Genomic DNA, 137,314 nt, shown 5'->3' with positions numbered 1-137,314 from the left:
GCACAGTAAGCCAAATCTTTACCAGTAATTCTCATTTTTTAAGCCCCAAGTGAAACCGTACTGCCTTGTCACATTTTTATTTTCCTTAAGCGAACTTGAGTTAGAATTGTGTCACTTTTGGCCACAGGAATTCCAAATAAGATAAATATGAGCAAAATCTGTTTAATAAAGAATATTCTGGTCTAATGTGCAGAATGAAAGGAAGGAAGACAGTAGAGATAGGGAGATCTGATGGAAAGATAACACAATAATTCAGACACAGAGTAATATAGGTCTCCTGAGACAAGTGACAGCCAGAAGGAAAAGGAGCTATATGTTGTGGGAGAAATGTGGAAATGATTTCATGTTTGGATATCGTATGTATCATAGATGACTTAGAGCTTTGCCTCTGTGCAATTGGGAGAAGAGTCAGTAAGGAGGATGATTCAGTTGCTAAGAAGCTTGAGGTAGCCAGATGAGTTATGTGACAAGCACTGAGATCCACAGGGCAGAGATGGGGGTTATCAGAGCGACAGAATTCCGTATGTGCCCCGGTGGGAGAAGAAAATTATTCTGAACCACTTCAGAAATTAGTTATGGTAAGAGATACAGAATTATCTTTTCAGGCTGCCAGCGGATTGTTAAAGGAAAAAAAGGATAGAGAGAAGGGAAGAAGAGGGAATGAACTTCAGCAGGTTTTAACAATCTTAAGATCACTGGCATCTACACACATTGCTCTGTGATACAGAAACACAAAAGCCCCGTTAACTCCTTATGCTTAAAAAATATCTAAAATCAGGATTACCCCCTCAGGCTTCTATTTCAATCTATGAACAGTTAATCTCCCCAAAGATTCCTTGGATCAGATCACTACACTATGCACTTAAAGTGAGTTCCCAGCAGCTTTTAAAATCTAGTCCCCTCATCTGTTTGGCTCTGAAGCACCTCGTGGCATGGCCTTATTTTGCCTTTAAAGCCTCCTCTGCCATGTCACCATCTGTCCCAGTCTGTTCCATCTCTCTGCGGCCCCCAACATGACAAAGTTTCTCACTATCCTTTCGTTTTTCTCAGATTCTTCCTGGAGAGGCTTCATTGAGTGGCGTGACCACAGCTGGGTGCCAGACTGCCAGGTTTGACCCAGACTCTGCCTCTTCCTAAAGGTTTTAAAGTTCTCTATGCTTTGATTTCCTTGTCTTCAAAATGCGCCAAACAGTAGTAACTACCCTCATGGGGGATGACAATGACATGACAATATACATATATTTATATATAAACCTAGCACACTGCCTGCACATAGCAAACATGACAATAATCATACGCTGCACATATTTGATCTCTTCTCTCTTCCTTGCTTCATTCAACCCATTTTCTCACCTCTCCCATTTGCTCAATTGTGTTCCCTTATTTCTCTAAAGTCGTTAGAATGGCGCCTTTCAGGAAGGGAACTGTACATTATTTTACGTGGACTCAACTTTCTTTCCGTTCATTCCACTTCATTTGCGAAATTCCCGTGGATAGGAACTCCTCTCGGTATTTCAGTGTTTCTGAATTGCTTCTGTGCCCTCTCATTTTACATTGGTATAAAACACTGCAGAGGGAGGATTCTTTCCTAGGAAGGATGCTACCGATCGGTAGGACGGGCCAGGGACTGGAGTTATGTTTCAAAATGGGGTGAATCTGGGAGCAGGCACTGCCACAACTCCTGCCTCTGTGGGCATGTCAAAAGCAGCGCCAAAGCCTGAGGCTTGCCTCTCAGGGAGGTGGACGATTGGGAAGGGGTTAGGGAATGAAACAACAACATCAGTGGGCAGGAATGACATCAGCCTCTTCTGGAGCAACTCTGCCTGAAAGTGCAGCAGGTGGTCCAGACTCGGGTGTGGAGGAAGGAAGAGAGGCCACGAAGAACCGGGTTGGTGGATAAGGCGGTCCTCAGACTTGTGGATCATGTGCCTCACAAATGCCGGGGATGCTTCATTCTAATGGGAAGCATCAGCTTTTTGTACAAGTCCACATCGCTAGGAAAAGTTGCTGTTTGTTACCTAACTCTGGAGGCGGGACATGGAAAAGAAGTTGTCCAGAATGCATTTATGATTCCCGTCTCCTATATCTATTATATTGTAGCACAAATTGTAATGTTAAAATAGCAAAGCATTTGACTCTGTTGGTCAAGACTTGTATACTTGCTAATACTTGGTAAGTATCAAATGAAGGCTTAATTTATAGAAATTAGTCATGAGTTGGTATCAAATTGGAAATTCCCCTGTCCATTAAGCAATCTTTAAAAAGTATCATCTTTCCATTTTGGAAAGATTTGCAGAGTATAAATCTCCTATTTTGTAATTCCAATATTTTTAGGTTGCTTAATGGAAGTCAATTGTAGTATACTGAAATTCGTATTAGTTACATTTTAGAGGTTGAGAGTTTGGATTCTGATTCTACAGAACACCGGTTGGGGGTCCTTATTAAAGTCAATCCATCTCTCCTAGCCTTAATTTCTCATCTGTAAAATGGAGTCAACATAACTTAATTCATGTGGCTGTAACAGTTGAACAAGATAGTAAACATGTAAGATCTGTATATACTGCAAAGCACCACCATTCAAACGTGTAGCACTATTATTATTGTTACAGGACAACAATTAGAAATAAAATATTCACTTTCCTTGGTGAAACCTAGTGGTTTCCAACTTTTCATATAAGCATAATTGCTTTTAAAATAACTTTTAAGAAGTAGGAAATTATTTTTATGAGAGAATATAGTGGATAAAAATTATGGACCAGACAGTGTTTAAGAGCATGAAGTCAGATAAACTAGGTTTTTTTGTCTTTTTTTTTTTTTTTTAATGGATTCTTGCTCCGTCACCAAGGCTGGGGTGCAGTGGTGTGATCTCGGCTCACTGCAACTTCTGCCTCCTGGGTTCAAGTGATTCTTCTGCCTCAGCCTCCCGAGTAGCTGGGACTAAGGTGCGTGCCATCATGCCTGCCTAATTTTTGTATTTTTAGTAGAGATGGGGTTTCACCATGTTGGCCAGGCTGGCCTTGAACTCCTGACCTTGTGATTCATCTGCCTCAGCCTCCCAAAGTGCTGGGATTATAGGCATGAGTCACCGCATCTAGCCAGATAAACTAGGTTTTAAATCTCAGCTTCACCAATTACTACCTGGGTGGCTTTGGGCAAATTATTTATCTAATACTCATTGATAAAATAGTAATACTGCTACTCTGGATTGTGACTGTAAACGAGGTGATCTATGGAAAATGGTTAGAGCAGTATCTGACACAAGTTGCATCCCTGCTGAGGGGTACCCTCTACTGTTAACAGGCAAAATATCAAGGATGCTCTAGAAACCTAGATGCTCATTGAAGCTCACATAGAACATGAGGCTAACTGGAGACCAAGACATCTGAGTTAATTTTAGGCTTTTAGGAATGTGTCATGAAACCCCATCTATCTTGATAAGAGGTCACCCTCTGAGCATCCACAGAATATCAATAAATTAGAAGGGATGTTTTACCCCATTGCTTCCAAAGGCAGATGAGTCCTGGGGTTTGGTAGCAGGGAAGGGGAGCAGATGGTCTGGAGTATGAACAGGCTTAGAAGGAGTGCCACATGGAAAGGGAAAATGAGTCTATAATCAATTGCAACATGGTCATTTTATCTTCTGCTACCTGTGCTGTGGGTAATATACACTATGAAAGGGACTTATTTTGAATGAGTTGAAATAGTATCAAAATAAATAATGTACAGGTGGACAAGTACACTCTGTTTTGTGGACAACTGAGTATATAAAAACCCACTATTGAAGCCGATAAAGTTGGGAACCAGTGTTTGCCTTATTAAAAGTCTCCCACGTTATACAAAATGGGTTAACCTCAGGGTGCTTTTACTTATGGATTTCCCAACGCTACTTTATAATAAAATTCAATGGCCAAAAATAAAATGCATGGACCGCCTTCCAGATAACCTTCACTATTGAAAATAAGTTACAATAGATGATTAGTTTCTTGTTAGACTGAGAGTCGTAGAAAAGCTTCTCTATGTTAGAACAGTTGTGCTGAATTGTCTCTCTTGTACAATCCATGGTTTGCTCTCCCTCCAACAGTAGAAAGAACACTGTGCTTGGTGATAAAATAGTTGGAAGACTAGAGGAAAGTGCTTTGAATTTTGTAAGCCTAACCATTTTAACCTGAAAGCTATTTACTAGAACATATTGTGCTTGCTTTACTCTTTTATGTTGAGATAAATAGTATAATGCTTATGAAAAACTTCACAGAATCTTGTGTGTGTTGGTGAATTTTTCCATTATACTCAGAGGAAAGACAAGAGTAGAAAAGCCATTTTTGACTTGGGGCAGATCACTTGATCTTGATGTGTGCTTTTTTTCTTCATTAACTATCAGTAAATTAGTTTTATGCATACAACCTGAGAGAGTTTTTGTGAAGTTTATCAAGGTAATATTTATAAACTTCCCGAAATCCCAAGATGAAAGGCAAAATGTCATGTAATATTACTTGTCTAAAGACGAGAACTTTGTAAGCCTTAATTATAATGTTTAATTCCCTTAAAGAATGTGAATCAATCAAATATGATGAGCAGTGACTATTTGCACATTATAAGCTTTTTAGGGCTAAAAACTGAATCACTCACTCCTTTTTATTTCTTCCACTGTATATGGCTATCAAAATTGTTGTTGATGATGATAGGATTATTGTAGCTACAACTACAATAATCCTAGCATCATCATCATCTTGTAAGCAGTAGTTGTAATAGTAGTGGTGGTAGTAATAATAATAATAATAATAATATAATCATTCATGTCTTGGCATATACCTCTCCCTTTTCTGGAAATTATTGAGCAAGGGAATGTCATTCATGGTTTACTGACAGGGCTCAAAGCACAGCTCAGCATCAAGAAAGGGCAGCATTAGACTTGGCTACATTCAGAGAAGCCAGAGTCTCAAGCAGGAATGCGGGTAATGAGACTAGGGCTTGAAAAGCCACAGAGTATGTGGGCACAGGTTACTGGCCCTCACAGACCAGGGCCAGTGATTTTATTTATCTGTGTGCTTGTTTGTTAATTATTTTTAACAACTTAAAGTTCCAGTAGGCCTATCTTGGTGGTCTTGCCCTTTAGGTAAAATCTCCAAGAGGCTTAAATTTTCTGCCCTTGTTAATACAACTATATTGTTCTTATTGAATAGAATTACCTCATTTGTTTGGGATCCAGTGGCAGCCGGTGGAAAATAGAAGAATATATTCTAGGGTGACTGGGGTGATTTGGGGGAGGATTCTGAAGTCATCAGGAATATAAACCATGTACTGTAGATTCAGATCTGAGTATCCAGCATGTAGTATAGGGTAGAATTTATATGCAGCTATAAACACATGTAGACATGAGATGCCACTCTTTGTCGTCCTGCTATCTTCATTGGTGGCATCGAGTTCTGCAGGGAGGGATGGTTTGCCTCCAATTTCTTCTCAGATTAATGTCTCCAGGTTTTCTAACTTTTTGCATGGTAAATAATTTAAGCTGCTGAGTTGATTTCTCATATTTAGATTATGTTGTAGGGGTGAGTATGTAATTTACTGTCCAAACTAAGACACTTTTAAGAATGCGAAGAAGTGTGAGTGTCACTTGTGCCAAGGCAGTAGGCATTTGTCCTTTGGCCAACAGTTATGTGTGGTCACCTTAATGATGTGCCCTTAGATGGCAGCGGAGGCCATGCCTTTGGCTATTCTCTCCCAACACTAAATGCAGGTGGATCTTACTTATGTTCCCGAATAATTCTTTCTATATGGATTTTATAATAATTGAATCACACTTTAACTGCACTAAAGGATCTTGCTATTAAAAGAAACTGTATGGTCATTCCTATTGCAATTTGGATAATGGTAACTCCTAATTTCTCTTTTGTAAGCATTGTTATAGGTTGAAATTACTTAGCTCCTAGTACATCTATATAAAAGTGCCTAATAGTTCTGCAAAGAATATCTATTAATTAACTTTCTGACAAAACGTTTGGAGTTATCCTTTACTCTTTCCATTCCCTCAAATCTTACATCCTATCCATCAGCAAATCTAGTTGAGTATTCCTTTAAAATACATCCTGAATCTCACTACTCAGCACCCAAGACCAACAGGACCATTCCCTCTCACCTCGTTGACCCTGATGGGCTATAGTTCTGTCTCACCTGTAGAGACTGTTCTTTAGAGATCGTTTTCATCACAGATCAGAGCAGCATTCCTACTGGAAACCATATAACATCTTCCATCACATTCAGAGTAAAATAAAATGTGGTTCCTACTGCCTACAAGGTCTTCAGTGACCTAACCCTGGCTGCATTCCTCGCCAGTCCCACTTCTTTTCTTTTCTCTATAGCATACCAAGCGTGAGTCAGCCTTAACACCTTTGCACTTGGTGACCGCCCATATACTTGTATTGCTCACGCCTCTGACGTCATTTAGCTCCCTGGTCAAATATCACCTCTCCGGGGACATCATCCCAGATCATTTTATATAAAAGTCAAATCTCTCATTCCTTTCTCTGCTTTATTTTTCTTCATAGCACTTACATACTTCTGATGTTACATGTATGTATTTATTTTCTCTTTTTCTAAATAAGCCATAACCTCTACAATGGCCAGGCTTTTGTTTATTTGTTTTCTACTATATCTGAAACATTGATCTATGTGCTGGCATAGAGCAGGCTTTGATTCGTATTTGCAGGGTGAATATATAAATAAATGAATATGTATAAGGGTGTTCATATTAGGTCAAATCTGAAGTTGAAAACTTCAAAAAGAGTTATCAAGCATTAAAATATTTTTCTCATTCAATCTTTTAGCCTCTACAAGGGAGGAGAGCAGTGAGAAAATGGCCAAACAAAGGAACTAGAGGAGTAAGCCAGTAAGTACTCAAGATTTGAAGGGAAGAAAGGAGAAAATGTACTGTTTGGATTATTTGAATATGAGGCTTTAATGAATGTGAGAGCATTCTCATTGAATGCATTGTTCTTTTTAAAGAGCAGAAATTTCTGCTTTTCAACTCTGCTTAAAAGATGGGCTTCCTGCCATGCTCGAAATATTCCCAGATTAGTTCTTTGTTGGCTAATGGAAGGCAAGGCGTTTCCTAAGTGAGGGCCTTCCTTGGAAGAGTCCCTGCCTCTGGTTCCCTGTAGACGGAAGCTGGGAGCTAGGAGCAGCAGACCTCCAGCTGATCTCAATTGCTCTGAAGTTGCCCAGGGAGGAAGACTGATCTCTCAGTGGTGAAGGCCCAACCATTTAGTGCTTTATAGACCATAGACTATTGCACTCAGAAGCAAATAGGCAGGTGGTATTGAATGCACAGTACTGATGGAATGTACTCCCTGCAGCTCCATCCACAGTAGCCAAACAACCCCACATTCTGCCCCGGCTGTAGCTTCTGGATGTCTTCCAAGGGAGAGCAAGTCGCTTAACCCAAACAACAGAATGAAGTTGTACTAAAGCCCAGTGTCACTTTCTAAGTTAGAAGCATACTTAGGTCCGGACCAATAATTGGATGGGAATCATGGAGCCTTATACCATTTAGAAATTATTTTTAATTAGGATGTCTCCCTGCCAAACAGTACAGTTCTTAATAATGCTGTAAACCTGCCAAATACATTTGGACTAGTTTGTTTTTTGAAAAATCAGAAATGCTCTTGGTAACGTCTTAAGGAAGCTTTCAAAAGAACTTTACAAACACCGTTTTAAGAGCCCAGGTGAAGTTATATTTTAAAATTTCCACAAGTATGTCATAATTTGCTAATTAATACACAACTTCTATATTTTTCCTATACTATTATTTTTACTACCCTATATGTCAATGAGGATTCATACACATGGTGATGTGGTGATATTTAAGTTCGAATGTAACAGTGAATTGAAATGGAATCACTTTTCCTTTAATATGGGAAAAGTTAAAAAAAGTATCCTTCAAAAATGGGCAGAAGGCTCTGTTACCATCCATGACCCAATGATCTCTTCATCATGTTTGGCTATATTAGTATCTAAATGCAGAAACAGGGCCGGGTACAGTGGCTCATGCCTGTAATCGCAGCAAATTGGGAGACAGAGGCAGGAGGATCCTTTGAGGCCAGTAGTTCAAAACCAGCCTGGGCAACACTGCAAAACCTCATCTCTATATAAAAATAATAACAACTATACACAGTAATAATATTATCCCCTTATCTTATGCTTTCAATTTATGTTACTTCTGCATGTTAATAATCACAAGAGCCTTGGGAATTCTTATCCTCCATTTGCAAAGGAGGAGACCAAGGCTCAGAGAGTTTAAATACTTAGGCCATAGATATTAAAACAGTGGTAGGGATGGGGCTGAGTTGCAAATCATCTGACTAATCTCCTCACTGTTCTGAGTCACCTTCTTCCCAGTGTTCACTGTAGCTCTTTGTCTGTTTCTCCTGGCATTTTTGTTAATTTATTTTTACTTTTATTTATTTATTTGTGAGATGGAGTTTCACTCTTGTTGCCCAGGCTGGAGTGCAATGACACGATCTCAACTCACTGCAACCTCCACCTCCTGGGTTCAAGCCATTCTCCTGCCTTAGCCTCCCGAGTAGCTGGGATTGCAGGCATGCGCCACCACGACCAGCTAATTTTCTATTTTCTTGGCCAGGCTGGCTCGAACTCCTGGCCTCAAGTGATCTGCTCACCTTGGGCTCCGAAAGTGCTAGGATTACAGGCATGAGCCACCATGCCCAGCCCCACATATGATTTCTGAGCACTCGAAATTTGGCTAGTCTGAATTGAGATGTTCTGTGAACATAAAATACATACCAGCTTTTGGCCAGGTGCAGTGGCTTACGCCTATAATCCCAGCACTTTCAGAGGCTGAGGTGGGTGGATCACGAGGTCAGGAGATCGAGACCATCCTGGCTAACATGGTGAAACCCCGTCTCTACTAAAAGTACAAAGAATTAGCCGGGTGTGGTGGCGGGCACCCGTAGTCCCAGCTACTTGGGAGGCTGAGGCGGGAGGGTGGCATGAACCGGGGAGGTGGAGCTGAGGAGCTTGCAGTGAGCCGAGATCACGCCACTGCACTCCAGCCTGGGTGACAGAGTGAGACTCTATCTCAAAAAAAAATAATAAAAATAAAAAATAAATAAAAAAAATACATACCAGCTTTTGAAGACATCATACAAAAGAATGTAAACTATCTCATTAACAATTTTTATGTTGATTACATTTTAAAATAATATTTTAGAGGTATTAAGTATATTAAAATTAATTTCACTTGTTTTTTCTTTACTTGTTAAAATGTGGCTACTAGGAAATTTAAAATTACACATGCAATTTATAGTATATTTCTATAGGGCAATAGTGCCCTAGAGAATATCAGAGCGAAGACATGGTTTTGTCTTCAATAGAGGACAGAGAAGGTTTATGTATGTGAAACCGTGACTGGGGGCAGGTTGTATCTGCTTAAGTGACAAGTGATTGGTAAAAGAAAACAGCACTTCTGAATAAGCTCTAACAAGGGGGAGACCATTGTGGTTTGCAGCACTTGGAGAAAGTCAGATGTTGAGGGTTGCAAGTGAGCTTTGAATGGGATCAGTAAAGGGAGGGGATGGGACCCCTGGCAGTGCCCAGCCAAGGAAAGGAAAAGAAGAACAAATGGTAATATGACGATTAGAACCCTGGCTCCCCAATGAACACAGGAAGGGTAATTACTACCAAGGAATGAGCGTTTTTTTCTTCTGGTTTTCTCTCTAAATCCCTATTAATCAAATGGTGGCAAGTAAAATATGCAACATTTTAGGAGGCCCCTTGGCACATGCCTTTTATTCCTCAAAAGAAATCATATTTGTTAGCCACAAGTGGAGTTCTCTCTGCCTGGTTCTCTCTTTCAAATTCAATCTATCCAATTCCCCGCCACCGCCCGCCGCCCCCCTCCAAAATCACCCTATCTGAAACAGCTTTGCAAATGGTTATGGGCTCTCAATGTGATATGGCTCATTGCTCCAAGCATTTGTCAAAATTTCTACAAGTAAAGAGATAACCTAAGGATACAAAAATTGGCACGTGCTAATTAATCACTGATTCTAGTTTTGGTTACGAAATCAATAAGAAAAATAGCTCAATTTTTAAACTTAAATTAAAAAAGACATACCCAGAAGAGGTGTAACTGATAATCTGGCTTGTTTCAATATGAACATGTGCTGAAACCATATGTCAAAGAGAACACCAGAAACATCACCCATAAGAAATGTTTTGTTTTTTAATTTGGAATAAAAATGGTAGAGTGAAAGCTATATTTCATTCTACTCTGAGAGCATCATCTAATTTATAGGAAACACCAAAACAACGAAGTTGTTTTTGGGTTATTGGCCTCTTAATTTTGTGTATTAATTCAGGTAATGCACCAGTACCACTATCTTCTATTTAATTATTTTTATTTATGTACCATTAAGCTCCATTTTCACTACTTCGGGAGTGTAAAAGAAGGACAAACCCAGGATGTTTGGGCAGTGCCATCACCTCATTTACAATCCTCAGAAGACCCTTTTCTTGGTGGAGAATACAAATGACAGACGTTGACATTCTTTAAAAGTCGTTTTTACTTCCTTAATTAGGAGTTTCCGGCAGGCCCTTCTGCTTGAACCCTTAACATTTTCAGACACTTCTGCCTCACTTCTCAGCTGACTCTTCCTAAGTTTGTGCTGAATACGTTCTTGATTTGCAAGAAAGCTGCTTTCGGGGCCCTTTCATATTCTGCTGTAATCCCTTGCTAATTACAAAGTCTTTCTCCGTAACAATAGGCAAATCCAGGAGGAATTTGGTAGCTATGCTTTGTACGTAAAGTTGTATTTGGACATCTCTGCTGCATTTGCCTCCCGCTGGCCCCAAACTTAGAAAACAGTCCTGCTAGAAACGCCAAAAGAGAGGCGCTCAAAGGCTTTTATGACAATAACTTTATGTCCGTGGAAAACACTGTTTAATCAAGTAGGGCAAACCAACTTTAAATGAAATAGCTCATTTACTGGTGGATAAATGCTAACTATAAAAGGCTCGGTATTAGGATAGCAGATTCCAAACTACTCAACCTTCCACAGATAACAATTTCTCCGCCTGACAGGTTTCAAGCCACAGGGAGTTCGTATTTCTCTCCCCACCTTTACTCTCCTGTAATCATTTGCACACTTTTCCTCTTTTCTCTTCCTGTTTTTCTTTCAGTCACTGACATAAAACCCATATTACAAATTCTGTACTGCTACAATCTCAAGAAGATCAAAATAATATTTGTCTACCTACTCTGTGTTTGGCTATTGCAATTTATCTTGTTACTAAGCATCACTAATTGGTCATAATTACTGATTTAGGTTGGAGTTTTATAACACATGCTTTTCTTCTCTTTTCTTTTGTTACAAATCAAATGAAATATATGGTTCCCAGTACCTCATTGCTTTGCTACTTTAGAACATTTTTAAGCCCTCACCCAAATAGTGCAAAATGCCTCTGCATCATTTTGTTCTAATGGCAAATACATGGCACATTTCCTACAGATATCATGAGAATCAATGCTTGAGATCTAATATGTAGGTATTGAGGAATGTGTGGCTTTTGCTTCCCTACATTAAGGTAAATTTAAACCATTTCAATGATATAATAAAGGACTGGCTCAAATCAAGAGAGTAGAAAACTAAAAGATGCCATTTCCTGCTTTTGGGCATATGCATCTTTTTAATCTCCCTAATTAGACTGTGAATTTTTGAGGAACTGATTAATGCACTTTTCTGTCCTAACTTGCACAATATCTATGCACTGAGCATCATACGTGAAACTATCTACTTCATGCTTTCTCATTACACCAAGGATTTCGTGTCAATATTATTTCTAAGCCAATTAGAAATACATACAGAAAAATAATACACTCATTCTTTTTAAAGGATTGCAGATAGGTAGTCAGGAATAAAGCATTTTGTTTCTCCATCATGGTAGGATGAAGTAAATGCCAAGATTTTCAGACAGATGATGTATGAACACTTACATCAACTTCACCTTGTAGTCCTAAGAGTGTCTCTTTGACAGGCAAGGGGCATGCCAATAACCCTAATAAGAATATTGAACTATACGCACACATACAGGTTTGGGGAACTGGGCCTCATTTGGTCCTTTGGATCCTCAAAATTTCCAGGGCGCCATGGCAGATTTTTCAAGGAATCACAAAACAAACTGCAGGATGGGTACCAAAGTCCCAGGCTGATGATGCTCGGGGACATATCCAGACTCTAGATGGTAAGATTAAAGAAGATCTAAATTCTATATAAAGGAGGGTGAGTCAAGGCCATGTGGCATGTTCTTAGTCAGTTGTGTCCCCATTCACCAATTAAGAGGATATGAAGAAAACAGTATAGAACTAAATCCAAAGCAAGCACAGAACCAGAGAAAGGGTTAAATGTAATGCTTAAACTTTGAGGAATATGATTGGAGTAGCAAAGAAAAACATTTACTATAAGCATTTATATACTCAACCCAATGGGCTTTTCAATAAACTATTGAAGAGGGGAAAAATGTACAAAAATATGTTTTCATTGACAAATGCTTGTTAAATCTCCTAAAGCAAGTTTTTGCTTTACCCCCTGCTTCCAGAGTGCTCAGTTCAATCCTATAAATTGGTTGAGGTGGGAAAAAAATCAGTTCCTAAGGTCCTTATAAACTTTTCACTTTTATTTTTAGAAAAAAAAAAGATTATTTTTCAAAAACTGCAGGTGCGAGGAAACTAATATTAAAAGTCTCCTGTGAACTGTTTTATACGTTTCCCCATCGGAGTGCCCTTGGTCTAAAACAAATTGATGAGAAAACACAAATCTTGTAGCTTCAGATATTCAAAAGCGTATTACAGCTGGAAATGAGTAAAATATTACAGCCAACAGGCCTATTAGAATAGAGAACAGATCTACCTTGTGCTCAAATGTAAAACCCCATCATAACCTCCAGAAATAAGCAAATGTGTGCCCTAGCCTTCTGCATGGTCTCTCATTTAACCCACACTTTAATATAGTCTCAGGTTTTAATTTCAATTACTAGTTAGGGAGCAATCAAAGTCTTTATTTGTGAGAAAAATTCCTGAATACAGAAGAGATGTTTATCTTATTCCATATTTCCATGTGTAAGGACTGCAATCTCTCCCAAAATCGTGTTGCAGGTCAGTGAAATAATAATTCAACATTATTATATTTACATTTCCAAAATAGAGAGATACACCTTCAGTTTTCTAGAAGTACAATACTCATATCTAGTGCAAGATTTTACTCACATGCAACCAGTATTTGTTTCCGATAATCTAAAGGGTAAAACAGTAATTGAAATCTATGTGTGTATATAGATTCAGGTATTTGGGAGAGGTGAGGCACCCAGCCAAAATACCCATTAGGATCCTTTTTTCTAACTCACATAGAGAAGGAATATTTGACTCCACAAGGATAGTTTCTAGGTTTCAGAAAGAAATGTATCCCATTGACAGATTTCTCACACACACATGTGCAGACCCACACCTTGCCTGTCAAATAAGCATATGAATAATAATAAAAAGAAGATCATATCATTTGCTACATGGGTTCGCCCAGACTTGCAGTAGATACTTGGAGGAGAAGAAAAGTCACAATGACCCACACTCACAATTAGAGCTTCGAAAGCTAGTGGATTCCAAACAGCACTCATGCTTCTTCAGGTTTCGGAGATTCTTGCTTTCATCTTCTCTGTTGAATTTTTATGGAGTTGGAGGTGGTTATTGTCTACTCTGAATATATTTTAATAACAAAGTAACACCAAGTTCTTTAGTCTCCTGTATAAAGTTTATTTTCCAATAATTCGGTTTTTCATTGCATTTGTTTTCTGGGCTCTTTCAAGGGTTTCCAATCAGTTTTGAGCATGAACATACACAAATGCAGCCCTGAGACTAATATGAAGACTAGTGGGAAGACTTCCTAATTGTGGCATGCTATATTCTGCATGTGTTTTGTTTGAGACAGGATCTCATTCTGTAACCCAGTTATATGGTTTAGCTCTGTGTCCCCACCCAAATCTCATCCTGCAGCTCCCATAATTCCCACACGTTATTGTAGGGACCCGGGGAAGATAATTGAATCATGTGGGCAGTTCTCCCCATACTGTTCCTGCGGTGGTAAATACATCTCATAAGATGTGATGGTATTATAAGGAGAAATCCCTTTCACTTGGCTCTCTCTTTGCTTGCTACCATCCCTGTAAGACAAGAATTGCTCCTCCTTGCCTTCTGACATGATTGTAAGGCCTCCCCAGCCAGGTGAAACTGTAAGTCCATTAAACCTATTTTTCTTCCCAGTCTCAAGTATACCTTTATCAGCAGCAGGAAAACATACAGAAAATTGGTCCCAGTAGAGTGGGGTGCTGCTGAAATTGTACCCGAATACATGGAAGTGACTTTGGAACTGGGTAAGAGGCAGAGGTTGGGAATAGTCTGGAGGGCTCAGAAGAAGTTAGGAAAATGTGGGAAAGCTTGGAACTTCCTAGAGACTTGTTGAATGGCTTTGCCCAAAATGCTGATAGTGATATGGACAATAAAGTCCAGGCTGAGGTGGTCTCAGATGGAGATAAGGAACTTGTTGGGAACAGGAACAAAGGTGATTCTTGTTAAGTTTCAGCAAAGAGACTGGTGGCATTTTGCCCCTGCAATGGAGATTTGTGGGACTTTGAACTTGAGAGAGATGACTTAGGGTATCTGGTAGAAGAAATTTCTAAGCAGCAAAGCATTTAAGAGGTGACTTGGATGCTGTCAAATGCATTCAGTTTTATAAATGAAGTGGAGCATAAAAGTTCAGAAAATTTGCAGCCTGACAATGCAATGGAAAAGAAAATCCCATTTTCTGAGGGGAAATTCAAGCTGGCTGCAGAAAATTGTATAAGTAATGAAGAGCTGAATGTTCATCCCCAGGACAATGGGGTAAATGTCTTCAGGGCATATCAGAGGTCTTCATGGCAGGGCTTCCCATCACAGGCCTGGAGGCCTAGGAGGAAAAAACGGTCTTGTGGACTGAGCCCAGGGTCCTTCCTCTGTGTGCAGTCTAGGAACTTGGTGCTGTCTGTCCCAGCCGCTCCAGCCGTGACTAAAAGGGGCCAAGGTACAGCTTGGGCCATGGCTTCAGAGGATACAAGCCCCAAGCCTTGGCATCTTCCATATGGTCTAGTGTTTCTAGTAGCCTGCAGGTGCACAGATGTCAAGAACTGAGGTTTGGAAACCTCTGCCTAGATTTCAGAGGATGTATGGTAATGCCTGGAAGTCCAGACAGAAGTTTGCTGCAGGGGCAGGGCTCTCATGGAGAACCACTGCTAGAGCAGTGAGGAAAGGAAATGTGGGGTCAGAGCCACCACACAGAGTCCCTACTGGGGCATCGCTTAGTGGAGCTGTGAGAAGAGGGCCACCGTCCTCCAGCCCCAGAATGGTAGATCCACCAACAGCTTGCACTGTGTGCCTGGAAAAGCCACACTCAACACCAGCCTGTGAAAGCAGCCCGGAGGGAGGCTGTACCCTGCAGAGCCACAGAGTCATGGAGCTCTGTGGGAATCCACCTCTTGCTTCAGTTTGACCCACATGCAACACATGGAATAAAAGAACATCATTTTGGATCTTTAAGATTTGACTGCCCTGCTGGATTTCGGACTTGCATGGGGCCTGTATCTCCTTTGTTTTGGCCAATTTCTCCCATTTAGAATTGCTGTATTTGTCCAATGCCTGTACTGCCAATGTATCTAGGAACTAACTAACTTGCTTTTGATTTTACAAGCGCATAGGCAGAAGAGACTTGTCTTGTCTCAGATGAGACATTGGACTATGGACTTTTGAGTTGATGCTGAAATGAATTAAACATGTTGGGAAGGCATGATTGGTTTTGAAATGTGAGGACATGAGATTTGTTGGGGGGGGCAGGGGTGGAATGACATGGTTTAGTTCTGTGTCTCCATCCAAAACTCATCTTGTCGCTCCCATAATTCCCAGGTGTTGTGGGAGGGACCTGGTGGGAGATAATTGAATCATGGAGGTGGTTCTCCCCATACTGTTTTCATGGTAGTAAATAAGTCTCCAGAGATCAGATGGTTTTTTAAGGGGTTTCCACTTTCACTTCTTCCTCATTCTTTTCTCTTGTCTGCTGCCATGGTGAGATGTGCCTTTCACTTTCTGCCATGATTGTGAGGCCTCCCCAGTGACATGGAACTGTGAGTCCAATAAACCTCTTTCTTTTGTAAATTGCCTAGTCTCCAGTATGTCTTTATCAGCAGCATGAAAACGGACCAGTACACCCAGGATGGAGTGCAGTTGCATAATCGCAGCTTACTCCACCCTTGACCTTCTAGGCTCAAGTGATCCTGCCACCTCAGCCTTCTGAATAGGTGAGACCACAAGCATGTGCTACTATGCTTGGCTAACTTTTTTGTATCGTTTTTGTAGAGATTGGGTTTCTCTGTGTTACACAGGCTGGTCTCGAATGACTGGGCTCAAGTGATCTGCCTGCCTCAACTTCCCAAAATGCTGGGATTACAGGCATGAGCCACAACCCAGCCTGTCTTGGATGTTATTAAAGATCAAAGAATGTTAGAATTGGAAGTAAATTCTAAATATTTCACGTTGAGATGAGAAAACTGAGGCTTAAAGGAACTAAATGATATTCTCAGAGTTAATAACAGAACTGAAAATACCATAAAGACTTTTTGAATCATTACTTAATTTTTCTTCTATTATAGCCTACCTTCACTTATGATAACAGTTCAAATAAATGCAATGCATATATGCATATGATAAATATTTATCATTGGGTAATTTATTGATATCAAATTTCCACCAAATAAATATTGATTCCTTGTGCCAGTGTTGATGTGATGTGCTTTCTGATAAATAAAGCCATTTTCCTGTGAAAGACAAAGCCATGTCTCTCATATATCTGAAAGTGATAAAAAAGAAAATAGATATTCTCTATTAACATTTACTGAAAACTACAAAGAATACAGTATTATAATCACTATGCATAATTCCCTACAAGTTTTAGTAAATATACTTGATTTACAAACTTGCTTACCACCAAGTCCCATCTATGTCATTGGCAAAATCATTAAAAGTAGGAAACCAGAGACGACCCTGGAGCTGTCCCTTGCATGTTGTAGCCTCCTATGTTGATCCCTGTGGCTATTTTCCCTACCACTTAGTAAAATAAGTCATTTGTATACTATTTTGCATTGGCCTATGTATTTAATGAGGATTCATTTAGCATTTGTTGTGCCGGGTTTACTTCCAGGAAATGGAGAATTAGGGCAGTGATTGGCAGAGCCAGGAGAGCTGTCCCTACTAATAGGGATGTCAAGGGAGTGGCTTGGGTTGGGAAGGGTGAGATGGTGTCAAAGTCAGAGCCAAAGGCTTGTGTCCCATATTTCATTAGAATAATATTCTGGAATTCAGAGAGCGAGTCAGGAGCCAAGAGGCTGAAAAATTAATGAAAGAGTAGCTTGCACATGGAAGCAAATCCTTGATAGAAATGAACCTGCAGTGAATCTTTTCCATGTTTCCTAAGCAGGTTGGTGGAGCACCTGATCCCACAAGGGAAACAAGGATGAATAAGACACAGGTTTCAGTTTAGTGTTTGAGGAAGAAACATGTGGGAAGACAATCCACAAACAAGTAGCGGGGACACACTGAGGAAGGCACTCCTTGATGTGTGAAAAATGACACGGATGAAGAGGAAAGGAGTGGAAAATTGTGCCAAGACATCTGTGCCAGCTTCCTATTGCTACTGTAACAAACTTAGAAGCTGAAAAGAACACACGTTTATCACAGTTCTGGGTGAGGGGTCAGGAATGGGTCTTTCTGGGCTAAAACCAACATGTTGGCAGAGCTGTGTTCCTGCCGGAGACTCTAGGTGAGGATCAGTTTCCATGAATTTTCCAGCTTCCAGAGGGTGCCTGCCTCCTTTTTCACTCATGAGGACCCTTGTGAGTACTTGGGTCCAAGAAGCTAATCCCAGAAAACCTTCCCATCTCAAGATCTTTATTCACACCTGCAAAGTCTCTTCCTTTTGCAGTGCAAGGTGGCATATTCATAGGTTCCGAGAATTAGGATGGGTACATCTTGGGGAAGGGGACATTATTCTTTCTACCACAGAGTCAGAGGAACTTAAGGCGGCCCAAGAAGACTTCACATGAGATGATGTTGGTGGTATCTTGTATGATAAATAGATTTCCACACAGATTGCATATGTGTTGGGGGAAGGAAGAAAGGATGGATTCCAGCTAGAGTGAGGCTTACACAAAACAGAGTCAAAGTCTTTCATCCATTGCTTCCTTGTTAAATATACAACCTGCCGAATAAACAAACTGGTCTGACATTCCTAGTCATAGAGCTCTTTCTCACATCTGCTACTCTCCTGGAGGTTTTCACAGATTAATATCACATTTCCATACCTAGCCACATACTAAGGTTAAACCAGCTGATCTATTCAAAAGTTTCATTGTTTTCTCTCTCTTGAATACAGTATTTTTTCTTGTTTAGAGTTCAAACAATCTTTTCATTATTCACAAGGGCTGAATAATGTAATAACTAGAAATAGTGCTGAAATACCATCTGCCTCTCTCTTAAGTCAACAAAGGTTTCCATCCTCTAAACCTATTGATGTGCATAGGCTATTGTCAAAATAATCATCTCCTTCAGTGGCCTACTTTGAGTTCAAAACCTCCCATCAGGCCACCATCAAGGTAGGGGTTGACTGAATGCAATCCATTTTTGTTTGCTTTTCATATGAAGGACAACATTCTCTAGTCTGGGTGAGGAGTATGTGAAAGTGAATCAAAAGCAGAATAAATAGGGAGAATGAGGAGCAAGACTTAAGCCCACGATTATCCATTCAGACTGTCAATAAACTGCTGCCTCTAGCCTGCTTCATCAGACTCTCTTTACAGGGTCCAGGTTTGGGGACATTCATAGCCAACTCCATATACCAACAGCATGGATTTATGCCAAGGACTATACTGAGATGGGAATGTCAGGGGGCTGGAGAGTGTAATCAAATCTGCCTCCATTGCATAACTGAAAACTAGTCATCCTGCTCCAGGCCAAAGCTGATTCAAGCTATCTGATGGTTCCAAGTTAGGTTGGATCCATTTTTCCAGGTGTATGCAGCAGGATGTCTAAATCTGAGATTTAGAAAGAGGTTTCTTACCATTTAGGGGTCTCAGATCAAGCTAGATAATTGCAATGTTCCCCGGAGAGAGCTGATATTTGGTAGTAGACTTAAACCTGTCTATTCTTAACTATCCCTCAGGTACGCGCAAGCCACAAATTTAACTAAACCTCAAAGGTAATGTGACTAACGTCAGGGGAGGTACAGTAACACAATGTGGTTGGGGCTGGTTTCCAAATCCTTCCTCTTAAATGTTATTTTACACATATTCCTGTGTTTTTTCATTGTGGGAAAAAGTCTACTTGATAAACATTATTTAGGAATATTTTTATGTTGCCTTTCTATAATAACATATTTCTGTTTCTTTTGTGTTTTGTCCCTCTGAATATGTCCCTACACTCTTGTGCTATTTCTTTGGATCCTTTCCTCAGTGACCTAGCCTAATTTCCAAGGATAGTTGCATTCCCACTTGCTTTTCAGATTTCTTATTGCCCTGATTTTTGCAAAGTTTGTATTTTTCTATTGTCTTCGTCTTTTCTATGCATTGGGAATTCGGGCTATCATAAAAGTTTCCCTCAAAAAGTAACAATGCTGAGAGAATTTATTTAACAAATCATCCAGAAAGATTGTAAAATATATCCTATGACTATTTACATCTCAACATTCATGGCAGTGTCCAAGGATGTCTGAGGAACCCTCAGCATTTAAGCAAAAAACAATATTTAAATAGTGCCTGTCACCTGCCAAGCCCTGTGATGACAGCCAGGGATGTAAGCGTGAGATCTGAGTATAAGATGAGAGACTTAAAGATGAGTAAGATATGGTCCCTGCCACAAAGAAGAAAGTCCAGAAAGGACACAGATATGCAAATAGTTATAATGCAATGTGATAAGTGCTTTTACAAATGTATGAACTAACTCCTTTGGGAACAGAGATAGAGGAGCAATTAATTCAGCCTGAAGTAGTTCAGGGAAGCTTCAGATAAGAGGTCACATTTCAACTGGGCCTTGAAAGAAGAGTGGGACTTCACCAGGGACTTAAGGACATTGAAAGGATGGAAGGGAAAGAGGGAAGCTATATCACAAGTAGAAGGATCAGCATGAACAAGGGTTCAAGAAAGTTCGAGGCTCAGTCCCTGGCACATGATTAACTCTAATAAGTGTCTTTGAATGAGTGAATGGATACGCATTTGAAGACTTGTCTGCAATCTCACTCTCACATCTCAAAGTATGGGTGTTTAGGTGTCAGAAGAGGGAAATCTTGTGGCTGATTGCATGCTGCTTCCAGGGATTTTTAGCTTGAGTCCCTCTGCCATGGTGACCACCATGGGCATGGAGGTAGAGGCTCTCTAAAAAAAAAAAAAGCTCGCTTTCTTTCCTTTTTGAGGAGTAACGAGGAGGGTACTTTGCATTCCTTAACTTAGCACCTGTAGCCTCTTTCTGTGCTAATGGGAAGTTGAATGGCAATGATGTGAATGCTTGATTTGTAGCCGGATGGTTAGTAACTAGCTAAAGTGGAAGGAATGGGTGGGGCATGCCAGGTAGTCAAAACAGCTGAATAAAAAGCCTTCTCGGAGCAAGGGACCCTGCAAAACGGTCCTGGTGGCTGAACTGCAGAGAATAAGGGAAATACAGTTGTAGATGCTCTAGAAAAAAGAGGCGGCGGCCAGGCCTTGCAATACTGTGGAGAATAAGTCAAAACAGAGGTCTAAGGGAGATGACACAATTTGAAGTGGGTTAAGTAGGAGTTTACTATGAAAGGGTTCGCATTTCAAAATACAGATTACTCTGCCCCGCGAAAGGCTGTGGATTGGAGGTTGGTACTTCAGTGGATGCTAGGACAGGAGTCTAGGGCACTTGTTCAATCAACAGAAGAGGGTAGCTTGAAGTGGGGGATGGCAGTGAAGTTGAAGAGAGATGGACAAATTTGAAAGAGACTTAGAAGGTAAAATAGAAAGTGTAAACGCCTACTACATATTTAAATATTGACTAATATTTGTCAAAACACGTAAATAATTTTAATTAGTATGTTCAGTGATTCCTTGACCCTTTCAACAAATATTTACTGAGTACCAACTATTAGTCAAGTAAATGTGGCCAAGGTGCTGAGGACACAGCTGAAGCCAGATCTGATGGAATTTATATTCTGGTGGACAGGCAATAAGCAAATAGGACAGGATGATTTCAGAGAGTGCCGAGAAGTGGAGCAGCAAGACACCACTTCTGATCAGGTATTTAGGAAAGGCATGTCCCAGGAACACCTGAGTCACCCGAGTGGCAGGAAGTCAGCCATCTGGGGCTGCACAGAGATTCTCTCATCTTCAAGTTAGATTTCCCACCAGTCTCCTTATCGTCTTGCTGATCTCTCTCTTTTTTTTTCAGGCCTCAAAAAAGTGGGTTTTTTTGTTTTTTTTTTTCCCCCACACTTGTCTATTTTCTCAGGAGTCTCTCTACATTTAACTCTTCTGTGCCATAGCCGTGAAACCACTAGGGATCACAGGACATTTTGCTTCCTTCTGCCTCAGGGGCAGAAGGGACTCAGCCTTGAAAAAAATAAAAAAGAAAAACACAAACTCATCTCAATCTCCACCATACAAATTCTTTCAAAAGCTGTTTGTTTAAACACATTTGTGTTAAAACTGACAAAAATTTCCCAATCTATTTTCTTTAAAAAAAATCAATTAATAGTTTGGCATGCATTGAATTGCTGATTAATAATTTGAACACCTTAGTAGTATTAGAGTTGTTATTTTATGGGAATACCAAATGTCTGGAGAAGTCATTTTCAAAAGGGTTATAGTTTTAAACTTATAGTTCTGTCCATTTTTAGAAATTTGTTTTTACTCATTTATCTCTTTTTAAAAGTTATTCTAAGTTGAAATATTAAAGATGTTGCATATTAGGGGTTAATGATGTTTGGAATTCTTAAGTTTGAAATCTGCAAAAGATAAATGTTTAAATCAGTCTTTGTACACTCCTATATCTATATAGATATATCTTTACACATAGATAATATATTTTTATTTAGCAAGTGCCATACGGTATCTTAGAATACAGTGAAATTGCTTGGACTACTTCTATTACAGTGTCTGTAATGTTCATTCTAATTTTCCATGTTCTTGTAGAGAAGGAATCTGAAACCTTGAGGGAAAAGAAAACATACAAATGCTATTAGAGTACACATTTTTGAGCAGCAGGAAGTCAGTGGTAAGTGTCAGAGATTGATCAGGATTGTGTTCTATATATAAACAATTGCCATCAGGTGTACCCTGGTACTAGGTCATCCATGCACCCAAGCAGTAATTTGAGCAATTTAGAATTTCAGGCAGCCTAGAGAGAGAATAAATTATTGAAAAGTTTAACTTCAAGTGTAAAATGTATCTTTCTGGCAGATTTCTCATAGAAACAGATTCTGTCCTTTCATATTAATTTAGATTTGCTTATTGAATCAGATTTTTAAATAATTTATTTAAAACACACGCAAAAATGTGTTGGTGTATCATTTGTTAAGCAAAATTATGAGGTGGCCCATAAATGGAGAATAGATGTACATATGTATTTGGTGTTTTCTACCTACAACAGGCCATAAAATGAGAAGAGCTTTATTACTGAAGAAATATTGGGTTTTAACCAAACTTTGCTATATTTTTTTATATGGTTGAAATTGAATCAAAATCAATAAAGATATAAGTACTGACTAAAACCATGGTTACAAGGTTCTTATTTCCAGATGGTTACTCTAAATCCCACTGACTTTATTATTGGAAAATAGTTAAGAATTCATTCTAGAATCTCAGCTAGATTACATCTTTATTAGCTTGGTATCTACTTGAATCAAATGGAACATTCTTCACATCAGAGAATTCACTATCTGGCAAAGCTTGCTGGATCTCTTCAGACACATTCTTTTCTTTTTTCCTTTATATCAGAGCTCTAAAGTTTTAAACTATATGATTACCTTTCCAAATCTCCCTTGAAAATGTGACCGTATGACAAAGTTATGTCTAGGGCTATCCAAGTGGAAATGATGTGTGCTACTCGCAGGAGGCACTCCTAAAACGAACAGGCTGTCCTGCACTGGCTCATTCCCACTGGCTGGGATGCAGATGTCTTGTCTGGAGCTGCTGCTGCCATCTTGAACCTAGAGAGGAAAGCCTCTTTTTCCTTGTAGCATATGGCTGTTACGTGAGAGACTGAGAGACTGATAAATTTCTGTTTTTTAAACTCACTCAATTTGGGGATCCATTTAGTCTGTATTCTAATATATCCCTCTGTATCTGCATCCAGTTCTCTCAGATGCTCCTGACTTCAAAAATCTCAGTCTTTATTTTATAATTTATGAAATTACCACTTTGATTAGGAATGAATTTTGATGGCTGGGCATGGTGGCTCATGCCGGTAATCTCAGAACTTAGGGAGGCTGAGACAGGAGGATCACCTGAGGTCAGGGGTTCAAGACCAGCCTGGCCAACTTATAGTGAAACCCTGTCTCTACTAAAAAATAGAAAAATTAACTGGGCATGGTGGAGCATGCCTGTAGTCCCAGCTACTTGGGAATCTGAGGCAGGAGAATCGCTTGAACCTGGGAGGTGGAGGTGGCAATGAGCCCAGATCACACCACTGCACTCCAGCCTGGGCAACAGAGCAAGACTCTGTCTCTCAAAAAAAAAAAAAGAAAAAAGAAAAAAAAAGAAATGAGTTTCAAAGCATTTACATGAATTGTTAAATTTGTTATATTTTTTAGAGTCTCATGCCCTTCAGACGCAAATGAATGCTCTATTGTTTTAAAACTGAAATGCACTCTTGCTAAAGTTTTGGGGAAATACGGAGATGCCAGAAGTACACATACAGATTCATTGTGCAACTGAAATTTAGCTTTTCAGGAGGGCGTTTTTGACATTCAGTCTGCCAGTGTGTCACAGGACAGACATGAAACCACGAATCATCTCAAAGGGATCTTCTGGTTACTACAGGGCTGTGACTGAACGTTGGAACTAATCAGAGAATGAGCAAGATAGAGCAAGAAAAGATGTGCTCATGATTCAAAAATAGATACAAACATTTCTTCTTTGAAAAATGCCACCATATCATTTACGGCTTTCAGAAATCAAATTGTGATCTAAATAATATTAATAGACACTCACACCCTTTGTTTTTGTTTGCTTTTAAAATGGAAAACTCTAGGAGGGCAGGGCCCATGTTTATTCCATCTATATTCCAAGCGTGTAACAGGAAGTCCAGGTCACAGGGACTTAGAAATGTTTGCTGAATGGCTGGGTTAATATCATGCTTTTTAATGACACATTTCTCATTGGAAGCATCTTGTCTTTCTTCTGCAGAATGGCATCATAAGAGACTATGAGAGTGCAGAGCATACCCAGAACTTCTGAGGCTTACAATGTGATAATAAACTGAATTGGAAAGAATGGGTAGGAAAGGAGATGGAAAAATAACCATAAAAATTACGCATGCATGGGATGTGGACCAGCAAGGATGATACTAGTTGATCCAAGGATGACCTAGAACCTGAATAATTAAGTAAACAGATAATCTAATGACTCCACAATTCTGCTCTTGTGTATATACCCTCAAACACTGAAAAGAGATAAATAAACCCATGCACATGTGTTTTCAGAGCTGCCTCAGTCACAAGAACCAAAAGGTGGAAATCACCTAAACGCCCATCCATGGAACAATGGAGAAACAAACCCCGTGGTAGTTCCATGTGGTATATTCCATACATACACAAGGGAATAATATTCAGCCATGAAAAGGAATAAAGTGCGGATAAATGTTACAATGTGAATGAACCTTAAAAATATTACGCTGAGTGAAATAAGCCCAACATCGAAGGTCACCTATTGTATTATTTCATTTATGTGACAGACTCAGAATAGGTAAATTCATAGGAAAATAATGCCGATTGGTGGTATCTAGGGTCTGGGGGAAATGGGGAGAAACTGTTCAATAGGTAATGGGTTTCACTTTGGTGTGATGGGCATGTTTTAGAACTAAATAGAAATTGGTCTTGCACATTGTGAATACGCAAAATGGCCCTCAGTTGTTCACTTCAAAGTGGTTAATGTTATATCGTGTGGATTTCATCTCAATAAATTATTTTTTTAAAGATAACCTATGCCTTGGATTATCTTAGAGTTTCAATCAATAGCTTTTGAAGAAAAAACTTTTTTCATCCACGTCAGAGCAATTCTACCATTATTCCTTTATGTTATTCTGTTTCTTGACTGTACTTATATCACAGTTACAATTATCAGTTCATTCCAAAGTGGGGGTCTAGATTTTCTTAATGAAAATATTAAATTTTTTAAAGTATGAGACTGAAAACAAAATCATTTCGGGTATGATTAATGAGAGGTAGCTGAACACAGGAGAGCTCATACGCAGTTCAGTGGCTCTTTTGGAGATTATATGATGCAGACAGTGTAACCAGTACCCAGAACTGGGCCTGGACGGGGCTGCTGCAGATCAGGCACTGCCCCTCCTGTGAGCAGAGCACCACTTCTCTCCTGCCTTACGCAGGTGACTGTGCCCTCCACCCCAGACTCCAGGGAAGGTTTCTTCCCACTGTTACTCTCATAAAGGAGTTGGAAGATCCTGCTCACTTTCAAGGCAAGAGGCAGCTCATGAATGTTCATCACCTGCACAGATGCTGATACGGTCAAGGGGAGTTTCCACACCTTCTACTCCCTGAGAGGCAAAGTCAGAAAAGGGGGCACTTGTAAGTTTTACATTTTCAGTAAAGCTGTCAAAATGAATTGAGCATAGTAGGGGAAGGGAAGCAATGTTTTTGAGTTGAAGCGTAAAAAATAAACAATTATCTGTATCATTAATGTAAGTACACAACTACAAATATTTTTACCAAATAATAATGTGCATGGGAAAAAGGAAGTTGGTTTCTAAAGAAATTGTTCATCCAATTTATCTCTGAATGCCTTGAAATGGAGAATGATTTCTGTTGGGGTGCTCCGAAGACCAGAGCTGCTGTGTATACGGATCAAATTATCCAGATAATGGCTTTATGGGAGTATTGGCTAGAGAGTCTATAGTGCAAATATAATGAGAATGATAATAAAAACAACAGTATTAGATTACATTGCTTGAATGTTCACTATGTCAAGTGCTTTAACTTCATTATGTAATTAAATAAGCATTCCTTTCTTGTATAATCTAGTAGTTAAGTGCACAGAACCTGGAACCAGGCAGTGTTTGCTTTCCAACTTTAACCTTAATCATCATAGCTCACTGCAGCCTCCAACTCCTGGGCTCTAGAGATCCTCCCACCTCAGCCTCCTGAGTAACTGGGACTACCGGCATGCACCACCACAATTGCCTATTTTTTTTTTAATTTTTTGTAGAAACAGGGTCTTGCTATGTTCCCCAAGCTGATCTCGAACTCCTGTCCTCAAGTCATCCACCCGCTTCAGCCTCCAAATGTGTTGGGATTACAGGCATGAGCCATCATCCAGCCTCTTCCTTAATCTTTATGCCTCAACCTCTTCATCTGTAAAATGGGAATAACAACTATACAGACCTCATGGGGCTGTTGTGAGAATTTAATGAGTTAATACACATAAAGAGCTTAGAAGGCTGCCTGGCACACAGCAAGCATCACATAAAGTATAGCTATTGCTATTTTTCCTTAAAAGCAGCCCTGTCATTGGATTTGCTAAACCTTGCTTGACATATACATGTAAATCAAATTAGACATTAGACATAGGAATTCTTGAGAAACCATGAGTTTTCGTATCCATCCTTTACACTGTACTGTAGTTGTGTCTCTGAACTTGCTGCTTTTGTTGATGCCCCTTGAATGACCCAACCCTTTTCCTGCCTCTTGCTAAAGTTCACAGGGAAGCTCACAAGAAGAGTGATAAAGCAGTCACTTTCTATTAAAAGAGCACGGACCAAAACAACTCCCAGAAACACAGAATCTCCCATGATTTCTCTGAGACATTTTTTTTTTTCTGCAATTGCAGATGTCATTTCCACAAATTTTCATTTTGGCATTTGGCACATGCATGTTATTTGAAAGCAATATTGCACATGTGCTGGCTGTTACCGTGACATTCTTTGGGGACTGCTTCACACAAATTAGGTGAGAACTTATCTTTGTAAAAGAATGTCTGTCACTGACAATTATGGTGATGCCCAGCCAATGCCCACAGTGCGAATACAGAACGTCAACATGAATTTCTCAGGTTTTATGATTCAAGGAGGAAACATCAGGCTTGAATGGAAAAAAAACAGCTCCATCTTCCAACTGCCACAATTGTGCCCCCATTAGAAATGGTGGGGCCTGAATTCCATTAGTTAGCATAAGTCACCTTCGAATAAAGAGGTGAGCAAGCCACAATCCACTGCCATAAAATGGGCCACTGCTTTAATGAAAGAGGGGCTTGTTCTTAATTTATTTGGATCCCAAATCAAATTATGTAGTATTAGAGCCTTTTTTCTTTTTTTGGACTTAGCAGTCTTTTTTGTTGCCTTGGAAAGTCTTGCTTTTGTGCTGAGCTGTTCAACTGAAGGTCTTTGTTAAGAAGATAACCAGGACTTTTAGGCTCACACACAGGCTTTTTGCAAACTTTTATATGGAATATTTTAACATACATAAGCAACCTTGAAATGTGTGCTTACAGTTTGAGTTGAAGATGAAAGCCGAAACTCAAAGTGATATTTAGTTTATTGATATTCACAGTGACAATTTTAATGTGTTTCTGGAGAACTTAGTGTGAACCTTGGCCTTTCAAATTTAAGGTTAATATTTTTAAGTCAAAGCCCTGGAAGCAAACATTTAAAATAAGACTGGTTCTCCCATCATATTTGACATTTTCCTTGCAATTTCTTATACAATTTTTGAAAGCTATAATGTTACATACATAATGTACCAAATAAATGTTTACTTAATGTAGAAAGTGATGCATGCAAAAATATTTTGGAAGGCGTTAGAAAGTTTTGAAATATTAACTTTAATATTTTAATGTTCATTCATGCAACCCTTTGAAACTTTGGCCAAACCAGTGGATTAGAAAAGGCTTCGGGAGAAAATCATTTTCATTAAGACTCGAATATAGTATAGAATTTAAGTACTACTTTGTCTTGTTTTGTCTTTCTGGTTGTGGGCACTACGATAATTGCTCTGTTGGGCTAAGAGAAAAAAAAGGAGTTTGTCTTCTCTTTTCTCTACCAGCTCCCGTTTCTCTGCCAGTATTATGATCACACCAGTAGCTTGCTTCAGAGCAGGTACAAAATAAAGCAATTTCCTCAGCTACCATCAAAGGCTGTCTGTAGGGTGTGGAATAACAGCAGAAGCCTCATCCTAGGATAATTTTGTCAATTCCACTCCCACTCATGCAGTAAAAACTCAGCTAGTAGCAGCTAATAGTAGCTAATAGTTATTGAGTACTTACTATATGCTAAGTGCTTTGCTTGGATTATTTCATCCAACTCTTGCACAATTAGCAATTGTGCTCCATTGCCACAGTGAAACTAGGCTAGATTACGGCTATCAGCAGCTGATATATATTGAGCATTTATTATGTGCTAAATGCATTCCTTGCATTATCTCATTTAATCTTCACTCCAACCCTCTGGTCTTGTAATCACAGATTATTTTAGTTCTTTGTGATTTATTTGGAGACCACGGCCACTTGTATTCACTTCTCCACCTCATGGAGATCTGGTTCATACTGAACTGCAATTTGCAAACAAAACGGCTAAGAAGAAGATGGAGAAATAAAATAAGAGGGAAGGAGGGAAGAAAGAAGAAAGATAAACTGCTTTATCAACTGCCTTCTAGGAGGGAAGACCCAGGCTTCATTTCTCCTAATTCTCATTGTAACCAATAAGGGTGTTGTGTTTATTTTTCCCATGTTAAAAATAGGAAAATAGAAGCATGCTAAGGTTCCATCAATTCTCTATGATCTGCAAGTGAGTTGTCAAACAATAGAATCCTATGGGCAAATCCCTGAGTTCACAGGCCTGGCAGACCCCTATTGCCATTGCGTGGCACTCTTGGGAACAGGCTGAGCCAAGGACCTTCCTCAAAGACAGGAAGCATAGCTGATGTCATAAGACCCTATGCTGGGGAGGAGCACCAGGAAGAGGATGGATGTTTAAATGTTGAAAGCACTTTTGCCTACTGGGGTATGGCATGGCCAGGGGAGGACAGCCATAGACATGGCATATGGCAACTCACTCCACAGGAGCCAGTCCACTGGTTTTCCAAAGCTTTGGCACTCAGCTCCTTCATCCTACCCAGGCATTAGAGAGGGCCAATACCATGTGGACTCTGTGGCACGCGTGATCTCCCCTTCCTTTGCCTCTATTTGCTGTGTTTTTCTCATACGGTCATTGTAGTACCCATCTTAGCATTGACAATGCCTCTATTTTCCTTAAAGAAAAAACTGCGTTGCCTCTGGACTTTGAGCTTCTTGGGAGAAGGGACTTCCTTTATTTATTAATGAATCCCCAGGACTGTTCACAGAACCTGTTGACCCCGTATAAATATTTGTTGGATTAACACCATTCAGGTTGAACACAAATGCTATATATGAAAAGACAGAGGATATCTGTTAGACTAAGAGATGAGATGGGCTAGAAAAATATATATATATATACACTGTTTCTGCATATATTTCAGTTAATGCCTTGGGCTGAACTTTTTTTTTTTTTTTTTTTTTTTGTTATGAAGTCTTGCTTGTTGCCCAGGCTAGAGTGAAGCGGTACAGTCTTGGCTCATTGCAACCTCCTCCTCCTGAGTTCAAGGGATTCTCCCACCTCAGCTTCCCAAGTAGCTAGGATTACAGGCATGTGCCACTACGCCCAGCTGATTTTTGTATTTTTAGTAAAGACAGAGTTTCACCATGTTGGCCATGCTGGTCTCGAACTCCTGACCTCAAGAGATCTGCCCACCTCAACCTCCCAAAGTGCTGGGATTACAGGCGTGAACCACTGCACCTGGCCAGCTGAGATTTTCACAACCTTTCTTCAACCTTCCACATGCTGCTTCCTATTCTTCAAACTCCAACTGTAAGAGGGTGACCTTTGAGTAAGATCTGTCTTTGAAGCCGTGGCATTGTGTATTTCAGGGGCTAGCTGGGCTCATTGCGTATTTATTCCATGATTTCCGAGGCCAAGTTGTTAGTCACTTACAATAGGGCATCCATTTTTATTTTACACTCAAATCATAAAAGATTGCTTAACGTTGAGAAGGCTTGTAGTGCTGTCTCCATAATCATCTCAGAAGATTTAAAGCACCAGAGGAAGCTGATAAATTCTGTTTAAAGCTAAGCGTAAGCATGGTCTAATGTAGACTGAATCAATTCAGTTAAAACATCCACCAGGAAAACACTTAAAAAAGTGATGGCTTTCTGCCCCTAAGCCCTAAGTAGCAGTCCTGAGTAGTAAGTTAAAATTAGAATTTGTTAAAAGTATGCAGTGTGTTTATGAAGCGTAAGGGATATTTGAAAGCAATATTTAAATATTTTTAAAACATGTCTAATGCAGAAGAGAAGATTTCACTTTCTCTTTAGAGTTACTGAGGCGCAAGATAAGAGTAGGAAAGTTCACCCGGCCATGTATATTTTACTGCAAACATGTCATTTCAGACATCTTTCAAAAATGTATCTGGAATATGGAAAACAGTCCTGCTGAGCTATTGTTTGGCATAGCTCATTGACATATTTATGTTTGCAAAATCAATCACATCAGGGCAACTAGGAGTTTTTGGGTTTTTTTTTTTTTTTTTTCCTGTTTGAGAGAACGGAGTCTGGGAAATTTCAGTAAAAGTAAAAACAAATGTGCAATGCATTTTGCCTATTATTTTGCCCTTAAAATTAAAAAAAAAAAAGACAGAGAACGGGAGAAATTCGGAGAATAATTTAGGGATCCAAAGATACTGTAATAAATGGCCAAGGTGTCACAGTATAAGGATACTGAAACATATCCCAGAAGCTGGTTCCAGGACCAGATTTTCATCCTACATTCTGTGAATTTTCAGAAAGTCAACAGCTATTAGACCCTCACATGTCTCTTCTAAAATGATGGCAAGAAACACAGTTCTCTGCTTCCCAGAACGGTCATGAGGATCCTATAACATGCATAACATATATAAAGGCATTGGAAAACACCGCAACCACCACCACGAGAGTTCCATAGATAAATGGTATTAAGGTTAACAACGGAAAACAATTATTATTATTTAATTAGAACAAGCTATTGTCTCAGAAGTTCCATGTAACTTGAACTTTTTTTTTCAATTTATTATATTCTTATTTTCTACACTGAGGAGAAGAAAAACACTTATTTGAAATGACATTTTTAGAAAATCATACTTGAATTTAATGTATCTTATATTCTCGCTCCACCTGGGGTAGAAGGAGGGTGGAGGGGTGAACGGTAAGCTTAACAAAAGCAGGCTTTCTTTTAAAATTAGAATCTCAAAGGAATAGATTTTTACAATAGTTACAATTCTTAGCCAAGATATAAATTTAATAATACAAGGGACAAAGGAAGGGAAGAATATTGGAATCGTTATGCAGCAGGACTAGCAGAAGATTTTCTTGTAAAACAATGATAAAATGGAGAATTGTCTCCAGGCAGCAAGGAGTCATATCAAACCCTACCTTGGGAAAGTTTCCCAAAGTTGTATTTCTTTACTTTCTTAAACATCTTCTGGTATATCAATTCCAGCAATATTTTGGCAGCCTAAAATTACACCATCCTGACCTTGACATTAGTATTCAACAGCACTGATGAAAGAATGACAGCTTCTCCATCCTAGTGGGTGATCTTGCAAGCTTTTCCCTTCATGACTATGGAGTTTCTGTCAAATGTGCTTCCAGCTGAATGATCACATTCTTTTGAGTTATGAAGTGGCTGCAAACTGTGCTAATTGGGTCCACACTGATGTCACTGATAAGGATTAAACAGCCTTGATCGTCGTAAGGTCACAAATATATGTAATTTTGCTATACATGTATATTCCTCTTAGCATAATCCATAACTATAGCCATGCAGAATTCTTTCGTTTAATTAAAATGGTCATTAAAGACATTAAGATGAATCAGAGGCAAATCATAAAGAGACGAATGGAATAGCTAAGAGCAACTGTAATGAAAGGTTAAATATCGTGATTATTTTTTATTATTTATGAAGTGTGAATAGTATGCTTGGGAGTGCAGAAAATATTTAAGAGGGTTCCATCTTTGCCCAGAAGAATTGAGCTATAAATGCAGAAGAACAAAGAGCAAATATCAAGCCACAGAAATGTTGAGAAATAATGTCTTGAATGAATGTAGCTTTCTTTTTCTGTATTACGAAGCCTTTTCTACGTTTAAAGACGCTTTCAGTGGTAAGCTTCTAAAAGGCAGGGACAGGACTAGAAGAATTTTATACTCTAGCCAGAATACTGTAATTTACACATGGGCATTTATTAATTAATTACTGTTAGATATAAATGTAACAGTCCGTATGAGATTCTAGAAGACAGTAATGAACTTTTGCAACATAGTTCAGTGCTCTCTAGCCACAAAATTATACGGATATTTTAAACTGGTGAAATTTGAATAGTCGAAATTAGTAAATTATTAAAATAAGTTGCCAAGCTACTGAATATCAAAGTATAATAAATTACAATACTCTATTAAGAAACAAAATTGCCTACTCAGTTGCTTCATGAATTTAATATGGGTATGTTGAGTACTCTCAGTAAATAATGTTGTCCTTGCATATTTTATACAAAAAGAGGTACAGAAACCAATATTTTCAAAACCTGAGATACTTTGCAATATGCAGGTTTAAAAAATACTAACTTGTCATATCAGCTTTTGTAGAAAAAAATATGAATAAGATTATGGTTGCCTTTAGGTTCTCTGACCTCGTAAACCCTCTGCTCAACCCCAGGGGTATCTGCTTTCCTGAATTTGTCCTTCTTGTCGGGTTTTGATATTTGTATATATGTTTATCCTCTCTATAAGCAATAGAGAGTATTTTACGTGTTTTATAATTTATAGAAATGATTTCTTAGTTACGTATCCTTCAACTTGCTTTTCTCACTCAACGTTAATTTGAGGATTATCAATATATCAATATTGATATATGTAACTCTGGTTCATTCATTTTAGATTCTTTATCGTATTTCCATCATCTCATCATTTGTTTCTTCAGTTAATTAAATATTTATTGAGCACCTACTACATTCCAGGCATTCTTCTAGGTGATGAAGACATAACAGCCAACAAAACAGAAAAAGTGGCTGCTGTTGGAAAGCTTACTTCTTAGGGAGTGGATTCAATGGATGCATCTGTTCTTCTGTGGATGCTTTAGTTTTTATCATTACAAACAGTGCTACCGTAAACAACCTTAAACACAATCACTTGTGTGTTATTTAAGAGGGGAAATAAAAGAAGTGGGATACAGGGTTTGTCCCTGAGGCCAACTTGTTATGTAAAGTGAGTAAGCTAAATTTACACACTCACCAGGGATATAAGGGAACTCCCATCTATTTATATTCCCCCCACAGGGATCTTGTTAAACTTCTGAACTTTCACCTCCAGATGGGTGTGTAATGGTACTTCAGTGGCATTTGCATTTTGTTGATTCTAGGTGAGGTTGAGCATTCACTGTGTAACGATAGTCTCTTTTCATTTCTCTCTCAGGGCTTACCTGTTTGTATTTATTGTCTGTATATTAAGTTAGCTGTCGTCTTCATATTGATTTTCAGATGTTTTATGTGCTCTGGAAATTAATTTATTGTTGCCCATATGGGTTGCTTTTGTCTCTGTGTGTGGTTTATATTTTTTCCTTTTATAAAACATACTGTTGTCTTGCAAAAGGTATTTTGTTTCAATGCATTGATAGTCACTAATATTGTTTGTTATGAGTCTGTATTCTTCATTTTTAAGGAAATTATCACTTACCTCAATGTCATAAGACATTCTTCTATATTTTCTACATGTATTAAAATTTGATTTTTAATATTTATATCTTTAATTCATCAAAAATATAACTTTAATATTTGAAAAAAGGGGCTAGGTTTATTTCATTTTGCCATATGTGTAACCATGTTAGTTACTATGATGGAAGTTACTACGAATGTTCATCGCTCCTCTCGTTCCCTTCTCTCTGGGCCCACGAGAGGAGAGGAGTGCTCTTTGGAACTGGATGTGTCCACGTGGCTTGCTTTGACCAATGGACTATGAGAAGAAGGATGTGTGCATACATTTAATGTGATGAGACTGGATCCAGAAAATAAGTAGAGAATTGGCTTTCTGCCAAGGTTCCCTCTGAGCAAATTTGTAAAGTGGGTGAAGCTTTTTTGGATGTACCCATATCGTTCTTCTGTCTCTGTCATCTACTGCCTATCCACTTGTTATCAGGTACTCTCTCAAGGTAGGGTATTATTAAAGCACCGTCTATATTGACAAGACTTCATCCTCTGCACTGATCTCTTCACCCTCCACCCAAAAGCAAAGTATAGTAAAACAAACCTATCCTAAAATCCACTCTCCAAAGAACACTGCAGTCTCCCAGTTATAACTATTGGATAGGAAAATTACTAAGAAATTCACTGCTTTCTTTTTTCCAGCAGTGAAGTCATAGTGATAGGATATTTGTATTCTTACAGGGAATAATAAGTCTTCAAAAATCCACAGAAATGAATTTCAAAAGATTTGAATTTAAGCAGACTTTGTTTTAAAAAACAGTCCTACCACTTACTAGCTGGTGATTTTGGACAAGCTTCTCAACCACTCTATACCTCAGCATTCTCATCTTTGCAACAGAGATAATAATACCTAGATTACAGTGTTGATACGAGAATTAAAATCAGTTGTGTCCATACTGAATGCTTAGTAGAGTGCCTGGCACATAGAAAGTACTCATAAATGAGGCTATATGTATTATTATGTTATTGTTGCTCTTACAATTGTAATAGTGATCGTGCTAGGCTTCGAGATTAGGAGAACAGAAGTTTTAGGGCAGAGTACTTTCCTGATATCACAAGTCATCCCCAATATCAAAAGAGGCAGGCAGCTTTCTGCTTTGCCCACTGAGAAAAATTGCTTATTTGAGAATTATCTTTTTTGAGGTTTCAGAGGTAATACAAGGAGTTGAAGAATTGGCTATATATGTGTATATATATATACATATATATATATGGATATATTTTTGAGACAGGGTCTCACTCTGTTGCCCAGGCTGGAGTGCAGTGGCACAATCCTAGTTCCCTGTAGCCTCAAACTTCTGGGCTCAAGCAATCCTCCTGCCTCAGCCTCCTGAGTAGCTAGGACTACAGGTGCAGACCATCAGGCCTGACATATTCCTCAAACATTTCATTGTTTGTGGAGATAGGGTCTTGCTATGTTGCCCAGGCTAATCTCAAACTCGCAAAGTGCTGGGATTACAAAAGTGAGCCACTGTGCCCCGTCCTGGTTATTTATTAAAAGTAATTATTGCTAATTAACCTGGCAAAAGTGTATTATTTTTAAAGAAATAGAGATATTTGCAAACAAGTAACATTTTCACCATCTTTTCATTCTTCTTCTACATTGATAACTAAGTCAAAAATAATCTGCTAACTTTCTGGAAAACTTTGTACCATTCTACCTTGGAAAAAAAGGTTTCCTTTCATAGGTCCATTTCATATCTTCCAAAAAAGATGAACCTAGCTAGCATTTTACGCAATAAGAGGTGAAACGTGAAAGCTTTCCTGAAAGTAATGAAATATTTTAGATTCTGATTTTATGTCACCTAAAAGGTTTTTTTTTAATCTCTCTCAAGTTTTTAGAAATAACTCTCCCTACTTCAAAATAAACCAAATAAACTTCCTTGTGTATGTGATTTCTTATGGAAAGACACTATATCTAATCCTCTCCCTTTTAATTTCATAGACTCATAGAAGTCAGATTATTTTTAAAGTTTATATTATAAATTGTTAAAGACTAAGCAAGATGCATTTCTAAAAATTGAAACGGGGACAGTTGAAATACAAGTCAATAAAAGATGAAAGTATTTTTAGTGATTAAATTAAATGACTAAGGGATTAAACTCATCCTAAGAACCAGTGAATGGTGCTGATTGTTCAGGTCTCATTATGCCATAAATTATTAATTTATTTTCAAATAAGGAACATGTGAGACTTAATTTTTACAAAATGTTTGATGACGTTATTATTAGAGGAAGTGTGGATCAATATTATTATCACTTTAATTATTCAGTGTGATTACACCTTTCCTTAAATCTGCTTAGTTTGGACTGAAGTTTTTTTTGTTTGTTTTTGTTTTTTTTCTCAAATGGAGTTTCACTTTTGTTGCCCAGGCTGGGGTGCAATGGCACAATCTTGGCTCACTGCAACGTCCACCTCCTGGGTTCAAGTGATTCTCCTGCATTAGCCTCCTGAGTAGCTGGAATTACAGGAGCGCACCATCATGCCCAGCTAATTTTGTATTTTTAGTAGGGACAGGGTTTCACCATGTTGGCCAAGCTGCTCTCAAACTCCTGACCTCAAGTGATCTGCCCACCTCAGCCTCCCAAAGTGCTGGGATTACAGGTGTGAGCCACTGTGCCAGGCATCATAACTTTTATAAGTTTTTATAATTTGGTCTGTATTGATAAGAAATAAACGAGTCCTGAAATCATCACTATCTTCATATGAATGCTATGCAAAAATTAATTTCAAGACCAAATATGTCAGCCTGAACCTGACTCACAAAGTACTTTTGCGTTAATGCTTTACCTGTAAAACTTTCTCAGCTGACTAACGTAATAAACCTAGGAATAATATTGTATACTGATATACTACTTTTCGGTTTAGAAAGTGCGTTTTTGGGCATTAGTGCATTTAATCTTGGCAAAGTCTTTTGAGGTAAGGAGGAAGACAGGGCACCCCATTTCAGAGATGAGAAAACTGAGGCTCAGTGAATTCTCCTACAAACCAGGCTTATGAGCATTTCTAGGATGATAACTCATTTTTTTCTGACGCCCTGGAGCCCAGATCCCAGTGCATATTACTATGACAACTTAACACAGGAGTATGTAAATGTGTGTATGTATATGTGTGTGTGTGTGTGCATGTACATATTTCTTTCACCTATGACCAAAAAGGAGAACCGTAGTAAATAGTTACAGCATGCTTTTGCATGGTTTAAGGCATTTCATAGTCATTCATTAAGACTTTAATTTGGAGACATCAGCAGAGACAATAAAAGTCACAAGATTAATTGCTAAATTAGAAGGAAGATGGACTTCAAGTTAAATTTTACTTCTAATTCTTGCTTGAATATGCTCTTTTGTCATTTTAAGATACAAATTGGGAAAAGGCTAGCGTATGATTCTTTTTACCCTGGAGTCTACACTTTACACTTTGGGATGTGTGGAAAGTAACTTTGTTTTTCGACAGGGCAAAAGAGACTCCAGGAATCTTTATGTTGAGCCAAAGTCCCTTCAAGTTAATAATTATTATTTGTGTTTATACCAGAACAAAATAAAACAATAGTTTACTATATCTGAAAGATCAGCGAAGCTTAATATAGCACCAAATCAGCCCTTGCTAAGAGATTCCAGATGGCCAGGGACTAGAGGCTGCAGAGGAAGCTGGGGGAAGCGTATTGCCCTGAATGCTACCACAGTTAATATGAACAGCATGACGGTGACATTACTTTCACTAAAAAGGCTAATAATCTGGAAGGTTCGCATCACTATACCATGTGGACTTTCTTTAATATAATCTCCACTTCTGTTGGAATCGTTTTGATCATGATGAACATTAAATCTACTGCTTCTCATTTTTTTCATTTATGTTAAATGATTAGAAATACAAAATCATATTCAGTACCTAAATGACTATAGTTGCAAAGGATGTGTTTATAAGGTTCACTTAAATTATGAAAATATCTTTCACATAATACTAGCTTCTTTCTCTAAAAAGAATCAGCATTGAGTTTTCCTCCTTATTATCTCGATGAGTCAGCTTGTTAAATGAGTAATTTGTTAATGAGATAATTGCACCTTGAAAAATTTCTATCACATATGCAATTTGTAAAGGATGCTTTTAATACCCGACTTTAAAAATTGTCCCCATCAGAGACTGATTGATATAGAAAGTGAGGCAGGTATACTTATCATTGCAATAATACAGAGAAAACCGTATCCTTGCATAGATGAACATGCAAAGAGCTTAAGAACTATGTTGGAGATGTTCAATTTATAAATATGGTTCTTAAAGTTTATTTTAAAATGTAATATTGCTTCTGCATCCCAATCATCAAAGAATATCAGTTAAGTTGCCAATAATCAAAAACAAACTAAATACATTAAATCAAAAGAACAATTGTGATCAGTGTAAGTAATAATTTTTCAGTTGTACCCTGTGAAACCTTAGGGATTTGATGTTTTGAAAACAATCCACTTTTGTGAATAATGTTTATGCGTTAATTTGGTAGTGTATGGGCCAATTTAAAAGACTACATACTCTAAGTGTGCTGACTCTCATCCACAACATAGAGCACTCACTTCTGCACAATACTGGGGGTTGAGGCTACTTCCTGGAGCCTTTCAATGACTAATGGTGACTCTCCTTAAGCTATTATTCTCCCTCCTGTAGTACAAACATGCGTAATCTTATTACCATTGGCATTTGCTCTTTGTAAGACTGTAATTATAACACCAGTCAAAGGCTTGTTTAAAATATTTCTGTTCAGTGCAGTTTTTCCAAGGTCAAGTCGTGATAAGTGGGGTAGAAGATGTTGGATCAATTTGAACACTATTGAGAGGGCTGCCGCATTTAGAGTTAAAATTAACGAGGATCCTATTTATGCGACTTCATCACAGCAACTCAAGAACACTCCTGAAAACGCATCTCTAGTTTTTGTTTTTTAATGAAATGAAGAGCTTCATATTTGCCAAGAGGCATGCTGTTCAAGCAGCAGGGCCGGTGAGAGAGACGCCCTCTCAATGAAGATGGGGAAAGGGAGAATCCAACTGGCAGCCTGGACAGAGCAAGGGAAAATAGAATTAACAGAGGTTTTTGAACCAGAGGAGATATTTCAAGGAACAAGAAGGTCATATCAAAAAGGACAAGCAATGAAGAGATTCAAGGAGGCGGAAAGGCAGCATTAGGAAAGCGAGAACGGAAAATCATCTCAGCAGCCACATCCTGGAGCGAGATGATGGAAGGGGAAGCCAGGGAGCAGATAAGATCGGTATCCAACTGCCATTCAATAATTCTTACAAGGAAGAATTCACTAAAGTGGAAGCAACATGGGGTGTGCCACAGGAGCCTGGAAATTCCGTGATTTCTTTTTATTTATAGAGTATTTCCAAATTCCTTCTGGATGGACGCAAATTTTATCATGAGCCTTCGCAGGAAGTTTAACCCACAGATTCAATATATTACAAATTCATGAACAGAATATTTCAAAGGCACACCTCCATCAGCTTTAGAACTATGAAAAAAAGATCATAGGGATATCTTTTTCTTTTAGTGTTTCTCAAAAAATAATGTGTACAAAATATTTTGTAAGAAACTCCTGATTGAAGGAGAAAAGAAAATAAAACACAGGACATGGTTGTGGCTACATAAAGGCCAATTCAGTTTATAATTTGTGAGGTAGAACCAGGCAGTGGAGTGTCAAAGTTCAGAGCATGGGCCACCCTAAAGTTGGAGGTAAATCTTGGCCCCATCAATTTCTAGTTGAGTGGCATGAAGCCACTTAAATTACTCACTGTTTCATTTGTTCAGATGTAAAATGAGGATAGAATTCTGCATTATTTAGTCATTGTGAGAATTAAAGAAGTTAATACTAACAAAACCGTTGGAATTGCACTCAGCTCGCAGTAACACTTAATATCATCTATTAGTCATTAATAACTTTGTAATTCAAACCACGATTCAGCATCAACTCTGATTTTTACTCCTATTAGCACCAACAATGAGGAAAGTTAGCATGTGTGTATATATATGTTGTGTACATATGCATACAGCATAGCAACAAAATGTATAATGATAACATATAAAACTCTTCTTCTGACAGTTTTTTTAAAAATGCCATTGCTTTGAGTGGAGCTTGCACATGTATTTTCATGTCATGATTGAACGTATCACACTTTTCTTTTAATTACAAAAAAATCTAAAAAACCCTGTTCAAGTTGTTCATTATCAGTTTTCAGAGCAATATTAAAGGCCACAGTTCCAGCCACTAAGCAAGTTCTTTGTATAAGAATAGTAAATTTAAATAGCACAATATGGATAGGCTAGATAAAAGAGAGAACATTGCTGCAGGCCATCTTAATTCACTTTTTCCTTTGAATTAAATCCTTGAGTCAGGAAGCAGAAGATGGAATGGTTGGGAAATTCTTAGTTATAATGTCAACAAGTTAAAAGGCTCACATACAGAATTCCCACCTGAAACTGTAGAAATCTTTATCAATGCTACCCCAAACTGGTTACTAGAACTCTGATTAAAGTCACTTCATTTGCTGAGGTGGTGTTTGATGAAATCTCGGGGTTTCTGATGCCTAGCATCTATTATATTTTGAACATAACTACTTTTCCAGTGACCTTAATCAGACCTGTTCAGTTGAAATGTCAGAAGCCGTTTATATTAATTTTCTGGATCTACCATAGTGTCTGACATTGGTTCTGGACACATGAGTAGGGGCACAATACTTACATAGTACTAACCCGTGCCATGGCAAGGTAAATAGCCACGCCAGGGGTCTTGGTAATTTTTAATTACCTGGTAGATGATTGCTGTAATTACATAAGATACAACAAAATGAGAAGATGAGAAAACTTAGTGTGAATTATAAGAGATCTTGTAAATCTCAAGTGGAAAAATGAAATATATTGGTAGAATCTAGAAGACAGCCCAAGGAGAATGTGAAAGAAAACAAAATTTGGGAATAACGGACAAAGGAACTCATGGAAATAATATGTAGTAACGTCATGAAGAATGAACCAGAGCCGATGAGCAGTCAGGCAGAGTTGTATTCCATTTAAAACATCACCACCAACAACACAATCTCAATGCAGCTATATTTTCAAGACATAAGGGATGTAGAGCCAGGACTATTAGTGTGCATCAGAAGGAAAACATACAGAACACTCTATTTATAATTCCAGGGGTTGGCAAGGTATTTAATGAAGCACCGAGAGTTCTCAGTAGCCACCACCTCCCACGCCCTCCTCCTCCTGTCTGCGGGCTTGCATCTAGCCACCAGTGCTGAAATAGTGCCTGTCCCATAGAACCACCACCCCTCTGAACTGAGCCTGGATGTCAGCCGTGGCCATGATGGCTCTGTCTCATTCTGTCACAGATCGTCTTTATAAGCCAGACATGTCAGTGCTATAAACTGATGAGGTAAGTAGTGATTAAGGCTAAGTGGATCTTGTTAATTCAGCAACACTTTAAAATAATTGAACGTGAATAAAATGGCAAATTATAATCAAAGTCCTTTGGGAATACACTTGAAAGCTACATAATGCAACAGGAGTTCATCATGACTAATACTATTATAATTAATATTAAACGATAAAATAATGACTGGCTTCTTATTCTTAGCTCAAGTTGTCATGCTAGCAAAGGGATGCTTTGGCTTTGACATTGGAGTGAAGGGTGGGGACAAAGGCGATGGAGAACGAAAGCAATCATTTTGTATTGCAATTTTTAAAGCTCGGCGTTTTTCCTTTTGAATTGCTTTGTTGGCTGATTCGGTATTTGGACCAGGACATTTTCCATCATGCTATGATGTTCAAAAAGAACAGAAATGAGGGTAATAGTCTCCTGAAGTGAATTCTGAGGTTTTAAAGCCCAAATGTACAGGAGGCAATAACATGTTTGCTTTAAGAGCTTTTGAGATGTAAGTAGTGACCTTTGTGTTTCAAATAATGTCTGATAATTGAATGTAGACATGGCATATTGGAAAATAAGGTACTTGTAAGGCAAGGATCATATTCAGCTAGCCCTTATAATTGAGGGGCACAGTTTATCTGAGATTGTGAGCCCTGCCTCAAAGAACCTCAATAATCATAAGCAGTGGGGGACTGCCGCTTTCTATAGCGAGGGCAGCGCAATTCTTGCCGCAGGTCACTCGGAACAGAAATAAAGAAACAAACTGAAGCAGAAGGCGTTTTGCATGACATTGCCTCTGGGAAAATGGGTGGCAACACCAAATTCCTGAAGATGGAGTGAAATATGTGATGGTGTTTTTAGTGTACTTTTGAAACTGATTATAATCTAAGAATTAGGCGGTAGAAAAGAGAAGCAGGGTAGCACAGAATAAACAGATACGTTTTACAAAAAATTTAAAAATCACATGCAGAAGTAAAGCCTCCGAGAAATAGATGACTTGGAAGCAGAGAGCCTGTGCAGCTTTTCAAAGGGACAGATGCTTTTTGGCTATATAATACTGAAGATGGCTTAAGTTCTTCAAAGTAGGAACTGACAGTTGACAATGATTTGTTTGTTTAATGACTACGATTTACCACTTCCCTGTGAGTTATTTGTTACTGTGACACATTTAGGTCAAGAGAAATGAGCCCTTAGTTCAAATACAGGTCTCTGTCCTTTAGTGAACCACAGCAATGGAGCTTACCCATTTAGCAATTTTAAACCTCAAGGTATTAATAGTAGTTTCAGCCATATGTCTCATATTCCATCCACATCCCTTTTGCTGAATGTACTTAATATATTATCTTTACTATGGTGTGTCGAATGGTTCACCTTTCACTTAAATGGAATGGCTGTAGTTGCATGTGGGTTCGCTTTAAAGTAACTGAAAAAAAGAACTACAATCTCTGTTTTCCAGTTTCAAAAAATAATCAACAGAAACACACCATCTGCAACTCCCATTTACCTGGCTTCTGAAAAATAAAAATTTCCTATAGATAAAGAATGAAATGTTGTGGTAGATTTTACAAGTCTAAATTCTTCTTTGTAACCAGACTGGGTGAGATGCTTAGATGTTTTACACATGACAATTTAAACTTTAGCTTATTCCTTCCATTTTTTTTTTTTTTTTTTTTTTTGAAAGAGTCTCACTGTATCACCCAGGCTGGAGTGCAGCGGTGGGATTTCGGATCATTGCAATCTCCGCCCCCCCGGGTTCGAGGGATTCTCATGTCTCAGCCTTCTGAGTAGCTGGGACTACAGGCACGTGCCACCATGCCCAGCTAATTTTTGTATTTTTAGTAGAGACAGGGTTTCGCCATGTTGGCCAGGCTGATCTCGAACTCTTGACCTCAGGTGGTCCACCCGCCTCGGCCTCCCATAGTGTTGGGATTTCAGGTGTGAATCGCTATGCCCAGTAAATATCTTCTTGAGTGCTCTTTTCAGCCCTGGAGGTAATCATTATGACCACAGTTCATTTCTCCAGATTCTTTTGATTGTCTAAAATCTAATGTCTTTACTAACCTTTTATGGGATCTTTGACCTCCTTGGCAGCATCCTCAATTAATTGGACCATAGTTTTGAGTTGTCAGCTTGACACCATAAGAGGCTGTGCTTTTAAGAAACACAATGTTGGCCAGGCGCGGTGGCTCACGCCTATAATCCCAGCACTTTGGGAGGCTGAGGTGGGCAGATCACAAGGTCAGGAGATTGAGACCATCCTGGCTAACACGGTGCAACCCCATCTCTACTAAAAATACAAAAAATTAGCCAGGCATGGTGGCAGGCGCCTGTAGTCTCAGCTACTTGAGAGGCTGAGGCAGGAGAATGGCATGAACCCAGGAGGTGGAGGTTGCAGTGAGTCGAGGTCGCGTCACTGCACTCCAGCCTGGGCGACAGAGCAAGACTCCGACTCAAAAAAAAAAAAAACCACAATGTCATGTTCCATTTCAGTACATTTAGAAATTCATTTTCTGCCTTAGTAAAACATCTAAAACATCAAGTGTTTTTTTTGTTTGCTTGTTTTTGCCTGATAAAACACTGTGCACAGAATGGCTGGTTAAGTATAATGATGAACTTTCTGTGGTCATAAAGAGTGCAACCTTTCATGAGAACTCATTTAAAATAAATTAAAATGCCACACACACTTGGCATGGAACATCATATCTTTATATTAAATTTCAAAGACGTAATGAAAAAGAAACCCGCCATCTCTGGTATGTGAAAACATTTCCACATATTGGAAAATATTACTGAGCATGGGTTTATATTTATTAAATAATTTTACTAATCACTAAATTAAAATCTCCATAAGTGGTAATACAAAAATAAATAAATCTTGCTCAAATAATATATTAAAATGTTTAGAGGAGAAAGGTATTGTGTCATTTTAAGAAAACTCAGATCAGTTTTTATTTTAGTAATTACCTACAAATGAATAATTACCTTCTATATGGCCTGTAAAGACTCAAAACTCTCAACGGTGATGTATAGAAAACAGAGCTCCAGGTCTGGACAAAAGGTGTAAGCATCAGGGCCCAAAACACAGAAAATGTAGAACTTAGTGTAAATTGAGTATTCTTTTAGAATGCTTAGATGCCCAATTATAAAACTAAGTTCTATGTAGCGCAGTCATGCCAAAATAATCTCTTCTATGCAATATTCTTTATACTACAAGTTATCTCCTTCTTTCTCTTAGCAGGTATATGAATAATCAAAAACAGTCTTCCTCCCTTTTTCCTCCCTCCCTGTCTCCATCTTTCCTCAGACACCCACAGAATTTAACAGAAATCGAAGGTGTGGAAAGGATCTCAGACAAGCGAATCCATCACTGTTACTGTACAGATAAGAAATGGAGGCCAAACGGGATTAGCAACTTGCCCAGGACTCCACAGGTAATAAGACTCAGAATCCAAATATGTATCTTCTGCTTGCTGGTATGTTGTTCTTTCTTTTATACCACACCATCTGATAGCCTTGTGTTCTCAAGGGCTTTCTAGTGTTTATTACTACATGAAACAGGCCGGGCCCCACTGTGTGGCATTAGAGCCCTGCAGATTTTCCTCGGAGGGCCCTTTGTCATGTGTGCTTCACAACTGGACTCCCCACTGCAAGACTTGGCAGGGGTGGAGGGGACCTGTCACAGGAGGGTGTCTGTGGCAAGGCTGGTAACCAGATTTTGATTTCAAGTATCCATTTAATTATTCTTTCAATAAATATTTATTGAGCACCTATTGTTTACCAGACACTGTTCTAAATATAAGGCATATAGCAATGGACAAGAACACTGTCTTCATGGACTCGACATTTTCACAGGGAGAGACAGACAGTACACAGCTGATAGACAGATAGATAGATAGATAGATCGATCATACATACATACATACGTAGAGATATGTGAGAGATGGATGACTTATAGATAATAGGTATATAGGTAGAAAATAGATAATGAAAGAGAAATAAGAGAGAGATGGATGATAGATAATAGATAAGTAGATGAAAAAGAGATGAGAGGGATGGATGATAGATAGATAAGAGACAGAGAGAGATGATACAGAGAGAGATCAAAAATGTCAAATGGTGGTAACTTGACAACTCTATGGAGAAAAATAAAGCCAGGCAGGGAGTTAGGGAGCTTAAGGAGTGGAGTTTTTTTTTTTTTTTTTTTTTTTATGGATGCTCAGAAAAGGCTTCAGTGGTAGGGACTCTCCAAGAAGATGACTGAGGAAAGAGTAAGAGAGTCACGCAACACATGGGCTTCCGGGGAGATAGGCAAACCATAGCACCTACATTTTAAAGGTATCACTCTGGCTTTGGTGAAATAGACTGTAGAATTGCAAACAAAGAAGCAAAAAGTCCAATTGAAATGTTATTGCAATTCAAGCAAAAGTTGATGGTAGCTTGGGCCAGAGAGGTCATGTTGGCAATGTTTAGCAGTGGTAGGGTGTTAGATCCATTTTGAAGGGAGGGCCAACAGAACTGGCTGGTGACAAGGATTTGGCCTTCCAATTGGATATGTCAGGTAGGCCATTGGATATAGGAATCTGGAGTTCAGGGAAGAGTTTCAGACTACAGCTGTAATGTTGGGACTCATCAACTTTAAATGTAATTTAGCCATGAAACCGGATACTCTCACCTGGAAAGTCGTGCAATACAGAGAAGGAATCCATGGATTGAGCTCTGGGACAATCTACAGTGTAGACATCAGGGAGATGAGGAAGAAACAGCAAAGTAGACTGGGAAGAGGCTATGAGGTAGGAGGAATACCAAGTGCAGAAAATATTAAGAGAAGGAAAAATTGACCACCTGTGTCGAATGTTGCTCATAAACGGTAAGATGAGAACTGTGGGTTGCGCAATCCATGTGCAAAGAAATGGGTATTAGAGACTTGGCCTAGAAGGGCCTGGGGAGTGGTGGGGTCAAAGCCTGATGTTTCCTGGGTTCTATAGAAAAAGGAAGCATAGGAGTTGGAGACAGATATGGGATAAATGTCTTCTGATACTACTAGCCATGCTACTAGGATGGCTAAGGGAGGCTTCTTAGAGGAGATGAGACCAAACTGGTCCTGAACTTTGAACAGAACTTTGACAGGCAGATTTCCTGGGAGGAGCAGTGTTTCCGGTAAATTGAATTTTTTGAGAAAAAAAATTACTGGTGGAAAGGCCAAGGTATGCTAACATGAAGAACAGCACCTAGAGCAATGGTGTTAGATGACAAAAGGAGAGGTGTCCTTGGAGGAGTAGAAACACTGGGTGAGAGAAGAGGCCACACTATGGAGTCTAGGTGTTTTTCCTGCATGTGGAGGTATGGCATGGACAGTTTAGAACAGGACAGTGATACCATCTGATCTCAGGAAGATATCTCTAGTTCCAGTTTATTGGCTGGAGTTTCAGAAGAGAAGATGAGTGCAGAGAAGCCAGCTGAGTTGCTGTCATAACAGCTCAGGGGAGAGATAAAGGATGGACTAAGGCCTTAGCAGTTGAAATAAATCACAAAAAGCAAAGATTGAACAAAGTATTTTGGAGGTTTGATAGGATTTGTTAACTTCTTGGATATAAGGTAGGAAATGGGAAGGCATTTGCAACTAAAGGTGAGTGGAGTTTTGGTGATGTCATTAACTGATGCAGCAAAGAGGACCCAATCAACAATGAATTTGGGGTCAGAACGTTATAGCCCGACCTGTACTGCTAAGGAGGTTTGTGCCATTTATTCATTCTCTCTTCTCTCTGACAGTCGCTCTTGACTTCAGTTTAATCACACACACACAAATGAAGAATTAGAATCTGAGACCCATTTAGCTGCAGTAATCCATGATTTCAGCTCTAACAACAAAATTTTAGTCTTAGCCTACCAAGTTTGAGATATCATTAACAAATGGTACATAAACACCATCGGATATTGCATAGCCATAAAAAAGAATGAAATCATGTCCTTTGCAGCAACATGGATGCAGCTGGAAACCATTAGCCTGAACGAACTAATGCAGGAACAGAAAAGCAAATAGCACAGGTTCTCACTTATAAGTGGGAGCTAAGCCCTGGGTACTCCTAGACACAAAAATGGGAACAATAGATCCTGGGGACTGCTTGAGAGGGGAGGAAGGAGAGGGTTGGAAGGCTACCCATTGGGCACTATGCTGACTACCTTAGTGAGGAGGTCATTTTGTACACCAAGCCTCAGCAGCATGCAATGCACCTATGTGATATGGTTTGTCTTTGTCCCCACCCAAATCTCATCTCAAATTGTAATCCTCAAGTGCTAAGGGTGCGACCTGGTGGCAGGTGATTGGATCATAGGGGCAGCTTCCCCCATTCTGTTCTCATGATAGTGAGTGAGTTCTCATGAGACGTGATGGTTTCACAAGGGGATCTTCCCCTTTCATGCTCTCTTTCTCTCCTGCCACCTTGTGATGAAGGTGCTTGCTCCTTCTTCACCTTCCACATGGTTGTAAGTTTCCTGAGGCTTCCCCAGCCATGCAGAACCGTGAGTCAATTAAACCTCTTTCCTTTATAAATTACCCAGTCTCTGGTAGTTCTTTACAGCAGTGTGAAAACAGACTAATACACCATGTAACAAACCTGCATGTGTATCCATTGAATCGAAAATAAAAGTAGAAAAAAATTTAAAAAATAAAGTTTTTCTCTCTTTGCACTTAAAAAAAAAAAAAGAAATCAGTATATGCAAATATTCAAAGGACATATGGAAAAGGGCCTAAGGAGAACATCTAAGGGTGGCCAAATCTTAAAGATTTGAGGATCAAGTAGCTGGAGTATAGAAGGATCTAATGTAGGTCCTGGCTGTAGAGGAGAAGCCTGCCACAGTGTCAGCTTTCCGGAGCTGGAAAGGGGTTTATCCCTGGCAACTAGAAACAGCCTGAGCCTCCAGCGGTACTGGGCCACGCTTCCCTTCCAAGGTTTGCAGTCCCTGCCAGTGTACACAGAGTTGCACGGCTTTACCTTGAGAAGCAGAGCCTTAGTTCCTTTAAGTATGCTGCTATGAAAGCCTAAGCCCATACACATTTTGAGAGAGAATTAGGCTGAAATGCTTAAAAAGGAAGCTTTCTCATCAGATTTGCAGATCCAGTGGTCTCCTGTCTTACTCATTTTTCAATCTGTTTGAATCCATGCCAGATCTTTCTGCTAACTCTAGCAGGGGACATACCCTTCGGGACATGATGCCTGGAACATAGTAGGTGACCAACAAATATGTGTAGTCTCCTGGTCAGATCGCTCAGAGGAGAAGAATACTGAGATTAGAGAAACTTGCTACTTCATCGCCTCCTTTTTGCAGGAGGCTGGAAATAAATAAATAAAAAAGGCAACTAGATAGAGGCAAGTCCATACTTCTACATGTAATGCCTTTTAGAATATATACATGAAAGACAAACAATAGATCAATAGATTCACAGAGTTCTTTTTAGTAAAGTTAAACACACACACACACACACACACACACACACACACAGGTACACACACACATAGATTTACTTCCCAATTCGATTTCTCCTTTAAATCTAATTCCAATATTGAAACACACCACACACACACACACACACACACACAGAGGCACACACGCACACATAGATTTATTTCCCAATTTGATCTCTCCTTTAAATCTAATTCCAATATTGAAACACACATACACACACACACACAGGTACACACACACGTAGATTTATTTCCCAATTCGATCTCTCCTTTAAATCTAATTCCAATATTGAAACACACCACACACACACACACACACACACACACACAGAGGCACACACACACGTAGATTTATTTCCCAATTCGATCTCTCCTTTAAATCTATTTCCAATATTGAAACACACACATACATACACACACACATTTATTTCCTAATTTGATCTCACTTTTAGATCTAATTCCAATATTGATCTAGCATCTTGTATATTCTCTCCAATGTAGATTTTCCCAACCTGTAATTCACAATGAGCCCTCATTAGTCCAATGAGAGGCTGACTCAGAGTTTCCTGCTAGAAACACACCTAAACATTTCTGTTTATTGTGTTGTGCTTATAAAAGCAGACATTCCTCTTGCTAGTCTCTCCTTTTTCTTATTTCAGCTTTCCCCTCCTACTTCTTAAATAAGGACAAAAATCTAACTCAATCTTCAAGTCATTTTACAAACAGGAACTGCTGTATAGCTAAGGGTGGGTGTGTCGATGAAACGGAACCAGTGTGTAGCAAGAGCAAGCAAGTGATATTTTGAATGATTGTTAATCATTTCAGGAACCGAATCCCAAATACGCACAAGAAATGCAGCTTAGAGGGGTAAGGTCTAATGGGCAAAAGTGCTCGAAAGGTAAAGTGTGAAAGTTTGGGTTGTCTTGTCGAATATGTGTGGCCTTTATAAATCTTATTGTTGAGCGGTGATAAGATTGGAACAGGTGACTAACATTTGTTGCACACGTAACTGTGCAGCAAGTGGTGTACATATTGACTATACATATGTGTGTGTATATATATGTGATATCATTTATTATTTTCACTAATCTTATGTTGATATATTATGATTTTCATTTTTCAAATGGGAAAACTGAGGTTCAACGACATTAGTAACTTGTTCGAGGCCACTCAATCAACCCATGTCAATGTGGGGTCCAGTCCTCGTTCAGGGGCACCGGCCACTGCAGGGCATTCTGGGTGATCTATAGCATCACCTGAAAGCAACGCAAGCTTGCTCCAGGAGTTCTGCTCTTCAGGCACTTTGATCCTTGGGATCATGTCACGCTACAGCGATTTCCTGGCAGGGAAGAACAATTAGGTTCCTGTGAAATATCCTGGCATCTGTCCATCCTCCATGAATGCAGCCTGACATAAGCCCCCCACAGCCATCACAGAAGACACACTGGGTTTAAGGCTAATATGTTCTTTTAATAGTTAATTCTGGAAGCCTACCAAGAGCTGCCATCATTTGAATTTGGCATGATTTCATTGATGCTTGTTGCTCATAATTTCATTGTTCTCCAGATGTTAACGTATTTTTGTGTGCAGCTAATTTTTCTTTTGCCAATTATCTCTGTCAGAATCGTAAGGCAATTATCTTTCTGGTTATTTATTTGCACGTGTATTTTATTAAAATGTAAGCTCCACAAGGGTAGGGAATGTGTTTTTGTTCAGTGATTACAACTTCATAGCCCCAAAACAGTGCCTGAGGTGGGTGTGTGCCCAATAAATACTTGTCATTTGAATAAATACACGAAAAATGTACCCGTAATTTTCCTGTTTTATGGAGGCTATGAAAACAGAATGCTTAAAAAGGTTATGAATGGGCTGTGTGTGGCAACTAACGCCTGTAATCCCAGCAATTTGGGAGGCCAAGGCAGTGGATCACTTGAGCTCAGGAGTTCAAGACCAGCCTGGGCAACGAGGTGAAACCCCATCTCTACAAAAAAATACAAAAATTAGCCAGGCATGGTGGCGGGCACCTGTAGTCCCAGCTACTAGGGAGGCTGAGGTGAGAAGATCCCCTGACCCCAGGAGGCGGAGGCTGCAGTCAGCTGAGATCACACCACTGCACTACAGCCTAGGTGACAGAGAAAGATCCTGCATATATATATATATATATATATATATATATATATATATATATGATTAGATGGTAAAAAAAAATGTCAGTGTTCATGCTTCTACCTGTAGATCATCAAGTGCAAACTCTGAATCCAGAGGTCCAGAGGAATTTAATCCTTGGGTTGTACTTCTGGGCCCTTTCAGGACCATCATGTGTGATCGACTCGAAGAAAGCAAATCATTTAGTTTTTTTTCATTTTAGCAACAATACTAGTACAAAATGACTTATGCTAACATTCTTCCTATATATATTTCAATTAAAAATAGTACGCTGAATAATCCACTTTTTATTATCTACATCAGCTCTCCAGTCTGTATGCTTCATTAACTGACAATTTGTTATCTCTATTTTTAATCACTCCATAAGAGATGGAATTAATTTTTCCTATGTCTTCTTTCATTTTCTTGGCTAAACACATCCACTTTTAATGATTTCAAAATATGGTCCCTGTTAGTCATTTTTCTGCCTTAAAAGCTGAATCTTAGGTGGACATTTTGGAGGCCTAGGAGGCATTTTTGTTCTTCTTGTTTAAGCTTTAAACTGTCCTTTTCTTTTCCATGTGAGCGACTGTAACCCACATGATATTGGGCATAAAGTGTTTAAGAAGTATTGTCCAGAACTACTCCTGCCTGGGGGACAGTAAATGATATTATGCAAAGTGTCATGGTACTGTGCAAATAGGGAATTCATTTTCAATTCAAACTGCAAGCAGGAAGACACTCTTCCCTGCCAAAGGGGGTTTCAAACCCCTCATTAATAGAGTCCACAGCAGACTCGGCCAGCAGGAGAAGAGAAGGCAGCCACCAGTATGGAGGATGCCGTGCCCATGCATGACACCCACATTAGAGCACCGGGCCACAGCACACAGCAGCTGCTGATAAGGTTAACAAGTAAATCTTTAGCGCTCGCAGCCTCTCCTCTAAATAAACCCATATGCAGAGATTTCAGTGTCCTGAATCAAGACGTGGACAGCTCAGTGCAGATCTCAGATTCAAGCAAGGCTCCAGAGAAGTTCTCCAATGAATGCTTCCTAAGGAGGGAGGGAGGCTGATAACATAACCCTGGGGGGTCCTTTTACTTCTGTGGGTATGGATTCCTCGGATAAATGCTATGGACTCACTTATTATTAACAACAACAACAACAAAACAAACAAACAAAAAAACAAAAAAAACCTTTATTTGGGGAATAAAGTTTATGAGTTAAAAAATCTCTGTAAGTATTCTATACAAATTCCTGATGGCATAGTAATCCTACTTCATTCATTACATCAAGATTATTTTTCCCAGAATCTTCAAAACTACATGGGCAGAAGTTTTTCTGAGTATCCTCTTCCAGATCAGTACATTCCAAGCTTTAATGTGCCCGCGAATCACTTGGGGGCATTGTGAAAATACGGCTTCTGATTCAGAGGATCTGGGTGGGTCTTAGATTCTGAATTTTTAACCCGCTCCTAGGCGACGCAGAATCTTCTAGCTCATGGACCAACGTTGAGTCGCAAGGCTTTAGGTTACACAATCTTGTACACAACTACAAAAAGCAGTGATGCTGATCATAACTTCACAGAAACCCTTACTATACCCGGGAACCACTCCTCCCAAGTCACGCAAGGGCGCTCAACATTAGTTGGCATTTTTTTGTTGGGGGCGGGGGGTGAGGAGAGCAGGAATTCCCCCTCCCATGCTCTGAGGCTAACTAGTAAGGTAATAACACCTTCACAGGGTTTTTGTTCAGACTGGCTGGCTGTGTGTTTTTGCCCTTTTAAAATAAAAGTTGATATCTTTGGCCTGGAGGAGACAAAGGAAGTCACGTGACTTGGAATTCCTGGTGGTGTCTTGAAGATGGCTGTTCTGTTTCTCAAGCAAGGAGGAGGAGAATAACATATGGATATATCGCCGGCTGCCCGTGCCATCTTCTGAATTGCCCGACCACGTTGTAAGGTGCAGCAGATGGCCGGGGCAGCAGGACGTGCCAAATGCTGCACTCCAGAGTCCTTCCACAAGGTGCTTGCTCTGGGAGCAGTAGCAGAGCCCAAGAATATGCTTACGGCCCTTCACGAAGACAAATTATCTGGTAGCTCTTCAGATGGTGCTAGCAAAATCATCGCATTGGGTGGATGATTTACCTCCGCTATGCACTGGCAATTCAACACTGTTTTAGGAAAGGGAAAACATAACTTATCAAAGGTTTTCACAATATAAACTTTTTTTCCCAGAACTTGGGCAAAAAGTGCTGATCTCTGATTAGTTCATTCCTTGCAACAACAGAGGAAATGAGCTCAATTTCCTGTCATCGATGAAGCCCTCACCTCCTCTCCTGCCTCCTCTCCCTCTGATGTCCTCTAGGCCCTTCTGCTTTGGACAGCATGGCGGTGCCCTTCCATCTTGACCTGCCTTTCTGGCCACCATGTTTTTCCTCTGAGGTTTTGTGCCTTCCCACAATGCTCTGCCCTACCTGGTTATTTAAATTTGACTCATTCTTGAAGACACACCCATATTCTAGCTCCGCCGAATGGTCTTTCCAACCTAAAGTAATACTGCCTTCCTCCACACTTGTCAGATCCCATCATCTGACAGGCCAGAGTGTCTCTTCGTGACAGTTCTTAATTTTATTTTCCTTCTGTAACTTCTCAAGTGGACATGAGTTCTCTCTTCATTTAGCTGATAAGCTTCTTTAAAGCGACAAATATTCTTAGAATTTTCAAAAGCATGGCAGTCGATAAATACCTTCTTACTTAGGTTTTGAAGTGAATCACAAGGCAGGTATAGACCGTGGCCTTCCTCCCAAGGCCCAGGACCCCTGAGCCCTCTGTTCAGAACTTCAGTGCTCATGAACACAACACCAAAGACAGCAGCAGGGATGCCAAGACTGAGGCCCCATTTCTCTTTCCTCCCAGCAATGGGATGAGGACAAACCTTTCTCCTTCTATAGTAGCTGTCCTGCTGATTTGCTTCTTGGGCTCCATGGAGTGGAGTATTTGGACTGGGGGTAGCCATGCTTAGGCCTGAGCGTAGGTGATGCTGTTAATTCCCGTGTCTTATTCCCCCATCATTACTCAGGAGACTTCTTTTCCTAGGAACTCCACGACCTGAGTCTGGATTTGTGTAGCACACACTGGATTCAAAAATATATTGTTAGTTGTCATAATAATGTTACAGAAAGCCATTATTTTGTTTTGAATCAAATTTGAAATCCTTCCTTGGAAGGAGCCCCCACTCAGTTCAAGCCAATTGGCTTAATATCTCTATCACCTAGTCATTCCACACAAGCCTTTTCCAAACTGTGCCATATTCTTGGAATGCTCTCTCTTTCTGTCTGCCAAGCTATCTCTCTTCTATCATCCAAATAGCTCATGAAATCCCAGCTCCTGTACACAGTCTTCCAGAACTATTTGGAAAAGGTCTAATAGCTTCCCTCTGCACCATCCGGTGTGAGCATTAGCCACTTAAGGCTCTCTCACTCCTCACTGCTCTGCTAATGCACTTGTTCTTGAAATGGACACCAAGTTACATTGACCAATGTTTTGCATTGCTCAATTGTCTGCATTTTTTGCCTTTATGTAGATGGTCTTTACATTCAGATTTGTTTAGGCTCATGGTCTACTTTTGACAGATTCTACGGAAATAAGACTATAACTAAATCTCTTCTTACAGTGCTGAGTGTGTAATATCATGTAGACACAGATACTTAATGCATAAGGAGATTTCTCAGATTTGACTTTTTAATGTACAAAGAATATGGAACATATTTAATATTTCACAAGTCCACCAGGACCTGCCAGAGAACTCTGTTAGCCTTGGGCAAAGATGGCAATTTCCAAGGGGGTTCATTTCTCAGATGGCTGCGCAGTAGCTGCCGTTGGTAGTAATTGTAGGCAGTGCAAAGGGGAATTAATAGGATGTCTTCAGCGCTGAGGGACAAGATCAGGAAAGGTCATTCTCTGAGAGGGAAATCTAGTAGGAGCATAGCATGGCTTAGAGTAGTAAGCTATGAGAGCTTCCCTTCCGTTAGAGAAGGCTGAAGAAAGCAGTGCTAGGAACAACTGGGAAACCACCTTCAACTTGGCAAGTGCCTGGCACAGAGTGGGTGCTCAATGTGGATTTGTCAAATGCAAAAAGGAAGCAGCTATTTCAAGAACAGCAAAGTAAGCTACAACCTAATTGTTGCATTCTAGCCGATCTGTCTGAGGAAATAACTTGCTAACGGAATTTTCTGGGGGCTGTCTGAAAGGTTCCAGAGTGAGCCAAGGAGGAACAGAAAGTATCTATGTTTATCCAGCAATGGTCAAAAGAGAAAAATACCATTGGCAGAACCAGCTACAAAATTGGCAGCACCCAGTACAATAAGAAAATGTAGGGTCTCTTGTTCAAAAATTACGTTATCACTCATAGGTGGGAATTGAACAATGAGAACACATGGACACAGGAAGAGGAACATCACACACCAGGGCCTGTTATGGGATGGGGGGCGGGGAGGGATAGCATTAGGAGATATACCTAGTGCTAAATGATGAGTTAATGGATGCAGCACACCAACATGGCACATGTATACATATGTAACAAACCTGCACGTTGTGCGCATGTACCCTAAAACTTGAAGTATAATAAAAAAAATTATTAAGAATTTCAAGACAGTGACAGCACAGCATTAAGCCAAGCACAGGGCCGCAGTAAGCACAGCAACTGCCCAGGTTTCATGCCCTTAGAGATGCTGTGTCCAGTAGATGTGATTATTGTCACTACTTCTTGTCAGCCCATTTAGATCACTGGCCTAATCCAAAGGCTGGACAAAAATATCCTCCTTCCCAATAAATCTTTTCTGAAATAAGATTCATGTGGGTCACAAACTCTGGTACCCTTTTACCAGAAGGGTGATTGTTGGAAAAGAAGAGCTCAATTTTATTCAATCCTCTTTCAATTTCTACATTAGTCATTTGAGATTTTAATTCGCATGCACATTCAGCCTCCATCTCCTTGTAGCTGTACATCTTGTGTAAATCCCTTGAACTCTCTGTCCATTAGTTTTTGTCATCGTAAAATGGGGATGCTAAACCTCATCTCTGGGGTTGATTAGTATTAGGTTGGTGCAAAAGTAATTGGGGTAATATTTACTGACATCCTGAGTGTGAATCTTCTGGTGTAAACAATTCACTTCCTGAGAATTCCCCACAATCAGAGTTGTGTGCATAAATCCTTCATCTGATACTGGATAAGTTAGCAGGTCTCCAGGTGTGCAATGCTGAGGACAAGGTCCCTAATATCAATCTACGGAAGAGGCAGCTTGGGCAATTATCTGGCCTCCTCACTCTCCCTGTAACAGAATTTACCCACGAAAGTCTGCAGACCTTGTCGCTAGGGAAGAAGGTGGAAGAAAGAACAAGAACCCAAGACATTTCTGTCTTGTTGCTCATTATCTGCAGTTGGGTGCTATCAACTGCAGTCTACTAACAGCCTATTTCGTTTCAGGGAGGAGACCTGGATGAAAGAATGGTGGGGATTGGGTGAAGGTAGGAATAAAGAGAGATGGAAAACAATTTCCGCACTCTGACAAGCTGGATGCAAAGATGCTCTAGTCTATTTGATCAAAGTGGGGGAAAAACACTTTTGTCAAACCGTCTGCTTTGTTTACAGGCACTGCCATTCTTGCACATCATTTGCCTCTTTGCATAAATGCTCTGTCTACATTTTTTATTCACCGTTGGATGATCAGTGTCCAAGGCATATTTTTTTCTGCAACAGATTTAAATTTACTGAACTCTCAAGCAGTCGGCTTACAGCAACTACTATAATCTCTTCTTCTTTACTCACAACCAAAGACACATATCACACAAAGAATAATAAAAGTATGAGGAGGATTAGGAGAATTTTGTGTCACAGTGAACAAAGCTCAGCTAGAATTATGCTTTAAAAATAATGGCTTTTCTGTCTCACGGGCAAGGAGAAATAACTTTTCCACCACATAATAAATTTATTAGCCTTTTTGGCCTCATCATTCCTACCTTAACTTAGATACAGCATCAAAGACAAGAACATCTGTTGGGCAGTAGTATTTCCAGTTCAGCGTCTTTAACAATTCACTGCTCGTTGCTGCTCCAAAGTTACTGCATGAGCGCCACCTGGTGGGAGTTTTGTAGGTTGCGCAATGTAATATCACATAAAGGTAAAGTATGGGAGTTGGATTTTTCTTTTCACCACGCAAAGAACTTACTAATAGGCAAACATGTCTTGAAATAATTGCCATAAGTCAGGAGCCTGTAATACACCTTAAAAACAGTAAATAGTACATTCTTCCCTTTTATTGTTACCTAAATGCAGCTGTTACCCTTTTTTTCACACCTTGCTATTTCTGACTGAAATCTCGTTTTTCATTTGCATCTTATTCCAACGTGTTCTCCCATACAATCCTAACTCCTTCAAGATGTAACTCTTCATGTAGTTCCTTCAGAAAGCCTTCCTGGTCCTGTGTCATTCAAGATTCCAAGAGAAACAGACAGCACATTAAAACTGGAATATTGGAGAAGAGTTAATAATTCTAAAAAGCACTGATGAAGTGTGGGCAGGATAGAAGGAACCCACAAACGATATTGCAGAATTCCAAGAGTAGTAACCAGTGCCCCTACTACCTAGTTCTGAAGGCGCAAAGGGACAGTGGGCTGTGCGGAGCAGGTGGTCTGACAGGCAGGTGACCTCTGTGGAAGGTCCAGGTCTTCCTATCTCCTATGGATGCTTCTAATTGGCTGATCCCAACAGCAAACCTGAGATCAAGGGAAGTCAGTCCTCTTTACCCCTGGAGGCACGGGCCATAGAGAGAAAGGCATTGACAGGAGGTGGGGGGAGGGGAGCTAACATAAGGCATCCACCACTGTCCCCAACCTGAACCCCTCTGCCATCATCATGGGCACCCATGGATGATAATGCATTTATAGATAGAAGATCAAAAGATTAAATATAGAGATAAACCATTATATTGAAAGACTGAATGATGGAACAAATCACAATTTTCCAAGATTTATAACTGATCTTGCCTCTCAGAGTGCTATCTACCCATTCTTAGCTACCTCTACTACCTTCATTCAATGCTGCTATGCATTTGTCTTGCATTTGTCTTGTTTAAAGGTGTGCTAAGGGTATGTTAATAGCAGCTATGCTTTAGGTTCTGCTAGTACAGACCTATTGTCATTTATCACTTATCATGGACCAGAAACTTGAGGATTCAATGTAATAAATTAATGTTAATGAATGTCTGCCATGTTCATGTCCCATCTTTCATTTTTTGAAGGGCATCTCAGACTTCACAGAGTACATTCTTTCTCTGTCTTCCACTCACTCTCTCTTGCATCTCTCTGTCTCTTTTGAAATTGGGATACGTTTGAAAGGTGCCCTCACTGTCTAATTAAATAGGGGAAACATAGCAACAACTTTTAAGTTCAAAACAGCAATGAGCAGCCTGGTCTTTGGGGAGGTTGCATTTGCAGGTTGGTTTATCAGTCCCAAAGTGAGGGGAACTTGCAAAATTAACATGCAGCCTTCATAGATATGCTGACACGAATCTGCAGGAATCTGCTGAAGTAGAAGGAAAGGGCTACTTCAAAGCATTTGAGAAAGTCTGTGTTGACTTTCACATATGTCTTGGAGCAGCTCATGATTTTTGACATACAGTGCAGTAACCTGAACAATGAAATTTTATCCTAATTATGGTCTTTCTTTGAAGAGACCACATTTCCTATTCATTACACCTAGATCTTTAAGTTTTCCAAAAGGTCTTATGAAATTCCTTTATTCATGTGTTACTTGTTGATTTGTTTTTGTTAAGAAGAAGTGCTTCATGATTACCATCAAAATAACAAATAATATTGATTATGCCACATTCAAATTTTTGTGTGATAATTAAAAATCTCTAGATATGAAAACAAAACTGAACACAGGAAATGACTCAGAAATTATTAGGCTATATTAAAAGTATTTCATAATTTGAGATTTTAGGTGGGAATTTTGTAGAATACACATCATTCTACTTTTATAGAATTAGATCATTCATGCCTTGCATTTTATAAATAAAGAAAATGAGACCAGGAGTTCACTCACACAGTCAAAGACAAGGGCTAAGTAGTTGCAAATTTAAAACCATAACCCACATAGCATGAGTCCTCACCCAGTGCTGAGAATGTTGAAGTACAATAGGACTTGATTATGTGCAAGGGTGATTCTATTAATACAAAACATGTGTTGGTGTTCTTTTTCTGAAGTAGAAAAAAATAGGAAGATTGAAACCATCTTCTACCTTTCTTCTCAACACATTCAGTAACAGTGAGAGGGTAAAAAATAAAGAATGGTTTTGTGGTTCGGAGTCAGAGGAGAATAAACTCGTATACGCCAAAAATCGCCATCTATCAAAGTATTGCTCGTTCCTTGCAGACTGGAAAATGGGTAAAGAGGAAATTGGGGGGGCAGGGAGTGAGAGAGATGTTTTGGACGTGAAAGAGATGTGTATGGATGTGTGGGTGCATGCTAGTGTTTTGGGATCCCTGAGGGTCAGGGACCTCCAGCGCGGTTGGCATCATAAGCATTGTGAACTATGGAGACTTCTCAAAGAGCCCATTACTGAGCTTAGCACAGATGGCAAAGGTGGCGGTGATATTGCCAATAAAACAAGCTGCCCGGGCAAGGATCAAAGGCAAGCATGCACCTAGCTCTGCGCCCTTCACTCTTTTTCTGGACTGCGTAAGCCCTGGCATGCTACCACAGCCCAAGGGCAGGAGAGGGCACTCCAAATTGACTGTTATTGGACTTCTTGTCAACCTTGATGACAGTGACCTCATGCTGGATTTAATCTGACTTAGAAAAATAAGAAAAAAGGTGACTTTTTATGCACCCTGAGCACCACGGAGCAAGTTGCACCTGTTTAAGTGTAAATTTTCCATTGTTACAATATGAAAGTTATTTTGATGGGTGGGGGTGATGATAGCTCAGTACTAAACAGATCATTTCATTCACCAACTTTTATTTTTAGAAAGTGCCTTTTTTTTTTTTTAAGAATAACGTTTCTTACGATACCATTTTTCTGGCCTACCTAAATAGAGAAAAAAGGGATTTTTACAATTGTTTTTGTAGTAACATAAGCTCTTCAGGGCAAAAAGGTTTGTGCAGTGAATTGCAGCCCAGCATGAAATTTTACAGCTGACTTATGAACCCCTGCCAATAAAAGTTTACAACAGAACAGCCTGGCTCTTCTAGCTTTAGGAGCAGAGGTGGAGAAAATATACGTGAGCTCACAGATACTATTATCCTGGAAATATGATATTAATGTTGCACAATTTGAGAATAAAGAATTAAAATGTGTGAATGAAGTTAATTAGAAATACTTGAGAGATACGTCATTTATTACCCAAGTCGTGTGCACATTATTTACTTTATACAAATGTAAACTCAAAATGATTTGACATCTCTATTTCATAATTAAATTAGAAGATTTGAGAATTCACAAGTTTTAAAATGAAACTAATATTGACTTTAAGTTATCCCTGTTAAGAGGGAAAGTAATCGAATGAATAAATTACATTCACTCAACATACCGAAATGTTGTATCATTAATTTCCCTCCTAAAGAAAATTCTTTGCCTATTGAATACATTTATACCACAATTACCCATACAGTCAATATTTTGAAGAATCGAGGAGGTATTTTTTTTTTTAACACAGAGATATGATTGGCTATACTTTATTTTGGAATGGGGTGGAGAGGAGCAGGATGGGAGACTCAAGCAATCAAATGGAGCCATTAATACTTGCCAAATAGATTTAAAATAAATAAGCTGCTCTATTTCTTAAGTACCTGAAAATTCCTTGAAAGTTCCTAAATACAAACCTCCATAAATATAGCCGACTTTCTTTGGGAATCACATCAACAGAACTGTGCTTCGATCTGCCTGACCTCCCCTGCCCCCAATCTTTTTCTTGCCTGATGGTGATGGGCTCAGTCTATGAGGCCTAGGAATATCCTGGTCAGTAGGAAACATTCATATCATTAGTTCTCATTGCCTAACATCCAGGGCTTGTAGGAATATTATGACCCAGCAGGTAGAGTAGGGAGGACTATCGGGGGTCATGAACTCCACTACTGACTGCCGTTTGCAACGACGGTGCTTATACAGAAAGTCACCTAACTGCCATCTGCCTCAGTGTCCTCCCCAGCACAGTAGGAATCACCACTCACCATGACAGGGAGCTTGGACCCACAGGGTCTCAGCTGGAAGAGGTGTAAGTCATCAAAGGGATGCTGGGAGGATTTGGATGGAATGTTATAGCAAAGCATTTTAGAGACATAAAGTGCAGAGTGGTATATCCACATTGTTTTTCTTTAGGAAAGAGCCACTCTTACTACAAGCTGTAGTAGCCAGAATAACTTATTTCGCAGACAAATGGAAATCATCACCACCATCACTAAATATTTTCCCTATATTCCATGCAATAATGTCTTGTCTTCTCAAACTGCCAAGGAGTGTACAGGCGTGTGCCACTATGCCCGGCTAATTTTGTATTTTTAGTAGAGACGGGGTTTTTCCATGTTGGTCAAGCTGGTCTCGAACTCCCGACCTCAGGTGATCTGCCTGCCTCAGCCTTCCAAAGTGCTGGGATTATAGGTGTGAGCCACAATGTCTGGCTTGCTGCACCTTCTTTAGACTGCAAGACGCCATGTCCCCTCCCTCCTTCATTTTGAGTTAGACCAAAATATCACAGTCTGAAACCCTCCCAACCTCTTTGCTCCCACCCCATTTTCACTCATAGGTATTCCCCCTAATAAAGTCCTTGCACATAACATTGCATAGTGGCATCTGCTTCTCAGAAGACTTGCGCTACTATACTGGCACAGTATCGTTTATCAAATAAATACTCCCTATATAAATACAAAATTTTGGATGACTCAAGATTAAGGTTAAGTCTTACTAATTCTCATTTTTATCCCAGTACCTGGCAAAAGAAGATAGCCCCATGGTGTTGGAAGAATGACAAAAGGAATAAATGAGCCTAGTGTTGATCACGTGACAATATTTTCCCTTTATAGTTCAAGGTGGCATATTAACCATGCTAATTTTTTTATGAATGCAACAAACAACTTGAGAAGCTTTTTGATCACTGAGAAGCTGTCTTGTCCAATGTGATTGGAACCAGTAGTGAGGTTGTTTAGAAAGTCAGTTAAAAAGGAGAAATCATAAAAGTGATTCGCATCTTAATATTTTATTACTACTCAAAACATATTCATATGCATCTATTTGTCAACGTTTCATAGAGTCAAGAGCTTTTCTCTGAGTGGAGTTCACTGAATTGGCTTCTAGTGTTCTTCTTTTCCTGCATTAAACACACTCCTCATAAGTTGCCTGTAATTTGTGGTTGTGATTCCTTTAGAGTTGAACTGGAACTTCAATCTAAGTCTAAATTCCATCCAGATTTCAATAATTTTCCCTAAGTATTTGGTAGTTGTCTTGCCTATACCTAATGTTAGAGTTTATATATGTCTGTGCATGTGACTTGGATTTACCAGCAGGGTCTGCATTTCCGTGGTCATATTTCCATGTGAAATAAGTTACAGTCAGCCCTACTGATGCCTTTTACCACTAGGAAGCAGAAGGAAAGGCATGGCTGAACTGGGGAGAAGCAGCTGAACTGACTCAGACAAGATAATTTCTTTCTCTCTTGTGAACCCAACCTTTCCACAGGAAAAGGTTTTCACAGCGATACTTTTTCCAACCCTGTGGTGAAGGCTACCACTTGCCCAGAGCTATTTATTATTCCACAAGCATGCCTCTGAAATTCTGGAATGATGTACCACTCTTATTACTAATAAAACCAAGATAGGTGTATGGAACCCAGTGGTGTCACCACTGGATTCCATATACCTATCTTGGTTTTATTAGTAGTAACACCGACATTTTAATCCCCATCTGCCTAACTCCTGTGTCCTAATTTGGGAAGTAAAGAATCCACAACTCAAATAATCTTTATAAAGTCTTCCAAATTGGCTTTAGTGGAAACAATTGTTTTCATGTGCATACTTAGTCTGTTATATAATAGTTAACTAAATGACACAGTTGCAATAGAGAACGACTGATAGAAACAGATTTGAGAAATTCATAACTGACTCTTGCTAAATATTTCATCCGACATGTGGAAGTTCAAGTGAGAGGGCGTACTTGAATGTAGCCTACGAGCCCAGAACATTCAAGAAGAATAAGCATCAGTCACTATGCATTTTCGGAGGACATAGAGAGTGCTTGTTCACTTAATGAGCTTAAGTGGAGGTTGTGTAAGAGACCTGCTGGACTTACATGGATGCATTATTGGCTGGCATAGTAAAATCCAAGGCTACCTCAGATCCAGCATCTTCCTCCTGAGGCTCTCAGGCAGGCTAGGCTATTCCTGTTTTCGTGGAAGTCAGTGGTACGAGTTTGGTTTTCTTTCTGGGAGAAATTGCTTTTGATACAGGTTTTTTCTTAAGGTTACCCTTGTGTGAACCATTTGCACTTGTTTTTAATGTATCCTAAGAGTTTTTACACGGTTTCTTCCAATGTCCATCAACGCTTAGGATTCTACCACACCCCATCCCTTCAAAGACCTGTCCCTTCAACTACTTTTCTCGCCTTTAGCATTTTGAATCTTTTCTTCCCTGTAGACTCCATCTCTGGGAATTTCAAACATATTTTACTTCACAAATCTAAAAATTCCCCCTTCATTCGGCTATGCCTTTTGGACAGAACCTTCCAATCTCCTTGTTTCTCTTCAAGGATGAACATGGCACAGTCTCAAAAATCCCACCCTCTCTCCCAGAATTCCTGAAGTGGCTCTTCTCAGTGACCTTCCTGACACAGCAGGTCTTTTTCTTTTTATTCGTTCTCTCTAAGCTTCTTTGAATGTGTGACTTGAATCCTCTCATCATTTATTCCTTTCAAGTCCCAGTGAACATGATTTGAATTATTCCATGTTTTCCTTCTGCTGTGACTGGGCCTTCTCCACCTCTTCCTTACTTCTTCCACCTGCCAAGTATGGCCAAGTTCAGTCAGACTGGCTGGGGCCAAACACTACTAGCCATATGACCTTGAGCAAAATACTGCCTTATCTGAACACGGGGGATAACATTCATCATTACCACACATTTATTATGAGGGTGAAATTAGCCAGTGTATTTAAAGAGCATTACACATTGTTTGATGCACAGCGAATGTTCGATGGACACAGCTAGACAAATAAAAGCTGACTTTTTTCTTAGCTTTTTGTTCTTTTTTCTTTAGGCTCAATCTTTCATAACTTTTTTTTTTAAATCCTGGTTTCAAGGACTTCTGTATTCGTGTCTCCTCCGTCTTCCTATTTAAGCCTGAATTATCTCATTTATAATCTAATCACGTTTCTACCTATAAAACATACCTGCTTCAATATTGTCTGTGCTATTTCTATTTCTGTCATAAACTCTTACATTAATCTTCCTTCCCAACTTTCTCTGAATAGCATAAGTATTTGAAGAATGAAACTATTTCTATGCTTCAATTGCTTCTCCAATATTCCTCCAATCTTGCTTTGAGAGCTTCAACACTTGCCCCTTGAATCCTGTCATAGCCTTTTAATTAAGGTTCATGCCTCCAGCCTCCAGACCCGAAATCCATTCACTTTAATACAATCAATAGTCATTGAGTATCTATTATTGTCTACGTGTTGTTCAAGGTCCCTGGGGGATGTCTGCAAACAGGACAGACAAGATCCCCACTTCAAGGCTCTCTTGGTCCCATAGCATGCCTCTCATCAAGGCTACACCTCACAGTCACCTGAAGCTCTTTCACTTGGAGCCTCTTTTATTTATTTATTTATTTATTTATTTATTTATTTTTTAGAGTTTGCTGGAGTGCTGTGGCACAATCTTGGCTCACTGCAACCTCTGCCTCCTGTGTTCAAACAATTCTCCTGCCTCAGCCTCCCGAGTAGCTGAGATTACAGGCTCCCAGGCACATGTCACCACGCCCAGCTAATTTTTGTATTTTTAGTAGAGATGGGGTTTCACCATGTTGGTCAGGCTGGTCTCAAACTCCTGACCTCATGATCCACCTGCCTCGGCCTCCCAAAGTGCTGGGATTACAGGCATGAGCCACCATGCCTGGCCTTATATCTGCTTTCAAACATTGTACAAGTGATTGTGATAAGGTGCAGGGTGAGAAACATCAGTATCTATCTTCCCTTGCATAGCTCTCCACCATCTTCTGAAGCCACTGTTGGCTCTTGTGTTACTTTCCTGCCAAACAAAGTGCAGCGGCCCTTCCCTTGACACTAGCCATCCTGTCTTGGCCTTGAAGAATTATATTTCTTCTGTCCTCCCTACATCCATTCAATCTTCTCAGCCCATTCATGTATCTGTGCCATTTCTCAAGCTAGATCCCACGCACCACAGACCCTCCCTTTACATTTCCACGCACCCAGACTCAACTTGTAAGTTTAAGCTTCACCCCTTCCACGAAGCCCTTGAAGGCTGTGAGCTGTGCTCATCTTTCCCTTCTGTTCATGCCATATGTGTTTGACAACACAGCAGAAAAATACAGAGAGGTGGCCTTTTCGTTCTTGGGAATTTTGACTAAAGATCCAAAGCTGGGTATGAAATGATCTGGCAACCCAGTCCACCTCTCACTTCAAGCTAAAGCAGTAGAGGGACTAAAGATGGTAGGAATAGGGGACTTCTCTGCAAAGAGTTGCTACAGTGTGCATCACTGCACTTCACGCATGTAGAGAAAATGGGGTTGGGGAAATATCTCATATATCTGGCTTCACCTCCCATCAAATGAGAGGGACTTCAAGACTAGAAGCACTTGTCAGAAGAGGAAGTTGTTCCTTCCCCAAGCAGGACGCTTGCTGCCCTTGATGCGTTTTCTGCTTTCCCACTTCAAAATGCCCTGCACAGAGCTCAGGAGAGAGCAATTGGAGATGTTGGCCTGTTTTTTCCAGAAGTTTACAGGGCCCAGAGGCTGGTGCTTCCTGGAAAAGCTTGCATGGGCAAAGGGCATGCTGGAGTTCCCTACCTTAGCACAACGAAAAGGGTACCAGAGTGGCAGCAGCTCACACTACCCAAAGACGTCAAGGTCAAGTGGATGCCAAGGGAGGAGGCTGGATTTGTTCTGCCCTGAGAGGAACCTGTTCAAAAAGACTCCCCCTCCTCGAGAAGTTGGAGACTCCAATGGCAAGAGCCAACATGGGGTGAGCCACATGCAAAAAGACTGAGGAAGGGGCCACAGCCAGCCTGCCAGAGTGGGTATTGTCCAAACTAGGGGACAGTGCAGTGGGAGGGCACCACTGCTTCTTTCCTCTCCCACCTCCAGCCCAGAAAGTGTCCCAGGTAGAGCAAGGAGGAGAAAGGGTCGAAGAACGTGATGGAGAAAACTCCACTGTGGTACCTATGTCCACTACACATCCCTGAGAGCCTGAGTTGGGCCAAAGCTGGGGATGGGAGAAATTTTTAACTGAATGAGAAGTTAAAGTTTGCTTTAGATCAGACATAACAGTGTTTGTTTATAACCTAAATGTGACCAGAAGAACCAAAATACTTGCCTCAGGTTCTGTCCAGGGATGAGGAAGAATGAGTTAATAGAGTAGGTTTACACAGTCAGTGATGAGTGTAATTCAGGGGTTTCCTGCTTTGTATCCTACCAAGTCTGGCTCTTCCAGTAAAATAGGCACAGATGTTCACCAATTACTTGATCATTTTATTTCACCAACAGAACAAAGACTGTCAAAGAAAAGGAACAGACACAGCTTCCCTTCTTTTGAACACTCCCTACCCCAGGGCTCAGGCAAGGAGGCCCTCTCCTAGCCACTCTCTGGATTTATTGAAAGCTCACTCCCAGAGCTCTCTTTGGGCTGGAGTCTATTTTTCATTAGCTCTACTTAATGTGAGGACCACAGGTCCCCTCTACCAAGAATGCTCTTCCCAAGTGGCACTTCCCCATTGCCAAAAGACTATCAACAGCCCTTTCCTCTGGCCCTTCAGAAGATGCCTTCATTGAACCCTCAACACAGAGCCAGACCCCACTTGGGGATACAGAACACCATGGCCCCTGGTTGCCATTGGAGCACTTCCTGCAAAGAGCAAATTCACCCTAAAGGCTTCCATATTGTATTATTGTGCTCTTTAAAAATAATTAAATTCTCAACTCTGAGAAAATGTATTCCTTGACAAGGTGCCAAAAAAAGTTTTGTAAGACAACAAATCTACTCAATTTGGAAGAGAGAGCCTGTTCTTCTCTGTGACTCTTTGGCCCCTCCTTGGAAACGGGTTTATTCAGCATCTCCCACATGCCTGTGAGTACAATTTTAGTTTTGCCTCTCCCCAGTTTCTGGGTTGTATAGGACTCCACAGAGTTTCACACTTTGCACATATTTTCTAATTTCCACTTTTATTTTTATAAATGATTCCCTAGAAGTTTGTACCCACCCCCGTTCATTTCCCTTTCCTTCTTTTTATTACACTTTGCCTTTTTTTTCCCAGAAGAAAGGCTCCAAATAAATTATTTCTACCTATACTCCTTTAATTTTGGACAAAGTTGCTTAAATGAATGTGGGCATGCCTGTTCTAATTAATCAGCTGGGCTCAGGCAAAGGGAGGCCAGGTTCTTGCTGTGTATTACCCTCAGCATTAGGTCAAGAGCAAGACATACCTACTATGTACCCACAAAAATTGAAAAAAAAATTAAAAAGAGCAGCTGTGACTTTCTATCCATTGGTTGGTTCTTCTCTTGACCACTGTCTGGAAAGACATCATCTGCTTTTAGATTGGGCTACATGCACTGTGAGAGGGTCTTTATAATAGTCTCTCTCTGCCTGCCTTTGACTACACACACAAGTTTTAGGGCAACACTGAAATAGGCATTGCTTATTGTCTTTCCAACCTACACTGTCAGAAAAAACAAGGTCAGCCAAGATGAGGAAAGTGGTATGATCCAAGATCAATATTATTAGGTCCTCAGTTTTTGTTATTTTGGAGATAAACTAATGCATATGTTAGAGAAATAAGCAAGAGACTTCAGGCCTATGGAAATCAATTGAGTCAAGAGAGATGTTTTTGGAATTGTCTCTTTCTCAGGTGAGGGAAGACAAATGATGATAACTTGGTTAACACGACCATCAGTTTTTCTAAAATGCACACACACACACACACATTCTGTTAATAAACACTTATTATAGTTGTAAAGGAAGGGCCTTTTAAACAAATTAACACCATTTTATTGAGGTACTTAATAATAGGTAAGACCTGTATTTTAATATTCTGCTCCCAAATGAAGGCACCCTGGCAGGTGACGTAGCAGATAAGATGTGGACAGTATGTCAAGGCACACATGAGACGAATGGGGCGATACATCCGACGGGATATGGTTTGGCTTTGTGTCCCCATGCAAATCCCATCTCAAATTGTAATCCCCACGATTACCTGGTGGGTGGTTGTTGCGGGAAGTCAGGGAACCTGAATAGAGGGACCGGCTGAAGCCACAGCAGAGAACATAAATTGTAAAGATTTCATGGACATTTGTTAGTTCCCCAAATTAATACTTTTATAATTTCTTACGCCTGTCTTTAATCTCTTAATCCCATCCTCTTCATAAGCTGAGGATGTATGTCGCCTCAGAACCCTGTGATGATTGCATTATCTGTACAAATTTTTTGTGAAGCATGTGTGTTTGAACAATGTGAAATCTGGGCACCTTGAACAGAATAGGATAGCAGTGATTTTCAGGGAACAAGGGAGATAACCATAAAGTCTGACTGCCTGCTGGGCCAGGCAGAACACAGTCATATTTCTCTTCTTTCAGAAAGCAAATAGGAGAAATATCGCTGAATTCTTTTCTCAGCAAGGAATAACCCTGAGAAAATGAATGCATTCCCAGGGGGAGGTCTCTAAAATGGCCGCTCTGGGAGTGTCTGTCTTATACAGTTGTAGATAAGGGATGAAATACGCCCTGGTCTCCTGCAGCACCCCCAGGCTTGCGAGGATTAGGACATTCCAGCCTGGTGAATTCTAGTCAGACCGGTTGTCTGCTCTCAAACCCTGTTTCCTGTTAAGATGTTTATCAATGACAATGTGTGCCCAGCGGGACATGGACCTTCATCAGTAATTCTAGTTTCGCCCTGGCCTTGTGATCTCACTCTGCCTCTCTGCCCTTGTGATATTTTATTGCCTTTGAAGCATGTGATCTCCGTGACTCACACCCTATTTGTAAACTCCCCCACCTTTTTGAGACCCCCCTAATAAAAACTTGCTGGTTTTGCAGCTCAGGCGGTCATCACGGAAGCTGCCGACAAGTGATGTCTCCCCCAGAGACACAACTGTAAAATTTCTTTCTTTTGTACTCTTTCTCTTTATTTCTCAGACTGGCCGACACTTAGGGAAAATAGAAAAGAATCTATGTTGAAATATTGGGGGCTGGTTCCCCCAGATAGGTGGTGATTAGATCACAGGGACAGTTTCCCCTGTTGGGAAAAGCTGAGTGTTGGGAGAAGCTGAGGCAGGGCTTGCATGTCTGACATAATGTAAGAGAGTCTTGGAACATGTCCGGAGTCCAGGGTCTAAAACCCCTTGTGGCCTTTGGAACACCAAGCCCTGTGCTAAAGGGTGGAAGGCTGCCCTGATGCACCATAATCTAAGCCCAGGGCATAAAACCCCTTGTGGCTTGGATGAAATCCCAGGCTCATGGCTCTGGAATGTGTCTAGACTTGCTGGCTCCTTGCTTCTAGCCCTCCCAGGCTCCTAGATTGATTGTGTCTTACAATTGGCCATATAAATGCTAAACCGTCACAGCTGTAAATCATGTGATTAATGCAATGCTCCCTTTCGACCCCCACATTCTCTCCACCTGTTTCTTTGTTTGATCACCAATAAATAGTCTGGGCTTCCAGAGTTCGGGGCCTTCACAGCCTCCATACTTAGCGATGGCCCCCTGATCCCACTTTCTCTCTCAAACTGTCTTTTCTCATTCCTTTGACTCCACCTGACTTCGTCACCCCCCCCACCCAGTGTTGGGTCCAATTACCCCAACATTCCCCCATGCTGTTCTCATGAAAGTGAGTGAATTCTCTTGAGATGTGATGGTTTTATAAGGAGCTCTTCCCCCTTTGCTCCCGTTGTCTTTCCTGCCACCTCGTGAAGAAAGTGCCTGCTTCTCCTTCCACCATGACTATCCTCTCCAGCCATGGGAAACTGTGAGTCAATTAAATCTCCTTTGTTTATAAATTACCCAGCCTTGAGTAGTATTTTCTATAGCAGTGTGAAAACAGACTAATACACTGCAGTTCCAATTTTCTATGCAAAATGGTCCACAGAAGATATTGGTGAGCAAGGTGGGTTATGTTACCCTTGAGAGGCTGTGGAGATGGATTAGGATGGGTGGAGGGAATAAAGGAGACTGCTCCAGCTGTGTGGGTGTGTGGGCTGGGTAGGGATCACAGACATAAGGTCAAAGAACTGAAATGGAATATGGGCTGTGCGGAGGGCAGCGAGGAAGGGTTTGAACAAGTCATGTTAAATAGCATGCGATGTGTAAACATGTCACTACCTCCCTCAACTCACACCAGGAAAACACACTCCTGAATGCCCAGCAGAAGGGTCTCCTAAGCTATGGAAGGAATCAAGAAATATGTCAGAAACTGATCATATCAGTGAAGAAAACAGACAAACTTCCCTGTACTGGTAAAGGTTAAATTCTAGTTGTGGAGGAGATATTACATAAGCAACAAACTGTATAACTATTATGAATTATATCTAATTAATTACATCACAGTTTTGTCATAAATACAATGAGAAAATTAAAAAAAAGGTCAAGGTGAGAGCCTGGAAATCTTGAGGACAGCAGTTGGGAATTTTACATAGGGTGGCCTTCCTGAGAAGAAAAGATTTAGATAAGGATTGGAGGGTGAGGAAAGAATTAGCCCTGCAGGTGTCTGAGAGAGAAAAGCCTTCCAGGTCACTGACATGATCAGTACAAAAGTCTAAGGCAAGATCCTATGTGGCCTTTAGAAGTCTTAGAAGCTTCCTGAATCAGGTAACAACCAGATTAAAGGTCAGTCTCTCTGCAAGTGTTCTGCATTGTTTATTCCATTTTCTCCCTTCCCTATCCTGCATCTTCAACCTCTTCCTCTCAACTGGATTCTTTCCATTGATGTTAAAACTAGTATATTGAATGTTCTAATGTTTATCCTTCAACCCTATTCCCTCTTCCAGTTTCTGACATAACTCTTCTACTTCCTCCATAGCTAGGTTTCTCAAAGATGTATCTGCTTGAGCTGCTGCTTCTTCACCAACCATCAGTCTCTCACCCACTCTTTTCTCTACTAAATCCAGTTTAGCTTCTTGAAACATGATCGAACGTGTAAGTATTTCTCCATTACCCCACTAAAGTTGCTCTTTCAAAAGTTTCCCATGAACTTCATATTTCTAAATATGGTGGACACGCCTGCTTTCAATTTACTTGGCCCATCAGAAGCAACTCCTATATTTCTGAATATTTTTATCCCGGCTTTCACTATATCACAGTCTTCTAGTTCTTCTCACCCTCTCAAATCACTACTCCTGGGTTCACTTATTTTTTTCTTCCTCCTCTTCAACTTAATCACCAGCAAATGGAGCTCTACAGGGCATAAGCTTGGATTCCCTTTGATTTGTACTCTACACACTCTACTAGCACATTATTTCAGCTCCAGTAGCTTTAAATACCATTTCCACCACAAACCTCTTCCCTGAGCCACAGAAAAATACATCCAACTGCCTTTTTGACATCTCCACTTGATATCTGACTGACATCTCAAATAAATGTAGCGGGTCTAAAGCTCAACCCAGAATCATCCTCCTGACAAAACCTATTTCAGGGCCTTGCATTTCAATAAGTGCTACCTTTAGGCAACTATTTGCTCACATGAGAAATTATGGAGTCATCATTGATACTTCTCACTCGCTCTCATCATCTGTATTTAATCTATTTAAAAAAACACATACTTGATTACTTCTCCAAAACATCTGTTTCATATCTGTCTACTTCACCTGCACAGCTCTAACCCTATGCCAAGTCACTGCCATCTCTCACCTGAAATATTGCGATATCCTTTTTACTTGTCTATTTTTACCCTTGGCCCCCTTCCATCCATTCTCCACACAGTAACAACTAAAGTCATATTTTTAAAATGCTAAATGCATTACATTCCTTCCTTTGCTTAAGACCCTTCAGTTGCTTGTGAATTCAAAATCCATCACGTGGTCTACAGAACCGTTTATGATCTAGCCCCTGTCTATTTCCCCAGCTTGATCTTGAGCCACTCTGCTTGTCACTACATTCAATTTGCTTGTTCTTGTGGTGAATTCTTTTTTCTTCTTCTTTCTCTTCCCCTACTCCCTTACTCTTCCCCACTCTCCCTCCCTCCCTCCCTCCCTTCCTTTCTCATTTATTGAAGCACATAGATCTCTTTTCTTACCCAGGAATGATGTATAAATTGTTTCCTTTGAATAAAATGTAATGTCCCTGTCTTTAATTCCCACAACTTCTCAGCTGTCTCATCCATCAAGTCTTTCTTAAGACTCGTTAGGACTATCTATTGATGCATAACAAACCATGCCAAAGTGTAGTGGCTTAAAATAAAATTCAATTTATTTCATTACACATCATTAATCTGTGCTGAACTCAGCCAAGTGATTATTCTGCTGATCATGCAGGTGACCACTCATGTGTCCATATTTAGCTGATGAGTCCACTGGCATGTGAAACCTTTTCCTTTCTATCCTATGCCTTTCCATGTGCTACTTCCACATGGTTTATCGAAGTGGTCTCTCCAGCAAGATAGCAGGACATTTGACCTGGCAGTTCAGGGAGCCCAAGAGGGCAAAAGCAGAAGCTGCCAGAACTTTTTAAGGCTAGCATCAAAAGTGGCACATTGTCTTGTCTGGCATATTCAGTTGGTGAAGGCACATTGTAGAGACTCTACAAGGATGTGGATACGTAGAAGTGTGGCTCATTGGAGTCACCAATGTACCTGATTCTTGCAGTACACCCTAATGGAATTAGCTGTTATTTAAGGGGCTGGAAGGGTTACCTAGCCTGACAATATAGAAAGTAATAGGAACAAATTTGAAATTGATTTATTGACTTATTACAGCTTCCATATGGGAGAGAAAAGATAAGGAAATCCAATTATTACAGCATGTGTTTTGATCTTGGGGAATAAAGATTTGATTTCAAGGGAAGAAATGAGTCACTTTATTGTTTTGTTTACCAACTTTTCTACAAAATCTATAAAGTTAGAGGTATTGACATTGTCCACATAACTAGCAAATGGTCACATTGCCAAAGGAAAGTTTATTTGACCATTTTCAACTATAATTTAAACAAAGACTAAAATGTTTGATTAAAGATAGTCTCTTAAACATTTTCAACTATGCCTATTAAAATCTTCACTGTAATATTGAGGGATGATCAGTGTCCATTTCTAGGAAACACAAGGTATATTATTATCATTATAATTATTATTGGTACTGGTGTCTTCATCATTGTTATTATCACGCCAGTTAGCAAGAGCAACCAGTGCAACGAGAAGAAAAATAAACCAGCTGGGTGCAGTGGCTCAGGCATGTAATCCCAGCACCTTGGGAGGCCGAGGCTGGCGGATCACCTGAGGTCAGGAGTTCCAGACCAGTCTGGCCAACGTGGTGAAACTCTGTCTCTACTAAAAATACAAAAAATTTAGCCAGGCATGATGGCACATGCCTGTAATCCCAGCTACTTGGGAGGCTGAGGCAGGAGAATCGTTTGAACCTGGGAGACAGAGGTTGTGGTGAGCCGAGATCATGCCATTGCACTCCGGCCTGGGTGACAAAAGTGAAACTCCATCTCAAAAAAAAAAAAAAAGAAAAGAAAAAAGAAAATGAAAATAAAAATAAAAATAAGCAAACACACAACACTGCACTTCTCCTGGAATGGAGTTCAGGTTTCAGCCTCCTTGAGAAAAAACTAAATGCCTCAACACATCATGAAGGATGCTTATCTGTTGTTCATTCATTCATCCATTCGGTGGCAAGTGGTTTGATATTAGTTGTGTGCCTGGCACAGTGAAAAACAAGTCTCACATTTGGTGTGAGACACGGAGCCCTACTTACAGATGAGCAGGTCATGGGCTCATTTTCCAAGGAGCTCACTGTCTCTTTTAATTCTTCTGTGACACTTGTCTCGAATCCAACTTTATACAATTAAGTAAACCTATCAGAGAAGCATCAAGAATGAAAATACAGAGGGATAAAACCTATTGAGAGATTTTTTAAAAACAGCTAGGTTAATGCTTTATATATTTCAAGTCATAAAAGATTTTGCCATGGGTATTTAGTTCTATTTCCCACAATTTTTATGGAACTCGGGAGCTGCTGGGGAAATGCTTAAAGACCAAAAATGCCACATGTAACTTTCTGTTTCTTTGTTTTCCAAAGCCAGTTTGGCTTCTTGAAACATGATTGAGGGTGTCAGAATTTCTGGACAACGTAGAGACATTTAGAGAATTATTAGCATTCTACTGTCACAACTAGAAACATCTCAAGGTGGTTACTGGACAGCCAATAGGTTAATAAAACAATCTTTGCAAAGAAAACACTATGTTTAAAACAAGTGTCTTTATTAACAGTCTGAACCAAATATTTGATCTAAAGTGGCAAATATGTTAAAAATTGAATAAGATACATTTCTCTTATATAAACAAATGTTGTGGTGTTGATATTTCATTATATGTTTGTACTTTATACATATATAATCTTTGAGAACATCTCTTCTTGATTGAAAGGAAAGTACTTATCATGGAAATGTAGATTTCAACTTCTTTTTCTTTATTAATCAACGCTCGTTAAATACTTTACCAATTCATTTCTCTTCTTCAGTACCTGTCTAAAAGAAGGTCCAACTATATTGTGAAATAATAAAGTATGGAGGACAAGGGAAAAACTGCTAACAGGAAATTTCCTTTAAGTCTCACATTTGGTTTTAGTAACACCTCTAAATACCTACAGACACTATCTTTAATCAAACATTTTAATCCGCAAAAATGAACTGGAAATTGCTTGTTAATGCCTAGTTAATAGCCCTTTTCTTTCCTAACAGCTAAGAAAAATTTCATTTCAGAATAGAATTACTAGAAAATGACAATTATTGGAATTTATGGCTCTTTTCTTAGTTTGTATCCAAACCCATCAAAGTTCTTTCTGATGGAATTGAATAAAAGCGTGTGCTTTAAAGTCAATCTTACTTCACTCAAGGCATGTATTTAGGCCAGCTTGTACATTATAAAAGGAAAAGGGCATTATCTTGTCTTCTTTTCCATTTCTTTAATTATGAAAATCAGATTTTTCTTGATTCTGTCAAGATATAATGCTTCTTTTTCAGTGCGTCAGCTAAAGACACTATATTAAAATGCCATCTAACTCTTACAGCAAATAAATATTTACAAATCACTTGGTTCTTTATTGCATTTTTTAGGCTTTGTATTTCATTTAACTATATTTTGAAATAAAATCTTACCTAGCAGTTTGAAAAGAGATCACAGAGAGTTTGGATGCTATAAAAAGGCATTTAGTCCATCAGGGATAGGACCAATCAGTGCACATAAAGGCATTTTTTAGATTCAGAGTTAAGGAGAGAAAGTAAAATTAAATAGTAACAAGCACACTTACATCTGTGTATCTTCATGCTTATAAAACATACTTAATTATTTATGGAGGGAAAAAAGTATATTTTTCTAGTATATTAACCCTGCTGCTAGCCATAAGATACTTATTTTTCTCTTTTTACATCAAGCCTGTAAATCTCTCATTGCTCTGCCTCATAGCAATCCATAAATCACATCCCAGACATTAGGGCTCAAGGTCCACTCTAAAATAACCAACGGGGTTCTGTCCTGCCATGAAGTTTGCTTTGTGATATATTATGTGTATAGAAGCTGGTGGTTTGGGATATAACAAATGTGTTTTAGAAAGTTTCCTGTGAACATTCCCTCATGAACCCATTCCTGGTCTTTGTCACATCAAGAAATTATAAAGGTTTGCCAAAGATAAGTTTAAATTTTTATTTGACCTTATAAATGTTAAGTCCAAAAGTGTTTATAATGGATTGCAAACTCCTAAGAGAAAAGAGATTATGTTTCCATATGTCTCTGTGTTTCACAATGAGGCAGTGTGGTAAGACTGAAAGGAGATAAGGTTTTGGAATTAGAGTCACATTGACTGGAATCTGAACTGAACCACTGGGTAAGTCACTTGCTTTCCTTGAGCATTAATTACCTCAAGGGTTAGGCATTCACTTCTGGCAATATGGCTATCTTGATCTTCTTTAAAACTGTCCTCAACACCAACTACTTCCCACTTATCATCTAGATATTTTCCACTAATCTTGCCCTACGTGTCACTCTTCAGTAAAAATTCCACTAGCTACCCCTTGCTTATTCTAGAGGAAAATTTTTTTTTATACTGTCCTGGGTCTCTCTATCTCATATTTAGAGCAGGGATTGGCAAACTACAACCTATGGACCAAGTCTAGACTGTCACCTGCTTTTGGTAAACAAACGTGTATTAGGACAAAGCCATACTCATTTATTTATGTGTTATCTATGACAGCTTTTGCCCCACCACTGCAGAGATGAGTAGACACAGCAGAGATTGTATGGCTGACATCGCCTAAAATATTTATTATCTGGCTCTTTACAGAAAAAGTTTGTCGTCTCCTGCTTTAGACATTTATTTTTCAGTGTTGCACTATGTGTGTGTGAGGCTGCTTATGTAACCACTTCCTCCCCTGTTGGGATGTAAGCTCCACTATAAGATGAACCATGTATTTTCCTGATCTTTACTGGTTCTTCACCACGAATCAAGCACAACATCTGGAATCTAGTTACCGTTCAATAAACGTTGAGCAAAGTAAATACATATGCAAGAGAATGAATGAATGAAACAATAGGTACATTTATTAAATTTTGAAATTACCCTAACTATATGGTAATGAGCACAACATAAATTAAAGTGGACATTTTCATCCATCATCAGAATATTAATATACAATCACCACAGATATAACCAGTTTAAGTGTTATAAGTTACATAATTGTACATTCAGCATTGTGTAACCTACACACTACAGCTTGAAAGAGACCTTGTTATGAATGAGCTTTTCATGAAGCTCATACATTACGGACTTTATAAAACATGCATAAATTAAATAACCATTTGTCCCATATTAAACATACTTTAGTGACATATGAATAATATGTAGGCAAAGGGTAAAGAACTAATTATGAGGGAATTACTTATTTTTTATTCAATTACTTTTGGCGTCACCTCTGCTGCATTTCTGCTTTGTTGTATAGTATGGCTTCCCCCTCCCATGTCTCTGCTTTGCATAAACAATATATCAGAAAGCATTTTGCAGTGAATGCCCAGCAGCTCCTGGCCTTGAAGAGCTTATTCGCCTAATTGTGCATCCCTTGTGGATTTTTCATAATACTTTACAGATCTAATTTAAATACTTTTACAAATTCATCAAATACATTCTCCGAGGCACATTTACTCAGCTTACTTTTGAAACTTCTAATGAATTCTCTCGATATGTAATTTTATACTCGGCATCATGATTTGAATTAAATATTATTGAACAAGGTGTTCATTATTGGATGTGAATTATAATTAGAATGATAGGCAACCTTAACTATGATAATAGTTTTAGTCAATTTCCTATGGGACTTCCAGTTTTCAATCCAGTACAAAGACCAATACCCTCTGCTAAAAGTCTGTTATAAGGGTTACAAGTAAATTAAGCAATGTCAGTTTTAGCTGCTTAAAAGCTAGGATTAGCAGATACAATTTAACTCTTAAAAGGCAAATAGCAGGCTGCCATGGTGCTGTAAATCAGCAGTGCAGGATAGCTGACCTGCTTTATACGCAATTTAGCATCCCGAAATTGAGAGATGACCTAGATTTTCCAAGAACCACATGTGAGCCTTGTAAATGACTGCTGTACTAGTCGATTTCACATACGCATCAATGCAAGAGACAAAGGTGGACTTTTAAAAAAAGCTGAGTACCTGATACATGTTCTACTAAAATATGTTCATGTCTTTAACATTAGAAAGATATATCTCATATAGATAAACCAAACTTCTTTCATAGTAGTGTTAGTGTGATGGAATTAAGACATTCTTGTCAAATATTTTAAATGTAGTTATTGCACATAATATGCTAGACACATCCGAATAAATGTGTGAATAAGCAAAAGGGCAAAATCTACTATAATCAGATATCTTTGATTTATTTTTATCCAATGGGTATTTCAACAGAAGGTGATATGAATCTCCAAGACATAGTGTTTTTCAGATCATTGAGGCCAGATTGTGAGGGGAAACTCCATCTTTCTAAGTACTACTTAGAAAGTAGTTTGTTACAAATGACCTGTCTTGTTATAAATGACCTAGGATGATGCTTTACACATAGCAGTTGTTCATTAAATGCCATTTTCCTTTTCCTTTTGTGAATAATTACACATCAGTCATAATTAGAGGGTATATTCATGTTTCTTCCTTTCTATACTATGTATTTTCATTTATAATGGAATCACCCTGTGTTAATTGTATCTTTGGCCGGGTGCGGTGGCTCACGCCTATAATCCCTGCATTTTGGGAGGCTGAGGCAGGTAGATCAACAGAGATCAAGAGATCAAGACCATCCTGGCCAAAATGGCAAAACCCCGTCTCCACTAAAGAAAGAAAAAATTAGCCAGGTGTGGTGGCGGGCACCTGTAATCCCAGCTACTCAGGAAGCTGAGGCAGGAGAATCACTTGAACCTGGGAGGCAGAGGTTGCAGTGAGCTGAGACTGCACCATTGCACTCCAGCCTAGGCCACAGAGTGAGACTGTCAAAAAAAAAAAAAAAATAGTATCTTTAACTGGACAACACCTCAAAGCAGTGTTCACTGGAGATGCACTTCAGGAATAAAAAAAACAAAAACAAAAACAAAAATGAGCTTCTGTCAATATGCTACTTTATGCTTCTTAAATCAGTATGTTTCACATGACATGCTGGGGACATTTAGGGGCTCACTATATTGTAGTGGACCTTGGTCATGACATGTGTGTGGCACAGCCTATCAAAATGGTTTTTAAAACTAAAGCTGGGTCAGCTTATTTCACGTCACTTATTTTCTGTATTTTTCCCAATCCATCACCAGGTGTATTCTTTTCCACCGTGAGCTTCCCTCTATGAGACACTGTAAGTCCAACCCAGAATTATGTCTGCCCCTTCCTCTCTTTCATTCCCTATCTTCATGCTCCCCCATCTCTTATAATCTCAATTTTATACCAGAACTCAGATGAAAACAAAATTACTCCCCTCATCTCGACAATATAGAAATGCTCTTTCCTTTTCTCATTCTGGATGTGCTTGCTTGTACATCCAAGGCCACGTGTGTGTACGTGAATGTAGGCTACTGTGCGTGTGAAGAGATGAGTCTTTTTTGGAGGGAGGAAAATCCGAGCTAGGTAAAAAATGCCCCATAGCCAACAATTGAATGAGCCATACATAGTAATCTTCTAAACTAGTGAGGATTCATTCCTGCGCCCCTTAACAGTAGATCAGGACATGTTTATCACTGTTTCTCACAGAGGGAAAAAGTTTCCCCCATTTGAAAGATACAGGCTAATTAGCACAGGAAAAAACAGGAAGATTTTCTTTTAGCACATATCATATTAGATATGATGAGTATGCTTATTTTCCACATTGCTTTTTGTTGAAGCAAGAGAAAGGGTTCGTTTCTTTCACCCAGGGCACTGGGGTCTCATATTGGCCCCTGAAGTTAAGAATTTTTCAGAATAGTAAATACACAAGATGCTTGCATTCTCACTGTCTCTTTTTAAAACTCCGTAAAGAAAGAAAAGAAATTCTGAAAATTCTAGCATAACTTCTGTTGCCTGAGTTACCAGAAAAAATAAGACCTCTGCCTTTCTCTGCACAGCAGGGCCTCCAGATATGTGGCAGAGAGCCCTAAAAAAAATTGTTTTAGAACTTACAGAAACATGACAGACTGAGCTGAGGCCGACTCACTCACAATACATAGACGTGTTAGATAAAATATAATAAACACTTATTTTCTATACACAGATATAATCAAAGAATGAAAAATATATAGGCGCTGAAAATGAAGGAATAAACTCTAAGGCAGAGCTGTAAACATATGAGTTGATGCCTCAGGGGCAAGGGTGCAAATGGTATGGACTCAAATATGGCCCTTACTGGTTGAGAGCTAGGTGTTAAGGTCCACACAGAGATAAAACTGGTCTCTCTCTGCACCAGACAGGGAGCTGGAAGAAAGACTCCTGCACAAAGCTGAAATCCCTAGAGGTCTCCCTTAAAAGGAAATAGAAGCTCTCCTCCGTCAGACTCTGGGAAGCACCAGGGAGGACTTTCATCTGCCCTGCCTCTGGCTGGAAATTGAAACCTCAGCTATGCACAGATTAAAATCTACTTTTAGGAACTATGGAGTAATAGATGCTAAATTGATAAATTAACCTATAAAACTTGTCCCAGATTGGTGAAATCACTGGGATCTTGAGAGCAACAAGTGCAGAATTTCTCTGTATACACTTTTACAACTGAAAGAGTATGGGACTACCACAAGAGAGGGGAAGAAAACCTCACTGGAGATTAGGTCACAAAAACCATTTAACCATACAAGTAAACAAATCACTACTGGGTACAGTATACCAACACGCAGTCAAATGAATTCAACCCTAAGTGAACCTGAGATGGCAGCATAATTCTTTAAGACATACAAAATATTTGTGCTTCAAATGACTGCATATAGAGAGCAATAGACTCAATAAAGACAATTATAAATTTAAATAGGCAAATGTGAAAAAGAAACAATTTATAGATAGGAGAAATATTTAAATCCACCATAGAATGAATAAGTTTTTAAACACATAAAATAGAACTTTGGAGAAAGTAATGAATTCGAAGAAGCTCTGATAAGAGTCCTCAGAACGGAGCCCATTTTGAAAAAGAAATGGAAAATAGGAGCTAGAGCCATGGAAGCGAAAGGAAGGGTCCAATGTGTATCTAATAAGTGTTCCAGACACAGACTATTATCAGACTACAGAAAAGTAATATCCTAGGATATATTTGCTGAGAATTTCTTATAACTAAGGGAAAACTGGATTCTAGGTTTAAAGAAACACACTGATCTAGATTAAAATTAATTCTTAGACCTTTTTAATAAAACTGTACATCATTTAAAATGAAGAGAAAATGTTTAAAGCAACCAGAAGTTTAAAGAAGCTACGCACAAAGGAATAAAAAATTAACTGACAGCAGACCTGCAACAACAACCACAGAGATCAGAAGACAAAGATATTCAATCTCCAAAAGACTGAGATATTTTAAAAACTCCATAAAACAGAAGGATAGGATCAGAATCAAAGCATTTTAAGACCTTTGTCTTGTTGAGGAAAAATAATAGAAATAATGATTAACACTTTACTCAAGTCAAGGGAGAATGTTACAATTTTAAGAGAAACCACTAAAGATTAATGATAATATTGCTAACTTCCAGAGTCAGAAAAAGAGAAGTGAATAAATTAAATCAATGAAATAACTGAAATACAATAGAAAAGACAAATGAAAAGCACAGTAAATAAAAATCAGTAATAAAATGGTAAAATTGGTAATAGAAACAAGTGAAAAAATACTATGTCACTTATTTAAGAAATGTGTATTTTGAGGTTGAATTTTTTAAAAAGAAAAACATCAAGGATCGTGTTAAAATATATGTTACCTAAAAGAAACAAACTACAAAACAATGACATATGCCAAGTAAATCTAAAGACATACACAAAAATGTGAGAAACACCAACTAAAAGAAAAAGGTGCAACAATATTAATAAAAGGCAAACTGACTTACGAAAGAATACATTTTTAGACTAGAGAGAGTCTTTATTATTAAAACAATCAGTTCACAGGGAAAATATAACAATCTAGATCCTAAAAGCAGCGTCTTAAAGTCTGTAGAGCCAAAGTTGTCACAAAGAAATTGACACAGAGAAATTGATAAAACCACAAACATAACAATTTAGGAATTTCCAGCTGATAAGTACAGCATAGTAAAAGCAAAACTCAAGAAGCTATGGAAGGTTTGAACAAATGTGGCAAATTGAACTGCTGAACATACATAGAGTCTTGCAAGCAACATTTAGATTATTCGCAGGTTTGTCAAAAGACCATTCACATACTACCTATATGTATATTTTTTAAAAAAGAATCTCTATATTTACCAAATAACTGTTACAGAGAGATCACACTACTGGGTTGCAATATGATGGTACTTGAAATCAATACCGAAAAGTAATACCCAAATAATCGTTCATATGGAAATTTAAAAATCTCAACTATATAATTCATGGTTCAAAGAATCAACTATAATGAAAATTAAAGAATATATAGAAATGAAATCAATGAATTGCTACATATCAAAAATCACAGAAATGCAGCTAAAGAAAATTTATAGCTCATAATTCACCCAATAAAAGTATGATAGATCGAAAATTACCAAGCCACAAATTCACGTGTAGAGGAAGGTAGATAATAAAAACCAAACTCATGAGAGTAGAGGAGAATACCAACCAATAAGATCATAAATTTTTTTTTAAATTTGGGAAAGCACAGAAAAATAGAGAGCAAATAAGTAAAAGGAAAAACTACATATATAAAAATACTGTTTTATTAGAGAAACATTTTGACATATTTATGGAAACTAAATAGAAATAAAACAAAATCGAGCTTCTTAGGAAATGCCAAGAGGTCAAAATTATTGATTTGTTAGAAACGAATAAACACTGAATAAATAGCAGAAATAATTTTATCCCAATAATTAAAACTTAGAGAAAATAAACAATGTTTTAGAAAAAGATGTTATATTTACTGAATTTAAAAAATAACCATAATATTCAAGAACTACAACTATTACTTTAGTTGAACCATTTCTGAATATTTCAAAACCAAAGGCATATCTACATAATTAGAAAAATTTCAAAAACCAAATGATACACATCTTTTGCACATTATTCCAGAGAATAAAAAGGCAGAATTACTCGACTCTGTTTTTGAATCTGAAATAATGTTATACATCAGCCAAGAACATTCAAGCAAAGGAAAATTATTAGTAATGGCTTGAAAAATTCTGAGTAGCAAATGAAATAAAAAAGATATTAAACTTATGCTATGACAAAGTAAAGATTTTCCCAGGAAGTCAAGAACTCTTTGACATTCAAAAATATATTAATGCTTGTATCCTCTTTTATTTCATTGAGCAGTGGTTTGTAGTTCTCCTTGAAGAGGTCCTTCACATCCCTTGTAAGTTGGATTCCTAGGTATTTTATTCTCTTTGAAGCAATTGTGAATGGGAGTTCACTCATGATTTGGCTCTCTGTTTGTCTGTGATTGGTGTACAAGAATGCTTGTGATTTTTGTACATTGATTTTGTATCCTGAGACTTTGCTGAAGTTGCTAATCAGCTTAAGGAGATTTTGGGCTGAGACAATGGGATTTTCTAGATATACAATCATGTCATCTGCAAACAGGGACAGTTTGACTTCCTCTTTTCCTAATTGAATACCCTTTATTTCCTTCTCCTGCCTGATTGCTCCCATGCTCATGGGTTGGAAGAATCAATATCGTGAAAATGGCCATACTGCCCAAAGTAATTTATAGATTCAATGCCATCCCCATCAAGCTACCAATGACTTTCTTCACAGAATTGGAAAAAACTACTTTAAAGTTCATATGGAACCAAAACAGAGCCTGCATCGCCAAGTCAATCCTAAGCCAAAAGAACAAAGCTGGAGGCATCACGCTACCTGACTTCAAAGTATACTACAAGGCTACAGTAACCAAAACAGCATGCTACTGGTACCACAACAGAGATATAGATCAATGGAACAGAACAGAGCCCTCAGAAATGATGCCACATATCTACAACTATCTGATCTTTGACAAACCTGACAAAAACAAGAAATGGGGAAAGGATTCCCTATTTAATAAATGGTGCTGGGAAAACTGGCTAGCCATATGTAGAAAGCTGAAACTGGATCCCTTACTTACAGCTTATACAAAAATTAATTCAAGATGGATTAAAGACTTAAATGTTAGACCTAAAACCATTAAAATCCTACAAGAAAATCTAGGCAATACCATTCAGGACATAGGCGTGGGCAAGGACTTCATGTCTAAAACACCAAAAGCAATGGCAACAAAAGCCAAAATTGACAAATGGGATCTAATTAAACTAAAGAGCTTCTGCACAGCAAAAGAAACTACCATCAGAGTGAACAGGCAACCTACAGAATGGGAGAAAATTTTTGCAACCTACTCATCTGACAAAGGGCTAATATCCAGAATCTACAATGAACTCAAACAAATTTACAAGAAAAAAACAAACAACCCCATCAAAAGGTGGGCAAAGGACATGAACAGACACTTCTCAAAAGAAGACATTTATGCAGCCAAAAAACACATGAAGAAATGCTCATCATCACTGGCCATCAGAGAAATGCAAATCAAAACCACAGTGAGATATCATCTCACACCAGTTAGAATGGCCATCATTAAAAAAACAGGAAACAACAGGTGCTGGAGAGGATGTGGAGAAATAGGAACACTTTTACACTGTTGGTGGGAATGTAAACTAGTTCAACCATTGTGGAAGTCAGTGTGGCGATTCCTCAGGGATCTAGAACTAGAAATACCATTTGACCCAGCCATCCCATTACTGGGTATATACCCAAAGGACTATAAATCATGCTGCTATAAAGACACATGCACACGTATGTTTATTGCGGCACTATTCACAATAGCAAAGAGTTGGAACCAACCCAAATGTCCAACAACAATAGACTGGATTAAGAAAATGTGGCACATATATACCATGGAATACTATGCAGCCATAAAAAATGATGAGTTCATATCCTTTGTAGGAACATGGATGAAACTGGAAAACATCATTCTCAGTAAACTATCGCAAGGACAAAAAACCAAACACTGCATGTTCTCACTCATCGGTGGGAATTGAACAATGAGAACTCATGGACACAGGAAGGGGAACATCACATTCCAGGGACTGTTGTGGGGTGGGGGGAGGGGGGAGGGACAGCATTAGGAGATATACCTAATGCTAAATGACGAGTTAATGGGTGCAGGAAATCAACATGGCACATGGATACATATGTAACAAACCTGCACATTGTGCACATGTACCCTAAAACCTAAAGTATAATAAAAAAAAAAAAAGAAAAAAAAAAGAAAAATCAAAAAAAAAAGAAAAAAAATATGTTAATGCATGTGAACACATTAACAGATAAAAGGAGAAAAATACGCAATCATCTAAAGAGATGCAGATAAAAAATGTTTATAATGTTAATGATTTCCATAGTAACGGTTAGTAAACAAGGAAAATAAATAAGCTTTTAAGATTTGTTACAGGGAGTCCAGCAGAAGTAAATATGAAAATCATGATAAATGGAGATGATTTTAGAATGTCTACTATTAACTCTCTGTTTATTATTGGGTTAGAAATAATATTTGTAGTAAGTCAAGAAAATATATGCTATGAGGAAAAAATGCAAGAAAAATATTTATTAATTACAGTTTATATGATTATCTTTAATGAAAGTCCAAGAAAATCTATACTCTCTACTAGTAATAGAGTTTAGTGCGGTTCTCAGGCATGAAGCCATTCCTTTAGACCAAGAAAAACCCAGTAGATAATTTACTATGAAAATCTCATTAGCAAGAGTGGAAAGCCTTTTAAAATAAGCAGGAATCAATTTTAAAATAAGAAGTAAACAATAGTTACGAAGCAATAGATGATTATGAAAAACATAAAAAGGGAAAACTTTTCTATTGGATGAGAGGGCCATTACTGTTTATCATTAACATAAGTGTAATAAAAAATTTAACTCTGTGTGTGTGTGCAGATGTGACTGGTCAAGCTGATCCTAAAATTCATCCTTGGAAAATATAATCAGGAAAATACTGTAAAAGATGGGGGAAAAGCGATTGTCAGCTTTACATGTATTTTCTGATTTTGTCTGTGCTTGAATTATTTCATTATTTAAAATTTCAATTATAAGAATATATTAACTAAAATCTGTGGAATTGATAAAGATTAGAAAAAACAGACCAAAAGAACAGATCCAAGGGCTTAGAAACATATCCATATGTGTATGGAAAGTTGGTTTATGGCAGAAATGGAACTGCATGGCCGGGGAGAAGGAAAACTGTTCACTAAGTAACTCTAAAACCTCGCTTATCCATATAAAAACAGTACAATTTGATCCCCATTTCACAAAATACATAAAAATGAATTTCAAATATCTTAGCAGATGCCATGGGTACCCCATCCATATCCCCTTGGCATCAGATTTCAATCCATGCCAATGCATCCTATTCAAGCACCTGGACTCTGCCTGTGGGCTTTTGTTCACCTAACTGGGCCAGACCAGAAGTGCCTGGAAGTTAATACCCGAGAGCAGCCTTCAGCCAATGACAGATGGACGTGAGGCATTCCATTTTCTGCCCCTCAGGAAGGATAACTCTGATTCTATACTTCTCTTCCAGGATTTCCCGGAGAGATTGAACCTCAGTGGCCCACAGCGATAACCGGCTTGATAATGCCTCTTTCATTGGTTTCTTTCCTTTCCTTGTTTAGCATTCTCATTTCTCTATCAGTGTTTTCTGGCTTCAGCTCCCATATAAACTTATTTTAATCTCATCATTGCCTCAGGCATTGCTTTTAGGAGAATCCAACCTAAAACAGGTGGATTAAAGAGTTATAATACTTTCTGAAGAAATAAGACAAAATATAGTATTGTGGATGGGAATGAGTTTGTTAACTAGATATAAAAGGAATTGTTAACTAGATATAAAAGGAAATACTTACAAACTTAGTCAAATTTGTAAATTAAATAAGTATAATTGAAAAGATATATAAAAATTACAAACGTAAAAAATCTAAACAGAAGATATTTTCGACACACATAACTAAGAAATAAATACAGATAAAAAGATAAGAATATATAAATCAGTAGGGAAATGAATCATCCCATGGAAAAATTGGCAAAGGATATGAGCAGGCAATTCATAGAAAGGGCTTACAATCTACAGATGAAAATATAAATCTCATTTTTTCAGGTAGGTCTACTGAAATTTAGAGGGGTAAAATAATTTCCACAAGGTCACATAGCTAGTAAATGGCAGAGGAAGCATTCACACCTAGATATATTTAAATCCTAAGCTTACACCTGTTCTACTCACTTCATTATAGCTTGTTAAATGTCTTCCCATTTCTTCTGCAACTTCAGGAGTGTCCAAGCTGAGAGATTAGGTTATATACTTAGGATTCAAGCAATCATACAAGGTATTTTTCTCCCTCAATCTTCCTACTTATGAAAAATCTTAGGGATTATAATTATTCAGAACAAAAGCTGGTCATCTGTACTAACAAAGAAGCATGACTAAATGGAATTAAACAGTGGTTCCCAAGTGACATTTAAAGTCAATGTTTTAAGTGTTTTTGAACCTCCTGAACATTTCTCAAAAGATTTTCAAGTAAAAGAATCATTCATTCGAATTACATTCTTTTTCTTATCTTTGGTATTTCTTGGGATGATGACAACCACCCAAACAAATACAAGGTAGGGGACATGCAGAAGTCGAAGGCTCAACAGTCCAGAAATCTTCTATCAAATTCAATAAGAGCTGATGGTTGCTTGGCTTTTAAAGAGCAGAATCTTACTAAAATTATAGGTCAGATCCATTTAATTCAACAAATACTAAATCATGTTCTGTAATATAAACATGTATAAGAGTTACTACTAGTCTAGAGGAAAACTCCTTAAATATTTATTATTTATTTATTTTTATTTTGAATTCTGGGATATATGCACAGAATGTGCAGGTTTATTACATAGGTATACCTGTGCCATGGTGGTTTGCTGCACCTATCAACCCATTATCTAGGTTTTAAGCCCCACATGCATTAGGCATTTGTCCTAATGCTCTCCCTTCCCTTGTCCCCCACCCCCTGCCCCCCGACAGGCCCCAGTGTATGATGTTCCCATTCCTGTGTCCATGTGGTAGTTAGACAATATAATAAAAACATATTTTATTTAGAAATGAAAAATTAAATAGAGTACATTTAATAAGAAATGTACATAACTTATTTAATAAAACAAGGACATACAGGGTAAATTTTAAAAAGCTATTAGTAAATGAGAAGACATCCCTTGTCATGTGATAAAAAAAATTTAATGTTAACATGTTGATTCTCCCAAAATTAATCCATAAATTTAACAAAATCTCTTTAAAGTAAAAAAAAAAGATGTATAAGAGATAGTTCCCAATCCCCAATGTTTCTTATCTGCTAAGCCCGTAGTTAGAATAAGACAAGAGCACAATAACTACAGGAAAAGGTAAAGCATGAGAATTATCAAATGAATGCATAAATAAAATGTTTTTACGTTTTAGAGGACGAGCTTTTCATTTTGCTACTGATGTGGTATTTTTTCAAGAATGAAATTCAGATATTCATACAGTGTTGCTGCAATCAGGTATGTTAAATACAGGCCATTGTCAACAAGCCAAAATAAAAATCCGACCCATACAAAATCCACACAGTGGTATAGCCTACGGCCACTGGAAATATTATATCAATGTAACTGGTTGACCTGAAGAATTATGAATTTCACATTAAAACTCATAGTGCCTTTCTGCTATGTTAATGAACATACGTTTTCCACAGTGCAGAGGTCTATGGCAAACCCCAAACTTGAGGTTAACACTTTCTTCTGTGAAATAGTAACTCACTTCTCCCTCTGCCAAAGAGATACCTGGAATAAGTCAGTATACTTTGTGATGGCTTATTGCTTTAGTTAATTCTTGACCCAATCTCTCCTACTTTTAATTTATTCATTTCTTAATCCAATCAATGTTTATTGAATATCTACTATATGCCAAGTTCCATTCTAAGTGCTAGATAGAATGTATAGAATAGAATAGAATAATATAGAATAGAATGGGAATGTTTTCTTCATGGGGTATATAGTATGTTATATCATCAGATAAATGTATCCAATTGCACATTGGTATATTCAGTAATGGAAAAAGACAAAATACTATGAAAAGGGATAAAAAAAGACAAAATACTATGAAAAGGTTGATTTATCATACATTAGATATTTAGAAGATGCCTGAGAAATATCCAACTATTAATAAAAAAAGTAAGGCAGATTGGTCCAAGCAAATGATGCACCAGGGCGTGTGTGAACGTACAGAGGCAGAGGGGCTCTTGGATAGAGTTTGGGAAGGGTGAGGTATAAAAGGAAGGAAGTACGGCTGGATGACATGGCAGGTCAGCAGGGGTCACCTATGAAGGCCTTGCAATCAGGTTCTAACTTACTCTAAGTGCAATCAAAAGCCAAGAAAAGATTTTAATCAGGAACATGATCGGCTAAAAGAGATCCTTCCACAGTGGGTGAACAGTGGGTCGGAGGGAAGCTGGAATTGAAGTGAGAAGTCGAATTAGAAAATCACAATAGTTCATGGAAGAGAGTGTGGTGTGTTAGCTTGGGGTAGTGGCAGTAGACATGGAGAAGAAAAAAAATGACGGATTTGGCAACGAATAATTTGGAAACGGAATTGACTGGACATCACATTAGAAGTTCTCATGAAAGTGAGGCTCAAGAATGGCTTAAACCATTTTCTAAGAATATGCCATCGTCTACTCCTCATACGATTTCAGTCCAATATATACACTTTTTAATTAGAAATAGGCTACACATTTGTTATGATCCTTACTCTACCATTTTTCTTGAATCAGCGGTAAGCCGCTGTTAACAATGCTAATGACAACTTCTTTCTGAACTTTCTCTATGAGACCATAATCAAACTCTTTTGCCTTGCTGTGTCTGTGGTGAGGCTTCTTCCTGATTCTCTCCTAAGAGGTCACTCCAGGCAACGTCTCTTTGAATACATTGATTCTCTCTCTGTTCCTACTTTCCAAGGCTCCTTGCCTTCCACACTCCACCTTCTAGTGCTTTTCTCTCTTTACTGCACCTTCTAGTGCTTACTCTCTTTACACGTAGTTCTCAGTGGGGTGGCCATCAAATCAGCCTAAATCTAAAGCAAGCCCTCTTACAGTAATTTTTGAATAACTAATAATCAATTTCAGAAATATTTTTGCTGTTAGCCCCCAATAGACCCTTTAAATTCTATTGTTTAATAACGGAGCTTTAAGCCAATTAGGTACTAAGTTTAACAAATCCTTCTTTCAATACCAATTACATTTCTAACTTTCTCTCAATGCATTTCCTTTATTCATCCGTTTTACTGAGACTGGCCCTGACATCAAGTGTTCAGTAATTCACACGAAATATTTTTTTGCCATTTACTTTCTTGGAGGATGTATTGAGTGGCTATTGTTAGCATATAATCTCTCATTTTCATATTCTTGATTGAGTAATTATGTTAGACTTCCCCCAATAAAATGCATTTGATGTCTTCTGCTAAAATCACTTAAACAGTGGATTGGTTTCACATTCTGCACCTGAGACCTCCCTTCTCCCTCTAGGAAAAAGCATGTTAGCCACAGTCTTGAATATTTATTTCAAATTTCTCATATGCTTATATGCCAAGTGCCCTAAGTCTTTTATTACCTAATTTTTGTTCCCTATCCAATCAGTAATATTTAATATTTCCCAGACATTTTACCTGAAAAGTATTTAATATATCCCAGACTTTTTTCCTGAAAGAATGAGTCAGTTCCTTGAGGTTGGTAATTTGTCTGAAATCCTAATTAACTGTATTTACTTAAAAAGTTTATTTATGGCTGGGCATGGTGGCTCATGCCTGTAATCCCAGCACTTTGGTAGGCCAAGGCGAGTAGAACATGACATCAGGAGATCAAGACCATCCTGGCTAAATGGTGAAACCCTGTCTCTACTAAAACAAAAAAATACAAAAAATTAGCCGGATGTGGTGGCACATGCCTGTAGTCCCAGCTACTTGGGAGGCTGAGGCAGGAGAATTGCTTGAACCCGGGAGGCAGAGGTTGCAGTTAGCTGAGATAGTGCAACTGCACTCCAACCTGGGAGACAGAGTGAGACTCCATCTCCAAAAAAAAAAAAAAAAAAAAAAAAAAAAAGAGTTTATTTACTTGATTGGTGATTCTACTTACATAAACATGTAAAGCTATTTAAACAAGTGAAATATAAAGAACAGATTCTGAAACAAGATCAACCATTTTATTAACTCATAAACTACCATGCTTTTAAATTCTAAGAGTTTTTAAAAATTATAACTGAAATATCCTTCTTTCCTAGAAATGACCTAGCAACTTTTAACAGTCTATAAACACCACATCAATCAGCAAAGCAGGTTGTTCTGTTGGGAAAACAATCTTGATGAATCTTTCATAGCATTTTCAAAGTTGGAGCTCATTAAGACCACCAGTTAAAAATATCAGTGTACACGCCTGTGAAGTCATGTTCACAGAGTTTGGAAAGGAACCTACAAATCCATCTTTACAACAACCTTTCCAAGAGATTCTTCACACCAACATTTGGGAACCATTGATTTAGACTATGCCACTGGACAGATGTAAAATGACCCTGTAATAAGTCACTAGAAACAAAGTAGGATTGATCCATTAATTCAAGAGAGGATTATGCTGCCAATGCCAAGGAGATTTCTACATAAATCACATTTTTCTATATTCCAGCCCTTGTAGCAAAACAGAAAGAGAACCTGTGGAATTATAGTAAAAATAAAACTTTTGTAAAAACCAACTCAAGAGTTATCTTAAAATTTTTGGAATACAGCATCAAAAACTGAATTACACATACTTATTTCATCAAAAAGATTAAAACATGGAAACTCCAATGATAGCTGCCTCTTGAAACCAAATGACATTGTCTGTGATGGCGTGAAATTCCCCATCATTTAAAGAAGGACAGAGCCACAGAGCCGCTTGCTGAGAATATTGCCTGTAATTCTACCTCTCTCCTTGCCCAGGTTTCATTATTGTGTAATCAAAAAGATATCAAGTTATTCCACTGTTGTTTCTTTTCTATTTTTCTGAAATTTTCCTTTTCTTGTACAGGGTGATGAGCAAAATTCTAAGTGCAATCTCACTACATCTGGGAGCCACACTTTCATAGAAGACAAAGAACAATTCCCCGCAATGAAACAGCTCCGTTTTCCCTACGTGTATTTGGAAGTAGCAATTTATTTGAAGGAGACTGGGGGTAACTACAGGTATTCTTTTGAGCCTTAAAATTTGAGAGTTATCACCTACACTCAAAATGATAGCACCAACTTATGTAGAAGGACCAATCTGACGCACAATATATGCTTAATAAATGTTTGCAGAATTCATGGATCAGTGAATGAGATTTGATAGAAATCTACAAATTACAAAAATAAGATGAAGTTATAACTACATAAATATGAAAACAAGAAAAGGATAAAGATCACAAGTCCCCAGAGCATTTGTGTATTCACTCAATGTGAGGAAAATGATAAGGGGGCAAAACTAAATTGCTTTTAGTCGAATGGCAAAAAAGCAAAAGTCACAGATAAAAGGCAAACGGAAGTAAGTTGATTTCTGGTAAAGTTGAAAATTTACGTCCTGAATTTGAGACGGTGAGGTGGAAATACAAAGCTGAAGCTTATGGAAAGGTCGGAGGTGGAGAAAAACATTTAAAATTTGTGTTTAAGTTTAATGTTTGTGTCCCCTGCGATTCATATGTTGAAAACTAATCCCCAGTGTGAAAGTATCTGGAGGCGGGGCCTTTGGCAAGGGTACAGCCTTCATGAATGGGATTAGTGCCTTTATAAAGGAGATGCCAGAGAGCTCTCTTGTTCCTTCTGACATGTGAAAACACAGCAAGAAGAGAGCCCTCTGAGAACGAGGAGATGGGCCTTTGCTAGACACCAAATCTGCTAGCACCCTGAGCTTGGACTGCGCAGACTCAGGAACTATAAGAAACATATGTTTGCCATTTATAAACCACCTAGTCAATGGCAATTTTGTGATAGCAGCTTACATGGACTAAGACATGTATTAATACATGAGAACCTGCCATGTGCAAGATGCTGTGTTAAGCAGATTCATCAACCCTCTGCGTTATGTAAAACCTTTGAACTGTGCCTGTTTTTCTCCCCATTTTACACGTAAGAAACAGAGGCTTGCTCAGGGTCATGTGGTGATTAGAACACACATATCACACACAGGCAGTTAAGAACTTCTTTCTGAACATTTTTAAATAGCCAACATAAAACAAGTCTGTTTGACACCAATGTCCATTCTTCATTGATTTTTCCACACCACCACTCTTCGACTGCTTTTCTGGTAGAATATTTTGCAGAGCGGAGTTCAAAAGAGACCAGTGCAGAGGAATACTGGCTCTCAGGAGGCCAGGGTTTGGTCCTGTGTGGGCACCTTGCAGGGGGCAACACCTTTCTAACATATATTCCACTGATAATTATGGCATGTGAATTGCTGGGAAATAAACATGAGTAACTAGAGATTCTCTAAGTTTGTAGAAAAAAAGATCATAGTACAAATTCAAGGTAATTAATGCTTGTTTCATGTGCATTTTTTTGCATTAAAAATACATAAACCAAGGAGAGCTAATTTAATTATCTCCGTGGTCCCAGTATCCAGGATCTATGAAGGGGAGGGAGGGAGAGTTAATCCCATTTTCTGCTTTCCAAAGTCATCTAAATTTTAATGTGATTTCCTACAGGGAAATGCTATTTAGAATATATTGAATATGTCTCTCTGAAAAAGCTTTCCTGTGTGTCTCCCTTTCACCAACTCCACTTAGCACTCCTACACTCTCTTTTGGAGCCTTTGTATCATTCTATGTTTGGACTTTAAAAGCTATACTCTTCCTAGAAATTTAAATTTTCTCCTTGTCCATTGTATTTCCTTAATATATAGAAATTTCTTCTATGTTTGGGAAACTTCCACCTTATTCCTGAATATGTCATTAATAATATATTCTCAGAAATACACTTATGTTTGAGAATTATTTTTTAATTAAAATGCATTGAGCAACAATTCTATGTACATAAACTGAAACAAGAAAATTTCAAAGTCTATGATTCAGATAATAACAACAGTAGGCCAAGTGTCCTATAGCCCAGATCTGTTATACTTATAAAATATATTTTAATATCTAGTGTTGTCAGAGATATTGGGAAAGTAGCACTCACATCCACCATAAGTGTGAACTTCAATGAGAAGAGTCACAACTACTCATCCACATCACGTTGAAAATGTGTACATTCTTTGACCAGGTAATTCCACTTGTAGAAATCTATTTAATTATTATTCTAAATATATAAAGATATGTGTACTCAGATTTCCACTAGAGAACATTTTAAAATAGCAAAATATCCACAAGAACCATTGAATAAAATACGGTCGTGTAAAATACGTAATGGAAAAGAATCTCATAAGGAAGGAAGATCAAATTCGATGAAACGCTATACACGATATACTGGAAAGTGAAAAAAAGCAAATTGGAGCATACATTGTACAGTATATTAAAAATTAGATCTATCAGTACATGTTTGTGTGAGCCTATGTGTATACAGTTATGTCCCACAGAGTGACAGTTTCTTGGTGACAGAGCATGGAGCATTACAACTGCAGAGGGGATCGACCTCATTGTGTTTGTTGGGAGGGCGTGTTCCAGTGACTCTGTGTTACATTTCTGTTGCCATGACACAATAGTACACTGTCATACTTTCTCTGTTTTTTCTCTTTTTTAAATCAAAATAATGAATTTTCCAAAAGAGAGTATGAGAACACTACTCATGTATTTTTTTCAGAATTGAAAAGTAATCAAATCACTTATGAACCTTGCATATTTCATACCATGTAGAAATCGTTGCTTAGAAAAATATTATAAAATGGTCATCAGCCTTATAAACAGCTTACTTCTACAAATTTTGATGTAGATTTGTCTACATTGAAGAAGTTACTTGACACCATGATTTTCTATTGGTATGTGCACATGTAGACATACGATTTGACAACAAATAAATTATCCTAATACATTTCCCAGTTTCCACTGATTATCTCACTTCTGGTCCAGGGCCATGAATCTAGGGCTATTTATTAGTTTTAACTGATCAATTGACTCTTTAGTTACTTAAAGGCTACATCTTGCTAGCTGTTGCTTTTTAAGTCAGGTAATGATAACTTTGCAAATAAAGCTTGCAAAGAAGCCAATGAGAAAATTGGTTTTTAATAAGAAGGCTCAAGAATTTAAAAGATACAATTCAACATAATTACAGCATGCAATTACAAAATGTCTACTTCATGAAACCGAATAGATTCCCTATCATCGCATTAAAGTGGTTGTAACGTAGACTTAAAGTAGGGTTGATATTGAAGATTTAACAAGGGTTCTCACACCAAATCAGCCACGGACTGTCTTTTTAAAAATGGAACCAGGAATAAATGCCTTTGTAATTTCGCTTTTGTTTTTCTGCTTCAGTTTCTACATCATTAAGAGTTTCTAGGCAGGGGGTATTATTGTCTCATGCTGGAGGCTTTTAAAGATTTCTTTCTAGAACAGCATCACACCTGGCAACTGCTGGGAGCTGGGTTATGACTTCCAGTTTTTATTCTCATTACTTCAGGTCTAGTAGGACAACTAATAGGTCAGGTGGGATATTTGAAATGTAATTTTTTAAATTGCTTTAAGTACTTCTGACCAAAACCCATTAACCTTCATACATCACTACCAGAAAAACAGGAAAAGACTCTTTAGAGGCTTGGCCATCCTGTGCCAGCCAAGTGCTCCAGCCCTGTGTGGTAGACCTGGTGGATCTGTGATAATGAGGAAAATGCCCTTTGTGGATGCTCACATTTCCAGATTAGCAAGTGAGAGAATAACTTGATTTAAAAGGCAAGCATATTTTTGTTTGCTTTATTTTTTAACAAATTAAGTTTATATCTGGTTTAATTAGCTTACGTAGTAAAAAGATTTGAGGTTATTTTTGTCACGATTTTCAATTATCTCAGTTTATGAAGTAAATAGCTCTGGCTGAAATTCTAAAAGTAAGCATAATTATTTCAGCAAATACGAATGTGAGATTTAAACATATGTGAATAGGATAGATAATTTGCATATGTGTCATATCCTTTGGTAGAAATTAATATATACATGTGACAGACATGAAAATCTGTACCTTGTTACAAAGTACCTAGGAAGGTGAAATTATTCTCTGCCCTTTCTTGAAGTCTCCTAAATAAAGACACTGAAGCACTACCCTCATCTGATTTACTGCCCTTCCTATTTTAGCCCCAGTCACTATTTGGGTGAAGGTTCTGAACTAATTCATGGTAATCACATTATAGATACAGACATGCTGGCCTTCGATGATTAGCTAACAAAGAAAAGACTTAATTCAAACATATAAGAAACAGAACGTAAAGTGTCCAATTATACGTAACTTTGAAACTTTTAGTAATTTTTCCTTGCATGGCAAAGTTAATAACCTCAAAGTCTAAAGTGGCAATGTTCTAACTAAAGCAGTTTATAGACTGAAAATTTTGTGTGGAAACATAACGTAGACCTCTAAATTATCCATTATGATTTTTAAAATATTGGTGTGATCCTTAGTCTTTTGAATTGAACCTGCTGCCTAACATAAGCTTCTTTAATTAGCTAAGTAGATTTGCAGTCTCTCTTTTATTGGGAGAAGTCCAGTTTTATGTTAGTTGGAACACTGCCTGTATCTAAAATCATTTGAAATAGCTGAGTTAGTCTCAAAAATATTAATATGAACTCTAATACTGCATGCATTATTAATACTGCCTAATGCTACATGCTGTCTTTAATACTTTTTGTGAACAATTAATGAATATTCATAAAACTGAATTGATATGGATAAACATGGATAAGGATCCTGTAAATGGATAGTGCCACCTATAAAATAAATGTTCTAAACATTAAAATTAGAATAAATATTTTTATCACAAAATACATTGACATAATATTTTTTCAGTCAAAGAACACTTTAAAACTTTGTAGCTGCAAGGTAATCTCTTAGTGTTTAGTATAAACATGTATAACTGCTGATGAAAGAGAGTTCCAATATAAATAATGAAAGGGATTCCATATTTATTTTTAGTAGCACCAAATTGATTTTAAATTTCAGGTTAAGTAATGAGAAGCAACAAGGCTTTTTAAGAATTGGGGCTGTACAGTGATACGCCAAATTATTCTGATTTAGTAATTTTCAAAGAGCTTAATTTTTTAAACCATGACAAATTCCTGTGATTAAGCTGACATGCTTAACCGGACAATTAAATGTTTTTCTCTGCAATATAGAATGCCTTCTTTTCGAGAGAAATCTTGGTATATGTATATAGCACATACGGTATTTCTTAAAAAAATGAAAAAAGCACAGACTAACTACTAACTCAAAGACTAACCTTACCCTAAATACGGTATTTGTTTGCCAGGTGAGTATTGGATTCAAACCAATATGAAACCAGGTTTTAATGAAGTTCTAATATTTTAAAATAGTTGCCATTTACTTTTAAACAGTTTTGTGGAATTTGTTGAATTTTTCAATTGGGCATAATGGTTATAAGTTAAATATCACCCTAAAATGTAAAGATAATGTCTCAAAACATAAATGAAGATTTTCAAGGTAAATATAAAGATTATTTAAGCTTTGTTGGTGTCTCCCAATACCAAGGCTACACCTGCTCTTCTGAAACAAGCAGGAGGCATCCCACTATTGCGTTTACCAAGAAACACTAATGCTGTAAAGTTTATTTTTTGTAATCAAATGTTAGTGTCCAGTGGTGTTAAGAGAAAGGATGTGATTTAAGTCCTCTTTTGTAGATTCATAAGGCCAAAAACATGAGTCCTGAGAAATCCACCAATAAAAACAAAACAAATCCCTAAAACAAAACAAACAAAAACAAGCAAATAAACCCCATAAAATCTGCTCACATCATATGTTTTACCACAATTCCCAAATTTTTGACTAGATATAGTAGCTGCTAGCTAACAGTTCAATATTTTGAGCCATACGATTCACAAATAATTTTTGAAAACTCTATAATCCGTTTCTAAGGCTTGCTGACATTTATTTCCTATCTCATGAAAAAGGCTTATTTGCCTTTGCTCTCTTTGATGCCATCCAGAATCCATACCCTGAGCATGTTACACATGGTTCATGGAAATATCTTTTCCTGAATCTGTTTCAGTGCTGCAGCCTTGAATTCATCGCCCATGCACGCATCTAGCTTCACGTGTATAAAGTGCTACTTTGCACAGCTCCTTCGTTTTCAAAGACTTTCACACATGTAGGAGCAAATACAAATTCGCGCATCTGGAACTCTAGACATCGGCAACCCAGCCCCTTCTTAGTATTTTAATTCACTGGCTCCCACACTAAAGCCCTGCTCTGGTAAACCAAGACCACACCCTATGCCTTCTTCAAGCTTCTGCACCTTTGCTAACCCCACCACGTTTCCTGGCATGGGTGGTTTGTTCCCATCTATTTCACCAGGTCTGTATCTTTTCCTCAAGCTCTCTCTATATAAGGAAGCCTCACTAATTATATAAGCTTGGGGTGCTCTCTCCTTCCTGTTTATTCTACTAGTCCTTACCCACGTTACCACTACCCTTAACTGTTTCTCTCAATCATCCATGAATATGTGCTGACTATTGCTAGCTCTTTATTTGTATGCCTTTGTTCTGCCAATCACATCACTTCTTTGAAACCAGAAGCATTAATTTTTTAGGGAAGGATGGTATCAAACACGGTACCATATACACAGCAGACACCTAATAAATGTGGACTGCTACTTATACCATTTGTTTATTTATTCAAACACTTATTCCTTGAGACAGTTAAACCCAATATTTATTGTCTATTTTTTTTTTTTTTTTTTTTTTTGCCAAGGGTCAGCACACTTTAATTTAATGGCACAGCAAGTGCTCAAGCTCTAGTCTTCTGTTAATCTTGCTGAAAGGTATGGCAGAGCCTGCTGTTCCAGAGGAGAGGAAGGAGAAGTGGTAGCGAGCAGGCAAGTGTTTTGAAGGGATGAGGGCAACAGCTACTAAAGAAAAATATGAGAGACAGATGCAGTAGCAGCCTTCAGCCTGTGCACGGAGTGTGGATCACAATTCTCCAATTCTCTGCTAACAGTCATCATTTATTAATTGTTGACCAAACGAGACTCAAACATTCCAGCTAATTTAGATAAGAAACTGGAATGCAGATGCAAATCTGTTGCAAACTATGCTATCATTCTATAACGACTTCATGTTCTTCAAATGATTTTACATGTATTATTTAATAAAAATTTTATTTACATCAACAAATCAGAAGGAACAAGGCTATATGCTTGGTCCAATCTTGCAGTGAAGAACCTAAAGAAGAGTCTAATAAAAGAGAGGAGAGTCTAATATAAGTCTTCTTCACTGGAAGAACCTAAAATACAACCTTGCTATAATTAGACTCTCCATCTAGTGCCGGTTTCCTTTGAACAGGTTTATGCGGACCTGCATTGCTGGTGTGAACTCCATCAAGCTCAAGGCTACCATTTATCTAGTCTGTGGAAGCCGTATCTTACTGAACAGAAGTCAGGCAATCTAAAGACTTAAGGGACATTCCCCGGGTGCCCACTGTGCATTTGTAGGGATGCTTGGGAACCCATAGGATGTGCCTCAATGACTTATAAATTTCAACAGACTGAGATGGCATTTGAAATCCATTCTTCTGGATATGCTATACTTTGGAGAACAAGAAGAATGTTCCTCAAACAATGCAGGCTAAAAAAAATCTGTGTGTTTCTTTAAAGGTAATAACAATAACACAAGAGCAGGGCTGGGAATCAGAGACACTAGTTTACAAACACCAGTTTACTGAAGCTGCTTCACACTAATAACTAAGTTCCAAAATGAGTCAAACAGAAATGGAATGCTGAACAATTAAGATTCTCTCCCCCTAAGCCCATCTCTATCATTTTATTAAAGGCTACTGGGAAAACCCTTACTGAATAACTAATTCTAAATTATATTTGATGAAAACAAATTAATGTAATAATTTTCTTTCTGAAATTAATTTAAATCTCTGTGGATGCTGCAACAAATTTAGTCTTTACTATGCATACAAAAAATTATGAAAAGCCTTATTGCACTCACTGCTTTAGGCAAAGATTCATTGTTTCACAGTCACTGGTAATGGCCATTATTTCAATTTAGTAAATGTACTTTAATCAATCATTTTTGCCTGTTTTCTTAAATATTTAAAATTACTTTGTATTTTGTCAGTAAAGATGGCACACTTGCTGAGATGCTATTGGTTACAATGTGTATTGTTTCCAAAAGGCCGTATTTTATTTCTAGAAATTCTTTCCCCTGTATATTTTTTCTCCAGCTTTACTCTTGCCATTGAATTCAATCACAGGAAACACAATCTTCATGCATATTGTGAGGTTCAAGTGTTGTTTTAGTTGATAAGTGCAAAATGAATCATTTGCATTTATAATATGGCTATTTCATTTAAGTGACTACCCATTTTGCTTTAGAAATATTTTGAATTTCTGTTTGTCTACACTAAAATTGTCCTTTTCTTCCAGTTAATCAAAATAATGCAATTAGTAGGATTTAAAAACATATTCAATAAAAAGCACTTTTTCAGAGTTAAAAATCCATTTATATTTCATCTAACAGTAACACAGTAACATGTAAAAATACAAAATAAACTGGAAAAATTAATTAAAAAGTCACAAATATCTTTGATGGTGTGAGAAAAGGAACCATTAGAAATAAATATATTTGAATGTTAATTTCAGGGAAGAGGGGAATGCCTTGTGGCCAGGACAGTGGCCCTAAGAGTCATGTGTCCTATAAATATATACTCAAGGTGGGGCCTTATAGTTGGGGAAGAGAAGAGTGGCCCCCCTCAATTCAACAACCTCAGGAGAACTTGTATAACTGCAAGTTAAGTCCTTCAAGCTCTCTTGTTCTCTGTTTACAAGTTCCTGAAATGTTCTGTTGGAAAGACTGTGCAGATGAGCCTAATTTCAGATAAAGATAAAGGCATGGATGACCTTCATTAGGATCTCGGATGCAGTACTGCACCTGTCCCCTCTAGGTAGAGAGGGCCCCAGCGATCCCTCGCAGGAACAATTTTTTCCAACTTTTAAAAGCAGTTGGACCAGAGCAATGGCCTTTACCCAGAGATGGAGACAGTCTGCTACAAAGTCCTGTGAACACAGGTCCTCAGAACCTACCCTGTTGAGGATGTGTGAGGGGTCCCCACCTCACAAAGGCAAGCTTCTCCTAGCTTTCCCCTGTTATTTTTGCCGCCATTGACACAGGTGACCTCAACTGACTATCGGCCCCCAAAAATGTGTGGAACAAGCACTGCTTACACGCTTCTTTCCTCCCTCCCTCCCCTGTTTCTTTCTTTCCTTCTTTCTTCCTGAAAATTCTACACACTTGTGATCCTGGGTTGTGGGCTATGATCACACTGAAGCCATAAAGATCCATCTAGTGTCAAAAAGAATATGTGACTTATTCAGAAAGGGGTAAGAAGGAAGATCAGGGGGACTTTTTAACAGCACCCTATCGCTCACCGTTATATGCTGTTATTTACTCAATTTCATTCTACTTTTTCCTTTTCTCCCTTTTCTTCTCTCTTTCTTATTTTCTTTCTTTCTTGCCATTGATGTTCCTTTTAACTTAGCCTCCCATTTTCCCTTTCTGGTTCTGATCATAAAATCAAACCCTGTGAGCTGGTTTTGTGTAGGCCCATTGTGTCAACAGAAGGGGAGAAAAATGTCTGGCTTCTGACATGACCCCATAGTAAGCAGGAAAAAGTTAATATAGTATTCAAGGTATCCAATTTTCCTAAGAGAATAATTTAAGCATGAAACCTAAAGGAGAAGGAAATTCAAAACAAGTATAAAACATTACATTAAAATAGAAAAAATAGGTTGAGATTCAACGATTGAGTCATTGGAAAATGCTATAAATATGTACTTTATGGTTAGTATGGTAAAAAAAAATAATACATTAAATAAATCCATGTCATTTAATCTATGTTTTGCATTTGTAGTAGTCAACACTGTATAACTAATTCGATTTACCCAAAGGGACGTTTTCTAGATCTAGATACAGCCCATTATGTAAATAAAATTCTTATAAATTTGCCTTTCTTTGTGTTAAGTGGTAATGCGTAGAGGACATTCATTTTAGTGTATGAGTGTGATTGGAACTTTATCCAAATGTTCAATAGCTGTCTAGATGACTTTACCTTTAAAAGTTTCTGACCTATGTGCCCTAATTCAGAACTCAGAATAGCTTGCAAATCACTACTGAGAGAAAAATGTAAGCTTTTGTAGATGGATGGATGGATAGATAGATAATACTATTCTGTACACGATACAAGGTTAATTTTATTTGAGGAAGGTCTGAATGAGAAAAAATTAGTATATTTTATTTATTCTAGCTGTGAGTGCTTTCTTCAGTTTCCTGGATATTGATGAAATTATGAGTTCACTTTGTGAACTTGCGTTTACATTTGATGGATATCTGGAAACTACCATAGCGTCTCCTGCTTTAGAGTGCTAATGGCGGCACTGGACACACGCAGGGCTTGTGTCTAGACTCTAGGGGTGTTCAGCACCTTATCTGAGGGATTGACCTTCCTAGGCCTCAGCTTCGTTTTCTACAGCCTGATAATCACTTCCCTTCACCTGCTTAAAGAGCTGCTCATAAAGGTTAAAATATGATGGAATTAGTGTGCTTTCATAAAATCAACAGTGCTAAAAAAAAAGCACTTCTTTTTAATTTACTATAGCTTATTTATATATCTGGCATGTTTTCACTGTAATTACAGGGAGTTTGCAAATGAAATAAATACTGATACATCATGATTTTCTCAGTGACATGAGAAATGTCATATACATTTTGAAAAAAATTAGTAAGTTCCCAAATTGAAAGAAAATGATGTAGTCTAAATATACTCTCTGATCATCATGATAAAGAATTTAATTCTCACACAGGCTCTAGTAAACTCTACTGAAACAACAGGGACATTTACTATTATCATTATCATTATGGTTCAGGTAATTGATGAAATGTTTTGTCACTGGTGATACACTAATGATAATTTAGTCAATTGAAAAATATATAAAATAATTAAATTAATATAAATACATAATATAATATTTTAATATGACAGACCATGTGTTAGGAAAAAATCATTGCACTGTATATTTTATATTCTGAAAGGTAATTTTTCTAAATATTTTTAAATGACATAACATAACCAAAGGATACAATTGAAACATTCTAGGTAACATTTCCAAACCCATACTCTGTGGTACAGTTTTTGAGACATTATCTTTGTGGTATTTCACTGTGTTGTCAGCACTTGGACAACGGTCCTTGGAGAGGGCTGGGAGTATCCCTGGTCCCACATGCGAGACACGGCCCCTAGACAGAAATGATCACACTTGGATGTGTCACTTATAATACCACAAAGGATTCAAGAGTCTAGACATGACAGGGGAGTATTGAATAAAGGTAGCTCATTTCCTTAGTCAATCTAGAGAAACTTTGGAAGATAATTTTAGATGTAATGAAATTATAAACTCCTCATACTAAGGCTGAACTGTAAATTTTTCTTAGTAGTCTTGATCTGTAGCCAGATAGAAAGCAGATTTTTTTTCTTTTTTTGAAAATCAACAAAACTGTTAAAAAGCTCAAGTGAGAAATAATCACGCTGAACTATGGAGAGCTGTGTGCAAGATACATTATGCTCATCGTGGTGTGTGGAGGTGAGGATATTGCTACAGACAGAAAACACTCACAGGCCCTCTTTCATCTAGGAGACATTTATATCCATTCAACTCTCAAGGCGACTGATGAGAAGTAATATTTTTGTTAACAATCAGTTCTCAAGTTATTCCTAACTATGAAATGAACCAATTTACAACTCTGTATATCTCAGTAATGACTATGTGCTTATTTAACCATAAAATCTATAAAACACACCCACAGACACAAGTAATTCAGCTGCAATAAAGCCCTGGAAATTAACAGAGGTAGTCGATGGAGTAAGGCTGAACTGGATCCCACTCTGATTCAAGTAAATACTGCACCCATTTGTCTGCAAAGTAACTTTTTCAGGCTCTCTTTCAATTATCTCTCAGTGAAAGGGGACAAATTCCCTTGCCTTGAACCTTCGCTTTAATGACAGCATTAATTTGAATTCTCAGTATGTTGGTTACTTTGTGTTGGTTTATTAGACAATAATGCACAGAGTCACTTCATCAACCAAAGTTAATATTCTTGGTATATTTAATTAGATTTGAGAAGAAAAGAAAAAACAGGTAGAAAGTGTTAGATTTACTCTAAAAATAGTTTCACATCTGGCCTGGATAAAATGTGGATAGGGAATAAATTGTTGATGGAGTGTACTGTGGAGAGGTTGGATCATTAAGGTATGCTAGTGAACACAGTATTTCCAGGCTTACAATTTTATGTTACACCATGCTAAAGCCGTGACACTGAAGAAGTTCCTTTAATTGTAGATTATTACAGTTTTACTCACGATAGACACTTAGCTGAATAGCCCATTGAGACAACCCAAGGATACTCTCAGAAGTTTCATGAATACATATGAAATAAATTACAAAAAAAAGACACAAGGTAGAATTTGGAAAATGATGATGACTATTTTAGTAATACAATATTTAAACCGTGGGCTTTAAAAGTTAATTTTTTACATGACTGTGTCCTTTTGTCATCTGAAATGTCATAAACAGAGTTTTTAATGAGCCATATCCAAGTCAAAGTGTGAAGGTATTGCTTACCAACACTCCAGCCACTGTAGACACTGCTCACGTTGCAGAGTAAAATTAATCAATTAAATGCTGATCTGCTATAAAATAACACCAACTTCTCATTAAGTGTCGCCAAAGCTAAAAATAAAACTTCCTTTCCTCTAAGGTATCACCGTGCTACAGCAGATGTTACAGACTCAGCTCCGTAGAGAGGAATTTTCTGATCTCCCTATCACAGGGTTTCTACAGGATGGCTCTCCTGTGCAGAGCATTTCAGTTTGAGGTTTGCTTTCTTCTACATGAAACCTCACAGCTGAATTTGGTCATTCACGCTGGCTTTTTGTTTTGCTGGACGGTTAATTGTCATAAAATTAATGTTTTAAGTAGTAGTTTCTTTTGAACCATATAAACTTATTTTCTGGGAGAAAAGGTCAAAATTATTTCAAGGAACTCATTAATAACATGTCAGGTATATGAGAGACTTTATCTTACTTCTTCTTAAAAGCCAATGGTCCATTTATCAGCTGAACACTGACAGTTTCTATTATTTCAAAATGTTTCCCAAAGTGTTGTTACTATTACCACACTACTACTTCTATAATTTCCACAAAATACAGAAAAATATTACTTGAAAACTTAATCTGTAAGTACTTTTCAAAATGTTTACATGTAGTAGGACCTTCAATTCTCTTCAATTCTCACAAGGAAGTCAAATTGTCCCTGTTTGCAGATGACATGATTGTCTATCTAGAAAACCCCATCATCTCAGCCCAAAATCTCCTTAAGCTGTTAAGCAACTTCAGCAAAGTCTCAGGATACAAAATCAATGTGCAAAAATCACAAGCATTCTTATACACCAATAACAGACAAACGGAGAGCCAAATCATGAGTGAACTCCCATTCACAATTGCTTCAAAGAGAATAAAATACCTAGGAATCCAACAAGGGATGTGAAGGACCTCTTCAAGAAGAACTACAAACTGCTCAATGAAATAAAAGAGGATACAAACAAATGGAAGAACATTTCATGCTCATGCATAGGAAGAATCAATATCGTGAAAATTCTTTACTGCCCAAGGTAATTTATACATTCAATGCCATCCCCATCAAGCTACCAATGACTTTCTTCACAGAATTGGAAAAAAACTACTTTAAAGTTCATATGGAACCAAAACACAGCCCACATTGCCAAGTCAATCCTAAGTCAAAAGAACAAAGCTGGAGTCATCACGCTACCTGACTTCAAACTATACTACAAGGCTACAGTAAGCAAAACAGCATGCTACTGGTACCAAAACAGAGATATAGACCAATGGAACAGAACAGAGGCCTCAGAAATAATGCCGCATATCTACAACCGTCTGATCTTTGACAAACCTGACAAAAACAAGAAATGGGGAAAGGATTCCCTATTTAACAAATGGTGCTGGGAAAACTGGCTAGCCATATATAGAAAGCTGCAACTGGATCCCTTCCTTACACCTTATACAAAAATTAATTCAAGATGGATTAAAGACTTACATGTTAGACCTAAAACCATAAAAGCCCTAGAAGAAAACCTAGGCAATACTATTCAAGACATAGGCATGGGCAAAGACTTCATGTCTAAAACACCAAAAGCAATGGCAACAAAAGCCAAAATTGACAAATGGGATCTAATTAAACTAAAGAGCTTCTGCACAGCAAAAGAAATTACCATCAGAGTGAACAGGCAACCTACACAATGGGAGAAAATTTTTGCAATCTACTCATCTGACAAGGGCTAATATCCAGAATCTACAATGAACTCAAACAAATTTACAAGAAAAAAACAAACAACCCCATCAAAAAGTGGGCAAAGGATATGAACAGACACTTCTCAAAAGAAGACATTTATGCAGCCAAAAGACACATGAAAAAATGCTCATCATCACTGGCCATCAGAGAAACGCAAATCAAAACCACAATGAGATACCATCTCACACCAGTTAGTATGGCGATCATTAAAAAGTCAGGAAACAACAGGTGCTGGAGAGGATGTGGAGAAATAGGAACACTTTTACACTGTTGGTGGGACTGTAAACTAGTTCAACCATTGTGGAAGTCAGTGTGGCGATTCCTCTGGGATCTAGAACTAGAAATACCATTTGACCCAGCCATCCCATGACTGGGTATATACCTAAAGGATTATAAATCATGCTGCTATAAAGACACATGCACATGTATGTTTATTGTGGCACTATTCACAATAGCAAAGACTTGGAACCAAGCCAAATGTCCAACAATCATAGACTGGATTAAGCAAATGTGGCACATATACACCATGGAATACTATGCAGCCATAAAAAATGATGAGTTCATGTCCTTTGTAGGGACATGGATGAAGCTGGAAACCATCATTCTCAGCAAACTATCACAAGGACAAAAAACCAAACACCGCGTGTTCTCACTCATAGGTGGGAATTGAACAATGAGAACACATGGACACAGGAAGGGGAACATCACACACCGGGGCCTGTTGTGGGGTGGGGGGGAAGGGGGAAGGATAGCATTTGGAGATATACCTAATGTTAAATGACTAGTTACTGGGTGTAGCACACAAACATGGCACATGTATACATATGTAACTAACCTGCATGTTGTGCACATGTACCCTAAAAGTATAATAATAAAAAAAGGACTATCATCTGCATTTTACAGATGAAAAAATTGAAGCGAAATGCTAAGTCACTTGCACGCAGTCAGTACTTGCCAGAGCTGTCAGGACAATCAAGTCTTATTACTTTGCATGGGCACTCTTCATACCTAAGCTACCAGAACATTGGTAAACTATAAGTTGTATAGGTAAACAGAAAGTACAAAGGATTATTTAAATATCAAAATTGAAAAAATGTACAATTAAAAACTCATGACCTAAACAACATATTATCACAGAGCAGGTTATATGTGATCATTGCCATCTTACTACACACACAAAAAAATGAGCACAGGCATAACTTCCTTTATTGCACTTCGCAGATACCCCGTTTTTTTTACAAATTGAAGATTTGTGGCAATCTTGCATCCAGCAAGTCTTTCAGGGCCGCTTTTCCCACAACATGTGCTCACTCTGTGTCTCTGTGTTATATTTTGGTAATTCTTGCACTATTTCAAGTGTTTTCGTTATTATTATGTCTGTTATGGTGGTTTGTGATCGGTGATCTTTGATGTTGCTATTGTAATTGTCATGAGGCACCATGAACTGCTTCCATATAAGATGGCAAACTTCATCAACAAATGTGTGTGTTGTGACTGCCGCACTGACTGACCATTCGTCCATCTCCCTCTACTCCAGCCTGTCTATTTCCTGAGACACAATAATATTGAAATTTGCCGGGCACAGTGTCTCACACCTGTAATCCCAGCACTTTGGGAGGTTGAGGCAGGCAGATCACAAGGTCAAGAGATCAAGACCATCCTGGCCAACATGGTGAAACCCCATCTCTACTAAAAATACAAAAATTAGCCGGGTGTGGTGGCACACACCTGTAGTCCCAGCTACTCAGGAGGCTGAGGCAGGAGAATCACTTGAATCCGGGAGGTGGAGGGTGCAGTGAGCAGAGATCATGGCACTGCACTCCAGCCTGGTGACAGAGTGAGACTCCATCTCAAAAAAAAAAAATGAAATTAACCAATTAATAACTCTACAATGACTCCTAAGTGTTTAAGTACAAGAAAGAGTTGCAGGTTTCTCACTTTGAATCAAGAGTTTGAAATGATTAAGCTTAGTGAGGAAGGCATATCAAAAGCCAGAAAATTTGAAAGCTAGGCTTCTTGCACCAGTTAGCCAAGTTGTGAATGCAAATAAAAACTTTTTGAAATAAATTAAAAGTACTCCAGTGAAAATATGAATAATATAGTGAAACACCTTTATTGCTGATGAGAAAGTTTTAGTGGTCAGGATGGAAGATCAAACCAGCCTCAACATTCCCTTAAGCTGAAGCCTAATCCAGAGCAAGGTCCTAACTCTCTTAATTCTATGTAGGCTGAGAGAGGTGAAGAAGCAAAGGAATAAAAGTTGGAAAATAACAGAAGTTGGTTCATGCGACATAAGAAAAAGAGCCTTCTCCTTAACATAAAAGTGCAAGGTGAAGCAACAGGTGCTGATGTTAGAAACTGCAGCATTTTATCCAGAAAATCCAGCTAGGAGCACTGATGAAGGTGATGATACTAAACAACAGATTTTCAATGTAGATGAAAAGGCCTTATATTGAAGAAAACACCATCTAGGCCTTCCGTAGCTAGAGAGGAGAAGTCAATGCCTGATTTACAGCTTCGAAGGACAGGCTGACTCTCTTGTTAGGGGCTGACAGAGTTGGTGACTTTATTTATTTATTTTTGAGACAATCTTATTCTGTCACTCAGGCTGGAGTGCAGTGGTGAGATCTCAGCTCACTGTAACCTCTGCCTCCCGGGTTCAAGTGATTCTCCTGCCTCAGCCTCCCTAGTAGCTGGGACTACAGGTGCATGCCACCACTCCTGGCTAATTTTTGTATTTTTAGTAGAGATGGGGTTTCGCCATGTTGGCCAGGCTGGTCTCAAACTCCTGACCTCAGGTGATCCACCCACCTCGGCCGCCCAAAGTGCTGGGATTACAGGCATGAGCCACCATGCCCGGCCAGTTGGTGACTTTAAAGTGAAGCTAATGCTCAGATCATGCTAAAATCCCAGAGCCTTTAATAATTATGCTAAATCTACTCTGTTTGTGCTCTATAAATGGACCAACAAAGCCTGGATAATAGCACATCTATTTACAGCATAGTTTACTGAATAGTTTAAGCCCAATGTTGAAACCTTCTACTCAGAAAAATACAATCCTTTCCAAACATTACTGCTCATTGACAATGAACCTGGCCAATAGCGCTGATGGAGATATACAAGGACATTAATATTATTTTCATGCCTGCTAGTACAACATTCATCTGCAGACCATGAACTAAAGAATACTTTTGACTTTCAAGTCTTCCAATGTAAGAAATACATTTCTTAAGGCTATAGCTTCCACAGACAGTGATTCCTCTGATAGATGTTGGCAAAGCAAATTGAAACCTTCTGGAAAGGATTCACCATTGTAGATGCCATTAAAAACATTTATGATTCATGGGAGGAAGTCAAAATATGAACATTAACAGGTGTTTGGAATAAATTGTTTCCAACCCTCCTGGATGACTTTGAGGGGTTCAAGACTTCAGCAGAGGAAGTTACTGCAGATATGATGGAAACAGCAAGAGAACTAAAATTAGAAGTGGAGCCTGAAGATGTGACTGAATTGCTGCAATCTCATGATTAAACTTGAACAGGCGAGAAGCTGCTTCTTACGGATGAGCAAAGAAAGTGGTTTCTTGAGATGGAATCCATTCCTGGTGAAGATGGTTACATTGTTGGAATGACAGCAAGGATTTAGAACATTATTTAAACTTAGTTGTTAAAGCAGAGGCAGCATTTGAAAGGATCGATTCCAGTTTTTAAAGAAGTTCTACTGTGGGTAAAATGCTATCAAACAGCATCTCATGGTACAGAGAAATCTTCCATGAAAGGAAGAGTCAACTGATGTGACAAACCTCATTGTTGTCTTATTTTAAGACATTGCTGCAGCCACCCCAACATTGAGCAGTACCACTGTGATCGGTCAGCAGCCATCAACATGAGGACGAGACCTTCCACCAGCAAAAAGATCACCACTTGCTGAAGGCTTAGGTGACTGTTAGCATTTTTTAGCAATAAAGTATTTTTGATTAAGGTATATAATGTATACTGTCATATTTAGAAGTAATGCCGTTGCATACTTAATAGACTGCAGTATAGTGTAAACATAACTTTTATATGCACTGGTAAACCAAAAATACTCACATGACTTGCTTTATTTCGATATTCACTTTTATTGTAGTGGTCTGAACCCAAACCACCAATAGCTCCCAAGTAAACCTGTATTTAGCTGAGGCCCCAAAAAGTGAAACTATTTTCATATTCTCCAATATTAAATTAGTAGAAGGAACAATATTAAACCCTCACTCTCAATGACTGATTTATCTTCATTGAATTATATTACTATTATTAATATGTTTCAGGAAATTTAATTCATCATCAGTAAGTTTTGATCATGTGTGACAAGCAGCCTCTAAATGGCTCCCGGTGATCCCTGTGTCTTGCTATTCATGCCTTTGTGTAATTTCCCCCTGGGTGTGAACTGGGTTTATTCCCTCATTTCTAATAATAAAATATGGTAGAAGTGATGGAATGCCATTTCCAATATTATATTGATAAAGGACCACGGCTCCCATTTTAGGTATGCATTCTCTCTGTGTCTGTCTCTGTCTGTCTCGTATGCATTCTCTCTCTCTGGTATGCATTCTTTCTTTTTCTTTTTTGGAGACGGAGTTTTGCTCTTTCGCCCAGTCCGGACTGCAGTGGCGTGATCTCGGCTCTCTGCAAGCTCCGCCTCCCGGGTTCACGGCATTGTCCTGCCTCAGCCTCTGGAGTAGCTGGGACTACAGGTGCCCGCCACCAAACCTGGCTAATTTTTGTATTTTTAGTAGAGATGGGGTTTCACCGTGTTAGCCAAGATGGTCTCGATCTCCTGACCTTGTGATCCGCCCGCCTCGGCCTCCCAAAGTGCTGGGATTACAGGTGTGAGCCACCGCGCCCGCCCCCCGCCCCCCACTCTGGTATGCATTCTTTCTCTCTCTCTCTTAGGTATGCATTCTCTCTCTCTCTCTTTTAGGTATGCATATTCTCTCTCATTCTCTTTCTCTCTCAGGTATGCATTCTCTCTCTCTCTTAGGTATTCATTCTTCTCTCTCTCTCTCTATCCGCGCCCCCTCCCCAACTCTGGAGGAAGCCAGATGTCATGTTGTGACTAGCCCTATGGGAAGACTCACATAGCAAGGAATGATTCCCATCCCACACACCTATTACCTAGTGTGAACCTGAAGATGACCAGTGGGCATGGGGTGGGCACGGAAGAGGATCCTCTCCTGTTCAAACCTTGAGATGACTGCAGCCCTGGCCAACACTTTCATCGCAGCCTCACAAGAATTTTGAGCCAGAAAAACACATCTAAGCTGCATCCAGATTCCTGACTCACAGAAACCAAGTTTTGGCATTTTTTAAAATGTAGCAATATAGAACTAATACACCATGCATATATTTCAAGTATAGTATAGAGACAGGCATAGAAACATAAATTAAGTGTAAATACACTTAAAACGGCACGCAGTCAAGAATAGCATACTACTACACTAAAGCCAACACAAATTTTTATCCCAAACGATTTCAACTCCTGCCAAATCAGACCAAAAATAATCTTTATTTAAAAATTAGGTCTAATGAAAGATTAATACACAAAAAGTGCTCTTCAAGAAGATGGCACAATGCTTAAAGGAGAGGTTCTATTTTTCACAACTTGGAAACAGCCAAACTCCCCCTGCCAATGTAAGAATAAATTCCTTCCTACAACATTCAAAAATTGGCCAAGTACATGCTCCTGCCTTTATAAAAATATAGCCAGGGTTAAAGAAGTATGTTTTGTACAGTTCAACATAGGCTGCACTCTTCTCCTACAGTAAAGGTGATATGATTGTCTTGTTACATTGAATAAATATATTTAGTTGGCAAGATATTTTGATAATGAATCATTGCTCCCACCCCAACAAAATTAATCCCTATTTAATTTTTTTTTTGAGACAGAGTCTTGCTCTGTCACCCAGGCTGTAGTGCAGTGGTGCCATCTCAGCTCACTGCAACCTCCACCTCCTGAATTCAAACAATTCTCCTGCCTCAGCCTCCTTAGTAGCTGGGACCACAGGTGTGCACCACCATGCCCGGCTAATTTCTGTATTTTTAGTAGAGATGGGTTTTCACCATGTTGGCCAGGCTGGTCACGAACTGACCTCAGGTGATCCGTCCACCTCAACCTCCCAAAGTGCTGGGATTACAGGTGTGAGCCACTGCAACCAGCCAATCCCTAATAATTTGTGCTGTATATCTCTTTTCACCATTATTATGAATCCAGAGCCATTTTTCTTTTTTTAGATCATTTGCTTTTAACATTTAATGTTCAAAGCAGAAATATAAGGTAGATCTCTGTAAACTGAATGAAGTCTAAAAGCTGCTTGTTCAATCCTTAACATTTCTTACCATGCTTGTAGCTTCATAAACAGACAATAGATTTCATCCCTAGGGATTGTCGTCCAAAAATTACTGCATTCTAAGTAATTTAAAAAAAAAAAGCCCAAACCATGGTAAAAGTTTTTGCCAATATCCTAGACAAATAACATTTCAGAGGAAGTGATAAGGATTTATCCACAGAATCTAATGTGACTTTTTGGTAATTTTGTTGGTAAAGTTCAACATATGTTTTGAGCTGAAGTTATGAAGAAATCCTGTTATTCTTGATCAAGGTTATTACTAGACAAGACTTTTTAAATAAAACATTTTTTCTTCTATAAAATTATAGTAATAATATGGAGATAGTTTAGTGAATGTGATGAAACAGTTTTTGATCCATTTACATTTTGCCTGCTGATGTCTAGAGTCCTGCACTTTCAAAATGCCTAGCCAGGGTCCGAGTGCAGTCGGCGCTCAGGAATGGCACAGCAAACTGGCTCAGAATGTCACTGCAATCTCAGACACCATCCAAACAGGGGAACATTACACACTTACCTGGTTCTTTAACTTTACAGACTGAAATCCTTAAAATGAGAATGGTAATTGTTTCTTAAGATCATCTTTTAGATCACCTTATAGAAGGAAGAGATAGTGGCAATGTGCTTAAGAGAATGACCAAGGAATGTCCCCTCAATGAGGAGAAGACATCAGTTTGTGGAAAGAGTAACTTTTAACACATCTTAAAGTTGAACGTAAATATGGCCGGGTGAAGTGGCTCACGCCTGTAATCCCAGCACTTTGGGAGGCCGAGGTGGGCGGATCACGAGGTCAGGAGATCGAGACCATCCTGGCTAACATGGTGAAACCCCGTCTCTACTAAAAATACAAAAAACTAGCCGGGCGTGGTGGCGGGCACCTGTAGTCCCAGCTACTCGGGAGGCTGAGGCAGGAGAATGGCGTGAACCCAGGAGGCGGAGCTTGCAGTGAGCCCAGATCGCGCCACGGCACTCCAGCCTGGGTGACAGAGCGAAACTCCGTCTCAAAAAAAAAAAAAAATGTAAATACAATTACTTTTTTATAAACTATGAGAGAATGCATAAAGTTGATTATGGGAAACCTACATTGCATGTGAGTACACAAGAGTATTGAGATCTGGAATAAGTTAAAAACCAAAAAACAAGTTAAACCAAAGATAAATTTTTTATTGCTTCTTGAGCTATTTTAAAAAATAACCTGGTAACGATATTTCAAACTTTTCCATTTTATTATTTATTTGAGATGGAGTCTAACCGCGTCACCCAGGCTGGAGTGCAGTGGTGTGATCTAGGCTCACTGCATCCTCCACCTCCTGGGTTCAAGCGATTCTCCTGCTGCAGCTGGGATTACAGGCATCTGCCACCACAACTGCCTAATTTTTCTATTTTTCGTAGAGACAGGGTTTCACCATGTTGGTCAGGCTGGTCTCGAACTCCTGATCTCAAGTGATCTGCCCGCCTCAGCCTTCCAAAGTGTTGGGATTACAGGTGTGAGCCACCGTGCCCGGCCTCAACCTTATCCATTTTAAAATTCAGAATTCAGCTATTTATATGACCAGCTAAATCTGTAATAAAAACCAATTATTGTAGAAGGCAACAACAAAGGAATTTATTTGGTTTCTAATACAGTATGTAATTCTAAAATCTTGTTGGGTGAGTGGTGCTGCTGTGCCTTAACATTAGCATAAATACAGACAATTTCATTCTGGGATATGTTTAACTATGCTGTCGTGATGTTGATATTATTCTTTAAATATGTACTTCTTAGGACAGGGAGATTATCTTTGCAGCTTCCTCTACATTTTTCTTTACTCTTGGAAAATAAGCATTATTTATACATAAAATGTTAAACAACATTCACCAGTAAAAGAATGTTTTGTAATTGTCATTCACTAATCCATTACTTCTTCAGGATCATAAATTATATCCGTGCAAGATTTTTGAGGATCTCTTGGTAGTATGCGGATACTTATTCTTTTAACAGGCTGCTTAATGATTTGCAGTCATGTCACAGAATGCCACAGTTCTCAGAAGTTTGTAATAAAAGAGCAGATGGTCCTAATTATGTAAGTAACATGCAATAAGCATTCAAAAGGAATCTAGAATACTTCCTATACAGCATATATACATGTGTGTGCATGCAGAAAATAGTGTAGAAAAATATATGTACATATATAAATGTAACTATGTCATATATATGTAAATAAGTGCAATAAATACACATACACATGTTTGCTCTAGACTGTTTTCTGTATAACAAATCCTTCAGGTTTGAAATATATTAAATAGAGCAGTATGCTCTGTAATGTAGGAATAGATTGCAAAAATAATTTTTTAAACTTAGTATTCCCCTGTTTGGATGGTGCTCTGATATCTTGGAGTATCACATCAAAAGAGAAAGGAGGTCTTATTTGCATTCTTTCTATAGCTAATCATTTACCATTTTAGGAGCAGACAGTGTCATAAATTTAATACACATTTTCATTTCCAAATTATTTAATATACACTTCCATTTCCCAATTTTGTAGAATGAAAACACTTGAACCTTTTGAAATTAACTTTTACTCCAAGATCCTTTTCTTGCAAAAGCTATTGTTAATACTGTTTGTAATGAATGCATTACATTTTATACTATCTCTGGATTTTAAACTGTAATCACTCAAAAATTTACTCCCACCTACTCATTCTAGCAGCCCCAAAATATTTTAAAGAGTGTTATTTTTTAATTAAAGCAAACGAAGAGACACAAAATCACGGAGTGGCACCTCCTACTGCAATCAGGCACTTAACAGTTTGACTTCAGTTTCTCCTACTTAAACCCTGTTCCTGCAATTAGTATCCCCAAATGCCCAGTACAATGAGGAGATTATTTAAATTTGTAACAGATGAATCAAGCACTGAAGAAGCTGTATAAAATAATATTCAAATTGTAATTTATATGTATTTAAAACAGCTTAAGGTGTATTAAGTTGTACGGTATAAACTACAATAAATGTTAATAAATTATTAATGGTGCATTCAGACAAGAATTAAAGATGGGCTTGATTCAAATAGAATTCCTGCAGGGGAAAATACGCACATTTTATTTTATGATTTAAATTCTGTAGAGAACACAGTTTGATATGCAACACTTCAGAGAATTACAAGCTCTAGAAACAATCAACTTTCATCCTAAATGATAAAAATTAATACAGATGTTATTTTAAATTAAATTTGAAGCATTTTTATAGGCAGAAAAAATAATTATGGAAATTATGAACCTTAAAATACTTGTAATCCACAGAAGATGATGGTGTAAATTGCAATCAACCTGTCATAGTAATTTCCCTCTTTAAAAATGTATGTTAAGAAAGCAATTTTGGTTCAGAAAGTCAGTTTTCAGCTCTTTGTAATTTTTTTCCAAATTAAAGGTTGTAAGATTGATGATTTACAGGTCAAAATGTGAAGGTTCATAAAATACTCAAACTCTTTGGGGGAAGAATTAAAGCAACACAACTGAATAAAAAGGAAAAAAATAGTTAACACCACAGAAAGCAAATAGTTGGCTAGACAAGAAAATTAAAAACATACACTCCTATCAATGGTGAACTATGACATTCTTACGAACAGAGAACATCAAAATGCTGTGTTATCATAGACTTCATGTGGAAATGCACTCATTTACCACGTGGATTGTATAAAAATTTGCATACAAAAAATGTTGTCTTATAAATACCTCTAAAACATTTACAGCAGCTACCAGGCAAACGTACCTTAAAATACTGTTACATTTGCCTCTGGCTCTATTAAAACTGAGGCTTAAACAAAGCCATTCACAACAGACAGTGCGTTTTAGTCACCAGGGAGAGCTGTGCACCTTTAGCAAGATGAGGGTTCAACAAGCTCACCTCACAGAATCCTGTGGTCTCCGTTCTTCAGAACAAGACAATAAAAAAAACTCATATTCGTTTCCAGTTCTCAGCAGCTGAACCTCAACATGGAGTCTGAAACTTAGCATGGGGAAAATTAAATACCGATGTCTGGCCAGATTTTCATTGACTGTTTTTGAAATAGTGGGTAAAATGTGCGTGAACCATAGGTATTTACAGACAGCACGCAGGCTTCATAGTAAAGGATGTTGTTACTTTTATACCATACCGGATTATTTTATACTTTAAATTTATTGGAAGTTATCTTCAGGTACTAAGACATACAACACATGGGGTGTTTAATATCTAAGCCAAGCACGCCAGGGCTTTGGAGCAAATGCTCTGAAATGCAATGTAAGTTCGAGATGTTTTAGCAGGTGGGCCATTGTGCCTCATTTAACTTCCCTTAAATCCTTGAAACAGGCAAACAATAAAACAGTAATTGCTTTAATTACTTTATTGTGTATGGTAAATTAAAATGAAATAGATAAATTTGGGTGCTCAACAAAAAAATCTCTGGCTGCTTAGCTGTTGGCCATTTCTGGATGTTTGCCAGAGCAAACAATAAAAAATTCATTTCACTAAGCAGCTAATTTCATTTGACCTACATACATCTGTATTTATATATGCCCATTCAAATTTACTTTTTTGAAAAGTTCTTTTAGGGAACTATTCTTCTCTCAGTGTTTTACATTTTCTGTCTCCATAGAATGGTCAAAATAATCTGGAAATGCAAAACAAGAATATTACATAGTAATATTACATTTCCATACCATTCTTAATGTTTCTGGAGAGGGCCTGTATGCAGTAATACCATTGATGTACAGATACTCTGTAAACAAGGCTTTGTGTGATTGCCAGTGACTCAGTTTATAGTCACATTATAATAAGACAGAAACTGGAATACAAAAGTAAGTTGCTCCTTTAGGTCTATAGACCTCAGCCTTGGTGTAGCTGTGGCTTATGAAAGGTCCATGAATGGAGAAAAGCGCTGTGAGCTGGTGTACCTTGTGTATATGTCACTGCATCATTTACAGTTGGCCCCTCGCTAGATATTTTGACTGGCCAATATGTTCCTTAATCTATATTTAAAGTTTAAAAAAAACCTATTTAGGCTTTTTGTTTCATACCAGTATTGCTCTTATATAAGGCTACATAAGGTAAAAACTGTTTCAGAAATAGAATCTTTCAGCACAGAATGCAATAAAACTTACAAAAGACAATGTTCCTTAATAATAACCTTATATTCTATTTTCAGCTACTTTCTTTCAACTAGAGAGCTTATATGTTACTTTTTATTTGAAGATAAAAAATATTCTAGCCTGGGAGCAGTGGCTCACACTTGTTATCTCAACATTTTGGGAGGCTGAGGTGGGAGAATTGCTTAAAGCCAGGAGTTCGAGATCAGCCTGGGCAACAGAGTGACTCTGTCTCTCTCTCTCTATAGATATGTATATACATATCTATATCTATACATATCTATATCTACATATAGAGTCACTAATATATTTCAATTGTATATATATAGATATATACAACATATATAGAGATATATGTATATATATAGATAAATACAATATATCTATATATAGATAATATATATATATACACATATACTCACACATCTGTATATCTATAGATAGGTAGAGAGAGAGAGAGAGAGAGAGACAGAAAGAGAGAGAGAAACCAAGGATCTCTCTCTGTATTTAGAAAACCCCAAAGGCAGCTGTCACAAGCAAACAAATATCTATGTCCTGAAACAGGTCGCTGTTAGGGAAAGCCCTGTGCTAGCTGGAATGAGGTCTGATGGACCACCCAGTTTCCAGGCTGGGTGAGTCATTCTTTCACAAACAAACCCTTAAAAATAAAATACATTTGTATAAGGGCCCTGCGCTACCTAACTGTAGAAATTTAAAATGCAATCACTGTTAGGGAAAGCCCTGTGCTAGAAGAAGTCAATGTTTATTTACTTTTATTATGACCCATTATCTTTACCAAATAACTTTTATTATAAACAGCCCATGTAAAGCATAGATTTGTTGGAAAGTAAATTACAAAAAGTACCAGCAGAATAAAATGTCAGATAGAAAATTACCAAACTCCATCATTTTCAGTTGTTATATAGGTTATATAGTATACATATTATATAAAATGTTATATATAAAAAACATATATTATGTAAATGTCAGAAAATTACCAAACTCCATAATTTTAAATTATATAGGTTATATAGTATATATATTATATAAAATGTTATATGTATAAAATATATATTATGTAAAATGTCAGAAAATTACCAAACTCCATCTTTTTCAGTTATTATGTTATATATTATATATGTATTACATAGGTTATGTATTATATTCAGTTATATGTTATATAGCTAGATATATAGGAATATATTCATTTATTTTTCATCATCTCTCCAGTGACTTATCCTTCTAACTATGATTCTACTGTCTGTCACAATGAGTACAGGTCTGTATTTCTTGGCTCCTTGCTATCAGTCCTTTCAACAAGTCACTATCAAATGAATGAATGAACCGATGTATACCAAAATACTAGAATATATATATTCTATCTCTCTGTATTTAGGATCTCTCTATATATTTATATATATACACACACACACACACACACACACACACACACACACATATATCTATATCTATCTATTCTGTGTATATATCCACCATGCCCAGCCAATTATGGTGAGGATATATATAGACATATAAATATATATATATTTATTTGTTTACATATTTTATACATTTATATTTATATATGTATATATTTTCTCTATAGAGACAGAGGGAAAGAGACTATATATATTAGTATAATGCATTTTATAATACTGTGCTTAAAAATGATAATTGTATATATTTATAGGTATCTGAAAGTTACCCTAAACAGCTAGTTGAAAAGAATAACCATAGATGAATATTGCGTTTCTTGGTGCTGAGTTTTTATTATTTATATATGCTGTAGTAATTTGTGAAACAGACACATAGGCATGCAATGTTGATGAGTTTTTTTGTCTTTAAATTATGTCATCCTGAATTATTTGAATAACCATAAAAGAATAAATAAAATGCAGTATAACTTACTGATGGAGCTCTCCCACTTAATAAACCTCATTAACCCGCTGGAGATAAAGTAAAAAATATATAATTCTGCTAAAACAGGAAAAGTCACAACAGAAACTGAGAAATGTCTGAATCAAACTAAGTTTCCTCTTTCCAGCTGGAGAGACATACTCTGTGTTCACTTGGACAATGTGTAGAACCAGAGATCAATTCGGTCTATTCATAACTGAAAACGATGGAGTTTGGTAATTTTCCACCTAATATTTTATTCTGCTGGTACTTTTTGTAATTTACTTTTCAATATATCTATGTGTTACATGGGCTCTTTATAATAAAAGCCATTTGGTAAAGATAATGGGTCATAATAAAAGTAAGACATTTATGTCTTCTAGAAATCAAAATAATACTGAATATTTTCATTTATTTATCATCATCTTTCCTGTGACTTATCCTTCTAACCATGATTCTAGTGTCTGTCACAATGAGTATAGGTCTGTATTTCTTGGGTTTCTTACTGTCTATCAGCCTTTCAACAAGTTGTTATCAGATGAATGAATGAATCAATGTATACCAGATAGACTGTTATATTCAGAACACAAATATTTGTTTAAAATTATTGTTAGTCTTCAGTAATTCCAAGACTGGACATTTTAACTTCTTTTTCACAATAAGCATCAAGATTAAAATAATTTTGAACTTAGAGGCCAACGCAGGCCAATCACTTGAGGTCAAGAGTTCGAGACCAGCCTGGAAAACATGGTGAAACCCCATCTCTACTAAGAAATACAAAATTAGCTAGGAATGGTGGCGTGCACCTGTAATCCTAGCTACTTGGGAGGCTGTGGCATGAGAATCACTTGAACCCAGGAAGTGGAGGTTGCAGTGAGCTGAGATCACACCACTGCCCTCCAGCCTGGGCGACAGGGCAAGACGAGACTGCATCTCAAAAAAAAAAAAAAAAAAAAAAAAAAAAGGATACAGTGGAAAGAAAAGTACTTTGAACTGTGAGTAGAGGAAGTAGAGGATCCTGCATTTTAGTTTATACTTTCTCTGGCCCTGTAGTCTTGGACAGATCACGAAACTTGTCTAACCCTTAGTATCTTTACCCATTTTTAGAAAAGAAAAAAACAAAAAGTACAGCAAATAATTATTAACATACTTCTGCTTCTTAAACTCTAATAAATTAAGTAAAATTTTACCTAATATGAATTATTCAGAAGCCCTTTTCAGAAATAAAGCTATTAGTTAATTCATTGCTTTATTGGTTCAGCAAGAATTTGAGAAGGCCTACCCTTCCCTGGGCCCTGGTTTTATATCTCTTCTAAATCAAAAGTAGGGGAAAGGGCTAGACACTGACTCCTTTGCACCCGTTGTATTCATGCTACTCCAAATCCTAAGGAACATGTCATTCCACTAGATATTGCTACTGCTGTCAGCTTACTTGAGGGAAGCCAGGTGAGAGCCGCACTTACTGCACCGCATGTTCTGGTTCCAGGGATGAAGTATGTTCTATGCAGATGTGTGAAACAAGTGGTTTAATTGTAACACAGGTAAGTCAGGGTTTGCAGTGGCTGACCCTATCAATAAGTCAGTCAAATTAAAACTGATGTTGAATTCCTTGTTTCATTTTATACAGCCAATCTGATTTTAATAATTGGCTGGAACTCCAAAAATATTAAAACACCATCACAAAATGATAAAAGTTTAGAAACCTTTTAGGTTGAGATGAAATGCTGTTTTACTAAAATAAAAAAAAAAAAAAGATGGTAATAATGCTGAAACAGTAAAAAATCAGCCTTAAAGTCTCCGATCTCTTTGGTATGGGATGACAGACATGTTCTCTTTGGTCAGGTTAAACCCTCGGATGTCCTGTGATGAGCGATTGCATAATTCTAATACTTCGGATTTCATTAAAATGAGTATACCAGGAATAGACAATAAATCGGCTGGGGAGGAATTAGGAACATTGATAAGTCTGGTTTTAAGATGGAGAATAAACTTATCTCACACAGATTTGCTGTGCATTTATTCTTGAGCGTATTTGCAATATAAAATGAACTTTTAAACCCTTAAAAGAAATGATTACAAAATCATGAAGTTACATAGCTCAGTAAGGTCACCTCACTTCACCGCATGGCTAGAAGATGTCATGTATCATTGCCCTTAATTACAAACCAGACTCCACTGGATTCTGTGGTTTGCTCATAGGTCAGGCCTGTCATACACCTGATGTGGGAGTCTTCTCCAGCACAGACGCATTCTATTTTATATTAATCAAATAACCCTGCCTAATAATAATCATGTAATACACAGATGCTCGAAGGAATTAAATGAACTGCTTATTGGTATACTCAGAACTCAAAGCATTTCAATGTACAGCTTTTCATTTGCCCTGTAACTATTTGTTATTTCCAAACACCTCATTCTCTGCAGTAGCACTTTAAAACACATTTATAATGAGAAGGTAATTCATCAAATTGCAGTGTGAATTGGAAGAGGTTTTATAGCAGTTTTACTGGAAAGAAGAAGTTCAAAAAACCAAAATGAGTAGTACGTTCCAAAAAAAATCAACTTCCCTGCAAAAGAAATCTCAAAGCTCTTTAAAAACAATTGACTAAGCAAATGAGAAGGACATTGTCTGATGAGCTGTGGCTCACTCCAGGCCCTGGATGGTCAAAATGGCCCCACTGTGAGAATTGCAGCCTGCTGGTGTGGGATTCAGGGTATAAATAAAATCCAAGGATTTCTGAAAGGGTTTGGTGTCTTTCTTATGTTTCATTATTTATTTAACAAATGTTCAAATGTAGACTACACATCCCTTGGCCACAATTTTCCATAGATTAGCTTTTAATTTCCAGCCAGTGGTCTTACCTACTGCTGGTCTTAATATTGAAAGTAAACAGTGATTCTGATTGGAATGAAATGTTATGGCAGTAGTTCATACCAGCATCACTTTCTGCAGATGCTTTCATTTTATTTTCTGTTTACTCAACCTTGCAGAGAAGCCAATATTAGTAACATACATAATATAATTCAAGATTTTTTTCGACTGCAGAAACCATTTGAAAGGTTATCAAATTGCATTGCAGGTTACATTTATATAGCAAAATTGCATGGCCAATTTATGCAGAATGAAGGGAAATGGTTAGCTTATATGTTTCATGAGGTATTTGTGTAACCACTCACCATGTTTTATGAAAATAACACTATGACTGTATTTATATATATGGTTACAAGGGAATTTCATGTTAATGACTAAATCTGTACTTATTTTAAATTCCAGGAGAACTCAAATTCTACCATTTGCAGAATAATCTCATTTAAGGTATGTGTTACTGGCAGATTTATAAACACTTATATTTTTCTGATATGTTATTTTTCCACACTGTAATATTTCCACAAATTTCAAAATACAATGTCTATAGAAAATATTTGACTCTCTACCAAAAAAGTCCAAAGTCCAAAATACAGTATTCCACAGCATACAACACCAATGTGCAATAATATAGAAGAAAAAAATCAATGCTTTAGTAAGCATACAGAGTTTGATTTCATTCCTATATTTTGCTCCCATTATGGAGGTACTTTTATGATTTTATGGAAAAGAAATTAAATAGTTCCATGCCACTAACAATCTCCAAAATCATATTTTGCGATTTGTTTGAAATTTATTATCTAAACCAATAAGCTCTCCAATAAAGAGAAACTATACATGTATGGGTGTGTGTGTGTGTGTGTGTGTGTGTGTGTATGTGTGTGTATGTGTGACAGAGAGAGAGAAACAAAGCAAGAATATTTTCTTCTGTGACTAGCTATGAATATTAACATTCACCTAAATATTTTTTTCTAAAGATCCACAACCAAGAAGATGATAACACACAATTCATACTGACTTCTTAAAGACGCTCATTATTAAACCTACTATTTAAGCTGATTTACAAAGTTCTATTTTCACAAACATGTTAAAAACAATGTATAAGAGTAAGACTACTTTCACATTCTGTTAGAAACACAAGTAGTAAGCTTTTTTCTTAAGTGTCTTTTTAATGAATGATTTTCTTTCATTTTTTTTCTTTTTTAGCAGACAGCATTTGCGTGAATTTTATTCTAGAGTTCAGATAATTTTCTCTTTCTTAATAGGTAATTAGTCAAAAGCCATCTGAAACACTAGCAAATGAATAATGTTCCTTCTAAATCTCTCTTCTGAGATTATTAACTGTTTACTTATGAGTATAGATTACCTTTGTAATATTTCAGGACTCATTTAGCCCACTTTCTATTTAAAAACATCCATCACTGTTTTCAAAGTACTATGATAGCATCGTGATTCAATGTACAATTTTAAATGTGTTATTTTCACACTTTTTCCCCAAAGGCATTCAAAGACATAAAGAGAGCTAAACGATTCATCAATTGCCTATGTCCATAATGACACAGTGATTATTCCAACTCTCTCATTTTTTCCTAGTTGATATTGTTGTACACTAGTTCAGCTGTGTACAGAAAAAATGCACATCATATCTTTCTCCATTAGCAAACACTGCACAAAAAGGGTTACAGTTTATCTTTGTGAAGATTTCTCTTAGGAGCTTTTAAAAAAGTGTGAGCCTAGGCAGAAATGCATATAGCTATGATGTCTGCGTTCATATTTGTAGCAAGATTCTTCTTAATGTACCTATTAGTGGGAGCTAAACAGTTTGAATGTTGAAAGGGGCATGCAATTGATGTATAGTTCAAGAGTCAATGGAATGCAGAGCTCATTAAATAGAATACATTTTATATCGCATCTTGAGTTGCAGATAGTTCTGAAACCTTGGTGCTTACATATTTCCAACGTAACTATGCTAGTTAAAAATAAAGAATTAAGTCTAAATGCACAAAATCTTTACTCTCCTTCACGTAACTCACCACTCATTAAAATGTGGGCAACTGAAACTTTGAATTCGGCCTCAATATAATGCGATGATTTTATTTAAGGGAGAAATTTGACTGATTTACAGTAGTTATGAATTATAGTCATTTTTAATGAGTGCAAATTATCTTCTAAAAGATGCGACATTACTGCAGATTCTGTGGTGCCAACATTTCTACCCAAACACAGAGGAAAGGGATTGTTCAAAGTTGGCCCCAGGGGGAGTAAATTGGGTTCTTGCCTAGGGCACATATTTTGGAGTAGGCATGGGATTCAAGCACTTACTATAGGTATTGCTGTCCGTTTCATCTAATCACCTGCGGCTGTCTTTGCAGAGCTTCCAGGAGGCTGCAAGACTTCATGCTTAGAAGCTGCATCAAGACATCCTGACATGAGCTGGATATAGGGTGCCTCAGGGCAGCCTTGAAGCGGAGTGAACGTTATTGTGGCTAAATGAATAAAACTAGACAGAAAAACTGTCGGCAGCTTATATAAGGAGCAAGGTGATTCTTGGTGGTTTCAGGCATAAAATTTTTAGGGGAAGTGGTCGCACAGACATAGGATTAGATGTCTATCAAATCTAAGTTGACTTTTTCTCCCACAATTGCTATATTTATTTTTGCACTTCACAGTGTGGCAATGTTCATCTATAATCTATTACTTACTGCCTATTCATGGATATTACATATCTACTGAAACAGGAAATTTCCCCTGGCTCCTTCTCAGGCGGGAACTGGAATGCGAGTGCTGGAGCTAGCCAGCTGCTTTGGCATTGGCAGGGGCAAACTCCATTCACTTGAATCCTCTGTGCTCAACCCCTGGCAGGAGGGAGTATGCAGGTGAGCTGGTGCAGGAGCCGGGGAGAGCGCTTTTGGGTGCTGGCAGAAATGAACTCCATAGTGGCCTCATGGCAGCATCCAGGGGGTGTCCATGACTCCAGAAGCCCCAGAATACACATGTTATAGTGCACTTTTAGCTCTGCCATGTCCATGGACAGCTAAAGTGTTAACAGCTCAGTGGGCCCTCTGCCTTTTTGTGTGAAGTGGCTACTTTCTGCCAGCAAGGGCAGAGGGTCAGTGTGACAGCCTTTTGCATCTACACCCGTGGTACTCGAGCTCTTGTTCGGTGTCCAGGAAAAATCAGGTTGCACAAATGAATTGAAGGGTGGTGAATGCAGAGGATTTTATTGCTGTTGGAAGTGGCTCTCAGCAGGAAGGGGAGCTGGAAAGGAGATGAAGTGGGAAGGTGATCTTCCCCTGAAGTTTAGCGGTTTCCAGCCGGACTCTTATCTGAAGTCACACTGTCAAGCTGTCCTTCTGAAGGCAAGCTACTTCTCTCCAACATCCGACCATAGTCTCTGACGTTCATCTGCTTCTCCTCTTCTCCTTTCTCTGCCAGCAGAGCCTGGGGTTTTTATGGGCACAGGATGGGGGATGGGCTGGACCATGGGTGGTTTTGGAAAAGGCAACATTCGAGTGTGAAAACAGGAATGTATGTTCTCACTTTGGGCTGTGGTTCCAGGCTTGAGGGTAGGGCCCAGAATTTCCCTGCCTCCTGTCCCTATCACTATTATATCTTACATATTCATGGATCCTAGGATCACGTATCCATGTAATCCAGTACAGAACCAATCTAATCCAGAATGTTCACTGAAATTATTACCCTGTTACTGATTTCAGTCTTAAAACCGGGGGCAGGTAATACATGTCATTTTTAAGTGGTTATTTTAATGAAAACATGCACTGAATTGGGAATTACTATGTAAAATTTCTGCCACTTTTAGAATTCAAACAAATACAATAAATAAAACACAACAACTTAACGTAATGAAATCACTATGAGATAAGTTATCATAGGGAAATAACTAATACTCAAAATGCAAAGAAAATTTTTGATTTTTTTTCAAGGGTTTTGCATCTGACCTTTAGTCCTTTAGTACCAATTTAATAGGTTCAAAGTAACACACCACACCACACACCACACACCACACACACACACACCACAAAGATGTGGTGACTTATTTCTTATCCCATAGCTCAGGGACCAGCTTTTGTAAACTTAGAGAAGGAAACTCTCTGTGGGTTTATGCAGAGTTAAAGGGCTTGTAAAACTGTCTTAAAAGGAACTTTGAAACTAACCATTCACAAACCCAGGAAATGCAAGAATTTTCTCTGTAAAATAGGTGTAGAAGTGTATTGGAGATGACAGTTGTACAGGCTTCCAGCTTGAGGAAAGCAGTTCTTCCCCGGAGCTAAGCATATATTTTTGTTGCTTTTGGAAAAAAAAAAAAAAGAGAGATGGGGATAAAAGAGGTGCTATTGTACCTGATCTACACTGACTGAGCTGTTTTAGGGCTTAACAGAAAGTTAAACTTACTGTGGTGTGTTTCCCCCACTGACCCTTTTATTTCTGTTTCTTAGGTAAATTAGAAATACAGAGTCATCTTTTCTTTCTGTTCCCTCTACCACCGAATTACTCTTTCTAATAATTACTATGGTTTAACAGAAGGAATTAGACTAGATAAAACTACCAATTTCAGAGGTTATTATTTATTTTGACATGAGGAAATAGGTTGGTAAGGCATTGAAAATACGAACGTTTAGCATCATAGTTTCTTGTAATAAAGACTCACATATCTAACATTACCCAAAAATATTCTAGGAAAAAATATATTACTATTCACTCTTTCAATCAAGCAGAAAGATCTGAATTTTGACAAATGCCAATGGCCTTAAGTGTTAAACTACGACTTTTTGTTGCAAAATTACTTACGTATTTGAAAAATTATAGATCCTAACAATCATACAGAAAAATAGTAAAAACTAATGTCAGCCACAGGCTAGGCACTTTATTAGGTATTTTCCACATATGACTTTATTAAATTCTCATAACGACCCTTTGAGATAGGCAATATTTATTACAGTATCTGCTTTTTAAAGATGAAAAATCTTGATCTCAATGAAGTGGAATACTTGCAAGTGGCTTTGAAGAAATGTACATTGTGCAAAGTTTTTGTGAAATTTCAAATGGCAGAACACTATCACCAGATTATGCATCAGGTTAAAATAAAACAACAGCAACAACAAAAAGACTCACTGGGATTTAAATATTCTTAAACATGGGAGGGAGGGAAAAGGCAGGTGTCACTTTCGGAAAATGTAAGCAGAAATTAGGTAAGGAATGTAATAAGCATTACAATTAGCAACACTGGATTCAACATGCAAGTGCCATCAAAAAACAACAAATAATTTCTTAGTTAAAGATAAATTATATTAGAATATTAAAAAAAAGATGTCAAAATTCAGCAAGTATTTTGTAATAACAAACACGTTTACAAATACAACAAAGCTCAGGTTGTTAATGTTAACCAATTACAGGGCCAAGCACTGCACATACCAACACCATTTCATACGTTAGCAAAATATCCCAGGGAGAGATACTAGACGCAATCAACAACTAATAATGAGCAAGGGAGAAAGAGAAGCAAGTGGAGGAGGAGAAGAAGAAAGAGAATACATGGCAGTTATGCTCTGCGTATGCACACACACGTGCCTGTGTGACCAGGGTGCTTTTAGAGATAAAGAAAAACTAAAACGCCAAAAAGGGCAGAACAACTCTACCAGAATTAATGAGTAATAATAAAAGCTAATCTGTAGAAAGACAGCTGCATAATACGAACTAAAGGACTAAAGTATTCTTTAGTGGCTGTATAAAAGTATTTGTGAGGGCCAGGTGCAGTGGCTCACGCCTGTAATCCCAGCACTTTGGGAGGCTGAGGTTGGCAGATCACGAGGTCAGGAGGTCAAGACCATCCTGGCTAACAAGGTGAAACCCCATCACTACTAAAAATACAAAAAAATTAGCCGGGTGTGGTAGCACACACCTGTAGTCCCACCTACTCGGGAGACTGAGGCAGGAGAATAGCTTGAGGGGGAGGCTGCAGTCAGCCGAGATTGCGCAACTGTACTCCAGCCTGAGTGACAGAGTGAGACTCCGTCTCAAAAAAAAAAAAAAAAAGTATTTGTGAGACATTAGACATAGATAACAAATGAGAATATAACTTTTGTTTTATTAGAGCAATGAGGAAGTATACAAGAAATGTTTTAAGTGTATACATTCACCACGCAGTTTTACCTCTTCTGCTTCATTTTAATAAAACAGCAGCTGCATTAACAACTGTGAAATTGATTTTTTAAATTATGAAAATTATAAATATATTTATATGATCACTACTAAATTAGAATGATCCCCAAAATTTCAGTGACAAACAAGTAAATATAAAAAGAAAGGTGTTAGAAGCTCAGTTCACATCTTATGTGCAAAATACATTAACTATGATTCATTGTATTGATTCCTGTCTTAATATACACAACAGTGATCTCAACATTCATTCTGCTAAAGTAATTACTACCAATCAGGAGTCTGGCAAAAATAAGACCATTATATATAGATACATCGGGGCATCCTTTTTGTGATTATCAAAAGAGCTCGTAACTTAATGGTATTCATCAGCCTGTGTTAAGTTCACAGGAACTGTGTTCATTCTCTAACATCCAAGAGGAGCCAGCTAAGTACTTTTACTTTGGTGTTTCTCATGAAAAAGAGATAATTAATGAACTGATTTGCCCAGCATGTTAAAAACAATGACCACAAAAAATCCTTAGATCTCTGCCTCTTACCACTTATGTTTTATCATTAAAATGATAATAAATAAGATTGGCTTCACGCGAATTCAAAATTCACTAATTGTTTTCTACAACCATTAAAGTATAACAAAATGTTTGGTGCAGATAGACATATTACAACTTTAAAATAGAATATTATTTACATCATCATTTGTCCACAAAGTGAAAAGATGCATATTGTGAATTTTCAAGAATCCGTTTTTGTTTTATAAAGCTGCTGTGAACCATGAACTTAATCTTTAAAGATGTTTCAGTGGTAATCTGCTACAGTCTCAATGTTTGTCCCCTCCCTGGAACCCCCCCCGCCCCGATTTCATGTGTTGAAATCCTGACTCTCAAGGTGATTAAGAGGTGGGGCATTTGGGAGGGTGATTAAGTCTTTAGAGGCCCTCATGAATGAGATTACTGCTTTCATAAAAGAGCCCCAAGAAGCTCTATCACCCCTTCTACTGAGGACACAGCTAAAAGGCACTGTCTGTGAACTGGGAAGTGGGTCCTCTCCTAGATACTGAACTTGTATTTCCCAGCTCCAGAACTGTGAGAAATAAATTTATGCTTATTTATAAGCCACCTGGTTTATGGTATTTTGTTATAGCAGTCACAAATGGACTAAGAAATACACCATCATATCTCCTTTTCATTTTAAAAATTTTATTTATTATAGAGACAGGGTCCAGCTGTGTTTCCCAAGCTGGAGTGCAGTAGCATGATCATAGCTCACTACAATCTCCTGGGCTCAAGTGATCCTCCCACCTCAACCTACCAAGTGGCTAGGACTAAAGGTGGGCCTTGCCACCATGCCTATATAATTCACCATCATCCTTCCTCATGTTTTATATACCACACAAAATCAAATCAGGTAAATTAAAGAAAAGTCTAATGGGAGATGGTTCTTTAACATCTCAAAAGGCAGTGCTTATACAGCAAAAGATATAGTCATTAGACCAATTGAACTTGGGTTCAAAATTTGGCTCCACACTGGAGATCTTGAGCAAGTGAATGTAAGTTTATTCAGTTTTTCTTAAAATTTAAGAAATACTATGTTATTTCTTAACCATAAAATAAAAAGAAATCATATGTACATCTCATTCATTTAGCATTCAATGAATACTAACATCTAGCATGTGCCAAGACACAATTTTTGACACAGTTTTGAACACGGCAAAACCCAGTATCATGGAACTTATGATGTGGGGGAGAGGGACTGCATGTACGTGTGTGTGTGTGTGTGTGTGTGTGTGTGTATGTGTATATGTATATACACACACACATATATATATACATGTGTATATATACACACAATTTGCATATTTATAATGTTAGAGATGAATGTAATGAAGAAGTCAGTAATGAGAGTGATGGTATTCATGGGTGTTGCAAACTGTCTTTAAATTCTCTACAAATATTAATACCTTTTGTGTTTTCTTTTATCCTTTCCTTTTTATTTCTCTCTTCCAAGGCTCATAATTGAGATTAAATACACACACATGCACACCCCCAAGCTGGATGCTGACTGTGACCATTTTAGTGGATTTCACTGTATTTTAAGAGTATTTTCCTTAGGCTAATTTTGTTCCTCTGTAAATATGTTGCCATTCTATTTATTGTTGCTCAAGCATATTGAGTTTAAAAGCATACTCTGGTTTTATATCCTCCTTTCCATGTTTACTGATATTTCTCCCTCAATATTTTAGTGTGTGTATGTGAAGGTGTGTAGTGATTTTTATAAATTAGTTGAATTTTGCACAAAAGAATTAACTTTTACTTCTTAAACAATATTTCCTGTTCTATTAATGTCATTTTCTTTCTCTTAAGCAATGATGCTTATCTTTCACAATGGTCCTCTTAATTTTTCTAAATTTTATCTTTGCTTTTTTAAAATTGTTATTGATGACATCAACCACAATTCTTAATCACCTGAGTTTGCCAATGTTAGAAGCCAACATTGAGTTGATATAATTATAAGAAAAATCCAAACATTATCACTCATTTTAAACTTCACTATTGTGAAGATTAAATTTTATATATATATATAATTAGAACAGAGTGGGGCACATAATAGGTGCTTAATAAATCTTAATTACCATCTTTTCTCTAGTATCTGAGCTCTTGCAATAGCTTTCCAACTTGGTTTTCCATTTTCTAACTATCACAGGTCACCTTTCTAAAACATTAGTGTAGTCTTATTACTTCCTTTAATGTTTCCTTATCATTTTATCATAGAACACAAAGTCCTTAGCTGGAGAGTCACTTCCAGGTGAAATTATTACCACCCTCACCACCCATTTCCTGTGTTCCTATAGTGATAATGCTGTATTACAAATTATCTATTCATTTTATCTCCCTCATTACATTGTGAGCTACTCATAACAGGGAACAAAATTCATTCACTTAGTAGGTATTCAGTAAACATTTGGTAAATGAGGGGCCAGTTGATTGATTGGAATGAGTCAAATATGTGCCAACTTCTGGTTGCAGAGCAGACATGAACTTAAAAAAAAAAAGTTTTGAATAACCTGTTTGGTCAAAAGTCTGTTTTGCCCAAAGTTACTTGTTTAAACAGCATATTTTCCTGAAATACTTTAGCAGTTTCAGGTGTGTTTGCTCTAACATACTATCTTTCATATCTACGTGCAGGAGTTTTATTTTTTGAGATGGAGTCTTGGAGTGCAGAGGCTCAGTCATGACTTACTGAAGGTTGGAGTGCAGAGGCTCAGTTGTGACTTACTGAAGCCTCTGCTTCCCGGGTTCAAATGAGTCTACTGCCTTAGCCTCCCAAGTAGCTGGGATTACAGTTGCACACCACCATGCCTGGCTAATTTTTGTATTTTTAGTAGAGACAGGGTTTCACCACGTTAGCCAGGCTGGTCTCAAACTCTTGACCTCAAGTGATCTGCCGTCTCGGACTCCCAGAGTGCTGGGATTATAGGTGTGAGCCACCATGCTCAACAGCAGAAGTCATTTTTAACAAGCATTATCATCCTGCTTCCCTCACCTCTCCCTATTTTCCTAATAGATACAAGGCCTTCAAAAGCACATACAAAATCTTTCCCAAGTGCTGCTTTGCCACATTCTCATTTAATTTACACTTCTTCCTCTATGAAGAGCAAAATCCTCACACCAGCATTTAAGTACTTTCCCAGCAAGGTGCTCTGTTTTTTTGAGATTGTGATCTGCTATGACTCTCAACTCCGAGGTTTCATCACTAGTGACTGTCCACCCTAAACACACCTTGCTTATACCTTCCTCCAACATCTGATGTGTGCTCTTCCTCATGCGTTGGTATGGCAGATGTGAGTCTGGGGCACCCATATCTTCCTTCAAGTAAGGACTTCCTGCCTATCCGTGGTCAATGTGATCAGCGACAGTCTCCAGGTCTCAAAAACTTCAGGGACAGCCTCGGCTGCAGAAGGCCACCTAGGCCAAGGTCAAGTCCCTTACACTCCTGGTGATCAACCCAGGAAGAGTCTAAAGATCCATTTTGGCCTAATGCAAGATGCTGTGATGGGACATGCAGGTTCCTGACATCTTGCTGGGTTGGCTGAGGCTTTGTCAGGCTCATGCCATGGTTTAACTCCTCCCACTGTCCAATTCTGCTTAAGAGTGCGTTCCAAATAAACATCCTGAGCCCCAAACCCCATCTAAGCCTCTGCTTCCCGATAAACCAACTGACAACAAATGGTCTTCTGTATCTTCTCTTCTGCCTGCATCATCCATCAGTTCATAGCCACATCATTTTCCAGGTCTCTCTTGACCGATATGGCCCAAGTTGAACCTATTCTAGTCTACCCTACCCTTTACAAGTGCTTCCTACCTTCCAACTCATTTTGAAAACCAGTTTCTTTTATTCTTAGTAACCTTTCTCTCTCTCTCTCTCTCTGTGTGTGTGTGTGTGTGTGTGTGTGTGCGTGTGCGTGTCTTTCACTTATCAACTGAAGCTGTTCTATTAACTTCTTAGAGTTGGGGTCAACTCATTCTTTTCCTTTCTATCCATAGCATGAAATATACTTCTAAGGAAGAAGTACCTAACATTTACTGAATGGAAAGTAACATATTTTAGAGAACACATACACTGATGATTTCTATTTGATTCCCCCCAATTTTGTATCAGTCATATCTAAGATAATTTGGTTAATCTTAATTTGAAAAAGAAAATAGAGAAACTTTCTCTAATATATTTTTTACTATATACAATTTGAGTGATGCATTTTTCTGGAACTTTGATAAGGGAAAACATTTAGAGTTTAGAACTATTTTACATTCTTGTTTCAATATTTGCATATAAACTGAAGCATGATTTTTAAAATCTCAGAACCAGGGGTAAAATGAAATGCCTATTAATGTGAAATCAGCACTAAATAATGCACTAAAATGAAGTCTAAACAAAACACCAGCGAATACATCAATATCTCCAAATTATATTTAACAGAATTGATTGTGTTTGGTTCTGATGTGGCAAGTCAAATTCAGGGCTATAATCAAAGTATGTGTTAAGTTACTAGATAAAGATATTTCAGGTGGCTGTTATGATGAATAAGAAAGGTACCCTTAACTCCCAAGTAATAAATCTCACCCTCAAAGAGATGAGATGGCTCTCTAATTGCTTCTAACAGAAACAAGCAACTTTTTTCTTTGCTGTTTCATGAAAACGTGGAAGATTATGGGAAATCTTTATTTAGATGTTTGATTCTCACTCAATTCCTTTAAAGCTTTCAGTTAAATCTAGAAATTGTGATGTAAGTTGGTATATACTGAAACCTTAAAAAAGTTTGCAAGAATCCTGGCTTCTACATATATACATGAAATTAAATTAAAAACCTCTTGAAAATAACATAAATGTGTGTACTCAGAAATGAAAACCTACTTCAACTCCCTACATGTCCTTCTGTTGATTAGAACACTACTGTGCTCCAGCTGTGAGAAGTTTCTTTTATTCTTTTTAGAGTTGAAATGCATGCACACACACATGCTTTTTGTCCTTGAAACTCTGTCTCTGATTGCATGTTGTTGAGAAAATAGGAAGTTTTTGGCATTTTTAAAACCGTTGCCTTTTTTCTTCCTTGCTATTTAGAATAGTGTGATATTTGCATTAAACCTTCCTCCTTTTAAGATTAGTAAACTAATATATAATTTTAATCCTTTGGATACCACTTTCTTGCATGGAAAAATAGGTTTTTGCCTGAGATATATAGTTTGCAGATAACCTGTGCGTTCATTTCTTTCTATAAAATACTCTTACTTCAAGGCAAGGTAAGCTTAAAAATGTGCTTAATGGGATAACTGATTAGCTGTTGGTCTTTCTATGGCAGAACTGCCTTTGCATTGGTAATCACTTATTCACACACAAAATTAAAGCTTAGACTAGAATCTGAAAGCTGTGATGAAAAGCCCACCTCAGACAATCTTTTGAGCACATAGAAGAAAAATTTATTTGTTCTCCATTGACACTTTGTCTTTGGAAAAGGAGTAAGGGTCCAGAAATAAGCTAAAAGAATAAATATATTTGATACAGTATTCTATGTAAGAGACTCTCAAAAGATAGGTATTTTTGTTATCTTCACAAACAGTATCCCATGTTTTCTAAAATACTTTACCAGAATGTTGTAGTCCAGAGGAAGGGGAATTTCCCCTGAGATAAGAGCAGACACACTCTTTGAAAGTAATCCCAGGTAGGAGGATTAGAAAGATAACTTGAAGCTTCATTTCTTTTATCTTATCACATCTTTGCTCCCTCACAGGAGTATAAGTGATAAGTTCCCTTTAAAATAACACCATATCGGAGCTGCACAAACTAAAGCAAAATTTCTGCCCAACTTGTTTTGGGCAACAGGGACAGAGAGACTGTCCCTCACTCACTCTTGGCAAGTTTATATTATATAACTTATATATAAGACACGCCCTGTTTTTTTTTAGACTACGTGCTTCAACCCAGAAAGAGTGGGCCACAGCCAATTTGAAGTGGATGATTTGAATGCTTTAGCAAAGGTGTGTTTTACTGTAAATCATACCAGGAAAGATACAATAATTCCACAATAGCAAGGATTTTTCAGTATGTAAGACTTAGCATTAAGGTAGGAGAGGGTGGTTAAAAGATACATCTCATCCTTCATGCTCAATATTCTCTTCTTTAGAAAGAGCAGCAATTGGGTGGCACAGAATGAGTTCTGAGGTTTACATCAGAAGATGGCCCTGAACTGGAGCCAAAGCTGGCCGGAGAGCTGGGGGAGATTCTGAGCCTCACACTTTTCTTTGTGAAGTGAGATGCTGACTCTATTGTTGGTTTCGTTTGGGGGTTTGATGCTCAAATAAAGCAATACACATGAGGAAATTTGCTGACATTGTTTTAAAAAACAAAGTTAATGTATGATGATGCAGTGGAGTGATTCATGAATGGCATTATAAATATTTTAAAAACACAAAAGGAATTAAAAGAGTATACTTGGATGTTAATGAAAATAAAATTTCACTGAGAACAAGAATCTTGGTAAACATCAGCTGATATTAAAAGTTTATTGCTTTTAAAGGAGGCTGAAATGTTCTTTTGTCAAGGTTAATGCATTAAAATGGGGTACAGCATAACATTAATCTAGACAAAACAAATTTTAATGTGTGATTATTTTATAAGCTCTAGGTTGAAATAATTTTTCATCTACATAGGAAAACTGAATAGATTATAAAAAATGTTTAAAAGAAAGAGAAATTTCAGATGTCAAATATGTGGGAAACAATGTCATTTTATTAACCAGAGATAGAAAATGAGGTACATTAGTCTTAGACACTATTTAGAGCAGTTAATTGCTAAGTCAGCAAAACAATCTATTCTACAATGACCTTACTTTTAAAGCAGTTCCATGGCATGAACTCAAGGACATTACTGCAGCAAAGTTCTTAACAAATCAGTCATATTCATTGCATTTAATAATCTATTGGGGACTTTGCTAGAGTGAACAACCAGAATTTCTTTTAAACTCTTCCATAATTCAGATTTTATCAATGTGGACTAACCCTGTGGTCAGTTAAATCTGAAGTAGTGCAGTTTTTATGTTTTCTGAATATATTGGGCCTGAAAGCAAATATTATTTTATGATATGTTAATAACACAAGGAATTTTACTAGTAATATTTAGTGGAGCATAAAGGTACCTAAGACTCTGTCTATTTGCACAGTAGCAGAACGGATCTAAGAATGATTCCAACCATAACTCTTAGTCAAACACATTAGCACAGTCCATTTACATAGTAGAATGCTCAGTACAGACCTAAGAATATTCTTTAAAGTTACAGTTGGAATATTTCTCCAAAATGTCCTTATAAATGTGTATACATGCCAAGTCTGAAGTATGAATTACAAATCATAATATGTGGCTCTAATTTGTTATCATCTGAAAAAAAATTCTAATTTGTAACAGAACCAAAGTTTTGTTCCAATCTAAACTCCCGAG

At 38.0% G+C, this 137,314-nt stretch overlaps 1 long non-coding RNA gene across 1 annotated transcript; it reads left to right on the top strand.

Annotated features, from left to right (window-relative positions):
- The first annotated feature begins 41,467 nt into the window (after positions 1 to 41,467).
- On the top strand, positions 41,468 to 136,396 carry LOC100607839. Its single transcript, XR_178567.2, has 3 exons — positions 41,468 to 41,541; positions 44,837 to 44,963; positions 136,005 to 136,396. It is a non-coding gene; the product is annotated as an uncharacterized LOC100607839 (long non-coding RNA).
- Positions 136,397 to 137,314: the final 918 nt, after the last annotated feature.

This window comes from Nomascus leucogenys, chromosome 7b, assembly GCF_006542625.1.
Source record: "Nomascus leucogenys isolate Asia chromosome 7b, Asia_NLE_v1, whole genome shotgun sequence".
Lineage (NCBI taxonomy): Eukaryota > Metazoa > Chordata > Mammalia > Primates > Hylobatidae > Nomascus > Nomascus leucogenys.
This window is presented reverse-complemented; position numbering and strand designations above follow the sequence as displayed.